The sequence below is a fragment of the Anopheles coluzzii genome, chromosome 2 (genome assembly GCF_943734685.1).
Source record: "Anopheles coluzzii chromosome 2, AcolN3, whole genome shotgun sequence".
NCBI classification, from domain to species: Eukaryota; Metazoa; Arthropoda; class Insecta; order Diptera; family Culicidae; genus Anopheles; species Anopheles coluzzii.
Genome location: NC_064670.1, coordinates 95,901,154 through 96,042,944, shown reverse-complemented (window position 1 = coordinate 96,042,944; position 141,791 = coordinate 95,901,154). Strand labels below are relative to the sequence as shown.

The following is a 141,791-nucleotide window of genomic DNA, read 5'->3' as shown; positions in this document are numbered from 1 at the left end:
TTGCGACATTCGTTTTTGCGACAATCGCAAAAGTCGCAGAAGTTTTTGCGACAATCGCAAAAGTTTTTGCGACAATCGCAAAAGTCGCAAAAGTTTTTGCGACAATCGCAAAAGTTGCAAAAGTTTTTGCGACAATCGCAAAAGTCGCAAAAGTTTTTGCGACAATCGCAAAAGTCGCAGAAGTTTTTGCGACAATCGTTTTTGCGACAATCGCAAAAGTCGCAGAAGTTTTTGCGACAATCGCAAAAGTCGCAAAAGTTTTTGCGACAATCGCAAAAGCCGCAAAAGTTTTTGCGACAATCGCAAATGTCGCAAAAGTTTTTGCGACAATCACAAAAGTCGCAAAAGTTTTTGCGACATTCGTTTTTGCGACAATCGCAAAAGTCGCAGAAGTTTTTGCGACAATCGCAGAAGTCGCAGAAGTTTTTGCGACAATCGCAGAAGTCGCAGAAGTTTTTGCGACAATCGCAAAAGTCGCATAAGTTTTTGCGACAATTGCAAAAGTCGCAAAAGTTTTTGCGACAATCGTTTTTGCGACAATCGCAAAAGTCGCAGAAGTTTTTGCGACAATCGCAAAAGTCGCAGAAGTTTTTGCGACAATCGCAAAAGTCGCAGAAGTTTTTGCGACAATCGTTTTTTGCGACAATCGCAAAAGTCGCAAAAGTTTTTGCAACAATCGCAAAAGTTTTTGCGACAATCGCAAAAGTCGCAGAATTTTTTGCGACAATCGCAAAAGTCGCAAAAGTTTTTGCGACAATCGCAAAAGTCGCAAAAGTTTTTGCGACAATCGCAAATGTCGCAGAAGTTTTTGCGACAATCGCAAAAGTCGCAAAAGTTTTTGCGACAATCGTTTTTGCGACAATCGCAAAAGTCGCAGAAGTTTTTGCGACAATCGCAAATGTCGCAAAATTTTTTGCGACAATCGCAAAAGTTGCAAAAGTTTTTGCGACAATCGTTTTTGCGACAATCGCAAAAGTCGCAGAAGTTTTTGCGACAATCGTTTTTGCGACAATCGCAAAAGTCGCAGAAGTTTTTGCGACAATCGTTTTTTGCGACAATCGCAAAAGTCGCAGAAGTTTTTGCGACAATCGTTTTTGCGACAATCGCAAAAGTCGAAGAAGTTTTTGCGACAATCGCAAAAGTCGCAGAATTTTTTGCGACAATCGCAAAAGTCGCAAAAGTTTTTGCGACAATCGCAAAAGTCGCAGAATTTTTTGCGACAATCGCAAAAGTCGCAAAAGTTTTTGCGACAATTACAAAAGTCGCAAAAGTTTTTGCGACAATCGCAAAAGTCGCAGAAGTTTTTGCGACAATCGCAGAAGTCGCAGAAGTTTTTGCGACAATCGCAAAAGTCGCATAAGTTTTTGCGACAATCGCAGAAGTCGCAGAAGTTTTTGCGACAATCGTTTTTGCGACAATCGCAAAAGTCGCAAAAGTTTTTGCGACAATCGCAAAAGTCGCAAAAGTGTTTGCGACAATCTCAAAAGTCGCAAAAGTTTTTGCGACAATCGCAAAAGTCGCAGAAGTTTTTGCGACAATCGCAAAAGTCGCAAAAGTTTTTGCGACAATCGCAAAATTCGCAAAAGTTTTTGCGACAATCGCAAAAGTCGCAGAATTTTTTGCGACAATCGCAAAAGTCGCAGAAGTTTTTGCGACAATCGTTTTTGCGACAATCGCAAAAGTCGCAGAAGTTTTTGCGACAATCGTTTTTTGCGACAATCGCAAAAGTCGCAAAAGTTTTTGCGACAATTACGAAAGTTGCAAAAGTTTTTGCGACAGTCGTTTTTGCGACAATCGCAAAAGTCGCAGAAGTTTTTGCGACAATCGCAGAAGTCGCAAAAGTTTTTGCGACAATCGCAAAAGTCGCAAAAGTTTTTGGGACAATCGCAGAAGTCGCAGAAGTTTTTGCGACAATCGTTTTTGCGACAATCGCAAAAGTCACAGAAGTTTTTGCGACAATCGCAAAAGTCGCATAAGTTTTTGCGACAATCGCAAAAGTCGCAGAAGTTTTTGCGACAATCGTTTTTGCGACAATCGCAAAAGTCGCAAAAGTTTTAGCGACAATCGTTTTTGCGACAATCGCAAAAGTCGCAGAAGTTTTTGCGACAATCGCAAATGTCGCAGAAGTTTTTGCGACAATCGCAAAAGTCGCAAAAGTTTTTGCTACAATTACAAAAGTCGCAAAAGTTTTTGCGACAATCGCAAAAGTCGCAAAAGTTTTTGCGACAATCGTTTTTGCGACAATCGCAAAAGTCGCAGAAATTTTTGCGACAATCGCAAAAGTCGCAAAAGTTTTTGCGACAATCGCAAAAGTTTTTGCGACAATCGCAAAAGTCGCAAAAGTTTTTGCGACAATCGCAAAAGTCGCATAAGTTTTTGCGACAATTGCAAAAGTCGCAAAAGTTTTTGCGACAATCGTTTTTGCGACAATCGCAAAAGTCGCAGAAGTTTTTGCGACAATCGCAAAAGTCGCAGAAGTTTTTGCGACAATCGCAAAAGTCGCAGAAGTTTTTGCGACAATCGTTTTTTGCGACAATCGCAAAAGTCGCAAAAGTTTTTGCAACAATCGCAAAAGTTTTTGCGACAATCGCAAAAGTCGCAGAATTTTTTGCGACAATCGCAAAAGTCGCAAAAGTTTTTGCGACAATCGCAAAAGTCGCAAAAGTTTTTGCGACAATCGCAAATGTCGCAGAAGTTTTTGCGACAATCGCAAAAGTCGCAAAAGTTTTTGCGACAATCGTTTTTGCGACAATCGCAAAAGTCGCAGAAGTTTTTGCGACAATCGCAAATGTCGCAAAATTTTTTGCGACAATCGCAAAAGTTGCAAAAGTTTTTGCGACAATCGTTTTTGCGACAATCGCAAAAGTCGCAGAAGTTTTTGCGACAATCGTTTTTGCGACAATCGCAAAAGTCGCAGAAGTTTTTGCTACAATCGTTTTTTGCGACAATCGCAAAAGTCGCAGAAGTTTTTGCGACAATTACAAAAGTCGCAAAAGTTTTTGCGACAATCGCAAAAGTCGCAAATGTTTTTGCGACAATCGTTTTTGCGACAATCGCAAAAGTCGCATAAGTTTTTGCGACAATCGCAGAAGTCGCATAAGTTTTTGCGACAATCGCAAAAGTCGCAGAAGTTTTTGCGACAATCGCAAAAGTCGCAAAAGTTTTTGCGACAGTTGCAAAAGTCGCAGAAGTTTTTGCGACAATCGTTTTTGCGACAATCGCAAAAGTCGCAAAAGTTTTTGCGACAATCGTTTTTGCGACAATCGCAAAAGTCGCAGAAGTTTTTGCGACAATCGCAAATGTCGCAAAAGTTTTTGCGACAATCGCAAAAGTCGCATAAGTTTTTGCGACAATCGCAATTGTCGCAAAAGTTTTTGCGACAATCGCAAAACTTTTTGCGACAATTGCAAAAGTCGCAAAAGTTTTTGCGACAATCGCAAAAGTCGCAAAAGTTTTTGCGACAATCGCAAATGTCGCAAAAGTTTTTGCGACAATCGCAAAAGTCGCAAAAGTTTTTGCGACAATCGTTTTTGCGACAATCGCAAATGTCGCAGAAGTTTTTGCGACAATCGCAAAAGTCGCAGAAGTTTTTGCGACAATCGCAAAAGTCGCAGAAGTTTTTGCGACAATCGCAAAAGTCGCAAAAGTTCTTGCGACAATCGCAAAAGTCGCAGAATGTTTTGCGACAATCGTTTTTTGCGACAATCGCAAAAGTCGCAAAAGTTTTTGCGACAATCGCAAAAGTTTTTGCGACAATCGCAAAAGTCGCAGAATTTTATGCGACTATCGCAAAGTCGCAAAAGTTTTTGCGACAATCGCAAAAGTCGCAAAAATTTTTGCGACAATCGCAAAAGTCGCAAAAGTTTTTGCGACAATCGCAAAAGTCGCAGAAGTTTTTGCGACAATCGCAAATGTCGCAAAAGTTTTTGCGACAATCGTTTTTTGCGACAATCTTAAAAGTCGCAAAAGTTTTTGCGACAATTACGAAAGTCGCAAAAGTTTTTGCGACAATCGCAAAAGTCGCAAAAGTTTTTGCGACAATCGTTTTTGCGACAATCGCTAAAGTCGCAGAAGTTTTTGCGACAATCGCAGAAGTCACAGAAGTTTTTGCGACAATCGCAAAAGTCGCAAAAGTTTTTGCGACAATCGCAAAAGTCGCAAAAGTTTTTGCGACAATCGCAAATGTCGCAAAAGTTTTTCCGACAATCGCAAAAGTCGCAAAAGTTTTTGCGACAATCGCAAAAGTCGCAAAAGTTTTTGCGACAATCGCAGAAGTCGCAGAAGTTTTTGCGACAATCGCAAAAGTCGCATAAGTTTTTGCGACAATCGCAAAAGTCGCAAAAGTTTTTGCGACAATCGTTTTTGCGACAGTCGCAAAAGTCGCAGAAGTTTTTGCGACAATCGCAAAAGTCGCAAAAGTTTTTGCGACAATCACAAAAGTCGCAAAATTTTTTGCGACAATCGCAAAAGTCGCAAAAGTTTTTGCGACAATTACAAAAGTCGCAAAAGTTTTTGCGACAATTGCAAAAGTCGCAGAAGTTTTTGCGACAATCGCAAAAGTCGCAAAAGTTTTTGCGACAATTGCAAAAGTCGCAGAAGTTTTTGCGACAATCGCAAAAGTCGCAAAAGTTTTTGCGACAATCGCAAAAGTCGCAAAAGTTTTTGCGACAATCGCAAAAGTCGCATAAGTTTTTGCGACAATCGCAAAAGTCGCAAAAGTTTTTGCGACAATCGTTTTTGCGACAGTCGCAAAAGTCGCAGAAGTTTTTGCGACAATCGCAAAAGTCGCAAAAGTTTTTGCGACAATCGCAAAAGTCGCAAAAGTTTTTGCGAAATCGCAAAAGTCGCAAAAGTTTTTGCGACAATCGCAAAAGTCGCAAAAGTTTTTGCGACAATTGCAAAAGTCGCAAAAGTTTTTGCGACAATTGCAAAAGTCGCAGAAGTTGTTGCGACAATCGCAAAAGTCGCAAAAGTTTTTGCGACAATTACAAAAGTCGCAAAAATTTTTGCGACAATCGCAAAAGTCGCAAAAGTTTTTGCGACAATCGCAAAAGTCGCAGAAGTTTTTGCGACAATCGCAAATGTCGCAAAAGTTTTTGCGACAATCGTTTTTTGCGACAATCTTAAAAGTCGCAAAAGTTTTTGCGACAATTACGAAAGTCGCAAAAGTTTTTGCGACAATCGCAAAAGTCGCAAAAGTTTTTGCGACAATCGTTTTTGCGACAATCGCTAAAGTCGCAGAAGTTTTTGCGACAATCGCAGAAGTCGCAGAAGTTTTTGCGACAATCGCAAAAGTCGCATAAGTGTATGCGACAATCGCAGAAGTCGCAGAAGTTTTTGCGACAATCGTTTTTGCGACAATCGCAAAAGTCGCAGAAGTTTTTGCGACAATCGCAAAAGTCGCAGAATTTTTTGCGACAATCGCAAAAGTCGCAAAAGTTTTTGCGACAATCGCAAAAGTCGCAAAAGTTTTTGCGACAATCGCAAATGTCGCAAAAGTTTTTCCGACAATCGCAAAAGTCGCAAAAGTTTTTGCGACAATCGCAAAAGTCGCAAAAGTTTTTGCGACAATCGCAGAAGTCGCAGAAGTTTTTGCGACAATCGCAAAAGTCGCATAAGTTTTTGCGACAATCGCAAAAGTCGCAAAAGTTTTTGCGACAATCGCAAATGTCGCAAAAGTTTTTCCGACAATCGCAAAAGTCGCAAAAGTTTTTGCGACAATCGCAAAAGTCGCAAAAGTTTTTGCGACAATCGCAGAAGTCGCAGAAGTTTTTGCGACAATCGCAAAAGTCGCATAAGTTTTTGCGACAATCGCAAAAGTCGCAAAAGTTTTTGCGACAATCGTTTTTGCGACAGTCGCAAAAGTCGCAGAAGTTTTTGCGACAATCGCAAAAGTCGCAAAAGTTTTTGCGACAATCACAAAAGTCGCAAAATTTTTTGCGACAATCGCAAAAGTCGCAAAAGTTTTTGCGACAATTACAAAAGTCGCAAAAGTTTTTGCGACAATTGCAAAAGTCGCAGAAGTTTTTGAGACAATCGCAAAAGTCGCAAAAGTTTTTGCGACAATTACAAAAGTCGCAAAAGTTTTTGCGACAATCGCAAAAGTCGCAAAAGTTTTTGCGACAATCGTTTTTGCGACAATCGCAAAAGTCGCAGAAGTTTTTGCGACAATCGCAGAAGTCGCAGAAGTTTTTGCGACAATCGCAAAAGTCGCAGAAGTTTTTGCGACAATCGCAGAAGTCGCAGAAGTTTTTGCGACAATCGTTTTTGCGACAATCGCAAAAGTCACAGAAGTTTTTGCGACAATCGCAAAAGTCGCAGAATTTTTTGCGACAATCGCAAAAGTCGCAAAAGTTTTTGGGATAATTACAAAAGTCGCAAAAGTTTTTGAGACAATCGTTTTTGCGACAATCGCAGAAGTCGCAGAAGTTTTTGCGACAATCGCAAAAGTCGAAGAAGTTTTTGCGACAATCGCAGAAGTCGCAGAAGTTTTTGCGACAATCGTTTTTGCGACAATCGCAAAAGTCGAAGAAGTTTTTGCGACAATCGTTTTTGCGACAATCGCAAAAGTCGCAGAAGTTTTTGCGACAATTACAAAAGTTGCAAAAGTTTTTGCGACAATCGTTTTTGCGACAATCGCAAAAGTCGCAGAAGTTTTTGCGACAATCGCAGAAGTCGCAAAAGTTTTTGCGACAATCGCAAAAGTCGCAAAAGTTTTTGCGACAATCGCAAAAGTCGCAGAAGTTTTTGCGACAATCGTTTTTGCGACAATCGCAAAAGTCACAGAAGTTTTTGCGACAATCGCAAAAGTCGCAGAATTTTTTGCGACAATCGCAAAAGTCGCAAAAGTTTTTGGGATAATTACAAAAGTCGCAAAAGTTTTTGCGACAATAGTTTTTGCGACAATCGCAAAAGTCGCAGAATTTTTTGCGACAATCGCAAAAGTCGCAAAAGTTTTTCGGACAATTACAAAAGTCGCAAAAGTTTTTGCGACAATAGTTTTTGCGACAATCGTTTTTGCGACAATCGTTTTTGCGACAATCGTAAAAGTCGCAAATGTTTTTGCGACAATCGCAAAAGTCGCAAAAGTTTTTGCGACAATCGTTTTTGCGACAATTACAAAAGTCGCAAAAGTTTTTGCGACAATCGCAAAAGTCGCAAAAGTTTTTGCGACAATCGCAAAAGTCGCAAAAGTTTTTGCGACAATCGCAAAAGTCGCAAAAATTTTTGCGACAATCGCAAATGTCGCAAAAGTTTTTGCGACAATCGCAAAAGTCGCAAAAGTTTTTGCGACAATCGCAAAAGTCGCAGAAGTTTTTGCGACAATCGCAAAAGTCGCAAAAGTTTTTGCGACAATCGCAAAAGTTGCAATAGTTTTTGCGACAATCGTTTTTGCGACAATCGCAAAAGTCGCAAAAGTTTTTGCGACAATCGTTTTTGCGACAATCGCAAAAGTCGCAGAAGTTTTTGCGACAATCGCAAAAGTCGCAAAAGTTTTTGCGACAATCGCAAAAGCCGCAAAAGTTTTTGCGACAATCGCAAATGTCGCAAAAGTTTTTGCGACAATTGTTTTTGCGACAATCACAAAAGTCGCAAAAGTTTTTGCGACATTCGTTTTTGCGACAATCGCAAAAGTCGCAGAAGTTTTTGCGACAATCGCAGAAGTCGCAGAAGTTTTTGCGACAATCGCAGAAGTCGCAGAAGTTTTTGCGACAATCGCAAAAGTCGCATAAGTTTTTGCGACAATCGCAGAAGTCGCAGAAGTTTTTGCGACAATCGTTTTTGCGACAATCGCAAAAGTCGCAAAAGTTTTTGCGACAATCGCAAAAGTCGCAAAAGTTTTTGCGACAATTACAAAAGTCGCAAAAGTTTTTTCGACAATCGCAAAAGTCGCAAAAGTTTTTGCGACAATCGTTTTTGCGACAATCGCAAAAGTAGCAGAAGTTTTTGCGACAATCGCAAAAGTCGCAGAAGTTTTTGCGACAATCGCAAAAGTCACAGAAGTTTTTGTGACAATCGCAAAAGTCGCAAAAGTTTTTGCGACAATCGCAGAAGTCGCAGAAGTTTTTGCGACAATCGCAGAAGTCGCAGAAGTTTTTGCGACAATCGCAAAAGTCGCATAAGTTTTTGCGACAATCGCAGAAGTCGCAGAAGTTTTTGCGACAATCGTTTTTGCGACAATCGCAAAAGTCGCAAAAGTTTTTGCGACAATCGCAAAAGTCGCAAAAGTTTTTGCGACAATCGCAAAAGTCGCAGAAGTTTTTGCGACAATCGCAAAAGTCGCAAAAGTTTTTGCGACAATCGCAAAATTCGCAAAAGTTTTTGCGACAATCGCAGAAGTCGCAGAAGTTTTTGCGACAATCGTATTTGCGACAATCGCAAAAGTCGCAGAATTTTTTGCGACAATCGCAAAAGTCGCAGAATTTTTTGCGACAATCGCAAAAGTCGCAAAAGTTTTTGCGACAATTACAAAAGTCGCAAAAGTTTTTGCGACAATCGCAAAAGTCGCAGAAGTTTTTGCGACAATCGCAGAAGTCGCAGAAGTTTTTGCGACAATCGCAAAAGTCGCATAAGTTTTTGCGACAATCGCAGAAGTCGCAGAAGTTTTTGCGACAATCGTTTTTGCGACAATCGCAAAAGTCGCAAAAGTTTTTGCGACAATCGCAAAATTCGCAAAAGTTTTTGCGACAATCGCAAAAGTCGCAGAAGTTTTTGCGACAATCGCAAAAGTCGCAAAAGTTTTTGCGACAATCGTAAAAGTCGCAAAAGTTTTTGCGACAATCGCAAAAGTCGCAAAAATTTTTGCGACAATCGCAAATGTCGCAAAAGTTTTTGCGACAATCGCAAAAGTCGCAAAAGTTTTTGCGACAATCGCAAAAGTCGCAAAAGTTTTTGCGACAATCGCAAAAGTCGCAAAAGTTTTTGCGACAATCGTTTTTGCGACAATCGCAGAAGTCGCAGAAGTTTTTGCGACAATCGCAAAAGTCGCATAAGTTTTTGCGACAATCGCAGAAGTCGCAAAAGTTTTTGCGACAATCGTTTTTGCGACAATCGCAAAAGTCGCAGAAGTTTTTGCGACAATCGCAAAAGTCGCAGAAGTTTTTGCGACAATCGCAAAAGTCGCAAAAGTTTTTGCGACACTCGCAGAAGTCGCAAAAGTTTTTGCGACAATCGTTTTTGCGACAATCGCAGAAGTCGCAGAAGTTTTTGCGACAATCGTTTTTGCGACAATCGCAAAAGTCGCAGAAGTTTTTGCGACAATTACGAAAGTTGCAAAAGTTTTTGCGACAGTCGTTTTTGCGACAATCGCAAAAGTCGCAGAAGTTTTTGCGACAATCGCAGAAGTCGCAAAAGTTTTTGCGACAATCGCAAAAGTCGCAAAAGTTTTTGGGACAATCGCAGAAGTCGCAGAAGTTTTTGCGACAATCGTTTTTGCGACAATCGCAAAAGTCACAGAAGTTTTTGCGACAATCGCAAAAGTCGCAGAATTTTTTGCGACAATCGCAAAAGTCGCAAAAGTTTTTGGGACAATCGCAAAAGTCGCAAAAGTTTTTGCGACAGTCGTTTTTGCGACAATCGCAAAAGTCGCAAAAGTTTTTGCGACAATCGCAAAAGTCGCAGAAGTTTTTGCGACAATCGCAAAAGTCGCAGAAGTTTTTGCGACAATTACAAAAGTCGCAAAAGTTTTTTCGACAATCGCAAAAGTCGCAAAAGTTTTTGCGACAATCGTTTTTGCGACAATCGCAAAAGTAGCAGAAGTTTTTGCGACAATCGCAAAAGTCGCAGAAGTTTTTGCGACAATCGCAAAAGTCACAGAAGTTTTTGTGACAATCGCAAAAGTCGCAAAAGTTTTTGCGACAATCGCAAAAGTCGCAAAAGTTTTTGCGACAATCACAAAAGTCGCAAAAGTTTTTGCGACAATCGTTTTTGCGACAATCGCAAAAGTCGCAGAAGTTTTTGCGACAATCGCAGAAGTCGCAGAAGTTTTTGCGACAATCGCAAAAGTCGCAGAAGTTTTTGCGACAATCGCAAAAGTCGCAGAAGTTTTTGCGACAATCGCAAAAGTCGCAGAAGTTTTTGCGACAATCGTTTTTGCGACAATCGCAAAAGTCGAAGAAGTTTTTGCGACAATCGCAAAAGTCGCAGAATTTTTTGCGACAATCGCAAAAGTCGCAAAAGTTTTTGCGACAATCGCAAAAGTCGCCGAATTTTTTACGACAATCGCAAAAGTCGCAAAAGTTTATGCGACAATTACAAAAGTCGCAAAAGTTTTTGCGACAATCGCAAAAGTCGCAGAAGTTTTTGCAACAGTCGCAGAAGTCGCAGAAGTTTTTGCGACAATCGCAAAAGTCGCATAAGTTTTTGCGACAATCGCAGAAGTCGCAGAAGTTTTTGCGACAATCGCAAAAGTCGCAAAAGTTTTTGCGACAATTACAAAAGTCGCAAAAGTTTTTGCGACAATCGCAAAAGTCGCAGAAGTTTTTGCGACAATCGCAGAAGTCGCAAAAGTTTTTGCGACAATCGTTTTTGCGACAATCGCAAAAGTCGCAAAAGCTTTTGCGACAATCGCAAAAGTCGCAAAATTTTTTGCGACAATCGCAAAAGTCGCAAAAGTTTTTGCGACAATCACAAAAGTCGCAAAATTTTTTGCGACAATCGCAAAAGTCGCAAAAGTTTTTGCGACAATCGCAAAAGTCGCAGAAGTTTTTGCGACAATCGTTTTTGCGACAATCGCAAAAGTCGCAGAATTTTTTGCGACAATCGCAAAAGTCGTAGAAGTTTTTTGCGACAATCGCAAAAGTCGCAGAAGTTTTTGCGACAATCGCAAAAGTCGCAAAAGTTTTTGCGTCAATTACAAAAGTCGCAAAAGTTTTTGCGACAATCGTTTTTGCGACAATCGCAAAAGTCGCAGAAGTTTTTGCGACAATCGCAAATGTCGCAGAAGTTTTTGCGACAATCGCAAAAGTCGCAAAAGTGTTTGCGACAATCGCAAAAGTCGCAAAAGTTTTTGCGACAATCGCAAAAGTCACAGAAGTTTTTGCGACAATCGCAAAAGTCGCAGAATTTTTTGCGACAATCGCAAAAGTCGCAAAAGTTTTTGGGACAATTACAAAAGTCGCAAAAGTTTTTGCGACAATCGTTTTTGCGACAATCGTTTTTGCGACAATCGTTTTTGCGACAATCGCAAAAGTCGCAAAAGTTTTTGCGACAATTACGAAAGTTGCAAAAGTTTTTGCGACAGTCGTTTTTGCGACAATCGCAAAAGTCGCAGAAGTTTTTGCGACAATCGCAGAAGTCGCATAAGTTTTTGCGACAATCGCAAAAGTCGCAGAAGTTTTTGCGACAATCGTTTTTGCGACAATCGCAAAAGTCGAAGAAGTTTTTGCGACAATCGCAAAAGTCGCAGAATTTTTTGCGACAATCGCAAAAGTCGCAAAAGTTTTTGCGACAATCGCAAAAGTCGCAGAATTTTTTGCGACAATCGCAAAAGTCGCAAAAGTTTTTGCGACAATTACAAAAGTCGCATAAGTTTTTGCGACAATCGCAAAAGTCGCAGAAGTTTTTGCGACAATCGTTTTTGCGACAATCGCAAAAGTCGAAGAAGTTTTTGCGACAATCGCAAAAGTCGCAGAATTTTTTGCGACAATCGCAAAAGTCGCAAAAGTTTTTGCGACAATCGCAAAAGTCGCAGAATTTTTTACGACAATCGCAAAAGTCGCAAAAGTTTATGCGACAATTACAAAAGTCGCAAAAGTTTTTGCGACAATCGCAAAAGTCGCAGAAGTTTTTGCAACAATCGCAGAAGTCGCAGAAGTTTTTGCGACAATCGCAAAAGTCGCATAAGTTTTTGCGACAATCGCAGAAGTCGCAAAAGTTTTTGCGACAATCGCAAAAGTCGCAAAAGTTTTTGCGACAATTACAAAAGTCGCAAAAGTTTTTGCGACAATCGCAAAAGTCGCAGATGTTTTTGCGACAATCGCAGAAGTCGCAAAAGTTTTTGCGACAATCGTTTTTGCGACAATCGCAAAAGTCGCAAAAGCTTTTGCGACAATCGCAAAAGTCGCAAAATTTTTTGCGACAATCGCAAAAGTCGCAAAAGTTTTTGCGACAATCACAAAAGTCGCAAAATTTTTTGCGACAATCGCAAAAGTCGCAAAAGTTTTTGCGACAATCGCAAAAGTCGCAGAAGTTTTTGCGACAATCGCAAAAGTCGCAGAATTTTTTGCGACAATCGCAAAAGTCGCAGAAGTTTTTTGCGACAATCGCAAAAGTCGCAGAAGTTTTTGCGACAATCGCAAAAGTCGCAAAAGATTTTGCGTCAATTACAAAAGTCGCAAAAGTTTTTGCGACAATCGTTTTTGCGACAATCGCAAAAGTCGCAGAAGTTTTTGCGACAATCGCAAATGTCGCAGAAGATTTTGCGACAATCGCAAAAGTCGCAAAAGTGTTTGCGACAATCGCAAAAGTCGCAAAAGTTTTTGCGACAATCGTTTTTGCGACAATCGCAAAAGTCGCAAAAGTTTTTGCGACAATCGCAAAAGTCGCAAAAGTTTTTGCGACAATTACAAAAGTCGCAAAAGTTTTTGCGACAATCGCAAAAGTCGCAAAAGTTTTTGCGACAATCGCAAAAGTCGCAGAAGTTTTTGCGACAATCGCAAAAGTCACAGAAGTTTTTGTGACAATCGCAAAAGTCGCATAAGTTTTTGCGACAATCGCAAAAGTCGCAGAAGTTTTTGCGACAATCGCAAATGTCGCAGAAGTTTTTGCGACAATCGCAAAAGTCGCAAAAGTTTTTGCGACAATCGCAAAAGTCGCAAAAGTTTTTGCGACAATCGTTTTTGCGACAATCGCAAAAGTCGCAGAAGTTTTTGCGACAATCGTTTTTGCGACAATCGCAAAAGTCGCAGAAGTTTTTGCGACAATCGCAGAAGTCGCAAAAGTTTTTGCGACAATCGCAAAAGTCGCAGAAGTTTTGGCGACAATTACAAAAGTCGCAAAAGTTTTTGCGACAATCGCAAAAGTTTTTGCGACAATCGCAAAAGTTTTTGCGACAATCGCAAAAGTCGCAAAAGTTTTTGCGACAATCGTTTTTGCGACAATCGCAAAAGTAGCAGAAGTTTTTGCGACAATCGCAAAAGTCGCAGAAGTTTTTGCGACAATCGCAAAAGTCACAGAAGTTTTTGTGACAATCGCAAAAGTCGCATAAGTTTTTGCGACAATCGCAAAAGTCGCAGAAGTTTTTGCGACAATCGCAGAAGTCGCAGAAGTTTTTGCGACAATCGTTTTTGCGACAATCGTTTTTGCGACAGTCGCAAAAGTCGCAGAAGTTTTTGCGACAATCGCAAAAGTCGCAAAAGTTTTTGCGACAATCGCAAAAGTCGCAAAAGTTTTTGCGACAATTACAAAAGTCGCAAAAGTTTTTGCGACAATCGCAAAAGTCGCAAAAGTTTTTGCGACAATCGTTTTTGCGACAATCGTAAAAGTCGCAAAAGTTTTTGCGACAATCGTTTTTGCGACAATCGCAAAAGTCGCAGAAGTTTTTGCGACAATCGCAGAAGTCGCAAAATTTTTTGCGACAATCGCAAAAGTTTTTGCGACAGTCGCAAAAGTTTTTGCGACAATCGCAAAAGTCGCAGAAGTTTTTGCGACAATCGTTTTTGCGACAATCGCAAAAGTTGCAGAAGTTTTTGCGACAATCGCAAAAGTCGCAGAAGTTTTTGTGACAATCGCAAAAGTCGCAAAAGTTTTTGCGACAATCGCAGAAGTCGCAAAAGTTTTTGCGACAATCGTTTTTGCGACAATCGCAAAAGTCGCAGAAGTTTTTGCGACAATCGCAAAAGTCGCAGAATTTTTTGCGACAATCGCAAAAGTCGCAAAAGTTTTTGCGACAATCGCAAAAGTCGCAAAAGTTTTTGCGACAACCGCAAAAGTCGCAAAAGTTTTTGCGACAATCGTTTATGCGACAATCGTAAAAGTCGCAAAAGTTTTTGCGACAATCGTTTTTGCGACAATCGCAAAAGTCGCAGAAGTTTTTGCGACAATCGCAGAAGTCGCAAAAGTTTTTGCGACAATCGCAAAAGTCGCAGAAGTTTTGGCGACAATTACAAAAGTCGCAAAAGTTTTTGCGACAATCGCAAAAGTTTTTGCGACAATCGCAAAAGTCGCAAAAGTTTTTGCGACAATCGTTTTTGCGACAATCGTTTTTGCAAAAATCGTTTTTGCGACAATCGTTTTTGCGACAATCGTAAAAGTCGCAGAAGTTTTTGCGACAATCGTTTTTGCGACAATCGCAAAAGTAGCAGAATTTTTTGCGACAATCGCAAAAGTCGCAGAAGTTTTTTGCGACACTCGCAAAAGTCGCAGAAGTTTTTGCGACAATCGCAAAAGTCGCAAAAGTTTTTGCGTCAATTACAAAAGTCGCAAAAGTTTTTGCGACAATCGTTTTTGCGACAATCGCAAAAGTCGCAGAAGTTTTTGCGACAATCGCAGAAGTCGCAAAAGTTTTTGCGACAATCGCAAAAGTCGCAGAAGTTTTTGCGACAATCGCAAAAGTTGCAGAATTATTTGCGACAATCGCAAAAGTCGCAAAAGTTTTTGCGACAATCGCAAAAGTCGCAGAAGTTTTTGCGACAATCGCAAAAGTCGCAAAAGTTTTTGCGACAATCGCAAAAGTCGCAAAAGTTTTTCCGACAATCGTTTTTGCGACAATCGCAAAAGTCGCAAAAGTTTTTGCGACAATTACAAAAGTCGCAAAAGTTTTTGCGACAATTGCAGAAGTCGCAGAAGTTTTTGCGACAATCGCAAAAGTCGCAGAAGTTTTTGCGACAATCGTTTTTGCGACAATCGCAAAAGTCGCAGAAGTTTTTGCGACAATCGCAAAAGTCACAGAAGTTTTTGCGACAATCGCAAAAGTCGCAAAAGTTTTTGCAACAATCGCAAAAGTCGCAAAAGTTTTTGCGACAATCGTTTTTGCGACAATCGCAAAAGTCGCAGAAGTTTTTGCGACAATTGCAAAAGTTGCAGAATTTTTTGCGACAATCGAAAATGTCGCAAAAGTTTTTGCGACAATCGCAGAAGTCGCAGAAGTTTTTGCGACAATCGTTTTTGCGACAATCGCAAAAGTCGCAGAAGTTTTTGCGACAATCGCAAATGTCGCAGAAGTTTTTGCGACAATCGCAAAAGTCGCAAAAGTTTTTGCGACAATCGCAAAAGTCGCAGAAGTTTTTGCGACAATCGCAAAAGTCGCAAAAGTTTTTGCGACAATCGTTTTTGCGACAATCGCAAAAGTCGCAGAAGTTTTTGCGACAATCGCAAAAGTCGCAGAAGTTTTTGCGACAATCGTTTTTGCGACAATCGCAAATGTCGCAGAAGTTTTTGCGACAATCGCAAAAGTCGCAGAATTTTTTGCGACAATCGCAAAAATCGCAAAAGTTTTTGCGACAATCGCAAAAGTCGCAGAAGTTTTTGCGACAATCGTTTTTGCGACAATCGTTTTTGCGACAATCGCAAAAGTCGCAAAAGTTTTTGCGACAATTACAAAAGTCGCAAAAGTTTTTGCGACAATTGCAGAAGTCGCAGAAGTTTTTGCGACAATCGCAAAAGTCGCAGAAGTTTTTGCGACAATCGTTTTTGCGACAATCGCAAAAGTCGCAGAAGTTTTTGCGACAGTCGCAAAAGTCGCAGAAGTTTTTGCGACAATCGCAAATGTCGCAGAAGTTTTTGCGACAATCACAAAAGTCGCAAAAGTTTTTGCGACAATCGCAAAAGTCGAAAAAGTTTTTGCGACAATCGTTTTTGCGACAATCGCAAAAGTCGCAGAAGTTTTTGCGACAATCGCAAATGTCGCAGAAGTTTTTGCGACAATCGCAAAAGTCGCAAAAGTTTTTGCGACAATCGCAAAAGTCGCCGAAGTTTTTGCGACAATCGTTTTTGCGACAATCGCAAATGTCGCAGAAGTTTTTGCGACAATCGCAAAAGTCGCAGAATTTTTTGCGACAATCGCAAAAGTCGCAAAAGTTTTTGCGACAATCGCAGAAGTCGCAGAAGTTTTTGCGACAATCGTTTTTGCGACAATCGTTTTTGCGACAGTCGCAAAAGTCGCAGAAGTTTTTGCGACAATCGCAAATGTCGCAGAAGTTTTTGCGACAATCACAAAAGTCGCAAAAGTTTTTGCGACAATCGCAAAAGTCGCAAAAGTTTTTGCGACAATCGTTTTTGCGACAATCGCAAAAGTCGCAGAAGTTTTTGCGACAATCGCAAATGTCGCAGAAGTTTTTGCGACAATCGCAAAAGTCGCAAAAGTTTTTGCGACAATCGCAAAAGTCGCAGAAGTTTTTGCGACAATCGTTTTTGCGACAATCGCAAATGTCGCAGAAGTTTTTGCGACAATCGCAAAAGTCGCAGAATTTTTTGCGACAATCGCAAAAGTCGCAAAAGTTTTTGCGACAATCGCAGAAGTCGCAGAAGTTTTTGCGACAATCGTTTTTGCGACAATCGTTTTTGCGACAGTCGCAAAAGTCGCAGAAGTTTTTGCGACAATCGCAAAAGTCGCAGAAGTTTTTGCGACAATCGCAAAAGTCGCAAAATTTTTTGCAACAATCGCAAAAGTCGCAAAAGTTTTTGCGACAATTACAAAAGTCGCAAAAGTTTTTGCGACAATCGTTTTTGCGACAATCGCAAAAGTCGCAGAAGTTTTTGCGACAATCACAAAAGTCGCAAAAGTTTTTGCGACAATCGCAAAAGTTTTTGCGACAATCGCAAAACTTTTTGCGACAATCGCAAAAGTCGCAAAAGTTTTTGCGACAATCGTTTTTGCGACAATCGCAAAAGTCGCAGAATTTTTTGCGACAATCGCAAAAGTCGCAAAAGTTTTTGCGACAATCGCAAAAGTCGCAAAAGTTTTTGCGACAATCGCAAAAGTCGCAAAAGTTTTTGCGACAATCGTTTTTGCGACAATCGCAAAAGTCGCAGAAGTTTTTGCGACAATCGCAAAAGTCACAGAAGTTTTGCGACAATCGTTTTTGCGACAATCGCAAAAGTCGCAGAAGTTTTTGCGACAATCGCAAAAGTCGCAAAAGTTTTTGCGACAATCGCAAAAGTTGCAGAATTTTTTGCGACAATCGCAAAAGTCGCAAAAGTTTTTGCGACAATCGCAAAAGTCGCAAAAGTTTTTGCGACAATCGTTTTTGCGACAATCGCAAAAGTCGCAGAAGTTTTTGCGACAATCGCAAATGTCGCAGAAGTTTTTGCAACAATCGCAAAAGTCGCAAAAGTTTTTGCGACAATCGTTTTTGCGACAATCGCAAAAGTCGCAGAAGTTTTTGCGACAATCGCAAAAGTCGCAGAATTTTTTGCGACAATCGCAAATGTCGCAGAAGTTTTTGCGACAATCGCAGAAGTCGCAGAAGTTTTTGCGACAATCGTTTTTGCGACAATCGTTTTTGCGACAATCGCAAAAGTCGCAGAAATTTTTGCGACAATCGCAAATGTCGCAGAAGTTTTTGCGACAATCGCAAAAGTCGCAAAAGTTTTTGCGACAATCGCAAAAGTCGCAGAAGTTTTTGCGACAATCGTTTTTGCGACAATCGCAAAAGTCGCAGAAGTTTTTGCGACAATCGCAAAAGTCGCAGAATTTTTTGCGACAATCGCAAAAATCGCAAAAGTTTTTGCGACAATCGCAGAAGTCGCAGAAGTTTTTGCGACAATCGCAAAAGTCGCAAAAGTTTTTGCGACAATCGCAAAAGTCGCAAAATTTTTTGCGACAATCGCAAATGTCGCAAAAGTTTTTGCGACAATCGCAGAAGTCGCAGAAGTTTTTGCGACAATCGTTTTTGCGACAATCGCAAAAGTCGCAGAAGTTTTTGCGACAATTACAAAAGTCGCAAAAGTTTTTGCGACAATCGCAAAAGTTTTTGCGACAATCGCAAAAGTCGTTGGTGACCGATAAAACGGTCCACTCGAAACAGAGAAAGAAGTCGACTTGCGTACGTTCTATAAGCCGAATTCGCTATAAGCTATAAGAAGAATGCGTTCGTTCTATAAGCCCGAACGCGAATCTATTCGCACACGAATTCGAACGCGTTGATACTATAATCTTTCTCTCGACCAATCGCGTGACGACACGTCTCGCCGCCACGTGTAATGCAAGAGGAATGCGATCTCTAACGTCCGGTGAGAGAGTGATCAAAGGATCAAGCAACGGGAGATCGTTCTCTTTCGTTCGAAGGCCATCGGGTCGTGAAGACGTGTTCGCGAGTGATATCTATATTAAAATAAATCTCGCAGTGAATTCGCAAAAATATACTATTGTGATTAATCGCACAATTTAGTGAAAGAAAGTACCTAATTCGTGAGGAAATATTCGTGTCGCGGCTTCGTGCAAAAACATTTGGTGACCCCGACGTGATACAACGCGAGTGTAGTGCTTCGTGTAAAGTGTATAAAATATTACAAGTGCTTCAGCCATGACGACGCCGGGTGACAGCGAGCACAGCATCGAGGTAGCGCGCCAGCTAACTGCGCTGGAAGGTGCGGTTAAAGCGATACTCGATGAGGCTCGCGAAGGAAAGCTTTCCAAAACCATGGCTTCTATAAAGGCCGAAATATTAGAGTCGCTATGGAGCGACGGTAGAAACGCTCTCCTGCAGCTCGAGGGTCTCGCGGGACCGCATCCAAGACGGGTCCCCTTCACCGAGGCGTACGCGACGGCAAAGTGCGCCTTGGCCGAGCTGCACCCGGGGAACATATTTACGACGCCAGCACTCGACACGACGATGCTGCCGGCCGTTGCAAAAAAGAACCATCTCCCACGGCTAGATCTACCCAAATTTTCGGGATCGCCATCGGAGTGGCCCGCGTTCGCGGGGCGGTTCAACAAACGCGTGGCTGGATTGGAAGAAGACGCAGACCGCTACGCCTTCCTCATGCAATGCTTTGAACGGTGCGAAATAGCCCGTAACAGCTGCGAAGCATTTGAAAATGCTGGAATGACGTTCCAAGACGCGTGGAAACGTCTTGAGGAACGCTTCTACAAAAAGCGCGTGGCATTTCTCGGCCACTTTCAGCAGCTGTACGCGTTACCGAAATTGACAGCAGCGTCTTCAACGGCATTGATGCGGCTTATCGACGCCGTGGAAACATCGACCTCGTCAGCGCGCCAGATTGCTGGCAAAATGGATCAAGCCGCATCAGCAGTGGAAGATGGTATGATTGTGAGTTTCGTTTTGAGTAAGTTGGACGAAGAAACCGCCGCTCAGATCACTCGCCGCCTGGATGCTCAGCAGATCCCTACGTGGAAGACACTCCGCAACGAATTAGATCAGCTGGCCAACACCCTCTACTACGAACCTAAAGCCAAGCCGGGAAACAACTTCCGGACGGAACGTCCCGCTACAAACCACGCACCGGCGCGGACGGAGCGCGCGATGCTGTCCGCTACTGTGCACGCAGAAGGCCGGCATGCGGATATCGGAACGACAGGCCATAGAAACCAATCATGGATGGCGGTGCGGCGGTGTTATGCGTGCGATAAAACAGGGCACTTGTCCACGTTGTGTCCGGAACTGCGCGTGCGGTCGTTTTTGGAGCGTACCAACTACATAATGGCCTTAGGTAAGTGCATCAATTGCTTCTCCCGACAGCATGCTGCAGCAAAATGCCCTTGCGAGAAACGATGCCAAGTATGCTCCAAGAAACACCATACGATGCTGCACGTCGAAAGCAATGGGAGTGAGAAGTGACTATCTGGTTATCATCGCAACCCATTCGCCATGCCCATCCGTTCCCGCTCATCATCGCTTCGTGGATGCGCGGTGCCTGAACCTGTGGGTGCTGTGCTGCATCGCTCTCGTGCGGTGGCCCGTTCCTGCTCATCATCGCTTCGTGGATGCGAGGTGCCTGATCCTGTTGGTGCTGTGCTGCATCGCTCCCGCGCGGTGGCCCGTTCCTGCTCATTATCGCTTCGTGGATGCGCGGTGCCTGAACCTGTTGGTGCTGTGCTGCATCGCTCTCGTGCGGTGGCCCGTTCCTGCTCATCATCGCTTCGTGGATGCGCGGTGCCTGAACCTGTGGGTGCTGTGCTGCATCGCTCTCGTGCGGTGGCCCGTTCCTGCTCATCATCGCTTCGTGGATGCGCGGTGCCTGATCCTGTTGGTGCTGTGCTGCATCGCTCTCGCGCGGTGGCCCGTTCCTGCTCATCATCGCTTCGTGGATGCGCGGTGCCTGATCCGGTTGGTGCTGCGCTGCATCGCTCTCGTGCGGTGGCCCGTTCCTGCTCATCATCGCTTCGTGGACGCGCGGTGCCTGATCCTGTTGGTGCTGTGCTGCATCGCTCTCGTGCGGTGGCCCGTTCCTGCTCATCATCGCTTCGTGGATGCGCGGTGCCTGAACCTGTTGGTGCTGTGCTGCATCGCTCTCGTGCGGTGGCCCATTCCTGCTCATCATCGCTTCGTGGATGCGAGGTGCCTGATCCGGTTGGTGCTGCGCTGCATCGCTCTCGTGCGGTGGCCCGTTCCTGCTCATCATCGCTTCGTGGACGCGCGGTGCCTGATCCTGTTGGTGCTGTGCTGCATCGCTCTCGTGCGGTGGCCCGTTCCTGCTCATCATCGCTTCGTGAATGCGCGGTGCCTGATCCGGTTGGTGCTGCGCTGCATCGCTCTCGTGCGGTGGCCCGTTCCTGCTCATCATCGCTTCGTGGACGCGCGGTGCCTGATCCTGTTGGTGCTGTGCTGCATCGCTCTCGTGCGGTGGCCCGTTCCTGCTCATCATCGCTTCGTGGATGCGCGGTGCCTGAACCTGTTGGTGCTGTGCTGCATCGCTCTCGCGCGGTGGCCCGTTCCTGCTGTACACCAATCACAAGGGGCACGGCACGACTCGAAAATAGTACAGTGAATAAGTCATCGGTCCCTGCTCATCCAGGACCTAATCGCACCAGGTCCCCAACCAGACAGAAGCAGTTAACGCGCGCGGCTACCAACCCCGCACTTACAGGTAACCTCTCACTTCCTCAGGAATACGTTCTACTGGCAACTGCGGTTTTACTGTTGCAAGATGGTGATGGTAAATGGCAGCGTATTCGCTGCATAATAGATTCGGGCAGTCAGGTGGACGCCATCACTACTGACGCTGCCCAACGACTCAGACTACCATTGACACCTGGATACTTAATACTGAATGGGGTAAGCGGCAATATCCAAATAACTAATAAAACACAAGTTTCAATTACTACCACCAATGGCACGTATCGGCGCCAATTAAATATGTACCTTCTTCCTGGACTAAATGACCAACCTACCCGAGTAATCGAGTATGCTGAATCGGAATTGCCCCCCATGAATTCACTTGCTGATGCCCGCTTCAGTTATCCTGGTTCGATTGATGCTATACTAGGAGCTGGAGTCTTCTTTGATGCTCTTCGTTCCGGCGTTCGTCAGTTATCCAATGGCCTCAGGCTTCTGAATTCCAAATTTGGTTGGTTAGTAGGGGGATCATTGAGCAACATTGATTCGTCCAATCGGTACATGCGTAGTTGCAACTCTTTGGAGTGTGGAGATGAGTTCAAGGAATGTATCGAGCAATTTTGGAAGGTTGAGGAGATCACTCCGATCTCAACAATCAGTGGTATTTCTCAAGAACTCGACCTGGACGAACACTTCAAAAGACACTTAACCCGTGCTGAAGATAATCGCTACGTGGTTCGAATTCCTCTACGGGGGGAGTTGACTCAGCTAGGAGACTCTCTTGAACAAGCGCAACGACGACTATTTTCCCTCGAACGGAGGTTATCCCGGCATGAGCCTACTTACGATGAATACCGGAAATTCATGCGTGAATATTTGGAAATGGGACATATGACGCCAGTTCAGGCGAATGAACTACATATGGTACGCTACGTGATACCGCATTCGTGTGTGATCAAACCTGATTCAACTACCACCAAATTGCGTGTAGTATTTGATGCGAGTGCAAAATCCAGCAGTGGAGTTTCACTCAACGACATCCAAGCCATCGGACCAGTACTGCAACCTGACCTAATGCATATTTGGTTGGATTTTCGTACACAAACGGTAGTGGCCACTGCAGACATCGCAAAGATGTATCGTCAGATATGGGTGGCAGAACCTGATACCTGGATGCAATGTATCCTATGGCGTAATGATCCACAGCAATCAGCGCAAATGTATCGACTTCGCACTGTCACGTACGGTGAAGCTTCGTCCTCATATCTCGCCTGTAGGGCACTTCACGAGGCCGGCCAGGAAGTACGCTCTACGTACCCAAAAATTGCCGACGTAATTCAAAAATCATTCTACGTAGATAACCTATCTTTCGGCGCTGCAACGCCAGAAGAACTACGTGATCTTCGAACCGGCGTCGAAAGGGCACTCCTGAACAGAGGAATGCCCTTACGAAAATGGGCATCCAATGTTCCTGACGTGATCGATGACATACCCGTAGAACATCGAGAGTCTACGGTTCAGATTGGCGATAAGCAGGCCATAAAAATGTTAGGTTTGGCTTGGTGTCCCTCAGAGGATACTTTTCAACTGATCATTGACGACTCCTTCTTTGAACCAATTAAGACCGTGAGTAAACGACATTTAGTATCCAGAATTGCAAAACTATATGATCCCATCGGAATGCTTCAGCCAGTGATTATCAGAGCAAAGATCATGATGCAGAATCTGTGGCGCGATGGCATAGAATGGGACGAGGAGGTGTCACCTTGCGTGATAAAGGAATGGAATGAGTTCACTGCCCAGCTTCCCTTACTTCGCCAGTTGCAGATACCACGAATGGTACTGCCAAGTGAAACCAAAAATGCCTCCATTTACGGATTTTGCGACGCCTCCGCGAAAGCGTATGGTTGTGCTATATACGTGCGTTATCTAAATGTCAAGGGTAAATGGAAATCGCACCTGTTGTGTTCAAAATCAAGGGTTGCACCACTAAAAGAACTCACCCTTCCGCGATTGGAGCTACAGGCAGCATTGCTTCTAGCCGAAGTCTACGAAAAAATAAAGGACGTATTCGATACTCGCATAACTCAAACAAAATGGTGGACAGATTCTCAAGTAGTGCTATCTTGGGTGCGCTCTAACAATATGAAATGGGATGTATTCGTGAAGAACAGGGTGGCAAAAATACAAGCAATAACACATGCTTCAGACTGGCATTACGTACCCACGAAGCTCAACCCAGCAGACATAGTTTCTCGAGGACTGTCAGCTCGCAAATTAATTAGCGCTGAGTTCGTACAGTTGTGGTTCGAGGGGCCACCTTTCAACAGTACTGATGAAACACCCCAGCAGTGTACCTACCGCATTCCCATCCCAGACGAAGGCGCTGGCACCTCACAGTTACTGACGGCAACCATAGGTCCGACTTGTGCTGATCTCATCTCGCAGTACAAGTACCACAACTCATTCATTAAGACTAGACGACATTTTGCTTGGCTAGGCAGAACTATTCATAACTTCAGATCAAATACCACTAAAATTCGTGTCAATTGCAAGCAGGCAGCCGAGAAGAGAAATGGCCCACTAGGATTGGATGAACTAGACCATGGACTAAAGCTTCTACTACTGGTAATGCAAACCTCAGCTTTTCCAAATGAAGTTCAAGAAAAGAATAACACCGGGTCCGTAAGTGCGAAGGGACCTTTCCAACACCTCAACCCAATCGTTAAGGATAACTTGATTCACGTGCAAGGACGACTATTGAACGCTGACCTGTCTGATGAATGTAAGTTGCCCATACTTGTGCCTAAGGCTCACCCATTTGTTAAAGTAATGATTCGACATATCCATGAAGACAACTTTCACGCCGGTGCAGATTTTGTCATCACTGAGTTTCGCTCGAAATTTTGGATGCGGGATCTTAGGCGCATGGTAATAGGTGTGCTATCTCGTTGCGTATTATGCGTTCGCGCCAGGCCTCGACAGTTTTGTCAACAGATGGGCCAGTTGCCAGCTGCCCGCGTAACAGAGTCGCCGGCATTCACCCACACTGGCGTAGACTTGTGCGGTCCATTCGAGGTGATACCCGGCTCGCGATCAAAATACAAAATAACGATCTACGTGTGTATATTCGTGTGCTTCTCAACCAAAGCAATTCACTTGGAAATAGTAGAGAATCAGTCAACATCTGCCTTTATCTCGGCACTACTCAGATTCGTGTCCCTTCGTGGAAGACCAGATATTATATATTCGGATAATGGTCGCAACTTCGTGGGTGCTGAAAAGGAGCTAAGTGAGCTTCGGAAAACGTTCAACAACCGAGAATTTCAAGACGACGTAGTAGGGGCCGCTGCCGAGAAGGGAATTCGATTTTCATTCATCCCTCCTCGGAGCCCCAATTTCGGAGGACTTTGGGAGGCCAATATTAAGGTGGCAAAGCGACTGTTGAAAGCTGCCTCTAAAGGAGCCCAGCTAAACGTGATTGAACTACAAACATTACTGCACCAAATCTCAGCCATTCTCAATTCCAGACCTCTCACCGCAACCCACACCAGCCCTGATGCCATAGAGCCTCTCACTCCCGCCCATTTCCTGATAGGAAGACCATCATTTGCAATTCCCGCCGAGGTGATGGTCAATGATTCGGAAGGCACAAAAACTCGATGGAAGCGAGTACAAAAACTATCACAGCAGTTTTGGACACGATGGAGGACGGAATACCTAGCTCAGTTACGTTGCAGCGCTAAATGGACGAAAAAGACCCCCAACATACAAACCGGGCAGATTGTATTAGTGGGCGACGACAACGTACCAGTCGGGCGGTGGCCAATGGGAATGGTGACAAAGATCTACGTGGGACCCGACGGAGTAGTTCGCGTGGCTGACGTACGGACGGGCAGTGGCACTTACAAGCGAAATGTCAGACTTCTTGCTCCACTCCCTATTGACCCTAACGATGAGACGGACGACGAAAAATCAGCAGAGGGAGATTGTTCTCAAAGTGACAGGGTGAAAGACGAACATTTTCAGACGACAGAGCACGAAGATGACCCACCACCATTGAATAATATTTGGGACGGGCGACTTCGTCCCAAAGGGGGGAGAAATGGTGACCGATAAAACGGTCCACTCGAAACAGAGAAAGAAGTCGACTTGCGTACGTTCTATAAGCCGAATTCGCTATAAGCTATAAGAAGAATGCGTTCGTTCTATAAGCCCGAACGCGAATCTATTCGCACACGAATTCGAACGCGTTGATACTATAATCTTTCTCTCGACCAATCGCGTGACGACACGTCTCGCCGCCACGTGTAATGCAAGAGGAATGCGATCTCTAACGTCCGGTGAGAGAGTGATCAAAGGATCAAGCAACGGGAGATCGTTCTCTTTCGTTCGAAGGCCATCGGGTCGTGAAGACGTGTTCGCGAGTGATATCTATATTAAAATAAATCTCGCAGTGAATTCGCAAAAATATACTATTGTGATTAATCGCACAATTTAGTGAAAGAAAGTACCTAATTCGTGAGGAAATATTCGTGTCGCGGCTTCGTGCAAAAACAGTCGTAGAAGTTTTTGCGACAATCGTTTTTGCGACAATCGCAAAAGTTGCAGAAGTTTTTGCGACAATCGCAAAAGTCGCAGAAGTTTTTGTGACAATCGCAAAAGTCGCATAAGTTTTTGCGACAATCGCAGAAGTCGCAAAAGTTTTTGCGACAATCGTTTTTGCGACAATCGCAAAAGTCGCAGAAGTTTTTGCGACAATCGCAAAAGTCGCAGAATTTTTTGCGACAATCGCAAAAGTCGCAAAAGTTTTTGCGATAATTGTTTTTGCGACAACCGCAAAAGTCGCAGAAGTTTTTGCGACAATTACAAAAGTCGCAAAAGTTTTTGCGACAATCGCAAAAGTCGCAGAAGTTTTTGCGACAATCGCAGAAGTCGCAGAAGTTTTTGCGACAATCGTTTTTGCGACAATCGCAAAAGTCGCAGAAGTTTTTGCGACAATCGCAGAAGTCGCAGAAGTTTTTGCGACAATCGTTTTTGCGACAATCGCAAAAGTCGCAAAAGTTTTTGCGACAATCGCAAAAGTTGCAGAATTTTTTGCGACAATCGCAAAAGTCGCAAAAGTTTTTGCGACAATCGCAAAAGTTGCAGAATTTTTTGCGACAATCGCAAAAGTCGCAAAAGTTTTTGCGACAATCGCTAAAGTCGCAAAAGTTTTTGCGACAATCGTTTTTGCGACAATCGCAAAAGTCGCAAAAGTTTTTGCGACAATTACAAAAGTCGCAAAAGTTTTTGCGACAATCGCAAATGTCGCAAAAGTTTTTGTGACAATCGTTTTTGCGACAATCGCAAAAGTCGCAGAAGTTTTTGCGACAATCGTAAAAGTCGCAAAAGTTTTTGCGACAATCGCAAAAGTCGCAAAAATTTTTGCGACAATCGCAAATGTCGCAAAAGTTTTTGCGACAATCGTTTTTGCGACAACCGCAAAAGTCGCAAAAGTTTTTGCGACAATCGCAAAAGTCGCAAAAGTTTTTGCGACAATCGCAAAAGTCGCAAAAGTTTTTGCGACAATTACAAAAGTCGCAAAAGTTTTTGCGACAATCGCAAAAGTCGCAAAAGTTTTTGCGACAATCGCAAAAGTCGCAGAAGTTTTCGCGACAATCGCAAAAGTCGCAAAAGTTTTTGCGACAATCGCAAAAGTCGCAGAATTTTTTGCGACAATCGCAAAAGTCGCAGAAGTTTTTGCGACAATTACAAAAGTCGCAAAAGTTTTTGCGACAATCGCAAATGTCGCAAAAGTTTTTGCGACAATCGCAAAAGTCGCAAAAGTTTTTGCGACAATCGTTTTTGCGACAATCGCAAAAGTTGCAAAAGTTTTTGCGACAATCGTTTTTGCGACAATCGCAAAAGTCGCAGAAGTTTTTGCGACCATCATAAAAGTCGCAAAAGTTTTTGCGACAATCGCAAAAGTCGCAGAAGTTTTTGCGACAATCACAAAAGTCGCAGAAGTTTTTGCGACAATCACAAAAGTCGCAAAAGTTTTTGCGACAATCGCAAAAGTCGCAAAAGTTTTTGCGACAATCGCAAAAGTCGCAGAATTTTTCTCGACAATCGCAGAGGTCGCAGAAGTTTTTGCGACAATCGCAAAAGTCGCAGAAGTTTTTGCGACAATTACAAAAGTCGCAAAAGTTTTTGCGACAATCGCAAATATCGCAAAAATTTTTGCGACAATCGTTTTTGCGACAATCGCAAAAGTCGCAGAAGTTTTTGCGACAATCGCAAAAGTCGCAAAAATTTTTGCGACAATCGCAAAAGTCGCAAAAGTTTTTGCGACAATCGTTTTTGCGACAATCGCAAAAGTCGCAGAAGTTTTTGCGACAATCGCAAAAGTCGCAGAAGTTTTAGCGACAATCGTTTTTTGCGACAATCGCAAAAGTCGCAAAAGTTTTTGCGACAATCGCAAAAGTTTTTGCGACAATCGCAAAAGTTTTTGCGACAATCGCAAAAGTCGCAGAAGTTTTTGCGACAATCGCAAAAGTCGCAAAAGTTTTTGCGACAATCGCAAAAGTCGCAAAAGTTTTTGCGACAATCGCAAAAGTCGCAGAATTTTTTGCGACAATCGCCGAAGTCGCAGAAGTTTTTGCGACAATCGCAAAAGTCGCAAAAGTTTTTGCGACAATCGCAAAAGTCGTAGAAGTTTTTGCGACAATCGCAAAAGTCGCAGAAGTTTTTGCGACAATCGCAAAAGTCGCAGAAGTTTTTGCGACAATCGCAAAAGTCGCAGAATTTTTTGCGACAATCGCAAAAGTCGCAGAATTTTTTGCGACAATCGCAGAAGTCGCAGAAGTTTTTGCGACAATCGCAAAAGTCGCAAAAGTTTTTGCGACAATTACAAAAGTCGCAAAAGTTTTTGCGACAATCGCAAAAGTCGCAAAAGTTTTTGCGACAATCGCAAAAGTCGCAAAAGTTTTTGCGACAATCGTTTTTGCGACAATCGCAAAAGTCGCAGAAGTTTTTGCGACAATCGCAAAAGTCGCAGAAGTTTTTGCGACAATCGCAAAAGTCGCAAAAGTTTTTGCGACAATCGCAAAAGTCGCAGAAGTTTTTGCGACAATCGCAAAAGTCGCAGAAGTTTTTGCGACAATCACAAAAGTCGCAAAAGTTTTTACGACAATCGCAAAAGTCGCAGAAGTTTTTGCGACAATCGCAAAAGTCGCAAAAGTTTTTGCGACAATCGCAAAAGTCGCAAAAGTTTTTGCGACAATCACAAAAGTCGCAAAAGTTTTTGCGACAATCGCAAAAGTCGCAAAAGTTTTTGCGACAATCGCAAATGTCGCAAAAGTTTTTGCGACAATCGCAAAAGTCGCAGAAGTTTTTGCTACAATCGTTTTTGCGACAATCGCAAAAATCGCAAAAGTTTTTGCGACAATCGCAAAAGTCGCAGAAGTTTTTGCGACAATCGCAAATGTCGCAAAAGTTTTTGTGACAATCGCAAAAGTCGCAAAAGTTTTTGCGACAATTACAAAAGTAGCAAAAGTTTTTGCGACAATCGCAAAAGTCGCAAAAGTTTTTGCGACAATCGTTTTTGCGACAATCGCAAAAGTCGCAAAAGTTTTTGCGACAATCGCAAATGTCGCAAAAGTTTTTGCGACAATCGCAAAAGTCGCAAAAGTTTTTGCGACAATCGTTTTTGCGACAATCGCAAAAGTCGCAGAATTTTTTGCGACAATCGCAAAAGTCGCAAAAGTTTTTGCGACAATCGCAAAAGTCGCAAAAGTTTTTGTGACAATCGCAAAAGTCGCAAAAGTTTTTGCGACAATTACAAAAGTAGCAAAAGTTTTTGCGACAATCGCAAAAGTCGCAAAAGTTTTTGCGACAATCGTTTTTGCGACAATCGCAAAAGTCGCAAAAGTTTTTGCGACAATTACAAAAGTCGCAAAAGTTTTTGCGACAATCGCAAAAGTCGTAGAAGTTTTTGCGACAATCGCAAAAGTCGCAGAAGTTTTTGCGACAATCGCAAAAGTCGCAGAAGTTTTTGCGACAATCGCAAAAGTCGCAGAAGTTTTTGCGACAATCGCAAAAGTCGCAAAAGTTTTTGCGACAATCGCAAAAGTCGCAGAAGTTTTTGCGACAATCGCAAAAGTCGCAAAAGTTTTTGCGACAATCGCAAAAGTCGCAAAAGTTTTTGCGACAATCGCAAAAGTCGCAGAATTTTTTGCGACAATCGCAGAAGTCGCAGAAGTTTTTGCGACAATCGCAAAAGTCGCAAAAGTTTTTGCGACAATTACAAAAGTCGCAAAAGTTTTTGCGACAATCGCAAAAGTCGCAAAAGTTTTTGCGACAATCGCAAAAGTCGCAAAAGTTTTTGCGACAATCGTTTTTGCGACAATCGCAAAAGTCGCAGAAGTTTTTGCGACAATCGCAAAAGTCGCAGAAGTTTTTGCGACAATCGCAAAAGTCGCAAAAGTTTTTGCGACAATCGCAAAAGTCGCAGAAGTTTTTGCGACAATCGCAAAAGTCGCAGAAGTTTTTGCGACAATCACAAAAGTCGCAAAAGTTTTTACGACAATCGCAAAAGTCGCAGAAGTTTTTGCGACAATCGCAAAAGTCGCAAAAGTTTTTGCGACAATCGCAAAAGTCGCAAAAGTTTTTGCGACAATCACAAAAGTCGCAAAAGTTTTTGCGACAATCGTTTTTGCGACAATCGCAAAAGTCGCAGAAGTTTTTGCGACAATCGCAAAAGTCGCAAAAGTCGCAAAAGTTTTTGCGACAATCGCAAATGTCGCAAAAGTTTTTGCGACAATCGCAAAAGTCGCAGAAGTTTTTGCTACAATCGTTTTTGCGACAATCGCAAAAGTCGCAAAAGTTTTTGCGACAATCGTTTTTGCGACAATCGCAAAAGTCGCAGAAGTTTTTGCGACAATCGCAAATGTCGCAAAAGTTTTTGTGACAATCGCAAAAGTCGCAAAAGTTTTTGCGACAATTACAAAAGTAGCAAAAGTTTTTGCGACAATCGCAAAAGTCGCAAAAGTTTTTGCGACAATCGTTTTTGCGACAATCGCAAAAGTCGCAAAAGTTTTTGCGACAATTACAAAAGTCGCAAAAGTTTTTGCGACAATCGCAAATGTCGCAAAAGTTTTTGCGACAATCGCAAAAGTCGCAAAAGTTTTTGCGACAATCGTTTTTGCGACAATCGCAAAAGTCGCAGAAGTTTTTGCGACCATTAAAAGTCGCAAAAGTTTTTGCGACAATCGCAAATGTCGCAAAAGTTTTTGTGACAATCGCAAAAGTCGCAAAAGTTTTTGCGACAATTACAAAAGTAGCAAAAGTTTTTGCGACAATCGCAAAAGTCGCAAAAGTTTTTGCGACAATCGTTTTTGCGACAATCGCAAAAGTCGCAAAAGTTTTTGCGACAATTACAAAAGTCGCAAAAGTTTTTGCGACAATCGCAAATGTCGCAAAAGTTTTTGTGACAATCGCAAAAGTCGCAAAAGTTTTTGCGACAATTACAAAAGTCGCAAAAGTTTTTGCGACAATCGCAAAAGTCGCAAAAGTTTTTGCGACAATCGCAAATGTCGCAAAAGTTTTTGCGACAATCGCAAAAGTCGCAGAAGTTTTTGCGACAATCACAAAAGTCGCAGAATTTTTTGCGACAATCGCAAAAGTCGCAGAAGTTTTTGCGACAATTACAAAAGTCGCAAAAGTTTTTGCGACAATCGCAAATGTCGCAAAAGTTTTTGCGACAATCGCAAAAGTCGCAAAAGTTTTTGCGACAATCGTTTTTGCGACAATCGCAAAAGTTGCAAAAGTTTTTGCGACAATCGTTTTTGCGACAATCGCAAAAGTCGCAGAAGTTTTTGCGACCATCATAAAAGTCGCAAAAGTTTTTGCGACAATCGCAAAAGTCGCAGAAGTTTTTGCGACAATCACAAAAGTCGCAGAAGTTTTTGCGACAATCACAAAAGTCGCAAAAGTTTTTGCGACAATCGCAAAAGTCGCAAAAGTTTTTGCGACAATCGCAAAAGTCGCAAAAGTTTTTGCGACAATCGCAAATATCGCAAAAATTTTTGCGACAATCGTTTTTGCGACAATCGCAAAAGTCGCAGAAGTTTTTGCGACAATCGCAAAAGTCGCAAAAATTTTTGCAACAATCGCAAAAGTCGCAAAAGTTTTTGCGACAATCGTTTTTGCGACAATCGCAAAAGTCGCAGAAATTTTTGCGACAATCGCAAAAGTCGCAGAAGTTTTTGCGACAATCGCAAAAGTCGCAGAAGTTTTTGCGACAATCGCAAAAGTCGCAGAAGTTTTTGCGACAATCGCAAAAGTCGCAAAAGTTTTTGCGACAATCGTTTTTGCGACAATCGCAAAAGTCGCAAAAGTTTTTGCGACAATCGTTTTTGCGACAATCGCAAAAGTCGCAGAAGTTTTTGCGACAATCGCAAAAGTCGCAAAAGTTTTTGCGACAATCGCAAAAGTCGCAAAAGTTTTTGCGACAATCGCAAAAGTCGCAGAAGTTTTTGCGACAATCGCAAAAGTCGCAAAAGTTTTTGCGACAATCGCAAAAGTCGCAAAAGTTTTTGCGACAATCGTTTTTGCGACAATCGCAAAAGTCGCAAAAGTTTTTGCGACAATCGTTTTTGCGACAATCGCAAAAGTCGCAGAAGTTTTTGCGACAATCGCAAAAGTCGCAAAAGTTTTTGCGACAATCGCAAAAGTCGCAAAAGTTTTTGCGACAATCGCAAAAGTCGCAGAAGTTTTTGCGACAATCGCAAAAGTCGCAAAAGTTTTTGCGACAATCGCAAAAGTCGCAAAAGTTTTTGCGACAATCGCAAAAGTCGCAAAAGTTTTTGCGACAATCGCAAAAGTCGCAGAAGTTTTTGCGACAATCGTTTTTGCGACAATCGCAAAAGTCGCAAAAGTTTTTGCGACAATCGTTTTTGCGACAATCGCAAAAGTCGCAGAAGTTTTTGCGACAATCGCAAATGTCGCAAAAGTTTTTGTGACAATCGCAAAAGTCGCAGAAGTTTTTGTGACAATCGGTCGCAGAAGTTTTTGCGACAATCGCAAAAGTCGCAAAAGTTTTTGCGACAATCGTTTTTGCGACAATCGCAAAAGTCGCAAAAGTTTTTGCGACAATCGTTTTTGCGACAATCGCAAAAGTCGCAGAAGTTTTTGCGACAATCGCAAAAGTCGCAAAAGTTTTTGCGACAATCGCAAAAGTCGCAAAAGTTTTTGCGACAATCGCAAAAGTCGCAGAAGTTTTTGCGACAATCGCAAACGTCGCAAAAGTTTTTGCGACAATCGCAAATGTCGCAAAAGTTTTTGTGACAACCGCAAAAGTCGCAGAAGTTTTTGCGACAATCGTTTTTTGCGACAATCGCAAAAGTCGCAGAAGTTTTTGCGACAATCGCAAAAGTTTTTGCGACAATCGCAAAAGTCGCAAAAGTTTTTGCGACAATCGCAGAAGTCGCAGAAGTTTTTGCGACAATCACAAATGTCGCAGAAGTTTTTGCGACAATCGCAGGTCGCAGAAGTTTTTGCGACAATCGCAAAAGTCGCAGAAGTTTTTGCGACAATCGCAGAAGTCGCAGAAGTTTTTGCGACAATCGTTTTTGCGACAATCGCAAAAGTCGCAGAAGTTTTTGCGACAATTACAAAAGTCGCAAAAGTTTTTGCGACAATCGCAAATGTCGCAGAAGTTTTTGCGACAACCGCAAAAGTCGCAAAAGTTTTTGCGACAATCGCAAAAGTCGCAAAAGTTTTTGCGACAATCGCAAAAGTCGCAAAAGTTTTTGCGACAATTACAAAAGTCGCAAAAGTTTTTGCGACAATCGCAAAAGTCGCAAAAGTTTTTGCGACAATCGCAAAAGTCGCAGAAGTTTTCGCGACAATCGCAAAAGTCGCAAAAGTTTTTGCGACAATCGCAAAAGTCGCAGAATTTTTTGCGACAATCGCAAAAGTCGCAGAAGTTTTTGTGACAATTACAAAAGTCGCAAAAGTTTTTGCGACAATCGCAAAAGTCGCAAAAGTTTTTGCGACAATCGCAAAAGTCGCAAAAGTTTTTGCGACAATCGTTTTTGCGACAATCGCAAATGTCGCAGAAGTTTTTGCGACAATCGCAAAAGTCGCAGAAGTTTTTGCGACAATCGCAAAAGTCGCAAAAGTTTTTGCGACAATCGCAAAAGTCGCAGAAGTTTTTGCGACAATCGCAAAAGTCGCAGAAGTTTTTGCGACAATCGCAAAAAGTCGCAAAAGTTTTTGCGACAATCGCAAAAGTCGCAAAAGTTTTTGCGACAATCGTTTTTGCGACAATCGCAAAAGTCGCAGAAGTTTTTGCGACAATCGCAAAAGTCGCAAAAGTTTTTGCGACAATTACAAAAGTCGCAAAAGTTTTTGCGACAATCGCAAAATTCGCAAAAGTTTTTGCGACAATCGCAAAAGTCGCAGAAGTTTTTGCGACAATCGCAAAAGTCGCAGAAGTTTTTGCGACAATTACAAAAGTCGCAAAAGTTTTTGCGACAATCGCAAAAGTCGCAAAAGTTTTTGCGACAATCGCAAAAGTCGCAAAAGTTTTTGCGACAATCGTTTTTGCGACAATCGCAAAAGTCGCAGAAGTTTTTGCGACAATCGCAAAAGTCGCAGAAGTTTTTGCGACAATCGCAAAAGTCGCAAAAGTTTTTGCGACAATCGCAAAAGTCGCAGAAGTTTTTGCGACAATCGCAAAAGTCGCAAAAGATTTTGCGACAATTACAAAAGTCACAAAAGTTTTTGCGACAATCGCAAATGTCGCAAAAGTTTTTGCGACAATCGCAAAAGTCGCAAAAGTTTTTGCGACAATCGTTTTTGCGACAATCGCAAAAGTCGCAGAAGTTTTTGCGACAATCGTTTTTGCGACAATCGCAAAAGTCGCAGAAGTTTTTGCGACAATCGCAAAAGTCGCAGAAGTTTTTGCGACAATCGCAAAAGTCGCAAAAGTTTTTGCGACAATCACAAAAGTCGCAGAAGTTTTTGCGACAATCACAAAAGTCGCAAAAGTTTTTGCGACAATCGCAAAAGTCGCAAAAGTTTTTGCGACAATCGTTTTTGCGACAATCGCAAAAGTCGCAGAAGTTTTTGCGACAATCGCAAAAGTCGCAAAAGTTTTTGCGACAATCGCAAAAGTCGCAAAAGTTTTTGCGACAATCGTTTTTGCGACAATCGCAAAAGTCGCAAAAGTTTTTGCGACAATCGTTTTTGCGACAATCGCAAAAGTCGCAGAAGTTTTTGCGACAATCGCAAAAGTCGCAGAAGTTTTTGCGACAATCGCAAAAGTCGCAAAAGTTTTTGCGACAATCGCAAAAGTCGCAGAAGTTTTTGCGACAATCGCAAAAGTCGCAAAAGATTTTGCGACAATTACAAAAGTCACAAAAGTTTTTGCGACAATCGCAAATGTCGCAAAAGTTTTTGCGACAATCGCAAAAGTCGCAAAAGTTTTTGCGACAATCGTTTTTGCGACAATCGCAAAAGTCGCAGAAGTTTTTGCGACAATCGTTTTTCCGACAATCGCAAAAGTCGCAGAAGTTTTTGCGACAATCGCAAATGTCGCAAAAGTTTTTGTGACAATCGCAAAAGTCGCAAAAGTTTTTGCGACAATCGCAAAAGTCGCAAAAGTTTTTGCGACAATCGTTTTTGCGACAATCGCAAAAGTCGCAGAATTTTTTGCGACAATCGCAAATGTCGCAGAAGTTTTTGCGACAATCGTTTTTGCGACAATCACAAAAGTCGCAGAAGTTTTTGCGACAATCGCAAAAGTCGCAAAAGTTTTTGCGACAATCGTTTTTGCAACAATCGCAAAAGTCGCAGAAGTTTTCGCGACAATCGCAAAAGTCGCAAAAGTTTTTGCGACAATCGCAAACGTCGCAAAAGTTTTTGCGACAATCGCAGAAGTCGCAGAAGTTTTTGCGACAGTCGCAAAAGTCGCAGAAGTTTTTGCGACAATCGTTTTTTGCGACAATCGCAAAAGTCGCAGAAGTTTTTGCGACAATCGCAAAAGTCGCAGAAGTTTTTGCGACAATCACAAATGTCGCAGAAGTTTTTGCGACAATCGCAGGTCGCAGAAGTTTTTGCGACAATCGCAAAAGTCGCAGAAGTTTTTGCGACAATCGCAGAAGTCGCAGAAGTTTTTGCGACAATCGCAAAAGTCGCAGAAGTTTTTGCGACAATCGCAAAAGTCGCAGAAGTTTTTGCGACAATTGCAAAAGTCGCAAAAGTTTTTGCGACAATCGCAAAAGTCGCAAAAGTTTTTGCGACAATCGCTAAAGTCGCAAAAGTTTTTGCGACAATCGTTTTTGCGACCATCGTAAAAGTCGCAAAAGTTTTTGCGACAATCGCAAAAGTCGCAAAAGTTTTTGCGACAATTACAAAAGTCGCAAAAGTTTTTGCGACAATCGCAAAAGTCGCAAAAGTTTTTGCGACAATCGTTTTTGCGACAATCGCAAAAGTCGCAAAAGTTTTTGCGACAATCGCAGAAGTCGCAAAAGTTTTTGCGACAATCGCAAAAGTCGCAAAAGTTATTGCGACAATCGCAGAAGTCGCAGAAGTTTTTGCGACAATTACAAAAGTCGCAAAAGTTTTTGCGACAATCGCAAATGTCGCAAAAGTTTTTGTGACAACCGCAAAAGTCGCAAAAGTTTTTGCGACAATCGCAAAAGTCGCAAAAGTTTTTGCGACAATCGCAAAAGTCGCAGAAGTTTTCGCGACAATCGTTTTTGCGACAATCGCAAAAGTCGCAAAAGTTTTTGCGACAATCGCAAAAGTCGCAGAAGTTTTTGCGACAATCGCAAAAGTCGCAAAAGTTTTTGCGACAATCGCAAAAGTCGCAGAAGTTTTTGCGACAATCGCAAAAGTCGCAGAAGTTTTTGCGACAATCACAAAAGTCGCAAAAGTTTTTGCGACAATCGCAAAAGTCGCAAAAGTTTTTGCGACAATCGTTTTTGCGACAATCGCAAAAGTCGCAGAAGTTTTTGCGACAATCGCAAAAGTCGCAGAAGTTTTTGCGACAATCGCAAAAGTCGCAAAAGTTTTTGCGACAATCGCAAAAGTCGCAAAAGTTTTTGCGACAATCGTTTTTGCGACAATCGCAAAAGTCGCAGAAGTTTTTGCGACAATCGCAAAAGTCGCAAAAGTTTTTGCGACAATCGTTTTTGCGACAATCGCAAAAGTCGCAGAAGTTTTTGCGACAATCGCAAAAGTCGCAAAAGTTTTTGCGACAATCGCAAAAGTCGCAGAAGTTTTTGCGACAATCGCAAAAGTCGCAAAAGTTTTTGCGACAATCGCAAAAGTCGCAAAAGTTTTTGCGACAATCGCAAAAGTCGCAGAATTTTTTGCGACAATCGCAGAAGTCGCAAAAGTTTTTGCGACAATCGCAAAAGTCGCAAAAGTTTTTGCGACAATTACAAAAGTCGCAAAAGTTTTTGCGACAATCGCAAAAGTCGCAAAAGTTTTTGCGACAATCGCAAAAGTCGCAAAAGTTTTTGCGACAATCGTTTTTGCGACAATCGCAAAAGTCGCAGAAGTTTTTGCGACAATCGCAAAAGTCGCAGAAGTTTTTGCGACAATCGTTTTTGCGACAATCGCAAAAGTCGCAGAAGTTTTTGCGACAATCGCAAAAGTCGCAAAAGTTTTTGCGACAATCGCAAAAGTCGCAAAAGTTTTTGCGACAATCGTTTTTGCGACAATCGCAAAAGTCGCAGAAGTTTTTGCGACAATCGTTTTTTGCGACAATCGTTTTTTGCGACAATCGCAAAAGTCGCAGAAGTTTTTGCGACAATCGCAAAAGTCGCAGAAGTTTTTGCGACAATCGCAAAAGTCGCAGAAGTTTTTGCGACAATCGCAGAAGTCGCAAAAGTTTTTGCGACAATCGCAAAAGTCGCAAAAGTTTTTGCGACAATCGCAAAAGTCGCAGAATTTTTTGCGACAATCGCAGAAGTCGCAAAAGTTTTTGCGACAATCGCAAAAGTCGCAAAAGTTTTTGCGACAATTACAAAAGTCGCAAAAGTTTTTGCGACAATCGCAAAAGTCGCAAAAGTTTTTGCGACAATCGCAAAAGTCGCAAAAGTTTTTGCGACAATCGTTTTTGCGACAATCGCAAAAGTCGCAGAAGTTTTTGCGACAATCGCAAAAGTCGCAAAAGTTTTTGCGACAATCGCAAAAGTCGCAAAAGTTTTTGCGACAATCGTTTTTGCGACAATCGCAAAAGTCGCAGAATTTTTTGCGACAATCGCAGAAGTCGCAAAAGTTTTTGCGACAATCGCAAAAGTCGCAGAAGTTTTTGCGACAATCGCAAAAGTCGCAGAAGTTTTTGCGACAATCGCAAAAGTCGCAAAAGTTTTTGCGACAATCGCAAAAGTCGCAAAAGTTTTTGCGACAATCGCAAAAGTCGCAGAAGTTTTTGCGACAATCGCAAAAGTCGCAGAAGTTTTTGCGACAATCGTTTTTGCGACAATCACAAAAGTCGCAGAAGTTTTTGCGACAATCGCAAAAGTCGCAAAAGTTTTTGCGACAATCGCAAAAGTCGCAAAAGTTTTTGCGACAATCGCAAAAGTCGCAAAAGTTTTTGCGACAATCGCAGAAGTCGCAAAAGTTTTTGCGACAATCGTTTTTGCGACAATCGCAAAAGTCGCAGAAGTTTTTGCGACAATCGCAAAAGTCGCAAAAGTTTTTGCGACAATCGTTTTTGCGACAATCGCAAAAGTCGCAAAAGTTTTTGCGACAATCGTTTTTGCGACAATCGCAAAAGTCGCAGAAGTTTTTGCGACAATCGCAAAAGTCGCAGAAGTTTTTGCGACAATTACAAAAGTCGCAAAAGTTTTTGCGACAATCGCAAATGTCGCAAAAGTTTTTGCGACAATCGCAAAAGTCGCAAAAGTTTTTGCGACAATCGTTTTTGCGACAATCGCAAAAGTCGCAAAAGTTTTTGCGACAATCGTTTTTGCAACAATCGCAAAAGTCGCAGAAGTTTTTGCGACAATCGCAAATGTCGCAAAAGTTTTTGCGACAATCGCAAAAGTCGCAAAAGTTTTTGCGACAATCGCAAAAGTCGCAAAAGTTTTTGCGACAATTACAAAAGTCGCAAAAGTTTTTGCGACAATCGCTAAATCCGCAAAAGTTTTTGCGACAATCGTTTTTGCGACAATCGCAAAAGTCGCAGAATTTTTTGCGACAATCGCAGAAGTCGCAGAAGTTTTTGCGACAATCGTTTTTGCGACAATCACAAAAGTCGCAGAAGTTTTTGCGACAATCGCAAAAGTCGCAAAAGTTTTTGCGACAATTGCAAAAGTCGCAAAAGTTTTTGCGACAATCGCAAAAGTCGCAAAAGTTTTTGCGACAATCGCAAAAGTCGCAGAAGTTTTTGCGACAATCGCAAAAGTCGCAGAAGTTTTTGCGACAATCGCAAAAGTCGCAAAAGTTTTTGCGACAATCGAAAAAGTCGCAAAAGTTTTTGCGACAATCGCAGAAGTCGCAGAAGTTTTTGCGACAATCGCAAAAGTTTTTGCGACAATCGCAAAAGTCGCAGAAGTTTTTGCGACAATTGCAAAAGTCGCAAAAGTTTTTGCGACAATCGTTTTTGCGACAATCGCAAAAGTCGCAGAAGTTTTTGCGACAATCGCAAAAGTCGCAGAAGTTTTTGCGACAATCGCAAAAGTCGCAAAAGTTTTTGCGACAATCGCAAAAGTCGCAGAAGTTTTTGCGACAATCGCAAAAGTCGCAGAAGTTTTTGCGACAATCGCAAAAGTCGCAGAAGTTTTTGCGACAATCGCAAAAGTCGCAGAAGTTTTTGCGACAATCGCAAAAGTCGCAAAAGTTTTTGCGACAATCGTTTTTGCGACAATCGCAAAAGTCGCAGAAGTTTTTGCGACAATCGCAAAAGTCGCAGAAGTTTTTGCGACAATCGCAAAAGTCGCAGAAGTTTTTGCGACAATCGCAAAAGTCGCAAAAGTTTTTGCGACAATCGCAAAAGTCGCAGAAGTTTTTGCGACAATTGCAAAAGTCGCAAAAGTTTTTGCGACAATCGCAAAAGTCGCAAAAGTTTTTGCGACAATCGCAAAAGTCGCAGAAGTTTTTGCGACAATCGCAAAAGTCGCAGAAGTTTTTGCGACAATCGCAAAAGTCGCAAAAGTTTTTGCGACAATACAAAAGTCGCAAAAGTTTTTGCGACAATCGCAAATGTCGCAAAAGTTTTTGCGACAATCGCAAAAGTCGCAAAAGTTTTTGCGACAATCGTTTTTGCGACAATCGCAAAAGTCGCAAAAGTTTTTGCGACAATCGTTTTTGCGACAATCGCAAAAGTCGCAGAAGTTTTTGCGACAATCGCAAATGTCGCAAAAGTTTTTGCGACAATCGCAAAAGTCGCAAAAGTTTTTGCGACAATTACAAAAGTCACAAAAGTTTTTGCGACAATCGCAAAAGTCGCAGAATTTTTTGCGACAATCGCAGAAGTCGCAGAAGTTCTTGCGACAATCGCAAATGTCGCAAAAGTTTTTGCGACAATTACAAAAGTCGCAGAAGTTTTTGCGACAATCGCAAAAGTCGCAAAAGTTTTTGCGACAATCGCAAAAGTCGCAAAAGTTTTTGCGACAGTCGTTTTTGCGACAATCGCAAAAGTCGCAGAAGTTTTTGCGACAATCGCAAAAGTCGCAGAAGTTTTTGCGACAATCGTTTTTGCGACAATCGCAAAAGTCGCTAAAGTTTTTGCGACAATCGCAAAAGTCGCAAAAGTTTTTGCGACAATCGTTTTTGCGACAATTACAAAAGTCGCAAAAGTTTTTGCGACAATCGCAAAAGTCGCAAAAGTTTTTGCGACAATCGTTTTTGCGACAATCGCAAAAGTCGCAAAAGTTTTTGCGACAATCGCAAAAGTCGCAAAAGTTTTTGCGACAATCGCAAAAGTCGCAAAAGTTTTTGCGACAATCGCAAAAGTCGCAAAAGTTTTTGCGACAATCGCAAAAGTCGCAGAAGTTTTTGCGACAATCGCAAAAGTCGCAGAAGTTTTTGCGACAATCGCAAAAGTCGCAAAAGTTTTTGCGAAAATCGCAAAAGTCGCTAAAGTTTTTGCGACAATCGCAAAAGTCGCAAAAGTTTTTGCGACAATCGCAGAAGACGCAGAAGTTTTTGCGACAATCGCAAAAGTCGCAAAAGTTTTTGCGACAATCGCAAAAGTCGCAGAAGTTTTTGCGACAATTGCAAAAGTCGCAAAAGTTTTTGCGACAATCGTTTTTGCGACAATCGCAAAAGTCGCAGAAGTTTTTGCGACAATCGCAAAAGTCGCAAAAGTTTTTGCGACAATCGCAGAAGTCGCAGAAGTTTTTGCGACAATCGCAAAAGTCGCAGAAGTTTTTGCGACAATCGCAAAAGTCGCAGAAGTTTTTGCGACAATCGTTTTTGCGACAATCGCAAAAGTCGCAGAAGTTTTTGCGACAATCGCAAATGTCGCAAAAGTTTTTGCGACAATCGCAAAAGTCGCAAAAGTTTTTGCGACAATTACAAAAGTCACAAAAGTTTTTGCGACAATCGCAAAAGTCGCAGAATTTTTTGCGACAATCGCAAAAGTCGCAAAAGTTTTTGCGACAATCGTTTTTGCGACAATCGCAAAAGTCGCAGAAGTTTTTGCGACAATCGCAGAAGTCGCAGAAGTTTTTGCGACAATCGCAAAAGTCGCAAAAGTTTTTGCGACAATTACAAAAGTCGCAAAAGTTTTTGCGACAATCGCAAAAGTCGCAAAAGTTTTTGCGACAATCGTTTTTGCGACAATCGCAAAAGTCGCAGAAGTTTTTGCGACAATTGCAAAAGTCGCAAAAGTTTTTGCGACAATCGCAAAAGTCGCAAAAGTTTTTGCGACAATCGCAAAAGTCGCAGAAGTTTTTGCGACAATTGCAAAAGTCGCAGAAGTTTTTGCGACAATCGCAAAAGTCGCAAAAGCTTTTGCGACAATCGCAAAAGTCGCAAAAGTTTTTGCGACAATCGCAGAAGTCGCAGAAGTTTTTGCGACAATCGCAAAAGTCGCAAAAGTTTTTGCGACAATCGCGAAAGTCGCAGAAGTTTTTGCGACAATCGCAAAAGTCGCAAAAGTTTTTGCGACAATCGCAAAAGTTGCAAAAATTTTTGCGACAATCGCAGAAGTCGCAGAAGTTTTTGCGACAATCGCAAAAGTCGCAAAAGTTTTTGCGACAATCGCAAAAGTCGCAGAAGTTTTTGCGACAATTGCAAAAGTCGCAAAAGTTTTTGCGACAATCGTTTTTGCGACAATCGCAAAAGTCGCAGAAGTTTTTGCGACAATCGCAAAAGTCGCAGAAGTTTTTGCGACAATCGCAAAAGTCGCAAAAGTTTTTGCGACAATCGCAAAAGTCGCAGAAGTTTTTGCGACAATCGCAAAAGTCGCAGAAGTTTTTGCGACAATCGCAAAAGTCGCAGAAGTTTTTGCGACAATCGTTTTTGCGACAATCGCAAAAGTCGCAGAAGTTTTTGCGACAATCGCAAAAGTCGCAAAAGTTTTTGCGACAATCGTTTTTGCGACAATCGCAAAAGTCGCAGAAGTTTTTGCGACAATCGCAAAAGTCGCAAAAGTTTTTGCGACAATCGCAAAAGTCGCGGAAGTTTTTGCGACAATCGCAAAAGTCGCAAAAGTTTTTGCGACAATCGCAAAAGTCGCAAAAGTTTTTGCGACAATCGCAGAAGTCGCAAAAGTTTTTGCGACAATCGCATAAGTCGCAGAAGTTTTTGCGACAATTGCTAAAGTCGCAGAAGTTTTGGCGACAATCGCAAAAGTCGCAAAAGTTTTTGCGACAATCGTTTTTGCGACAATCGCAAAAGTCGCAGAAGTTTTTGCGACAATTGCAAAAGTCGCAAAAGTTTTTGCGACAATCGCAAAAGTCGCAGAAGTTTTTGCGACAATTGCAAAAGTCGCAGAAGTTTTTGCGACAATCGCAAAAGTCGCAAAAGTTTTTGCGACAATTGCAAAAGTCGCAAAAGTTTTTGCGACAATCGCAGAAGTCGCAGAAGGTTTTGCGACAATCGCAAAAGTCGCAGAAGTTTTTGCGACAATCGCAAAAGTCGCAAAAGTTTTTGCGACAATCGCAAAAGTCGCAAAAGATTTTGCGACAATCACGAAAGTCGCAGAAGTTTTAGCGACAATCGTTTTTTGCAACAATCGCAAAAGTCGCAAAAGTTTTTGCGACAATCGCAGAAGTCGCAGAAGTTTTTGCGACAATCGCAAAAGTCGCAAAAGTTTTTGCGACAATCGCAAAAGTCGCAAAAGTTTTTGCGACAATCGCAAATTTCGCAAAAGTTTTTGCGACAATCGCAAAAGTCGCAGAAGTTTTTGCGACAATCGCAAAAGTCGCAAAAGTTTTTGCGACAATCGCAAATGTCGCAAAAGTTTTTGCGACAATCGCAGAAGTCGCAGAAGTTTTTGCGACAATCGCAAAAGTCGCAAAAGTTTTTGCGACAATCGCAAAAGTCGCAAAAGTTTTTGCGACAATCGTTTTTGCGACAATCGCAAAAGTCGCAGAAGTTTTTGCGACAATCGCAAAAGTCGCAGAAGTTTTTGCGACAATCGCAAAAGTCGCAAAAGTTTTTGCGACAATCGCAAAAGTCGCAGAAGTTTTTGCGACAATCGCAAAAGTCGCAGAAGTTTTTGCGACAATCGCAAAAGTCGCAAAAGTTTTTGCGACAATCGTTTTTGCGACAATCGCAAAAGTCGCAGAAGTTTTTGCGACAATCGCAAATGTCGCAAAAGTTTTTGCGACAATCGCAAAAGTCGCAAAAGTTTTTGCGACAATCGCAAAAGTCGCAGAAGTTTTTGCGACAATTGCAAAAGTCGCAAAAGTTTTTGCGACAATCGTTTTTGCGACAATCGCAAAAGTCGCAGAAGTTTTTGCGACAATCGCAAAAGTCGCAGAAGTTTTTGCGACAATCGCAAAAGTCGCAAAAGTTTTTGCGACAATCGCAAAAGTCGCAGAAGTTTTTGCGACAATCGCAAAAGTCGCAGAAGTTTTTGCGACAATCGCAAAAGTCGCAAAAGTTTTTGCGACAATCGTTTTTGCGACAATCGCAAAAGTCGCAGAAGTTTTTGCAACAATCGCAAAAGTCGCAAAAGTTTTTGCGACAATCGCAAAAGTCGCAGAAGTTTTTGCGACAATCGCAAAAGTCGCAAAAGTTTTTGCGACAATCGCAAAAGTCGCAAAAGTTTTTGCGACAATCGCAAAAGTCGCAAAAGTTTTTGCGACAATCGCATAAGTCGCAGAAGTTTTTGCGACAATTGCTAAAGTCGCAAAAGTTTTTGCGACAATCGCGAAAGTCGCAGAAGTTTTTGCGACAATCGCAAAAGTCGCAAAAGTTTTTGCGACAATCGCAAAAGTCGCAGAAGTTTTTGCGACAATCGCAAAAGTCGCAAAAGTTTTTGCGACAATTGCAAAAGTCGCAAAATTTTTTGCGACAATCGTTTTTGAGACAATCGCAAAAGTCGCAAAAGTTTTTGCGACAATCGCAAAAGTTGCAAAAGTTTTTGCGACAATCGCAAAAGTCGCAAAAGTTTTTGCGACAATCGCAAAAGTCGCAAAAGTTTTTGCGACAATCGTTTTTGCGACAATCGCAAAAGTCGCAGAAGTTTTTGCGACAATTGCAAAAGTCGCAAAAGTTTTTGCGACAATCGCAAAAGTCGCAGAAGTTTTTGCGACAATTGCAAAAGTCGCAGAAGTTTTTGCGACAATCGCAAAAGTCGCAAAAGTTTTTGCGACAATTGCAAAAGTCGCAAAAGTTTTTGCGACAATCGCAGAAGTCGCAGAAGGTTTTGCGACAATCGCAAAAGTCGCAGAAGTTTTTGCGACAATCGCAAAAGTCGCAAAAGTTTTTGCGACAATCGCAAAAGTCGCAAAAGATTTTGCGACAATCACAAAAGTCGCAGAAGTTTTAGCGACAATCGTTTTTTGCAACAATCGCAAAAGTCGCAAAAGTTTTTGCGACAATCGCAGAAGTCGCAGAAGTTTTTGCGACAATCGCAAAAGTCGCAAAAGTTTTTGCGACAATCGCAAAAGTCGCAAAAGTTTTTGCGACAATCGCAAATTTCGCAAAAGTTTTTGCGACAATCGCAAAAGTCGCAGAAGTTTTTGCGACAATCGCAGAAGTCGCAAAAGTTTTTGCGACAATCGCAAAAGTCGCAGAATTTTTTGCGACAATCGCAAAAGTCGCAAAAGTTTTTGCGACAATCGCAAAAGTCGCAAAAGTTTTTGCGACAATCGCAAAAGTCGCAAAAGTTTTTGCGACAATCGCAAAAGTCGCAAAAGTTTTTGCGACAATCACAAAAGTAGCAGAAGTTTTTGCGACAATCGCAAAAGTCGCAAAAGTTTTTGCGACAATCGGTTTTGCGACAAACGGTTTTGCGACAATCGCAAAAGTCGCAGAAGTTTTTGCGACAATCGCAAAAGTCGCAGAAGTTTTTGCGACAATCGCAAAAGTCGCAAAAGTTTTTGCGACAATCGCAAAAGTCGCAAAAGTTTTTGCGACAATCGCAAAAGTCGCAGAAGTTTTTGCGACAATCGCAAAAGTCGCAGAAGTTTTTGCGACAATCGCAAAAGTCGCAGAAGTTTTTGCGACAATCGTTTTTGCGACAATCGCAAAAGTCGCAGAATTTTTTGCGACAATCGCAGAAGTCGCAGAAGTTTTTGCGACAATCGTTTTTGCGACAATTGCAAAAGTCGCAGAAGTTTTTGCGACAATCGCAAAAGTCGCAAAAGTTTTTGCGACAATTGCAAAAGTCGCAAAAGTTTTTGCGACAATCGCAAAAGTCGCAAAAGTTTTTGCGACAATCGCAAAAGTCGCAGAAGTTTTTGCGACAATCGCAAAAGTCGCAGAAGTTTTTGCGACAATTACAAAAGTCGCAAAAGTTTTTGCGACAATCGCTAAATCCGCAAAAGTTTTTGCGACAATCGTTTTTGCGACAATCGCAAAAGTCGCAGAATTTTTTGCGACAATCGCAGAAGTCGCAGAAGTTTTTGCGACAATCGTTTTTGCGACAATCACAAAAGTCGCAGAAGTTTTTGCGACAATCGCAAAAGTCGCAAAAGTTTTTGCGACAATTGCAAAAGTCGCAAAAGTTTTTGCGACAATCGCAAAAGTCGCAAAAGTTTTTGCGACAATCGCAAAAGTCGCAGAAGTTTTTGCGACAATCGCAAAAGTCGCAGAAGTTTTTGCGACAATCGTTTTTGCAACAATCGCAAAAGTCGCAGAAGTTTTTGCGACAATCGCAAATGTCGCAAAAGTTTTTGCGACAATCGCAAAAGTCGCAAAAGTTTTTGCGACAATCGCAAAAGTCGCAAAAGTTTTTGCGACAATTACAAAAGTCGCAAAAGTTTTTGCGACAATCGCTAAATCCGCAAAAGTTTTTGCGACAATCGTTTTTGCGACAATCGCAAAAGTCGCAGAATTTTTTGCGACAATCGCAGAAGTCGCAGAAGTTTTTGCGACAATCGTTTTTGCGACAATCACAAAAGTCGCAGAAGTTTTTGCGACAATCGCAAAAGTCGCAAAAGTTTTTGCGACAATCGCAAAAGTCGCAGAATTTTTTGCGACAATCGCAGAAGTCGCAGAAGTTCTTGCGACAATCGCAAATGTCGCAAAAGTTTTTGCGACAATTACAAAAGTCGCAGAAGTTTTTGCGACAATCGCAAAAGTCGCAAAAGTTTTTGCGACAATCGCAAAAGTCGCAAAAGTTTTTGCGACAATCGTTTTTGCGACAATCGCAAAAGTCGCAGAAGTTTTTGCGACAATCGCAAAAGTCGCAGAAGTTTTTGCGACAATCGCAAAAGTCGCAAAAGTTTTTGCGACAATTACAAAAGTCGCAAAAGTTTTTGCGACAATCGCAAAAGTCGCAAAAGTTTTTGCGACAATCGTTTTTGCGACAATCGCAAAAGTCGCAAAAGTTTTTGCGACAATCGCAAAAGTCGCAGAAGTTTTTGCGACAATCGCAAAAGTCGCAAAAGTTTTTGCGACAATCGCAAAAGTCGCAAAAGTTTTTGCGACAATCGCAAAAGTCGCAGAAGTTTTTGCGACAATCGCAAAAGTCACAGAAGTTTTTGCGACAATCGCAAAAGTCGCAAAAGTTTTTGCGACAATCGTTTTTGCGACAATCGCAAAAGTCGCAGAAGTTTTTGCGACAATCGCAAAAGTCGCAGAAGTTTTTGCGACAATCGCAAAAGTCGCAGAAGTTTTTGCGACAATCGCAAAAGTCGCAAAAGTTTTTGCGACAATCGCAAAAGTCGCAGAAGTTTTTGCGACAATTGCAAAAGTCGCAAAAGTTTTTGCGACAATTACAAAAGTCACAAAAGTTTTTGCGACAATCGCAAAAGTCGCAGAAGTTTTTGCGACAATCGCAAAAGTCGCAGAATTTTTTGCGACAATCGCAAAAGTCGCAGAAGTTTTTGCGACAATCGCAAAAGTCGCAAAAGTTTTTGCGACAATTACAAAAGTCGCAAAAGTTTTTGCGACAATCGTAAAAGTCGCAAAAGTTTTTGCGACAATCGCAAAAGTCGCAAAAGTTTTTGCGACAATCGTTTTTGCGACAATCGCAAAAGTCGCAGAAGCTTTTGCGACAATCGCAGAAGTCGCAGAAGTTTTTGCGACAATCGCAAAAGTCGCAAAAGTTTTTGCGACAATCGTTTTTGCGACAATCGCAAAAGTCGCAGAAGTTTTTGCGACAATTGCAAAAGTCGCAGAAGTTTTTGCGACAATCGTTTTTGCGACAACCACAAAAGTCGCAAAAGTTTTTGCGACAATCGCAAAAGTCGCAAAAGTTTTTGCGACAATCGCAAAAGTCGCAAAAGTTTTTGCGACAATTACAAAAGTCGCAAAAGTTTTTGCGACAATCGCAAAAGTCGCAAAAGTTTTTGCGACAATCGCAAAAGTCGCAGAAGTTTTCGCGACAATCGCAAAAGTCGCAAAAGTTTTTGCGACAATCGCAAAAGTCGCAGAAGTTTTTGCGACAATCGCAAAAGTCGCAAAAGTTTTTGCGACAATCGCAAATGTCGCAAAAGTTTTTGCGACAATCGCAAAAGTCGCAAAAGTTTTTGCGACAATCGTTTTTGCGACAATCGCAAAAGTCGCAAAAGTTTTTGCGACAATCGTTTTTGCGACAATCGCAAATTTCGCAAAAGTTTTTGCGACAATCGCAAAAGTCGCAGAAGTTTTTGCGACAATTGCAAAAGTCGCAAAAGTTTTTGCGACAATCGTTTTTGCGACAATCGCAAAAGTCGCAGAAGTTTTTGCGACAATCGCAAAAGTCGCAGAAGTTTTTGCGACAATCGCAAAAGTCGCAAAAGTTTTTGCGACAATCGCAAAAGTCGCAGAAGTTTTTGCGACAATCGCAAAAGTCGCAGAAGTTTTTGCGACAATCGTTTTTGCGACAATCGCAAAAGTCGCAGAAGTTTTTGCGACCATCGCAAAAGTCGCAAAAGTTTTTGCGACAATCGTTTTTGCGACAATCGCAAAAGTCGCAGAAGTTTTTGCGACAATCGCAAAAGTCGCAAAAGTTTTTGCGACAATCGCAAAAGTCGCAAAAGTTTTTGCGACAATCGCAAAAGTCGCAAAAGTTTTTGCGACAATCGCAAAAGTCGCAAAAGTTTTTGCGACAATCGCAGAAGTCGCAAAAGTTTTTGCGACAATCGCATAAGTCGCAGAAGTTTTTGCGACAATTGCTAAAGTCGCAGAAGTTTTTGCGACAATCGCAAAAGTCGCAAAAGTTTTTGCGACAATCGTTTTTGCGACAATCGCAAAAGTCGCAGAAGTTTTTGCGACAATCGCAAAAGTCGCAAAAGTTTTTGCGACAATCGTTTTTGCGACAATCGCAAAAGTCGCAGAAGTTTTTGCGACAATCGCAAAAGTCGCAAAAGTTTTTGCGACAATCGTTTTTGCGACAATCGCAAAAGTCGCAGAAGTTTTTGCGACAATCGCAAAAGTCGCAAAAGTTTTTGCGACAATCGTTTTTGCGACAATCGCAAAAGTCGCAGAAGTTTTTGCGACAATCGCAAAAGTCGCAAAAGTTTTTGCGACAATCGTTTTTGCGACAATCGCAAAAGTCGCAGAAGTTTTTGCGACAATCGCAAAAGTCGCAAAAGTTTTTGCGACAATCGTTTTTGCGACAATCGCAAAAGTCGCAAAAGTTTTTGCGACAATCGCAAAAGTCGCAAAAGTTTTTGCGACAATCGCAGAAGTCGCAAAAGTTTTTGCGACAATCGCATAAGTCGCAGAAGTTTTTGCGACAATTGCTAAAGTCGCAGAAGTTTTTGCGACAATCGCAAAAGTCGCAAAAGTTTTTGCGACAATCGTTTTTGCGACAATCGCAAAAGTCGCAGAAGTTTTTGCGACAATCGCAAAAGTCGCAAAAGTTTTTGCGACAATCGTTTTTGCGACAATCGCAAAAGTCGCAGAAGTTTTTGCGACAATCGCAAAAGTCGCAGAAGTTTTTGCGACAATCGTTTTTGCGACAATCGCAAAAGTCGCAGAAGTTTTTGCGACAATCGCAAAAGTCGCAAAAGTTTTTGCGACAATCGTTTTTGCGACAATTGCAAAAGTCGCAGAAGTTTTTGCGACAATCGCAAAAGTCGCAAAAGTTTTTGCGACAATCGTTTTTGCGACAATCGCAAAAGTCGCAGAAGTTTTTGCGACAATCGCAAAAGTCGCAGAAGTTTTTGCGACAATTGCAAAAGTCGCAGAAGTTTTTGCGACAATCGCAAAAGTCGCAAAAGTTTTTGCGACAATTGCAAAAGTCGCAAAAGTTTTTGCGACAATCGCAGAAGTCGCAGAAGGTTTTGCGACAATCGCAAAAGTCGCAGAAGTTTTTGCGACAATCGCAAAAGTCGCAAAAGTTTTTGCGACAATCGCAAAAGTCGCAAAAGATTTTGCGACAATCACAAAAGTCGCAGAAGTTTTAGCGACAATCGTTTTTTGCAACAATCGCAAAAGTCGCAAAAGTTTTTGCGACAATCGCAGAAGTCGCAGAAGTTTTTGCGACAATCGCAAAAGTCGCAAAAGTTTTTGCGACAATCGCAAAAGTCGCAAAAGTTTTTGCGACAATCGCAAATTTCGCAAAAGTTTTTGCGACAATCGCAAAAGTCGCAGAAGTTTTTGCGACAATCGCAGAAGTCGCAAAAGTTTTTGCGACAATCGCAAAAGTCGCAGAATTTTTTGCGACAATCGCAAAAGTCGCAAAAGTTTTTGCGACAATCGCAAAAGTCGCAAAAGTTTTTGCGACAATCGCAGAAGTCGCAAAAGTTTTTGCGACAATCGCAAAAGTCGCAAAAGTTTTTGCGACAATCGTTTTTGCGACAATCACAAAAGTAGCAGAAGTTTTTGCGACAATCGCAAAAGTCGCAAAAGTTTTTGCGACAATCGGTTTTGCGACAAACGGTTTTGCGACAATCGCAAAAGTCGCAGAAGTTTTTGCGACAATCGCAAAAGTCGCAGAAGTTTTTGCGACAATCGCAGAAGTCGCAGAAGTTTTTGCGACAATCGCAAAAGTCGCAAAAGTTTTTGCGACAATTACAAAAGTCGCAAAAGTTTTTGCGACAATCGCAAAAGTTTTTGCGACAATCGTTTTTGCGACAATCGCAAAAGTCGCAGAAGTTTTTGCGACAATCGCAAAAGTCGCAGAAGTTTTTGCGACAATTGCAAAAGTCGCAAAAGTTTTTACGACAATCGCAAAAGTCGCAAAAGTTTTTGCGACAATCGCAAAAGTCGCAGAAGTTTTTGCGACAATCGCAAAAGTCGCAGAAGTTTTTGCGACAATCGCAAAAGTCGCAAAAGTTTTTGCGACAATCGCAAATGTCGCAAAAGTTTTTGCGACAATCGCAGAAGTCGCAGAAGTTTTTGCGACAATCGCAAAAGTCGCAAAAGTTTTTGCGACAATCGCAAAAGTCGCAGAAGTTTTTGCGACAATTGCAAAAGTCGCAAAAGTTTTTGCGACAATCGTTTTTGCGACAATCGCAAAAGTCGCAGAAGTTTTTGCGACAATCGCAAAAGTCGCAGAAGTTTTTGCGACAATCGCAAAAGTCGCAAAAGTTTTTGCGACAATCGTTTTTGCGACAATCGCAAAAGTCGCAGAAGTTTTTGCGACAATCGCAAAAGTCGCAAAAGTTTTTGCGACAATCGCAAAAGTCGCAAAATTTTTTGCGACAATCGCAAAAGTCGCAGAAGTTTTTGCGACAATCGCAAAAGTCGCAGAAGTTTTTGCGACAATCGCAAAAGTCGCAAAAGTTTTTGCGACAATCGCAAAAGTCGCAAAAGTTTTTGCGACAATCGCAAATTTCGCAAAAGTTTTTGCGACAATCGCAAAAGTCGCAGAAGTTTTTGCGACAATTGCAAAAGTCGCAAAAGTTTTTGCGACAATCGTTTTGCGACAATCGCAAAAGTCGCAGAAGTTTTTGCGACAATCGCAAAAGTCGCATAAGTTTTTGCGACAATCGCAGAAGTCGCAGAAGTTTTTGCGACAATCGTTTTTGCGACAATCGCAAAAGTCGCAGAAGTTTTTGCGACAATCGCAAAAGTCGCAGAATTTTTTGCGACAATCGCAAAAGTCGCAAAAGTTCTTGCGACAATCGTAGAAGTTTTTGCGACAATCGCAGAAGTTTTTGCGACAATCGGAGAAATTTGCGACAATCGCAGAAGTTTTTGCGACAATCGCAGAAGTTTTTGCGACAATCGCAGAAGTTTTTGCTACAATCGTAGAAGTTTTTGCGACAATCGCAGAAGTTTTTGCGACAATCGCAGAAGTGTTTGCGACAATCGCAAAAGTCGCAGAAGTTTTTGCGACAATCGCAAAAGTCGCAGAAGTTTTTGCGACAATCGCAAAAGTCGCAAAAGTTTTTGCGACAATCGCAAAAGTCGCAAAAGTTTTTGCGACAATCGCAGAAGTTTTTGCGACAATCGCAAAAGTTTTTGCGACAATCGTTTTGCGACAATCGCAAAAGTCGCAGAAGTTTTTGCGACAATCGCTGAAGTTTTTGCGACAATCGCAAAACTTTTTGCGACAATCGGAGAAATTTGCGTTTTTGCGACAATCGCAAAACTTTTTGCAACAATCGTAGAAGTGTTTGCGATAATCGCAGAAGTTTTTGCGACAATCGCAGAAGTTTTTGCGACATTCGCAAAATTTTTTGCGACAATCGCAAAACTTTTTGCGACAATCGCAGAAGTGTTTGCGACAATCGCAGAAGTTTTTGCGACAATCGCAGAAGTTTTTGCGACAATCGCAGAAGTTTTTGCGACAATCGCAGAAGTGTTTGCGACAATCGCAGAAGTTTTTGCGACAATCGCAGAAGTTTTTGCGACAATCGCAAGTGTTTTTGCGACAATCGCTGAAGTTTTTGCGACAATCGCAGAAGTTTTTGCGTAAATCGCAGAAGTTTTTGCGACAATCGCTGAAGTTTTTGCGACAATCGCAGAAGTTTTTGCGACAATCGCAGAAGTTTTTGCGTAAATCGCAGAAGTTTTTGCGACAATCGTAGAAGTTTTTGCGACAATCGCAGAAGTTTTTACGACAATCGCAAAACTTTTAGTGACAATCGGAGAAATTTGCGACAATTGCAGAAGTTTTTGCGACAATTGCAGAAGTTTTTGCGACAATCGCAGAAGTTTTTGCGACAATCGCAGAAGTTTTTGCGACAATCGTAGAAGTTTTTGCGACAATCGCAAGTGTTTTTGCGACAATCGTAGAAGTTTTTGATTTAATGATTTCATTGCAGAGTCGAGTTTGCGCTTTGGCTTATCGATTCCAAGATAGGCTAACTGTACAAATTTTCGGCAGGCTAGTGCAGCAGTTTCACAAAAACAGCTCACATACTTACATTTTTTTAATTATTTTTCATGAAAGTAATGTTATTTTGGTTGATAAACTATCGTAACATGTTACGCTATTTTTTATTTGCGCGTTTCAGAGAAGTTTTTTACAAATATTTGTGAAAATGTAAACATTAATTTTGCTCCTATTTTCGGCAGTTTGTTCCTATTTTCAACAGGCTGTGTTCCTATTTTCGGCTCTGCACACTTTAGTTTATATTTTGGGAAATACGCAAAGAAATGGTGTGGAACATCGCATATGAATAACAAATGAGTAAACTTTCACTACAAAATTGTGTTTTGTGACATTTTTTACTGCATTTTTGTGCAGCATTTCACGTTTTTAGTTACCCTGCCGAAAACAGATACACTGCCGAAAACTGGTACAGTTACCCTAAGTTTAAAGCTTTTAAGTTTTAAATTCAGATCTTGTTAAAAAAATAAATAAAAATATATAAATAGATAAAATTCAGATCTTCTTAAAAAACTAAATAAAAATAAATAAATAAAAATAAATAAATAATAATATTAATATTTTCGGAAATAAATCAGTGTTTGATTGCATTCAGTACAAAATTCAGTTTATTGCTTTTAATGGGAAACTCCTTTCCCATTATAATTTATCCATTTAGTTTCAAGCCCACAAATGACTAGAAGTAAAAGTTAGTGTTGGTATCAATAACCGACCGCTTTGAAGGCCCACTGTCCAATTAAAATTCAGTGGTGTCAAACACTGGAGTGTTTACCGAAATCAGTGTGTTATTTTTAGTACAAATATAATAATTCATTTGAATTTTAATTTAGAGTCAGAAAGTTATCGTACATAATTTTGAATTGTAATGAAATCTTAAAAAAAAGGAATTGTTGGTAATCATGGGGTATGATCTTTACATTTCAGATGCGGTGAAGATATTAATTAATCTGATTTTAACAGAGTACCTAATGTGAATATTTTCCTCTTTAACAATGCGTCGTCTATTTTTTACAGTTGTTTACCAAAGAATTGTTTTTTTGTATGTTATACTAGTTTCAAATTATCGTTTACATTTTCTTTCTCGAACCGTCAGGTGTCTTGAACTACGGGTCCTTACTTTATATTATTCGGCCACAATACGGTCTATTCAAATTCTGTTTCAAAGTTTTTCACCTTCTGTACTATAAAAATTGCTTGTTATTCAAATGCAATGTTCATGAGATATTTAGCGATAAATTTGACCAACTTTGTACAACAATTTTTTCTGGAGTCAGCAAGTACCGCTGCAAGCTTAGTAGAAAATGACAAATTGAAACATTTTCCATATTTTATTACTATCGCTTGAAAGAAATAGCCATCGTTACGAAGTTTTAAAAATTCTAATTCAAACAATGAGCTTGACGCTTGCTTTAACCCCACTCCGACACGACGAAAACACGCACCGAACGCTCGTGTAGCGCTGCTACCGCCGCCGACGCAGCCGCATTCTCGAACGAGCCGTCGTGCGCGATAAACGCAACGCTTGCTGCGGCTACTACGACCGAAGTTGCGCGTTTGGGCTAGTGGTGTGTGTTTGTTTATTTATTTTGAAGTTTAATTTTACCTTATTGACGCACCCTTGCAGGTGTGTGCGGGCGCAGGGATCCGCAATTGTTAAGGTACATTTCAGTGCGTTGCGGCAGTGCTGTGTGGTGTGATATCGTGCACCTCTATTGTGGTCTCCCGTTTACTTTATTCATTTATGCACTCAAACCGTGTTTCTTGTGTGAATGTGTATGTGTGGTTTTCTGTTGTGAATTTTCCCACCCAAACGTGCCGAACCATCCGTCCGCAGTGGGTGCGTGCAGCCCCTTGGCCCCCTTGGTTGCCGGGAATCCGGCTGGAACGTAGTGAAGCGTGAATTGTACCGCGGTGCGCCACCTATCCGGCATTTCGCACTACCCAAAACGGTTTAGTTTTTAAGTTCAGCTGGCGTTTGGCTTGCGGTGTGCCGTGCATTTCTTTCTTGAATTATTTGTGCTGTGTACGGTGTCTGTGTGTGTGTGTGTGTCTGTGCTGCTACTCTTTCTTTTATCGTTTCCGTTTTGCGTTCCGTTTGCAAGTTCGCGTTAGAAGCGTTAGCATATTAAGTGCGTTTTTTTGCGTTCGCATGGTGATGGTAGCTGCTTCCTCACTGTGGGTAGTTTTATAAAATGAAGTTCATGTAAAGTTGGTGTTTGCATTTGAAAGCAGAACAAAAGCGAAGAATGCGGAAAGAAATTGAATTTTTGTTAATGGTGTTTAACGCGTGTTACAAGAACTCATGTATTAGCATATGTTAAGCAAAAAGGGTGTAAAAAGCAGCTGTTGATAGCATGGGTTGATGTAATTGAATTGAAAATGTAGCTAATGGAACATTTAGAACGATTAAGTTTATACGGAAAAGCTGTTTTTAACACAAATATTCAATAAATTGCCATTCTTTTCCATTAAAAAGTGGCATTTTGTTCAAATTTTTCATTTAAAAAAGCATGTCAAATATTCAATTTCATTTATAGTGCACAATTTCATAACTAATGTATGGATGTATGAATAACACGTATTCAATTCACAATACAGTCACACAAACATTGCAAACAGTATTATCAAGAACAGCTGTTCAACAACGGTCCAGATTGTTACAGGCTGTGTTACAATCAATCAGCTAGCAACCGCTAGCAACACCTGCAATTACTGCTTATTTTTCTAATGAATACAGGCCACAGTGACAATCGATAAGATACCGATAAGTGCCGGATTCTTTAGTGTAAATCTCGTGCCTGCTGATTCCGATCGAATTCGTTCGAGACGCATCTATTAAAACAATTCCATTTTTCTCTTTTCTCAACGCATTACAGCATTACACAAACAGTAAAGTGCATCAGTGTGTACATCGCAAGTGTGTGTGTGTGAGAAAGTGCATTTTGCGTTCCGTTCTGTTTCTGCCCCACAGGTAAACACGATGTCAATGAAAATGCTTTCCCTCGAGGATGACCAGCGATTTGCGCTGATGAAGGTAAGGCGCCCGCACCCACCATACCGCGAATCGAGGTGGCCCGGTCACGGCCAGGTGTTGTCGATAAGATAAGATTTTACTGTTTTGGGGGATGGTTGTTTTGTTCGTTTCCTTCGAACGTTTTACAGCATACCAGATGGATGGTGCACGCTGGTTTTGTGCGCACTTTTTGACAATCAAACTGTGTTGTTGCTTTGCTTCGACTGTAAGCGGCAAGATAAGGCATTGAATGTGTATACAACAAACGGTACAAACAAACGGTGAACAACAAAAAATCGCGAGTAGAAAGTTCCGAAGTAGGCACTCGCGGCGGGGGGAAGGGCGTTGAATCGAAAGCGCCGGTGAGCTCCGATTTCGGGCTTTGGTGCAATTTCATGCAACGATGCGTTAACGAGTACACCACCCGCCACAGCCGTCTGTCTGTCGATCGTGTGTCGTACAATTAAAAATGTGTTTTCCGGTACCCCCGTACGGGTGTCTCCCGTACTATCACACGCGCACGCACACACACACTTTGAAAGCGTGTAAAAGTTAATCGCAACCCCTATAATACGATTAGATCGTGCATCCGGGAAACGGGTGGGAAATGGTGTTTGGGGTGGGCAAGTGTGCTTTGTTTCGTAGCGATCGATAAGCTGAGGAGGCGCAGATTGGAGCAGGTTGACAACAATTTTGCTGTTCATTGTCGCAGTTTTGTCGCTGCTGGGACGAATTTTGCGTGACTGATTCGTTGATGATGGAGGTTTTACGATATGTGTGTATGGTATGATCAGAACCTTACATTAGAGACTATCCAGTGCGGCTTTGCAATTACCGATCGAATGAAAATGGTTACCTTTATTGTGCCTGCTTAATAGCTGATTGGTGTTTCTTGCGACGAAAGTCAATCAATTTCCAAGAACCCTTATCAAGCGATGACAAGCAAATGGTTGACCACAAAATGACTAGTACAGTTTGCTTATCGATTTTTATCATACTGTTTTGTGTGTTTGTTATCATCAAATCCTTATTTGTGGCTAACTGAAATAACTGTGGCTGTACCATAACAAAGATGATACTTCACAATGAGTTGCTCGAACTCGAACAAAGCGAACAGATTGAGCTTTCCAAAAACCATCAATGTGTATATTAAATCGCATGCCGTTGTTGTTCCAGCGCAACGATTAATCGCTAACCAAAAACAAAACCACGCTCGCATCAATCATTTCCAATTCATTGAACAGCTTGTTCTAAGCTTCCTGGAATGCTCTAGCCCTATCGATTGTTGCTGCTACACTTCGACCGTTGTAGGTTCTTACGTCTGGGCACGCAGTTTTAATTTCGGATTATTATTATTTGATGGCCACCTTCGTCCACCATTCCGCCCTTCTGCTTATGGAGTCAAGGATTAGACAGGCCGTGGTCAGTGTTCAACGTTCCAGGCAAAAGCCTTCGAAAACAGCCTTCACTTGTTTCGGTTTAGCCGGCAGCGGCACAACAACACGCGTGGCAAAACCTGCGCCATTAGGAAGTGCAACGGAAGACGAGATCGTGTGTGTAAGTGTGTATGGATTTGTTTTCTCTCTCTCTCTTCCTCCTTCGCTTATGTTTTTGATTCGGTTTAGTCCGTGTTTTGTGTTAAGCATTTGGAGGTTTTTTTTGTGCTCTTGTGTATAGCTCCGATACGCATTTAGTGCGTCTGTACCATTTCGGTGGCTGGCTTTATGGCTTTCGTTTCATATTTAGCACGGTGTTTGCGTTTGATGGTCGTCGGTGGTACGCGCCTCGTTTCCGTAACCTTGACGTTAGGCCATGGTCGCGGGGTGTTTAGGCTGAAATGTTGAACCATTTTTTGTTCTGTAGCTTCATGGACTGGATGCCGGTAGTGATTGTTAATATGATTCAATTCGGGAAATGATCGCTGTTTTGTTCAATTTTAGTCGATTTTGCTAATGAAATATTAAATAAAATTCACAACATCTAATCACTTCCACAACGTAACGAATAAAATGTACATGATGGCGAATAAACACGCACAACTATGCACGTTGAAGTTTTTCGTATTACGGAAGCGACGAACCCCAATCGTAGCACGTGCACCTATCATCTAGCCAATTGTTTGCGATGAGAATGCGCTTCCTATCATCGTCATTCGTGTTTGCAAACAGTAGATTCTTTTTAGCATGGAAAACGATATTTGTTGAAGAATTTCAAATCATTGTTTTGAATTAGTTAGCTTATGTGCACTGCGCTGTCGGACTAGCTGTAGCGTATTCTAGAAACATGCTAGATAGAAAGGAACCCTTCATCGTCGTGGCGAAACTGTATCAATCAAGGGGGTGGCGGGCGAATCGGGTTTGTATCAGCTATCGCGTGTAAACGAATGACGACAGCGGGCACGGACAAGGGGATAAGCATTTGTCTGCGTCATTAAGTGCAGGATGGTTCTCGAAACGACCGTCGGTTGATTTCTTGATCCGGCCTTAAATTATAACAACGGCCACCCCCGAGAGCGATGACGCTGGCAATTAATTCCACATTATATGTTTAATTGATCTGCCCCGGGTCGAGGCGGGACAAGGTGGGTGGCAGTCAGGAAGTGAACTATCAGCGCAATGTTGGGTTTGATTTCGGTAAAATCGCCCGTAATTGTCCGCTGGATGCGAATATCATCCGCAGCAGTGTATAATTATTAAGCAAGTAGGACACTGTTTCGATTAGGTTTATCATCAAATTATTTCAATTTGCTTTTTTTTACTTACTTAGATGAGTTTAAATCTTAACAGTCAGCAGTAAAATAAGCTGAAAGGGTTCGTCGATTAACATACGAAAGATTTGAATTTTTTTTAATTAATGCATTATACTGCCAATAACTAGTTGCTGGGACCTTTGTTTTTTTCTTCAAATCGTTATCACATCATTTTAAAGATGTTAAGGGTTTATTATCAATAATTTATGCATTACGATCCCTACGCTATAAAATAAAAAACAATCAAAATCGATAAGCAAGGTTCGTCGCTTAGTCAATGTTCAAAAGACTTCCATATCTGCGCCTGAACCATTTTAAATATTTTTGAAAGATATGAACCATTACAGTAGTTTTTAAAATAAATAATTCTAAAATAATAAAGCAACTCTTCTCCAGCATATTTTGTCCTACTGTCGACACACTGACCCCAGAGATAATCTGCAGTAATGGTGCTTACTGGTGCACTAATAACTGTGACCGTAGCAGCGGTAATATTAGTCAACCGGATCCGTACCGAAATGTCGGTGAACGCCCTAGACTCGCACTTTATCGTCGTCTTGCGCCAGCTAGCCCAGACGTTAACCTATCAATCGGCACTGCATCAAGTCGCGCAGCGCGAAGGCAGAAAGAGCGCTAGACTTTGAGCGCCAGACTTTGGCTTCGGTGTGAGTTCAACCTTGGAAGACCGACCGAACACTGGGTGTGAGTGTTTGTGTGTAACTATGCAAATGGGGTTGGTAGAAAGGGGAGAGGTGTTCGAGTTTCGATGCAAATGGATAAACGCGGGTAGGTTCAACCGTTATGAATGTCTTACACGAAAGTCTCCATGTTTATCGAAAGCAGGACCGAGTGACTTACTAGTTGGTTTGTAAAGTACTAAAAGAGCATTTTTTAAGGAAATATAAAGGATTGATAAAATGCATAAAGGATATAAAGGATATTGAAATGCATATAGCCACACACAATATGGGGTAAAGATGTTATGCCAAAGATATGCCTATTTCTTTCCATCCTCTCCCTTGGCCGGTTTCTAACACCAACACCAGCAAACCCGGCCAGGTGTTGCTCACCCGCCGCTGAAGTCAACAGTCGGTCATGGTGCACGGCTTGCGGGCTTCACCGCACCGCGGATGCTGTTGCGCGATCGATCCATCTCCTAACGGTGGCTTCCCCCGAACGCGAACCTTAAGGTTGGTGGGGGAGAAAATGAGTCGCGAACACGCGCGTGCTTCGGGCACGGGTGATTAGAAAAAGTTGCTCACCTTGCAGTGCAGTTTTTCCGCCTTTTCCGCCATCCCTCCAGACTGTGCCAGCGTGCCGTGTGGGGTAAAATCGCTTGGTGTAATGCTGTGCTGGTGGGTAGCAAACGGTGAAGTGCTTTGGTGGCTTGCAAACAAACAAAAAACGGAATGGAAATGAATCGATGATGGTGCGCAGCCTAATGCATTTCCCACAACGTATGGGGAACTGCAACGCTTACTGAATGCTGCGAAGCGGGTTGGATGGTTCACGGTCGCAAAACATATTGCAAAATCTGCTTCGCAGGGTGTGCTGGACTGGCGTTAGGTTTAATGTCACACCGAAAAAAAAAAGCCCGAAACAGGTTCCTTTAAACCGGGGAACCGAGAGACACGAACAGGTTAAAGCTACATATTTTTAGGACGCCCAATGTTGACCGGGTCCAGTTTTTGCGCTCGTTCGAAACATTGGTTTGCATCGATACAGGTCGAGCAGCATTGATTGGGGCTGACTTTCTGTGGTGGGATGCCAGTGGATTGTTGTCTAACGGACGTGCTTATGCAAAGGTTTCAGCGTGCCGGTATGGTTTTTGCCTCAAACTTTTATGATGTTTCTTTGATAAACATTTCCATGCAATAGTTTACGTTGCATAATGCACATTCAAAAAGGATAACAAAAACCGACTTTGTAACACAGTGCCGGTCGGTTTTCTCGAAGCTCACTGGGTAAACCTTTATTGTTTGTTCGATGCACTACACCACAACACGCGGGACGCTTTACACTTCACTCGCAATGATTGATGGCTAAGCTGTCGTGCTGCAATCAGCGTGGTGCTAGTATCACCTTTTTGTTAGTGCATCATTGTAGTTCTTTTTACTCTCTTTGTTGGTGCAAAACATTAATGAAAATGCTTTTACTGTCGTTTGCCAAACGATCGACATGATCGTTGGTCATTGTAAGAGATACTGGGTAGTTGTTTTTTTTTTGCAAAAGGCACATGCTGCATGAGCTAAAAAGAAATTAGCTATAAGCTACATTTAAAAGCTTCCACCGTTAGTACCACTTCCACATGTTTCGGACGGTGGAAACTGCTTTCATCCTAATGAAGAGCTATTTAACATTAGCGTTAGCTAATGCTTGACGATGGGTTTTATAGCGCTTTAACATGCTTAATGTTTTATTATTGATGCCAATAAAGTGCATCGTTCGTAGCCGGCATCGCGTTTCGGTACGGTTGAACGGGTTTATAGACGCTTTAAGCCGCTGATACTCTTTTGCTACAAAGGGTCATTATTTAGTTAGAGAAGTATTATTCAAAAAACACGATGTGTAAAAGGATAGCTTTGATATAATTTTACTTATTTACTTAATTATTTAAATTTCCTTAATTTTTTTAAATAGGGAAAGGTAGGTAAAGACGGACACTGCGGATAAGATGGACACTTCTCATAAATGCATCAAAATGGTAATTTTCGAGTAATTCAACAATGTAGAATCCAAACTGAAAGTAAAACAACACATTTCAGAACATGTTTGGCATAAGATAATGTTTATAAAAATGTTTTTCATTCATGAAAAAAAAAACGCAAAAATCGATGGAAACTTAAAAGTTTTAACACATTTTCTGATAAAACATGAGTGTAAGATAATGTATGCACATTTTCATAGTCGTTGCACTTATATATCCCTAGATTTTTACCATTTCCCTTAACGTGTCCGTCTTTACCTACCTTCCCCTACATCCTTATTTAAACACACAGTTACAGAATTCCTCTGTATTCATGAAAAAATAGGAAAAAACGGGGTGAAATGGGCATTCTTTATTAAAGCATTATTTCACAGGATGCATTTCAAGGTTCGAAATGTATTTATTGGAATGTTTTATAAAGACCATGAAGATTTGGTCATCCGTTATTCAACAACAACCAAGACCAACATAAATTTAAATTTAGTACCAAACTGAAGTAATTTTTACCACTTCTTAAATATGTTTTAAGGCATGTTGTATAGATGCGTGCAAGTTTTCTGTGGTATATTTTTTAAATAAATAGAATTTCTAAACTATTTGACTGTAAAAACAGGGCAATTGAATGCGTATTTTTATTAACATTATAATGAAATGTAAAAACGCTTCAAATGGGGCAATATGGTCAGTCAAGTCAAGGCAAAATCGGCAGCTGGTGTTGATATGGTGTTGTATTTGTTCACACAATAATGCTAACAGGCCCTGCTTCGAAAGATTCAAATCCGTCGATTGAAACGTGTAAAAAGTGTTTTAATTATAATAATATATTTTTGGAACACTTTGAAGAACTCTCCTGAACAGCTAATCAAAAGATGCATATGCCTATTTTGCCCTGCGTGACAAAATAGCATCACGTGAAACATTTATTTTACAAATGTATGCGTTATGATGAGGCTTTGTGGTAATTTTGATCCATAGATAAATAGTAGATGCATAGAACAAATTAAGGATAGTTGTGTTTCGATAAAAATTCAAAGAAATATTCATTCAACTACTTTACATGTCCATTTTGCCACGCTTTCCCCCTAACCACTAAAGGAATGATATTGATTTTTCACACCTTTCAGAGCATGCATCAGCGTTTCAAGCATCTTTTTTCAGCACCGTTCATCGTTGCGCGTTGCTCCATTAAGGCTTTATCTCACATCCAAATGTGATGTGTGACTGTGACAAAGCCGCTTCTTTGACAGGCAAAAGACAGTTAATATTATACATCCTGTTGAGGGGTAGGAACTGTGTAAAGGTGACCGGCAATTATTTATGCTGCGCTTCCGTGTCAATCAATCTACGACCGATAAATGACACAAAAGGGTTGCAGGCGGAAAGGAGGTCTAATATCATGCCCCATCCAAATGTTTCTTGCACAAAAAAGCACAAAAATGTGATGGTTGCTTTTTGTTTGTGTGTGTTTGTGTGTGAAATCGCATTAACCCTCCAGGAGGGAGAAACTTTGCGCACGAAACGATTGCTCCGGCGCATCGATTTACTCGATTACTGCAAAACCCCGCTGGTCCGCGAAATGCATTCGAGATCGCACGATTCGGATGAAAAGCATGAAGGGGGAGGCGTAGAGTAATTTGCGCTATGTGCAAGCAAGCAAGCAAGCAACAGCCCCATTAAAGTGGGGTGAAAAATCGATGAGTCAGAAGATGGTTCAGCCATTGCGGTTTGAGTGTTGCTGTTTTTTCGTTGCTGTTTGTTGTTTGCAATGAAACTGGATGCATGATTGGCACGCAGTGCGCGTTACTGTTGCAATGTGCTGCGTGATGAATTACAGATGAAAGGTGGGCTTGAATTTGCAATGGTGGAAAAATTGCATACCAAAAAAAAAATTGATAAAAAATAGGGAACGTATAATTTTTTTGCTTCAAAATAGAAAATTTCACATGATTGAATATATTTTTTGTGTTAAACAAATTGATAAAAAAGCGAATTAGATTTCTCGATCGGTTCGTGAATATTCGACTAAAATTAAAGAAAGAAAATACATCTGAAGGGTAATATGATTTCTTCCTATTCACTCACACACAATCGCTTAATTGACATTCATTTAGCATCAATGTTCCCTTGCCCAAGGTCCTGACAATCTCTCAAAGCCCGCGGGCACGTATTTCAGCTTCACGCCAGCTTAATTTTGAAACACTGTACACATCTCAATTGAAGTCTAATTTGAGGCGCGTCGATTGATTTACAGTCTTTTGGAAACCTCTTTTTTCATTTCAACGCACAAAACTCATTCGCGACTGGTTGCGCTCGTCATGAGTGAATCATGATTGCGCAACACGCGCGCACGTGCTCTTTCGCGCGCAGCGCCACTTCATGCGCACTGGAGAGGCCTGCTGCCATCTCCGCGCCGAACACTCGCTGCCGTAGGCCAATGCCACGCCAAGGTATGTGGTTTCCATTTCGTTTGGACCGGTTCAATCTTGGTTGACACTGACCAGCGCGGGTATGCACGGTACGCCAAGGAGAAGATCGGTCCCAAGATGCAGCTGCCTAGATGCAGGGCAGCTGCCCGCGTGTGGACTATCGGCTTTTGTTCATACGACCAGACCTTTGCCTTGACGTACGGGTGGCTCATCAATTTTCGGACCATTTCGGAGCGTTTGTTGACCGACGGTGGCGTCAGTGATGGTGTTGGCATTTGCGCAATCGGGGGTAAAACGATCGTTATTTAGCCGCTTTATTGACCTTACGGAGCAAAGGAAGGAGCAATGAACGTGAGGTAAAGCAAAGTAGGGGAGTTGAGACGTTTTATTGTTGTATTTGCTCGTTTTTCAAGGTTGTTAGAAGATTAACAGCGTGAGCTTGCTTAGTTGCACTCCTAAGTACCTTAGTAGTACACTTGATAGTGGATTTTATCAAGGAAGTCAATAATTTACAAGCCCTTAGATGTCAATTTAATTTTTAAACTGCGCGAAGTAAACGAAGGATGCATCTAAAACACTGAGAGAATTACTAAGAATTGCTCCACCGTATCAAATCAGAAGCTCGCAACCTTCCTGACCTGTCATTGGCCCTCAACTCCAGCTTCTCGCTCACCACGACATGGAAGATGCAATCCTCCTAACCATTCAATCAAATTCAATTACGTTGCTAATTACCCCCTTCTTGGGGCCGGTGCAAAAGTCATTGCAAAAGTCATGTTTCTGACCCTCCGTCTGCTTGAAGGTTACTGAAGGGTTGCAAAAAGACAAAAGTGTCTAGCTTTACGTGTCTGTTCGCTTGTTAACCCTCTCGGGGAGTCGTGAACGCAACGCAACGTCATCCTAAGTGCCAATGATTGGCAAGTATATCCTCTGCCTTCGTGTAATCCCATCCAGGAACTTGTAGATAAAATGATGCCTCGTTTATTGCGTGTCCGGCGTAGGACGTACAAATAGATGTGAAAATAATGGCATGACAATGAATCGAATTACTACTGCCCGGTTATCGTTTGTTTGGGGTTTTAATTTTGTTGCGGTTGCGTGTTGCATCTGGCAGAGAAATGCAATTTTTCGCACCTTTTTCCTGGGACAGTAGTAGTAGTAGTAGTAGCATTCAACGGTTGCCCGGGAGAGAGGTCAAAACGTTAAGTACGTTCAGCTACTCACTCACTCCGCAAGTCTGTGTGTAGAGGAACGCAGGGCAAAACGGTCATGATCAATTAATCTCTAAAATTATGCTTTTTTCACCACCTCGAAAATGAGTTTTCGTGTAATTTAAGTGAATATTTAGAAATAATATATTGTTCAAATAATTATCGAATGCAATGATCATCCAGAAACATAACATTGATCTATGAATTTCGTAAACATACAAGTATATTTTTATTTTGAGCTTATTAAAAATAGACTTTTTATCCTGTTGTCACACAACATAAACAAACGATATGTTTTTTGATCAACGGTCTTAACAGTTAATCAAATATTATATTTTTATTCTATTAAATAATCCTTCCTTAAGATTTGAGTATAGTTCTATGTTCTTGTATTTGAATGGCTACATTTGTTCGGCTAGATGGATCTGAAAGCTCCACGTTTTTATCAAAGAACAATCATAAGCAGATGCCATAATAGCAAAAGTCTGTGAGTATGTGAGAACCAATCTACTTGCACACTACAAACTAGTTGCTTTAGCTGGGTTCATGTCCTGATATTTATGTCGATTATGTTTCTTTTTTTAAAGATTTGATTTAACTTTTCATTTAAACAATTGAATGAAGCCAGTTCAAAGCCTTAAACATCTTTGCTACGTTTTATGTTTTGATATAGGGCCATTTTGCCATGAGGCCCATCTTACATGATATTGTAACTTCTCGTTGTGCATGAATTCCTTCTTTGAAAGTCTGTTGTTCGTTTTATTTCATAGACATACTGTCGATCGCTGTCAAAACAGAAATGTTAAGATTACTTTACTCAGATACTCAGATACAGAGCAAAAGTTCTCAATATAGCCATTTTGCCCACACATTCTCCTTCAACTTTGCGATAGAATACACAGGTGTGATAGGAAAGGTATCTTTCTAATCAAGATACTCAAATGATCTTCGCTTCCCATTCAATTACCCTTACCTTGATCAGATCGTCGATCAATCTATTGTACGACACCCCCTCCAACACACTACTACACCATGGGCAATTTCTCACCCCTTCAATGTCCACTACCTTCGAGAAGTGATTTAGAACTTTGAAATAATGGCGGTAAAACATTCGCAATCATGCAAACAAAAAATGATCACTATCTGTTCCCACACACTTTTTGCATTCCGTAGCTCAGGCTGGGCGGGGCGCGTGTATACTAACACTAACCTCTCCGATGATTGTCTACACGCAAGATACACTGTAGCGATGCACTTAAGTTCAAGCTCATCGCCCTCGGTTGCCTTGGAGACAGTGGATTGATGTTGGTGATCTTCACGGGCAGATCTGTTTTGACTTGTCTCGCTTATTTGCATTCACCACACTTAATTAATAACTTGCGAATTTCAGCTGTCAATCTTACGTCACAAGTTGCGTCAAGTGAAGGTTCCGACTCGTTTTTTTTGTATTGGCATAGCTCAAAATGAAAGGAACTCAGCGGTGACGTAACAGAATAGTGGGAAATTTTTGGATAAAGCTTGCAAAATAAAGTACCCGTCCGTGAGGAGTGGATTGTTCAAGACAAAATCAAGGCTTGAAGAGAGTTTCGAGTTCGTGTTGACATTTGAGTTTCGAGTTCGTGCAAGCCAAGGTTCAGACAGTTCGCGGCCCCTATGAACTCTGTCTCTGGTCTCTCTGGTGATATTGAACCAGATAGTGATGCGAAGTTGAAGGTTGTCGACATCTGCAATTGCGGGTGACATGAAAGGCAGAGCACGTCCGTCCTCAACCCTGATCGTGAGGTGTATGTGTGTATTTGTACATTTCGGTCCCTAATTTGGACTGCGCAAGCTTTTCTTAGAATTCTATCGCGTCTAGGGCATCCTTCTATGGTGATTACAGCACTCCGCAGTGCAGCAGGTCGATCGATTTCTTGCTCGATTTCTTTGATTGCACATTACACATCTACTAATGCGCGTTTTTTTCGCTATCTCCCCGTTCTCCTCTCATTACAGTTCCGTCGGCAGGTGGTTGACATACTGAAACCGGAGCACGATGATTACTATCTGGTGCGTTGGCTACGAGGTAAGCGATACACACAATCACGAGGTCTTGGGTCTAGGCTGGAAATGCGGCAATCGGAGGCGCCTTAGCTCGCATTAGGTCGCCACACTTGCCGGTGAACCGGTTCGCGGTAATTAGACGGTTTGCGTGAAGAAGTAAATATTTCTGAAATGACTCTATACCACGTCTTAGGCCTTTGGAAGCAATGCGTCCTACACGCGTGCGGGTGGATGGAGCGGTTTTTTGTGTAGTGCTGTCACATCTACTACCGATCATGGGTCCACCCCCGAGTGGGGAGGAAATTTGCACGCGAGGGCACGTGTGGACTGACCTTAGAACTATAATTGGCATTTTTCCTCGCCACATTCCATCTTTCCTCCACCGTGAGGGCCGCTTTCTGTTTTGTTTTGCGTACACAAATTGTCTTGAGCGAATTGGCTGATGAATGGTCGGCGTTGGGCTGGGGATCTTGGAAGGCCGTTTGGAGGGCGTGTGGAATTGCGGTCAGAATGAAAAGTTCAGTAAAACGAACAGCTTTTTTTCAACTGATTCAATTGTGAACTCATTAGGAACCGGATGCTGAAGCTGATTTCCTTTTCATTTTAAAAAGTGGCATCATTTTGTAATGGAAAGCTAAGCAATAATAGGTGAAATAGTTGTTATTTCAAGGAGATACCTAAAGCCGAGAGAGCTTTGTATCACTTTACAAGATATCAAATTACTTCTGCCATGAATAGTCCATTGAGCAGTATGGTGGTGGAATCATTTACTTGAGTGGAGTAGGTACTGTGACGGTTCCTGAATCGGTTTGCGATCCGTTTCATGACTGACACAGATCCAGATACATTTTGTATGCCTGAATGGAGTATTGGGTTCAGGGCTAGTTTTCAAAAACGGTATAAGTTCGAAATTATTCCATTGACATTGGCGATCAGTTTAGATATGATATGAATTCTAGGAGCCGTGTGGATTCAGCAACAGTTCAAACCCCATTTTAACTGTTATTCACTTTTAAACCTGGAATAGATTCATGATCTGTTCCGGGCCGTTATTGATTTGAGATCAGTATGTGTTATAACCACACCATCCATTCACTTGCAAGGCTCAACGAGAAGTGCCAGGTTTATTTCTCATTTCATCAATTCCCGATTTGGTACGGGTTCGGGATCAGTTCCAGGAACTATATGGATTCGGGATCAGTTTATGTGCCGGTATGTGTCCAGGATCAGTTCAATGATCGATTTAGGATCATGATCAGTTACAAAACCAATATCCTTTGAAGAATATCGTTCCAAGAACGATTATGGATTCAGAGCCAATTTGAAGACCGGTATAAGTATAGGAGTAGATTTAGGGCTGGTTGGGTTGAGTTTCGACGGCAGGCATGGGTTATACATCAGATCCACTGCTTATATGAGTTCAGAATCAGTTTAAATACCGGTATAAGTTCAGAATCAGTTCCAGGATCGATATGCTTCTAGGTATAGTACCAGGACTAGTTAGAGACAAGTATGGGTTCAGTAGCAGTTGACCCGTGTGGGTTGGATATCACTTCCAGGCATAGTATGGGTTAAGGATCAGTTCCAGAACTTGTATGATTTGGGGTATAGTTCCAGGGACGATGTGTGTTACGGATCAATTAAAGGGCCGGTATGGGTGTTGGATCAGTTTCAGGGTCGGTTGAGGCCCACAATCAGTTGTAGAGACCTTTTTTGTTTGTCCCCTCGAACCTAGGAGTTCTGGTTTTTTTATACACCTTGCGATAAAAGTTGTTATACACCCTTGTAATATTGATGCGTACCCAAATAATCGAGAAAAATCAACCAGAGTTTTAACATATTTACCTCGTACGTTTTACCACGCTAGCACGCAACTGGAACCCGGAGGCGGCGGAAAAGATGCTGCGCGATTCGATGAAGTTCCGGGAGCGCTGGAACACGGACGAGATCGCCAAGTGGCCAACGCCCCAGATCCTGCTCGACTACAGCCCGCACGGTGTGTCCGGCTACGATAAGGAAGGCTCACCGATCATCATCATACCGTTCGCCGGGTTCGACATCTGGGGCCTGCTGCACAGCGTGTCCCGGGCCGACATCGTGCGCATGACGATGCAGGCGCTTGAGGGCTACATGCAGCAGGCGTACGAGCAGAGCAAGAAGACCGGCAACCCGAACAGCCGCCAGTTTATCGTCGTGTTCGATATGGACAACTTCAACCTGAAGCAGTACATCTGGCGCCCGGCGAGCGAGGTGGTGATTTCGCTGATCAAGATGTACGAGGCGAACTATCCGGAGATCCTGAAGTGCTGCTACATCATCAACACGCCGAAGGTGTTCGCGTTCGCGTACAACATGGTGAAGAAGTTCCTGGGAGAGTACACGATCGACAAGATACGGATCTACAAGCCGGACCGGACCAAGTGGCTGCCCGCGATCCTGGAGCGGTGCGATGCGGACCAGCTGCCGGCGTACTTCGGCGGCACCCAGACCGACCCGGACGGCAATCCGAAGTGCGAGACGAAGATCTGCTGGGGCGGCAAGGTGCCGAAGGAGCTGTACACCTCGAAGGAGGACAGCTTCAACAACAATCTGACGTTCACGGAGACGGAGATCCGGAAGGGTGGCCGGCTGAAGCTGACGTTCGACTGTGAGGATGCGGGCTGTTTCTTGAAGTGAGTTTTGGCTGGTCGTTGTATGTATCGGGTGTGGCAGGGACAATATTTGCGATGCCAAAACATTTGCTCTTTAAGCGAAACAAACTTCGGCTTGGGCGTTAGTTTACGATTCAATTAACACGCAGTCTCCCTTCGTACGCAGGTGGGAATTCCGTACGTTCGATCACGACATCAAGTTCGGCGTGAAGTGCGTGAACAAGAAGACGGAGGAATCAGTCATCGAGGTGCCGCTCAAGCGAGTGTCCTCCCATCAGGTGGACGAGTCTGGGTTTATCACCTGCCAGCCGGGATGCACATGTACGTCATTATATTTTATAATTTTTATCAATTCAATAATCTCTAAAGCCTTCCCTTCCTATCACTCCCAATTCATACAGATCACGTGCTGTTCGACAATTCGTACTCGTACTTCAAGACGAAAAAGATCCGCTACTCCGTGCTAATGACGGCGCCGCTCAACGACGAGGAGCAAACGATGGCCCCGATTGCCGTGACGGAGGAGGAAACGTCCCCGGCGGACGGTGCTACGGCCGAAGATTGAAGGCATGGAAAGGTTCCAAACACAAGTGCGCTTTGTGCTTTTAAAAGAACACGGTCAGTTGTCCTTCGGTACTCACACAAAAACGAACATCAAGGGAATAGAGTATTGCGGTACTACATACAGAGGGATGCATCGGGCTAGGGCTGATAAAATGGTAATGCATTCTCAAAACAAACGTAAAGTGATGAACCGTCGCGCAAAAATGTCGTGAGCCAAAGATTTTGAGTTGTTGTGTGTGTGCTTTAAATCATTTTCTTCCCTTCCAACATCTGTTCCCTCAGCATACTTTTTACAGCTTTCACGTGTGTTTGACACAATCTTTCCTTATCGCCGCAGCAGCTTAGGTGCGTTTGATTCCATTTCTTTTGCCCTTTTGAAAAAAGCCGAAACACGCCCGATATACGCGCGACATTCCATTACAGGGTGATATTTGATTAGATAGTAAGCTCCCAAAAATTGCATATCCCAGTGGCTGTGGCGACGTTCGTCCTTATCGGTGACATTGTAAAAAAAAAACAAACAAACAAAACAATAAAAATACATACTAATATTAGTTGCTGGTGATAAAACAAAACACAGTGGGACGGGGACACACGATATTCTCTCGTGAAGAGTAGAGCGGGCTCGTGTAATGCCACGGGTGGTAATTAGATTAGGACAGCAGCAGCAACCATTTTGGGGGGAATAGAAATAGGGGCTAAGAACCGAACCGTTGCAACCCACATCGGTTTTAACAGTCTGTGAAGGATACGAGGAACGCTCAATGGGAAGCGTAACCCTTTGTTTGTTTGTGTGCGTAAATGTAAAAAAAAGCGGAAGTACATACATCCCACTGTGTGCTGAAACTATAATTAAGCTCAATAAACCGTACGGATTGGTTGTCAAGCAAATGGCAAAGAGTGTATAATTTCTAGTCACACGTTGTTGCACGTCGGTACGGCCTTTGCACAAAGGTGCGTTTTATATTTTACAATACAAGTTATACATTAGTTAAATAAGAGCGCTGCGGTTGTTGTTGTTTGCATTATCTGTAATTTGATTTTGTTTACACACACACACACATACACACACTTTTGTTTAATTCGGTCCACCGGGACCACCGCCGACGGGTCCGCCGGACTGTGGCCCTCCACCAGGTCCTCCCACCATCCCACCGTACGCTCCGGGCTGTGGTCCACCGCCGCCCATCTGTTGCATCGGCGAGTGCATCATGGGGCTAGGGCTGGAGCCAACCTGCGGCACTACCTGCGGCGTGGGACCACCGATCTGTCCTCCCATCGGTCCACCGGGACCGCCCGGCACACCCGGACCTCCTCCCGGTTGCATCACACCACCGAGCTGCTACGGGAAATGAACAACCATCGTTATAGATTTTTCCCTATTTCTGATTTGCACCACATTGCAAATTCCTTACCTGCATCTGCATCTGGCCCGGTGCGGGCGGTTCGTTCGGCAGCGTTAGCGTTAGCAGCAGATCGTGCACGGCCGGAAAGAGCGAGCACTCGTCCGGCAGCAGCACGGAGCACTCGGAAAAGCGGCGCAAATGCGCGCTGACCGCACTGGTCAGCTGCGGTGGCATCGGTTCGCGCCGCTCGGCCAGCGTCGTGTGGTTCATGTTCATGTCGTACACCATCGGCAGGAGCATCGTGACCGCGTCCTTCCACTCCATGTTGGGCAGGTACGGGACGCGTGTAATCTGGATGAAGAACAGTATCTTCTGCCGGTGGGACAGGATCGTCGTAGTACCGACCGGTACGATCGGTGTTGCAGACGGGGGGACGCGCAGCACGAACTGCACGTTCCACTTGTTGCCCTGCACCAGCTCGGGCATCAGATCGAGGCGCATGATTTGGATGAAGTCCTTCAGCACCTTGGCCGGCAGGTTGAGCATGCGCGTGAAGCTCGTCATGACGGCGGGCCGGTAGGGCGGGGCGGCTACCCGATGGTCGAAGAACTGCTCCAGTATCTGCAGGTCCTGGGCGGCCCACTGGTACGGCGGTTTGCCGTCCATCATCGGCCCCATCGGCAGCTGGTCCACCTTCAGGTGGAGCGATTGCATGTGGTTCGGGTTGAGGAAGACTTGGTACTGCAGACAGTCCGCTTTGAATACGACCACGCCCGGCTCGTTCGAGGTAATTGCCATCAGCTGAAGGATCAGGATAGGAGCAATCAGTAACACATACACAGCGCCAGGTTTATTAGGATGCTGTTTACTTACGCTTTCTTCCTGGTGAATGATACGCTGCAGCTGCCGGCGCATAAACACCGACCCGAGGAAGCGTTCCAGCGGGCTCAGCTCCGGTCCAGGCACTTCCTTTTGCGGGTGAGGCGTGGCACGACAAAGCGTATCAAGTGCTTCGTAGGTCAGCGTGGTTGGGATCGCTCCCGCCCACGAGCGTGCCGGCAAAACGCGTGACGTGTAATGATGAGACGCTATGAAAAGAGAAAAAAATCGTATTTAAAGTCCCCAAAACAACTCTTTTCCTCCTCCTGTGCTTACTTTGTACTTTATGTTCCGGGCTTTGGCCGGGACGAGGTGACGGCCGCGGCATCCCAGGCGAACCGGGCCAATTCGAGGCAGCGGGCGAGAGGGCCGCGAACGGGCTACCATCAGTGTGGCTCTGCATGTACGACAGGCTGCTCGGGCCGGGTGAGTGTGCCGCCATCGGGCTCGGTTGGGCGTTCAGCGGCGACGACGGCATCAGCCCTCCGCCCGGCGACGGATGCGGCATGTGCGAGGCAGGCGGTGACGTCATGTTGAAATTATTCATATGACCCTGCTGCTGTCCTCCCTGGCCTCCTTGGCCACCTTGGCCACCAGCTCCACCCGCACCACCTCCACCACCGATCGGGTGTGGACTGGCGGGGGTGTGCGGGTTGGAGCTGGTGGGTGGGGTAAGCGGCGCCGCAAACCGTAGCCCCGGATCGCGCGGGCTCTGCGGTCCCCTCATGCCCGTTCCCCCGCTGAGGAATGTATTAGCACCACCCCCAGCACCGCCACCACCACCTCCTCCACCTCCATTGTTCCCAGCACCAGCGGAAGGATCTTCCAGCGTCACCGGGGACGGTGGATTGTCATCCTCCGATTGGGACCGGCGCCGAAAGACGGCCGTCTCGTCCACGTACTTCGACAGGAAGCCCTTCAACCCTTGCGTCGGTGTGAATTCCTCCACCACGTGGCTCCGGTCGAAGCGGCTGTACGCACCGTCCCGGATCGTGCACAGGCCGCCGCCCCGGAACCGCACCTCCAGACAGTACACACCCTGGAAGGAGATGCGCAGCAGCGTCGGCGACTGGGGGATGATGCAGAAGGACAGGACCGGGATTTTAGGCGACTGCAGGATCGCCAGATGCGGTATGATCGGCAGCTTGGCGATCGAGCTGAGCGGCTGGTACGTTTCGTGCAGCATGTGCACGACCTGCGCCAGGCTGTAGTTGTGGTTCAGGTGGGCCTGCAGCTGGTCGCGCATCATCGAGTGTGCGTTGATCGCGCTGTTGCCGCCGGTGAAGACGAGCCGGAACTCCTTCGCCTCCGTGTCCCAGCAGATGTTCACGCTGACGTCCTTGTTCGGGCCGTAGGCGAGCAGCAGGTTGGTGTAGCTGTACGATTTGATCGCCACCATGCTGGGCAGGCTGTACTTTTCGTTGTTGTACTGCTCGCGGAACTCGTGCACGAGCGTGTACAGGTACACGATCTTGGACCAGTCGCTCAGCAGCTGATCGACCACCTTGGACACCGACTCGACCGGTTGCATTTCGTACTGCAGATAGACGGCCCGCCGCATGCCCTGCTCCTTGTGGTGCAGGCTCGGCAGCGGGGAACCGTAGAAGACGAGCTCCATCGTCCAGAGGCGCGTCTGGTTGCTCTTGTTCACCTGAGCCCGGACGGACACGGAGAGCAGACGCTTGAGCAGCGCATTCCACACCTGCTTGTCGATCGGTGGCACGTGTACGGTTTTCGGTTCGTTTGCCGATGCGCCAGCACCGGACGACTTGGCGTCGGATGTTCCGGGTTGTTGCTGTTGCTGCTGCTGCTGCTGCTGCTGCTGCTGGGGAGTAGGTGGCGCTTGTGGTGGCTTCGGCTGGGGTAGTGTCAGCAGCTTCAGTACGAGTGAGGTCGCATTCGCTTCCACCTGCAGACCGCCGTGCGGTATCTTGCGCATCGAAAACTCCTTCGCCAGCGTGACAAACGGTAGCTTCTCGTCGCACATCGCCACCACGTGGGCCAGCTCGGGGATAAAGTACGCCGGGTAGATGGTTTTTTGCTGCTTCAGCGGTGGCCCGATCGCCGACAGCGCGTTGTCCAGTGGGGACACCTTGCGCTTGACGCTGGTGCCGCTGGTGCTGGTCGGGCTCGGGTCATCGATGTACGTGCCCGGGCCGTGTGTCGCTACAAACGTGTCGAACTCAATCATGGACAGGACGCGCAGATACATCTTGGGCATTGCGGCGTTGGCCGCATCGCTGCCGGGTGCAGGACCACCGGTGGCCGACGGCTGAGGCGGCTGACCGCTAAGCACGTCGGGCGATTGTCCTTCCTCGACGGAGGACGGTTTCACCAGCACCAGATAGAAGGTGTAGGTCATTTCGTTTGGGCACGTTTTCTTCTCCTTCAGTTCAACGATCTGCAAAAAAGAATGGGATATATTAATACAGACAATACAAGCTAGTGATGTGCTCTTTTGAGCGCACCCATGACTCCGATCCGACTCCGGCTATTGTTAGTCCGATTCCGATTTCGACACAATCAGAACCACTAGTTCCGCCCGAAGTCAGAGTCTTCAGGAGTCGTCCGAGGTCGCCCGGAGTCGTCCGGAGCCGTTCGGAGTAGTGTTGGGTTTCGTTGATCTTTCGTTTAGATTAATCGACGAATCGATTCTTCAAAGATTCATGAATATCTAAGATGAACGATCGAAAGATTCATATGAAACATATCAAAATATAAATTCATACCTAAAGATAAATTAATCTTCAAAGATACATGAATCTATAGGATTGCTAAATCCTTTAAAATTCATTTACCTCCAGGGATTCAAGAGTCTTAAGAGATGTAAGATTAAAAAACACAGTATTTGCGCGATCCCACCCGATCCCACCATCGGAAAATATGTCCGTTGTGGAATCAAGCCTCGCATGGAACGTCTCCAAGTAGCAAAACAAACTATCCGGCTGCGTGGTACTTGCCAAGAAGTCTCGAAAGCCTTATAGGCTGACATGACCACGTAGGTTGTTACTCCATGAAGAATAATAATGAGAAGCTCAAGCTCTATGAATCTTTGGAGATGTATGAATCGCTAGAGATTCGTGAGTCTTTCGAGGTATATGAATCTTTTGGGTTTCATAAATCTTTTGAGATTCATGAATCTTTACAACCGATATTCAGATTCATTGAATCATTTCAAAGATTCATCAAGATTCATGAATCTGAATCAAATTCACCCAACACTAGTTTGGAGTCGATTTTAGTCGTCCGGAGTCGGAATCATTCGAAGTCGTCCAAAATCGATCGGAGTTAACAGAAGCCGTCCGGTTCAATGTGCTTGTGATCAGGCATTTCATTTCGTTGCGTTTTTCGTCTTTCACTTTGCGCGTGCACTTCGTATACAGGCCTTTGATTCGAAGGCCGACTCCGGCCGATTCCGGAAGACTTCGACTCCAACTGATTCCAGACGACTCCGAACGATTCTGGACGACTCCGAAAGACTACGGCCGACTCGGTCTGACTCCGGACAATGCTCCGCACAATTATTGGAGTCACTATTACTGACGAACTGAAAATCACAAAGAACTGCTCACCAAAATAACGTTCGCGTGTCGGTACAGCTGAATGAACACCTTGTGCGGGCCCATCCGTGCGATCGGGTGGGTGTGCGAGTAGATCAGCGGCAACCGGTCCTGCGTCGCGGCCGGCAGATGCTGCAGCGTCTTCTCGCACCGCCGCTGGGTGATCCAGTAGCGCAGCTCCGATATCAGATGCTGCAGCTTCGACCAATCGTTGTTCAGTGCGTGCTGCATTTCGGGCATGATCGGACAGTCCAGGTGCTTGGGCACGTGGCAGCGTAGCATGCCCGTGTGCGTATCGACCGTGATGTAGATGTGCTCGGCACGCAGGCACGGGTTCAGCACCGGCACGGTCAGCATGGCCGGCGTGCCCTGGATATTGTACTCCACGTCCTTCAGGAAGAGCTGCAGCTCGGTTTTCACATCGTTCAGGCGCGCGAGCGACCGCACGTACACCGTGTGCACCAGCAGCCGCTCCATCGACAGCAGATCCGACCGGACGGCACGGTCCGCAATGTCCGCCTCCTTGTTGCCGATCGACGGTACGTGCAGGATTGCGAGCTGCTTCGCCGCATCGTTCGGATCGGTTTGGATCGTTAGCCGATAGCCGAGTTCCGATTTGGGATCCTTGTTCGTGAGCTCGCGCCAGTACGACACGGTCAAGCGCGACCCAACCACGTACTCATCCACGTGGATGTGGTCATCGAGCCGGTCGCGGATCAGACGGAGCGTTTGCGTGTACAGCACTTCCAGCTGCAGCGATTGACAGAAGTAGTGCAGACAGGTGTACACCTCCGCCAGCGCATCCGTACAGTCCACGATACGTCCCTGGATCAGCTGATGGATGTAGTTCACCTGCAACGGATGGACCAACGCCTTCCCGTCGCCCGTTTCCTTATCTTCCACCAGAAAATCAATGTCCAGCAGCCGCCACGGTACGGTCGGCGCATCGCCCATCACCGTAAGCGACACCTCAAACTCGTGGTCCACCTTGAACGTGACGCGGCCGTTTTCGATGCGAAATTTGCGCAACTGCGGCAGCAAGCTGCCCGTCACCAGCCGATGCTGGATGACCTGATTCAGGCGCTGCAACGTTTGCCGCTTCTCGGCGGGCGTGATCGGGTCGGGCGGCACAATCCGATCGCGAATGACGGACGGCAGGCGCGAGTAACTCCCTGTGGTTAGGATTTCCACCGCCGCCGGTATGTGAAAGTTCGGCAGCCGGGCGTGCACGAGCGTTTCGCGTGCCACGCGCGACAGCATATCGGCCGTGTCGATGAACAGCATCGACTGCTTGTCCAGGAAGCCCATAATCTTGGCCGACTTGTCCACCTTGGAGGCGGAGTTGGCCCACTTGACCAGGGCGAGCAGCCGGATGAAGAGTTGCCGCGTGCTGGCGGAAAAGTTGTAAATTTCAATCTTACGATCCATGTCCGTTTTGCGGGGCAGCCTGCAAGCGAGAACAAACGGGAGGGTTAACGTATGGCGGGGTGGGTATGGGTGGGAGGCACTTACAATTCCGCCAGCACCGTCAGCTCATGGTACGTTCGCTGGATGATGAAATCGATCAAACGCCCTAACGGGATTAGATTCTGTCGCTGGGCCATCTCCTGCCCCGTCGGGATGAAGCTCGTCACCGCTCCTCCCTGCTCCAGCGGCTGGGGTGCCATCGTGCAGGCGCTGTTTGTTTGTATTTCGCAAAAACTACCGTAAAACGTACACTTGCCACCAAACTGAACACCGTGAACGTGCGGATCTAATCACGGTCGGTTGTTCTTGTTCCCGTGCGAAGAGAAAATAAAGAAGCTAAATCGTCACCGACATTAAACGGGGCTCCTCTTTCTGCACGCTTTCACCATAGCACACAGCACCGTTTTATTGCTTCCCTTTTTCGCAACACCAAAAGTAGACGGAAACGAGCTCCTCCACTTTACACGGGAAGCAACATAGCTAATCCGTAAGCACGGACAGCGTGAGTGGTGGAAAAGCCGGAAGATGCAGCACTTTTTACGGGCTTTTGTCCACTGTACACGGGTGAGTCTGCCGATCTTTTCCTTGAGTTGGCTTTTTTTAGCTTCTGAAGCTGTGGGCACACTCACACACGCACACACACGCACGCCTACGGTGAAGCGTTTTTTGGTCAATTTGACAGTTGTGAGATGACAGCAGCGAAACGCTTCCAGCAAGCAAAACAGACATGCTGTCTCGCTTTGGCGAAACCGGTTTCGATGAATGCGAGAACGAGAAAGAATGAGTTTTTTGCTGCATGGGCATCGTGCTGATTTAATTCGCATAAAAAAGGAACATAATTTGGAAGGATTATTTCTCGATTTTCAAGTGAATTGGAAAATAAATCTTATATTTGTTTGATTCATAGGGTAGGTGCACCAATTATGGACGAGTTTGTACAGCGTTTGGACTAAAACATGAATTGTGACAAAACTACCGAATAAAATTTTATAAACAATGGTGAAGGAGATAGGCACACATCTTAACTATATTATTGCTTAAACATTTTGTAAATTAGACACTTTTAAAAAAAGTTATAGTCCTTTTCCAAAACCTCTTCCATGTACCAATTGTTGTGCTATGTGTTCCAAATGTTGTGCTAGCTATGTACGGCCAAAAATGCACGGACCGGAATTTCGCGGCTTTTTAGTTGGCACGTTTTTCCATACAAAAAAGTTATAAATTTTTTCTCGGCAAGCCATGAGATTTTTGTGAAATTTTCAAAAACTAGGTTTCCCATACAAACACATGCTTTTTAATTGAACTGTCAGCCAACTATCAAGCGTTCAACTAAAAAGCATGCCAACTAAAAAGCGTTCAACTATTGAATTCTGACTGTACATGCGGTCCCCGAGATACACGGTTATTGGGGACCGAAAACGGCCGCAAAATACCGCGTATCTCGAATTTCCGCGTAAGTCGAATCTCGTGATTTCCAGCCAAAATATCACTAATTTTCGTGAAATTTTGCAAGCAGGGGGTGGTTTTAGCCACCAAATTAATTATTTGATATGTTTCTAATGAATTGAACAGTTTTAAAACTTTTTAAATGGTATTTTACATTCGATCAATACGGAAATTATTTGGTATTTCACAATGGATGTGTCAAATCAGTACAATTTGCTCAAAGAACTGTCAAATTTTGAAAACCGCGTATCTCCGAATCCGCGTATAAGAGGTACCGTGTATCTCGGGGACCGCCTGTATATGCGAAATTCCACGGCCGCGAATTTCCGGTCCGTGTATTTTCGGCCTCATAACGCAATGTCACCTTCGTATTGAACTGTAATTTCTCAACAGCACGGATTAACGGACAGCCGGATAAAAGGTACCCGGATGAACGGCGCTCCACTGTATTTGATTACAGGCGGTCCCCGAGATACACGGTACCTCTTATACGCGGATTCGGAGATACGCGGTTTTCTAAATTTGACAATTCTTTGAGCAAATTGTACTGATTTGACACATCAATTGCAAATTGCCAAATAATTTCCGTTTTGATCGAATGTGAAAAACTATTTCAAAAGGTTTAAAACAGTTATATTCAGTCAGAATAATATCAAATAATTCATAAAGTGACTAAAACCACCCCTTACTTGCAAAATTACACGAAAATTAGTGATATTTCAGCTGGAAATCACGAGATTCGACTTACGCGGAAATTCGAGATACGCGGTATTTTGCGGCCGTTTTCGGTCCCCATTAACCGTGTATCTCGGGGACCGCCTGTAGTTGACTTCGAATAATTATGAAAGTTGCTAGAAATTAAGGAAATACGATAAATTACATGAATACATTGACCGCAAATAACTACATTTATTCATTAATTTTGATCTTTTTGTCGATAGCACAACAATTGGTACACTCTACACATGAAACGAGAATTTCGCGTTCGTTATTTCAATTTTCCATAAACAAAGGACTCTACTGTACCGCTGGACTGCTCCGTTGGGCGTATTTCACCCTCTCATACATCAATCGTGCAGGAGGTGAAACACGGTCGTGTTACGGTTTGTTTTGATTTTGCAGCTGTCAGATTTCAACAAGAAAAACATACACACACTCACACACACACACGAACGCGCCTGTGCACACATCAACGAAAGCGAACATCGCGGAACGACGCAGGCGGAAGCAGTTTTTCGTACCATTTTGCTTACCTTCGGTCCACTACCCTCCCGACTGGCCAAGGATCTGGCCTGGTAGGGAAAATTGCACGGAACGTGCGTGAACGCGACAATCAAGCTCCAAGTTCAGCATCCCGAGCTACAGAAGCAAACTCCCATCGGTCACACCTGCACCATGACACCTCCTGCTGGTCGTGCGGTGGTGCAGCGGAAGGTGAAAGTGTAAGTGGCCGGAAAATTGTTTGTTGCGAAAAGTAAGGCGGTGTGGCAACTGCGTTCAGTAACACCCGCTACCGTGCCGTAACGTGACCGTGGTTGCTAGAGGCAAAAATAAGTTTTCCCTGTCGGTTCGGGCGACCTTCGTCATTCGACCACCCACGCAAGTGAACGGAAGGAAAGAAGAAAAAAAAAAAACAAAATCCAACCGGAACGCGGAAAAAAGTGTTGCGGAAAAGCGAGCAAACAACCAGGGAATGATAATGACGGTGACGGTGTTGATGATGGGATGAAAACTGTCTCTGCCCTCCGCACCGTGAACGTGAACGAGGTGTCGGGACGCTGCGGAAAACTCGAAATCGCAAATACACACACACGATGAGCTAGAGAAAGAGGGAGAGGGAGAGAGATAGAGCGGAAGGGAGGTCTATTTTGCACCACCCAGCATCGTCGTTTGTTTTGAGGCCCTGTTTTACATAGAAGGCCAGGAAAAGCTGGTGAGATTTACATACGGAAGTACACCTCCCCAACCCATCCACCCCAAACCGGCCCGAAGCGAAAACATCCATCCGAGATCGATGACTGCGTTAAAAAACGGTGTTGGCGCATCCGCAAACGATCAAAAGGTAAGTTGGACGGTGTGAAATGCTTTATTTTTTTAATTTATGATTTATTAATTTGCATTACTGCAGCAAAACAAGGGGGTTAATGGGTTGGAAAAAGGGCAGGCTTTTGATTGTGTCCATCCAAAACCCGAACCATCGACCGGTGTCGAATTCATTTGTGGTAGTTTTCCCGTCTTTGGCCATGAAGTAGAAGCGTTTCAGGAAATCCCGAAACCCTCACCCCCCCGCTGCTGCTTGCGTTTCCGGACCGAATCGTACGTACCGGTCGGTTATCGATCAGAGTCGTGGCCGTGTCCATGATTTATGATTATTGACGGTGTCATGCGAAAATCGCACGGTAATAGAGTGGTCCTAAGGGAAAGGAGGGTGGAAGAAAGTTATTGATGGTTGCAAGCAATATGATAAACAGACCCAATCGAGATTGTGACGCACTGGTGGAGGGTGTTTCTTCCACCTTTCTGTGGGGATTGTCGTATCAATCTTACCCAAAAGTTTCGCTTTCACCTGATGGGGTGCGTGCCGAACGAACTTCTTAGAACGGAAATGATGAAGCGATGTGCCCTTTGCTTGCCGGCTGACCCAATACTGCGTTCGATTCGGATGGCAAGGTGGAAACATCAATCATTTGAAAAATATTATATGCTCGTTCTACACTGCAATCACACTAACAAGCTCTCTCTCTCTCTCTCTCTCTCTTTGTACCTTTTCTTTTGCAGGCTCGATTTTTCTTCGTAATTATGCGGCTGAATTTAAAGTTCCTGCTGATAAGCCTGTGCGTGACGGTTGCACTGATCACGTTCGCGCTGTGGGCCAACTGTGGCGTCGGGCATGGCTTTGTGCCAAAGTGGCCCCAGCATCATGGCGACAGTGGTAAGCTCCTCCCTACGTTCTATTGGCAATCACTTCTCCTTCTATTGCTAACCTAACACACCATTCCCAGCAGACAGTCCGTTCGAGCAGACGGAGGAAATCGACTGCATCATCAACCAGGAGTACGCGATCGGTTGCCGGAAGGAGGGCGAAGAGGTGTACCTGCCCTTTTCCTTTCTGCAGAAGTACTTTGACGTGTACGGGTCGCTGAACGTGGTGGACGGCAGCCGGCGGTTCGACTGGACGCACAGCTACGGGAAGGTCAACTACCCGAAGGGTGCGTACGATCCGCGCGGCATCTTTATGTACTTCGAAAACTACAACGTGGAGATGCGCGATCGCGTCAAGTGCATCAGTGCGATCGACGGCGTGCCGATCTCGACGCAGTGGGAAAGCCAGGGCTACTTTTACGCGACCCAGATCGCACAGTTCGGGCTGTCGCATTATAGCAAAAACCTGACCGAGCCGGAACCGCGCCGCAAGACGGTGGAGGACGGTGAGCGCGAGACGGCGACGTGGATTGTGCCGAAGGGCAGCTCGATGAACCGGACGATCGATCGGGCGCGGGCGGGGGCCGGTGCAGTGTTGAGCTTTTCCACCGGCAAATCGTTCGATACGGCGGTCGTGCTGCCGATGGACCACGTGCTCGATCTGGTGCTGAGCGTGGACGTGCTGCTGAAGCCAAACTCGACGCTGTGCGTCACGCTGCAGAACCGGGAAACGCAGAAGCTGTACCACGTGTACTACATACTGGCGGATCTGCTGATCGGGGTGCAGGACGAGAACATTTACTACGGCATCGGGCTGAACTGTACCGGCGGGTGGAAGCATTTGACGCGCGATCTGTTCGTGGACCTGCAGAAGGGGCTGCCACAGTACGCGAGCACGGACAAGCGGCGGAAGATGCGACGGACGGAGCTGAAGGTGGTGGAGATATCGCTGCTGGGCAATGGGAGCATTGACAATTTGACGCTGTCGACGAGTGAGCATATTAGCCATTTTTATGACGCGGCAGAGTGGTTGATTCGGCACCAGGACCCGAGCACGGGCGGGTGGCCGATCCCGGTGCGGCGGAAGCTGGGCTCTGGGTTTGGCGAGCTGGCCCGGGGGTGGTACTCGGCGATGGCCCAGGGTCATGCGATATCGCTGCTGGCCCGGGCGTACTACCATTCGAAGGGCGATAAGCGGTACCTGCGGGCGGCACTGGATGGGCTGAAGCTGTTCCGGATACCGTCGTACCAGGGCGGCGTGCTGGCGACCTTCCTGGGGAAGTACGCGTGGTACGAGGAGTACCCGACGACGCCGCACTCGTTCGTGCTGAACGGGTTCATCTACTCGCTGCTCGGGCTGTACGATCTGAACTCGACCGCACCGGCGAACCAATCGAACGAGGCGGCGGTACTGTTCGAGCAGGGTATGGCCAGCCTGAAGAAGATGCTGCTACTGTACGATACCGGTTCGGGGACGAGCTACGACTTGCGACACTTTACCCTTGGTAAGCAAAGTTCGGTTTTTTTTGGGAATGGGGTTGTTGTGATTAACTTTTGCTTTATCTCTCTCTCTCTCTCTCTCTCTGTGTGCTTGCAGGCATTGCACCGAACCTAGCCCGCTGGGACTACCATGCGACGCACGTCAATCAGCTGCTCCTGCTGGCCACGATCGATCCGGACCCGCTGATCTCGCAAACGGCGGAACGGTGGAAAAACTACATGGTAGGCAAGCGTGCACCACACAACTAGGCCGGCGGCCGCCGGAGCCAACGGTAGACCTGCAAAATCTTCTCCACTTCCATTTTAAATGCCTTACACCACGGACACACACACACACAAATTATCTCATTACATCTGTACACTACAGCGGGCGGGGTGGCGGCGTCAACCGTATCGATCTTGCTGGGAGCGAGGGCAAACCATAAATTGATTATGGAAGAGTAAAAAATCCACAAAACAGACACAGCCCTGGAGAACCCCGTGGAGAGAGAGAGAGATAAGGGAATGGTGCACCACCCAGCACCGGTGGTAATATTCTGCGAAGGCTTTCGTGATATGATAATATGGTACCTTTTAGAGAATGTAGCGGGAATTGTACATATGAGCGAGAGAGAGAGTAAGAAGCCTGTCCCTTCCCGGTGGAACGCGTAGCGTTCGGAGCTGCCGAGCACAGGGAACGCGCATATCCGCACATGTCCCGGATGCGCTCTGGTTTTGTATATTCATAGAAGAAGAAAAAAAACACAAACACATTTGGTAGGTGCTTTCAACCCCCTTTTTGTACTGTAATCTGTAATCTACTAATATGCTCATGCGCTCACTTGCAGTAATAATCAGTAGCAGTAGTAGTATTATACCACACTCTTATCATAAAAAAACACATGTGGGGGGGGGATGTGTAGTAGGGTTTTGAGTAGCGAGAGCGAAAATTATAAAATTTGTAAAGAAGGTTGTAACATGAATGGAATTCCAAATCCAAATATCATCCTAGCCGTTAAGTGGAAACCCTGTTAACCCTGATAGGAAACTAGGGACGAGATAGCCTGTCTGTCTTCGAAAGCGAAAAACCTACTCCTTGCCATTGTTTTGTTGCCTGCTGCCCTCACTAGAAAGAGGGCTGTACCTTTGTTGATATACGTATAAAAAATAGGTTAAATATAGGTACTGGAGCATTAGCAACTGTTGCCCTTCTTGTTTGCGTGTGTGGGTGATAATAGCGCACCGGCTTCGTTCACAATCTTCCACATCATCACAGTTAAAGCGCAGTTGTGGATCCTCTGGATCAATTGCACGCTGAGGGATCACACCTTTGCATCACCGATCTTGTGACGGCACAGCGCATGTGGATGGCTAGTTTATAGATGAGAGGGCTGGTGCTGTGCCAGCACTACGTGTCACAGCAACATACCAATCAAATGTATTTAGAGAGCTTACACTGGAAACACAGTAAATAGGAGTATAAGTAAGAAACGATCGGGACGGTTCGAAAGAACGATCGGTGCGCACATTTATTCACAAGCTTTACGATAGTGATGTGAGTGAGTGTAAGAGATTTGTTGCCTGTTTTGCCTAGAAAAAAGGTTAACTTATGTACTTTGCTTTAATTTCTTTATGGGTGCATCTTATCGTTTCGATAAGAGTTATATCTGTTTTTTTTTCAAATGAGTATTTCAAAAATGTTTGTGTATAAGCTTAGTTTAGCTGATGTTTAGGTTAGCAATTAATTTTATTTATAAATATTGTGTGGAATGCTTTAAAAGAATGGCTCGAACAGGAAAGCTCAATATTAGGTCATCGAAACTAGGTGTTATTTATATTTTCTAGAATGCGTTACATGAAGACAGGCTCACGAGCAGACGCAAAGAGAAGCAACAACACGTAACATAACAGTTTTATACTGCAATCATCTTTGAACCAATGCTAGTTCCCATTTCTAAAACGTAGCTTATCAGGTGCGAAAGACCACAAAAAATAGGAAGAGCAAAAAAAAGACAAACTAATCACTAAACCCCTATTTCTAACTGTTGCGGTGCCGATTCCGTGTTAGTGCGGCCCCTTTAGAAAGACTCATTTTATACGATTGCTTACCGTACGTAAGACTGCATTCTGAATGCGGACGATTTGGATTGCCGTGATGGGATTATCGATTTCGATTTCAATTGCACCTTCTACCAGCGGAGTAAAGTGTAGCGGGATAGCCGTTTTGTAAAGAAAAATAAACAACAAGTGTTAACGTTTCAGTCCCCAAAAAGACAACACACATTGATCCATTCCAGCGTAAAATGGCACTGCAATCACTTGAACTCTTCTCTTCCAGTTTGACTGCGAGATTTCGGGTGCACGGAAGTGTAGCGTAGGATAGGCTAGTGTAGTGCAGTTCCCGGCTCACGTAGTGATCGTTTATTAACCGTGTGTAGTGAATGTGTGAACAAGCTGGGGTAGCGTTGGGTATAGTAAACCGGGAAGTAATCTGCACGAACGCATCGCGATAAATGGTAGTGATAAGCTAGTAGTCTTGCAACACAATATCTTCACTGGCTGTTAGAGGGAAACTGTTTTGTAATGAAGAGGACAAGCGAACAGAGCGAGGAAGGAAGCGTAAAACATATATAGAAAAAAAACACTCTCGACAATAAAAAAGGAAGGATAGGCAAAACTGGCACAGAAGGGGCCCCGTGGTTCAGGTGGTCCGAAAGCTGTAGCTTAAGCTGCATATGTGGCAAACATAGTTGAAATGGGCAAACAGCGGAACGATAGAATAGGGCAATTTCTTTTGATTTTGAAAGGCTCATGGTCGATATAGCTAATCAACCAACCAACAATCCGGTAACGTTCCTCTGACCAGCGTTTAGTGTTTAAAGTCTCTCTAACCTTTCGCACGTTTACACCTACTGTATGAGAGGACAGTTGTTCATACTGATCCCGTTTATAAACCCAAAGTCGAAAGCTCCACAAATTTCGATAGTTAGTGAAAAGTCTCGCCACGTGGCCGAGGCATGTCGACACGGTATCAAAGCATATCGAGCACATCACTTTAGACTCTCTCTCTATATATATTTCTCTGCATTAACACACGCCCCTGTCGAACTTAACTACTGTTGCAACCACTTTGCAAATAGAAGCAAAACAATGCAAACATAAACCGTGTACAAATTTGTAGCTAAAGTTAAAGCAAAACATCTAAATAGAAAAAAAAGGTAGCAAGAAGCGTACGTAAAGCAAGTAAAAAAGCATAAAAAACGAAGTAAAACAAACGATTAGTAAACACAGTAAAAAATACAACGGACTCAGAAGATTGGTAAATTACTCGAAAACAAATCAAACCATCACGATGAGAGTATCATATCGAGCGAAAAAGGGTAGACAGATGGTTTTGGTTTGCAAACCTTTTTTTAAAAGCACAAAACTAGTGTATACACTCAGAGAGAGACACACACACACATTGGAACATGAACATATAGCTACTGTCGAATTAGGGGGAGGGAAGAAATGATTAACTATCGTGTGTTGTTTTGTTTGATCTTCACGCTTAGAAACAACCCTTGCCAAAGTGTGTATTATGTTTTTGTAAAGCTTCTACAACACCTTTACTAAGAACCGTTTCTGTTTCGTTTTCTACGTAACCGCAGTAGTATTTTTCTCCTTCAAAAGGAATGGTGTCGTTTGCTGTCTAATAAGTAAACAATTACGCCAATCAGATAGTAAATCAACTCTTGTTCTGATTTTAGCAAAACACACAATTAACACGATAAAGCATACAAGCAAACCCATTATCGGTTAACCGTCAATAATATAGTACCATATCATATATAGGCAACCAGTAATAAGGTATGATGCAAGCAATGAAGAGTAATGTAACGACTCGAAGTAGTTGGAACACAGACACATATAAGCGCATTTATTAATATCTTTGCAAATTGATAGAGTGTACCGAAACGTGTTGTGTAGAGCGCGCAAATATTACATTTAAACATACACACATACACACAAAGAGTTCATAAAAACATATGAAACACAACTTCGCGTTATGTTTGCACTCGCGCAAAAAAAAAACAAAAGAAACTCTCTGACTCTGGTGCCACTTCCCGCATCCGTAATAAAGGAAACACACGTAATTACAATTGAACAACGGTTGGACGTTTACGTTTGGATAAGGTCTTCCTACAATATCCGATGAACATCTAACCTTCCCTTCTAAAATGCTACCGAATAGACGCGTAATTGCTCGGTTACTGTTCTATTCTATGTTGAAGATCACAATTCGATCCTTTGATTCATCATATCCAGTTAACTATGCATTTAACATGTGTTATCTCTTCCTGTAGGCATTATTTATAACTGTGAATTGTGAAAATAACGTAGGAAATTGTAAAGCATATCGGAATATCATCTCTTCAAGTCAACCTGAGGATCAGCGCGGAATCTTCCGGATAGCAAACTGTAATGCTGCAAAATGCATTCTCTCAGAAGTTCTTATGACTGATCATATTCATCAAAATAAGCTGCTTCCGAGTCTTTTGTAGTAAGTTTTCTGTATGCCATTCTATAAAATCAAATTCAGAACAAACTTGTCTGTGAAGATCACCTATTCAAGTCACTCTGAGGATCATCCTGGAGCCTTCTGTATGGCAAAGTGTTTCCAAGACAGTTTTCGCAGACAGAGAAGCTGATATGCGACATTTACAGCGTTCGTAGAGTTCGTCTATTTAACATGTTTTTTTTGTGTCTTTTGTAGTAAGTTTTCTATATATATATTCTGCAAAATTAGCAGCTTTTATTCAAATTGTCTGTAAAGATCATCTCTTTAAGATATCTAGAGCACCATCGTAAATTCTTATGGATGACAAAATCAGTCCCACAGACAGACAATATTTGCTCTTCTTCTTCGTTTGGCTCAACAACCGTTGTCGGTCAAGCCTGTACCACTTGTGGGGTTGGCTTTCAGTGCCGTCAGACCCCCCCATATCAGGATAGTCAGTCCTACGAATGACGGCACAGTCTATTTGGGGAATATCCCGGGAGACCGAATATTTGCTACATTCTGGGAAATTATTAGACGTTTTATAAATTGAAGATTACATAACGTTCCTTACATATTTTACATTTAACAAGTTTTGTTTGTGTCTTATGTAGTGAGTTTTCTGTATAAATTCACAAAATTAAAAATTCTGAAACAATTTGTCTGCGAAGATCATCTCTAAACGTCATGTAGAGGGATTTTTTCTGCGAAGATCATCGCTAAACGTTATCTAGAGGATCATTGTAGAGTCTTCTGGAAGGCAAACCGTTTCGCCGACAGACCCTATCAGTAAAATTTGGATATTTCCAATGTTCGTGGAATTGGACCCAATCTTCTGTTGAGTCTATTGCAATGACTTTTCTGTATACTTTTTTGTAAAATTAAGAATTCTCAGCAAACTTGCCTGTGTAGATCATCTCCCAAAGTCATCTAGAGGATCATCGTGGAGCCTTCTGGATGGCAAACACAGTCTCGCCGACAGTTGTCGCACCCAGGAAAGCTGACGCGGGACATTTCCAGCGTTCCATGGAGTTGATTTGAATTTTTATGTGTCTTTTATGCTGAACAGTGACTGGGGCGGCCCGGCGGATGATTTAAGACGAATAGGAATTGGGCCCATTGGCCTCCCCCTCTCCGTGTGCGAATTATTTGCGTTCGATTTGCGGCACACGCACGGAGCATCCAAACTTCGCCGGAAGATTCCGTCGTGGGTCGTTGCTGGGATGATCACCCAGGAACCCGGATGAGTAGGGAGGTGCGCGAGACTTGATATTGCCCCAAATCATTGGTTTTTGCAGTGCAACTTGTGCAACAGCATGGCCTCACGCCACCTTCGGATTCGGTGCGCACTGCAATCGCTGGCAGTTGGGGAGAGGCCCAAGTGGGCTAACTCATCAGTGGCGCCAGGCAGTAGGGTCGCAGCCACGTCTCGTCAGTGCCGCAGGAGTGCAGGAGGAAATAAATTATCGTCCAACGGAGGTCCAACTGGCCCGCGCGCACGTGTGTGTGTGCGCGCGCAAGTGGATACGATTGCTGCAATCGACTGCACCTCATGTTTTGCATAGAAATGGTGATTACGCGTTTGTTGTGTGTAGCTCAACGGCTCGACGACGACGGGTGCGAATAGAGTGTGGGCTGGCGTTGGAGAAACCTACAGCAACAGCATTTGCATCGAGGCCTGTTCTGCCTTCTCGAGCCGTGCCAGTGTTTCCAGAGGCTGTTGATTAGCTTGCCCCGGGAAGGTTGATTACCTGCCACCTACCGAATCTATTGGTTCGATCGGTTGGTACGTACGAGCTGGCCCCTTTCGCCATTGCACGGGGGTTGTCTTGGCCTAGGCAGGCACGTGCTGGTACGGTGCGCGAGCACGCGATGTCCCATAACGCTCGTCCCGTGCTCATGCGCATCCCATCATGCCCCATCAACCTGTCAAAGCATCGTTACCGACTGCGTCTTTAAAAGGGAAAAACGCGTCAATGATGATAGGGCAGCAGCTCACTACATATCGCGCCCCAACTGCCACTCGTAGCAGCCAGGCAGTATCTCTCCCCTTCAAGACAGCGTCAAACGTGTGTGTCAAAGCCACACCACTCGACAGGGCTCGAAAGGGCTCCAGCCCGCTACGGGGACGGGTGAAAGTGTTGCGCTGCGAGTGGTTTTCGATGTGTTGTACGTTCCCTGTGGGATGTACGATCAGGCGGCAAAGTCCCTTTCCCCCTCATTGGTGGGACCTGGGAAGTCACACAAATCAATTGCTCAAGAGATGCCGTCGTCGCCGTTGTCGTCTGCGTTGGTCGCACGTTTAGGTGGGCTGCAAAAATTTTGAATTTCAAATCGACGTTCCTGCTGGCTCACGACTCGCTTGTGCGTGTGTGTGTGTGTGTGTGATGGTGTGTTACGACATCCCAATCATCGGTGCTCGATTGGGTGAGCTTTTTCGATTTGACGCCAAACGGTGCAGGAATGGGTGGACGGGTAAGTGTGTGGTGAATAAGTGGGTTTGATGGCAAGTCGAAGGTTTGGATTTGAATTGTTTTATAATGTTAATAATAATTTTAGTTTATTAGCGTCAAATTTTGTACTTTTAAGGTGCCCAACTGATGTCTCCAAATCGGACTGGTAACTCAAAGTAACATTTGGTTTGCATTTTCAAACCTTTTTTCGAGATCACTATCTGTACATAGATGTATAGAGGGTCCTGTTTTGCTGCTGCATTATTTTTACTAAAAAAACTTTAAACTTCAAGTAATACGTGCAAAGACATCTTCTACTAAGAATACGTTCCTAAATTTCTAAACTGTGAACATACCGATCAAAAAGATAATTATAATTATAACATATCATATCAAATGATAGAAAAGACAACAATCGTTTGTTATTGTATTAGAAATACTGATTAGTTCATAGCATTTTAAGCCAAACTTTGAAGTTGTTTTTGTTTTATTAAAAAAATATTACTTATTCATAGTGCGAAACAAGTGTCATCATTTTCCACTATTTTTATCCTTTTTATCAGTTGAAATTTAGATCTGTATCGAGTAATACATTGTAGCTTGGTTGCTGTCCATTCCAAATAAAAGTTTGACTTTATCTTAGTTTGGCTTACTGACGCTGACGGTTAGAGAACATCATCGTTTTGGCGACGTAGGCTGTTAAACTTGTGGAAGCGGTAACTGGTTTAAAATGGCGATTGATCGTCCAGGCCATCATGGAAATGCTGCCAGAGACTTCTCATACTGGAAGTGTTGCGGCAAAGCGACCTTGCCTTGTGTAAGATGACACTCCAAGAATTCAGAAAGTGAATAGAGTTGTAAGTAATGGTAATGGTCCTATTTTGGAAGTCTATTGGTGAAGTGCCCAAACTGATAATTCTCTATCGATTAGCTGATAAATTGGTTGAGGTAGAATTTCCCATATCAAAGTTTCTAAGTGATTAGTTCCATAGGAGCAGTTGCATACTGGTAAATAGACAAGATTCGTCGTCTCTTGTCATAATGGGTCCTGTTATTTTCTTTCCGGATGTCTCTCGTAAATTTCAAGCAATGGGATATGACGTTTTTGGGCAGGACTTTCATTTAGGGTACAAAGCATTTAGTCTCTAGTTTTTTTTTTATTGGGACATTGCCTCTAGTTAAGTAATCAATTCTACTTAAATATCTATTTAATTTTGAGTATGACTACTTTTTATTAGCTGTAATATTAACACTTCTTGTGTCAACAATGTATGCCCTTCGCAAGGTATTTCCCCTTTGTTGTTTTGCCTTATACCTGGCATACGTGGTTGAATTATTATAATTATTATTATTTACTTGGTGATAGTGATGTTGTTACTACAGTGATCTTCGTGTTTATGCATAGTTTGGTTTCTGGTGTGTTTTGTCTATTGTATGTTGTTGGTGTCTATTGTTATGTCGCAGGTGTTTGGACGACAGGCTCTAGTTATTGATCCACGCAATATATTCGTGGTGCCCTGGACCGTTTTTCGTATTCTAAATCAAAATATCAGTAAAATATGATTGCTTTCTGCAGATGTTTTCTCAACATTGTCAATCATGAAGCAAAACTACCCGAGAACTTGAGAAAAACACACTTTCGGTAAAGAAAAATGTCTTATTTGGAGTGTACAAAAGTAATGTAATGTAATGTAGTAATGTACACTGTAACGAAATGACTAATATAAAGACTCCAGATCACACATCACATCACATCAAGAGATGTTTGCCGTACAAAGCAAACATGTAATAAGCTAGTGGCGACATTTATTGGTATCCTTAAAATATTGTTATAACAAACACGGCTGTAGCACTATTTAAGGGTTTTCATTTATAAATCTTTAAATATTTGAAATTTTAGATGAAAAATGAATGCATAACTTGCCATGTAATGATTGAACTCATTTGCTTTGTATGAAACATCAACGTATTTTGTTAATTCATGCGAAACAAAAGAAAACTACAACATTTTAACAGTATAAACGTTTTTCATCGCACCTTAAAACTCCACCGTCCTAAAAAAAAAAACACCGCAACAGTTCACAGCTGGGCGTGGGCCTTGCAAACTCAACCTTTTAAACCGCCACAAAATGCTCCCCCGTCCGATAGCTATAAATGTTTAATAATATTGATAAAGCATAATTGCAGGCGAGAAACATTAACTGTTCGCCAGCAGGCAGCCCGACGCTGCTCGGATGCTGTGCGGGTAAATCACACCAGATTCGTTTTACACGCTGGCAAGTAGGTTGGCTGGCCGGCTGGCTGGCTGGCACCCTTTTTGCGCGGGCAAAACAACATAATTAAATTAATCGTTCGGTTAGGCCTGAAAATTGGGCCCAATTGTAGCCCGACAGCGATAAAGCGAACCGGATAGAGAGAGAGAAAAACGTGCACGTTCCACAGGAGGGAAGGTTATTTGGGCCTCAACCGCACTATACGCCCGTGCCTGATTATGATGATGCCCCGTAGCTTAACGCAATCATTTCCTTCACGCACGCTCTATGCAAACAGTGTGCTGGTGGTGGTGGTGGTGTTGCTGCTGCTAGGGCAATGCATGTAAATACACGATCGAGCGAAGAAACTAATGCCTGCTAATATCACAAATCTTCTGTTCCGATCGCAAAACCTCCCCGCATTGTCCCTCCGGCGGGCGAAGCACTCCGTAGAGGTGTGTAGCATCGGTAGCAACACTCATCGATTCGGCAAATCGGAACCCCTCGCGCGATCGATCGCCACTATTACGGCAGCAAATTCGCTTCCCCTCCCTCCCATAGTGACCGTGTAAAATCAATCTCGATAAATTAGCTACCGTTTTATCATTGGCAAGGGAGGCTCAGCCCGGGTGGGAGATGGTTTTTGCGCGTGTAAAATGCGAAGCTTCAGGGGGTTTGGGGTCGAACGTTCCGAGCTAGACCAGCCCGGGCACTACGTGATCGTGATGGTAGAGCACGCGCCACGCCGATTATTATTTGCTGGCTGTGTAATGTGTGGTTAGCAGTGAAACCAAATCGTTCACTCCCGGGATGTTTGGGGATTTTATTTCACGCTTCGTATCTTACGATCTCGTGGCAAATGTTTCATGATCAGCAGGCGCTCTTCTCAGCGCGCTACTGCGCAGCTTCTTACCGGGTTCGAATCTTAGCGATGAGTTTTACTGCTGTTTGATTCTGTGCCCACTGTTGCTTACGGCTTCCGGTAATTCAAACCCTTCATGTTCTTCGGGGGCCACCGAGCGAGAAATGCAACAGAAACGAATTCATAATTCAGTTCAGCCCCACACTTGCGCTCGGTGACGGCGATGGTTGCGCAGCACTAATAGATAGAAAAATCTACATTCTACATGGCTATAAATCCGACAAAAAAGAACATAATCGCAACAGCGTCTGTAAAGGATGCACAGGCGGATTACGGTGGCCGTTAGTGTTCGATCTGGAGAGTGGATCGTGTGTCGTACAAGTTTGTCGAGCGATCTGCTCGATAGCGTTTAAAGCTTGCGGGGCGCTTTAGCTCTTCGGCAAAGTACCATCTCGAGTGGACAACCCGCTGGCGGGACCAATTTTCCAGGAGGTCAACATTGAAAAATGGCGTCCCCTTCTCTTCGTGCTCCAGCAACACACGGGAGCCAGCCGCTAGAAAGGCAGCGGCTCATAAAACTGTGCAATAATACACTCATTATGTAGCGATGTTTATTATTTTGCATACATCCACTCACTCGCACACACACACACACCTAATTAAGTGACCGAGGTTCCTTTGCTTCGGCGCAGGGGGTTTTAACACTTGCAGATGAGAAGTCGCTTAGAATGTGTGGTACTTTGCAGCCGCCGAACGTTTGCCGGTTAACGATCGACAGAAAACTTGTTTAACGTCTTAAAAAATGTGACTAAAAAGCAAAGAAGCACGGACCATTTGATTATGCATTTTGTTCCTGTTCGTAAGATGTAGCTCAACAACTTGCAAGTGTAGTCTGGGATGACTGGAAAGCGAAATTAATTTTTGCACTCTACGATGTAAATTATCTTTCCCCAAGTGAAAGATGCAAAAAAGGAAGGCATTTAAATGTTGTTTTTATGGTCGAATGGGGTGAAAATGTAATGATAATTTAATAAAGAAATAGTTTGTACGAAAGCAGATGAACTGTCACTGCCATTTGGGGAGCCATTTTAGGGGTCCTTGGGGGGCCAAAGGGGTCCATAAAATAAAATTGCTAATTTTTGTCGATCGTTTAATAATTCTATTACAGTTGGACGCTTTGATTGGGAAGGATATTTATTGAAGAATAAATTAACCTTTTATACGCTGGGTCGTTCGGTGTTGTTCTCATGACGCTCTCATGACTGATCAGAACACACAGAAGGATTGTTGAAAAGTTGAGTCACCATATGACATTGTACGAGTGTTGTGGAAATATTATTAAAATAAAAAAAAGAATTTGAATTGGAAATAGTAAATCACAAAAATAGATTTAAACCACATTACAAACTTCGATGGACAATTTATGTGTTGGATTTGACGTTTAGCTCAAGATCTATTGATCTAATGGGATTTCGAAATCTGAAGAATGTGAACTCGAAAGACCCATTAAAGGCCACAGATTTTGAAATGCAACTGATACGACCAACAGCTTGATCGGTAGAACGTCATTGGGGCCGTTGATGGTGGGAACGAAAATAAGGCTATAGATGTAGAGCATTGCGTCCACCGACGGAAACTGACAACCTCAAGTGACCGGCCTCTCGTGGGAGAGAGAGATGTGGAGCACATTGAATGAAATCTATAAATCGGTAAAACCATAAATTTTCCCAATCCAACCCGCCCGGGGTAAGGCGTACGGGTACGGGAGATTGGAAAGTCTTGTCCCGTTCGGTCAAGGGTTGGCATCGGCACTCGGCCAAGTGGGCGAGTAGCAGCTCCCTTTTTCCGCAGTCGACCGAGGGTTAGATCGGGGTAGTTAGATTTGTGCATTTGCTGTGATTCTACCCCAAAGGTTCCCAGTCCGTATCGCATGCATCGATCGATACATTCCGATGGGAGCCCGGAGCTCGGTGATTCATAGTGCACGTGCTGCAGAACGGGAGCTGAGCTTTGAGCTTGAGGGATGTAAGTTTTGTTGTTGTTCGTTGTGTTTCCCCCTTTTTTTGCTCTATCTCTGTGCCCCTTTGGAGCAGCTCTGTGAAGCAGGAGCTGGTCAATTAGCTGCCTGGATCGGTACCTCCCGTGTTTGGGGCAGATCGCAAAGTGGAAAGGAACGAATAGCTATCGGGTCGGGGCTGTCTGCGATTTGTGCGGCAAAATCTATTCGAGTGTGTGCGGAGATTGGATTTGAAGGCAATCGCGAGACTCGCGATTGGGATTAGAAACATGCTGTTTTGCATATGAACGAGCTCTAGAGCGGGGAGGCTTCAGGCTTAAATCTTACATCATGGAAATGGATGCAAATGTGCACGGCTTCGAATGTGGTAGGATGGCTCGGCGAAGGGAAATGATTTCCTATCTTATCGAACTTTTTTGCAAGTGGTCGGCTCGAGAGTGGCACGGGAAAGTGGATCATTCGAAGTAAACATGGTTTAGAGATAATCCTTCCAGTTGGTTTAGGCTCAGCTAAGACTTCAAGTAAAGTGTATTGGAACAAGGTCAATTAAACGTATGTTTTCATATTTATCCAATGAATTTATAAATTGATTTTAAATAATATTTTGCAGCGCTCGATGAGTGAGCAATATTTTTAACGTTAATTTTTGGAATATTCTTTTGCAGTGCTATTGTGTATAACTTTAATTTTATACTAACACATGATTGACGTTTGACCTGTTAGTATAAAATTAAGCTATCATTTAATTCAACTTAAATTCAACTTAAACTGGTCTCGCCGATAAAGGACTGCTTGTATTACACTACACCACTAATGAATGGGGGGGATTGGATTTCAGTGACTTTTTGATTACCCATAGCAGAAAAGTCCCTACGTATGGGAGGGCACGGTCCATACGGGGCTTCAACTCATGACGAGCTTGTTGGTGAATCATGCGAGTTGACGACTAAACCACGGCTGACCGGCTTAGCAGACCCATCAACTACGCATATAACTACCCAGAGATACACAAAGTAATGCGGAACGCAATTTAATCGATTATGTAAAATTCCATGTAGTTTTGCTTTGTGCCCCTTGGTATCTTTTTGTGTAACCAATCGGATGACAAATAAATGATAATAATAATAAATATATGTATTATTGCATAACCTAGCTAAAACATGATTGTTAGGACCGTTGAGTGGCCCCGATTGGCGTGTTTAGCAACGGAATGCATACCGGGCATGTTATTATGCTTTATTGTAATGTATTTGTGAACGATCAATCGATTCTTCAATTTTAATTTTGATTTCCCTGCTCAGCTTACTTTTCTCCACAAAGCGCCCGTTAATGATAATCCAACGGCAGCCGTATTCAATACCCATCATTTCCCAAATTGTGTCGATGGGTCACGGGAAGCTTACCGTTAAAGTTAACAAAAGTAGCTCCCTCTCCATTGCCCTGCTGTCCGTGTGCGAACAGTTCAATCAACCAAAAGGGGACTGCATCCGCACAGCATCCGCATCCGATAATTTGCAAGATGTTAATTTGCGCTTAAGCTCTAAAAGGTGAAATAATGTGATAGCGCGTCTCGCGCGCCATGTCTCGTCACCCCAATGTCTGATGGATTGCGCTGGAGCGTTAAGAGACGTGCGTAATAACCATGCCGTGCCGTTAAATTGAATCACAAGATTTATCACTTAATGAGTGGATAAATTTATCATATTTATTCAGCCGAGCTCGTCGCGCCATAGTGACGATCGTTCGGGATCGCAACATGAGCACGGGCGGGTTCGGTTTAGTGGGCAAATCCATAATCGGGCGTCGTAAAATACCAATTACGGTTTCACAACTACACGCCAGCCAGCCAGCTCTCCCCATTTGGGTGGTGTGGTGTCACTCCAAACACTCAAAAAAAAAAAAAACGTATGAAAGCCAACCCCATTTGGGCGAGACAGGTGGCTTTGACGCGCTTGGTGATGGCCTATGTCAATAGCTTAGGTAATTTTATGATATTTTATTCAGCAAAACATCTTTCACCTCACGACCAACTCTGTAGGATGGGTAAGGGTGGCGGGACAGCACACGAAGTATCCCTTAACATGTTCCCCATTGTGATGAGGCTTAGGACTTTGGATGGAGGTACTGCGAGGTTATGGTGGTGGTGGTGATGGTAGGTTTTCTAAACCCCACTCTGTTGGGGCTGTCTGGCTCGACCGGGGTCGGAAAACACGAACCTCATCAACGATTCCGATGTCAATGGCTGTAAATTATTGAATATGAATTATTGATAAGCGATCGACTGATCGATCGTCGCCGGTGGTTTTCGTGGACCGTTGTCACGGTTGCCACCCGTGCGTTGTCGCGCGTCTTGGCGGGAGATGGATTTCTTTTCTGTCTCTCTGTCTTTTTTTCGCTAAATCACTTTTGTACGCTGTTGAAGTAATAGATGTCTTACGGTTACTGAGTGAATTAATGTTTGTTACGGTGATAAATTATTGGTCTGCCAAAATGAGAAAAATTGCCACACGAAGAGGTATAGAAGAATGCTTCTAGTTAAAAGTAGGGAATGAAAGTTGGGAAAAAATATTCTAAACTTCGTGAGCGCTTTCAATGGCGGATGCTTAAGACTAGAGAAATTTGCAACTACAAATTGTTAACGATTGTGTTCAGAACCAGATATTTTCTCATTTTTATTTGGTATTAAATCGATATGATGTTCTTGTTTTTTATAATGTCTGCAAATTTCTAAGATGTTCTTTGAGGGTTCTTAGGAGATCTTTGTGCTCAATTATGTATTCTGGTAGTGTTGCAACAGCTAGATTATAGTTTTTATCTTCTTCTTGTACTTAGCGTAATGTCCTACACGGACATGTCGGTCTATTGCAAGGCTTGCGAGACTTGTTCAATACCAGCCGTCAGTCTTTGCCACGGTGTGACGGTCCTTTTTATACTTAAAACCACGACGGGGATGCCTGTACCACGGGACCGCCCCTGGTTTTGAGATTCAAAACATGCATTTTTGTACGACGCTATCAGCTCTAGTGGAATCCCGGTCAAACTGATAAGGTTAGTTAGAATGACTATGACCAGCGTTACTTGACAGATGAAGGTGGATGGAAAACTCTCAGGGCCTTTTGCTATCACCAAAGGTCTGCGCCAGAGCGATGGGCTTGCCTGTCTCCTATTGATCTTGGCGCTAGAGAGGCCCATCCACGACTCTACAGTGGAGACTTCGGGAACTATCTTCTATAAGTCAACCCAGATCCTGGAATAAGCTGATGATATAGACATCATTGGTGTGCGGCTCTCCCATGTATCAGAAGCCTACCTAGGGATCGAGCAGATGGTAACATCAGTGTCCCTACCAACAATAGATCCAAACTTACATAGGCGTGACGTACACATAGGTGAACGCACGAACCGGTCTTTCTACAGCCTGAGAAATCAGTTTACCTCAAAGAACCTGTCGCGACGGACGAAGCTGGGACTATATAGTACCTATATAGTACCAGTACTCACATACGCCTCTGAGCCATGGACACTGTCCAATTCTGACGAAACCCTCTTAGACGCGTTCGAGAGGAAAATGCTCAGAAGGATTTTTGACTCCGTATGTGTGGAAGGACAATGGAGGAGCCGTTATAACGACGAGCTATACGACATGTACGGCGACCTCACTGTCGTACAACGTTTCAAGCTCGCCAGTTCGTAAAGTTTTTTAGGCCGTCCACAAGGACAGAGGAGGCGTGGTAGACCCAAATTGAGGTGGCAGGATGGCGTGGAGGCGTCCGCCATTAGGGCTGGAATAACGGATTGCCAGACGAAGGCGCAAGACCGTAAGCGGTTTCGGACTCTCTTGAGACAGGCCAAGATCGTAAAGCGGTTATAGCGCCGGATAAGTAAGTAAGTAAGTAAGTAAACATGTATTTTCCTTTGTTCTAAAAATCATAGTTCATTGTAAAGGCCAGTGTTCGAATAGCGCTAACAATCTCGCGACCAGTCAAGAAAACATTAAATATTCATTATAACAGAACATCAGTATCCTGATGACAGAAAAATACATGTTGATCTACTGCTCAGCACGCAGTACGTAGTCTGGTTGCATTTATTCTATGGATCCATTGGTTTAGGACAAACACACATCACACAGAACAGTTAAGTTTAGTTATTATTTTTCTAACTGCCATAGAAGCATGAAGGGATGAATTTCTTGAAAACAATTATTTCTACAAGTCAATCTATTTTGTTCTCAAAATAAACTAAATAAACCAGTGCTTGTTAACTTCTTCTTCTTCTTCTTTGGCTCAACAACCGTTGTCGGTCAAGGCCTGCCTGTACCACTAGTGGGCTTTGGCTTTCAGTGACTAATTGATTTCCCCCCATAGCAGGATAGTCAATCCTACGTATGGCGGCACGGTCTATTTGGGGATCGAACCCATGACGGGCGTGTTGTTAAGTCGTACGAGTTGACGACTGTACTATGAGACCGGCTTGTTAACACGTGTTAATAATTAATTGACATAAGTGAAATCATATTTACCAATATGCCATTCGCGATCAGATCTCAAGGCAGAAACAGATTTATGAAGGCTCTAAGCTGAAAAATCGAAGTAAAATTATTTTTGCAGGTTAGACTTTGCTGACCTCTGTATAAACCTTTGTATAAACTCTTTGCATTACGTGGGCAGGGTAGACTGCAGCAATTAACGGTTGTAGTTGATTGCGAAGAAACCTAAGACATAGTCATGAATTGTGGCGTTCATGCAGTAACAAGTAGATCAAAAGTAAGAGTAAGAGTTGAACAAGGTACAAATAAGTTCGAAATTTATGCTTTCGAGCAAATGTACAACCATGTTCGTTTCACGGTTTCACCTAGCGACAGTGATTGAGTTTGATCGGGTCGTTTACTCACCACATACGGCTCTGTTGGCACTACAGCGGTCGGATAATCCACAAAAATGGATGGACGGACACACGGAAGGAGCTTACTAGTGCGCTGTGTTCCCATCCATTTTTCGGCCCAAAGTGATTCGTTTTACTTAAACGCTGTACCTGACAGGGGTGTACATGCGGCTCGCATCGAAACCGCGATGTCGTGAGTTAATAACACCGAAATCAGCCTTAATCAATGCAATACTTGTGTGTGGTGTAATTTTTCATCCCGAAAACAACAGGGAGAGGACTGGTTGTAGCTGGCAAGTATAAAATCGGTTTATAATGTTACCCGCGCTGAACGCGTGCTCTGAAGATGTGCGCGATTACGCGATTACACGAGGCTTACCGGCTCGTTGCCGAAACCGTAAATTGTGGCTGGGGGGAGGGGAGCAAAAACGGTGATCCAGACCAACCGGAGTGACGGTGCACGAGCAGTGAGCGATCGAGCCGCTGAAATCATCAACGTTGATCGGAACACCGAGGGGATTATGAATGTTGTACCACAGCCCCTCTTGCTCTGAGCTCAGCAACGGTCTGTGCCATTATTATTCATTATTTTGGTTTGCGCTCATATCCATCAAATTAAATCGCACCCAAAGCGCCAAAGGAGGCAAGCCAGCACTGCACCCAAACGCATCGAGCGCGCACACGCGGGATGGGGTGGCCAATGCGCCATCAGATGCGCAAAAGTGCATCACGCGGAAGCGAGGCGGTAATTTATTGCATTCTTATTAAAAAATCATTTACCATGATTTGATGGATAGGGCGCGGGTGTGTCGCCTGGCACCTTGGTGGAGCGATTCGCCGTTCGCGTTTCGTGGCGCATCGTGCCGATGTGATCGTGTTGTGTTGCGCTCATTGCCATCCTCTCGATCGTCGAGGGTGTTAGCTGAAAGTGTGCGTGGGCTGACGGTGTACGGATGAGGGATGAATGCGGCTGTGGTGGAAGGATAATTTATAACTTGTTAAAGATTGACTCACTTCCTGTATCGGCAGGGCTTGTGAATGAGCGTGTCAATTATTGAGGGAATGGCGAATTTCTCACCCAGCCGGAGTGGTTTACACAAAGAGCGGAAGTTTTAGATTTAAATTTTGATTCATTATAAACTTTATGCTATTTTTGTAAAGCAGGCAAGCGACGATTAGCATTCTTGACATTAGCAAATGAGCGATATTCAAGGAAAAAAGATCAAATTCCGCAAAAATGAATAATTACTCAAAATTAAGAAATGATAAATAAATCCAGTATTTAAAAAAACATGGCATTTAAAACACATTGCTCATCAACACAGCGGTATCTCATCGCAGTGCATCGCAGTTGACATAAATTAGCTTGTTGAAAGCTGTGAATCAACGCATCAAAAACGGTCCCATGTTCGCTGCTCCTAACCCCTTGCACTGGGTGTTATCAGCGGATGTGTTTTATTGAGCAAGATGGTACCGATAGCAGCGCCCCGAACGGGCTCTGCAAACCATTAAACAAATCGTAAACCATGTTGCAAAAGCTCGCAAAAATAAAACGCGCCGTCTGTGTTTTGAGCGCGAAAAGAGGCGAATTTAACAACCAAAAACCCCAGCGCAACTCGCTTGCCGCGCTAAAATGGCATTCCGTTAAATCATACGCCAAGGTTAGTGTGTGCGTTTGCCGTAAAGTTTTAAGCCCGTTAGAGATAAGCGAAAGTTTTGCAGGGGGATGCAAAAAATCCCTCAGAGGTTAATGCATTATGTGTGCCTTGCGCGATACCATCACGCTCAAAACAAAACGTAAATAACGCCCGAAAATTAAACCACCATAAAACTAGTGACGAACGTGTGCACTTAAACCTAAACAGCGGAATGGGGAATTCAGTTGCTTTTTTTTCTTTCTTTCTCTGGTGAATGAGTTTGGATGGGTTTTAACGGCGATTTTTTGGGTGTCCCTTTTGCCCTCCTTCAAGTGACCTCCTCCCTGGGGGAAGGATAAAAGCGTACATGCCATAAAACAGCAGTTGCACCTTGCGTCGCTGGACGACGTGGGCCGCAACGATTTACCATCGTGTGTCGCGAAGTTTGGGGGTGCCTCATCTTCGGGATCTCGAAATAAAAACGTCTAGCGGATTCGCATCAACTCCACGCGGGGCCAATTGGGCAGGATAAGCGAGCAGTAAAAACCTCCCCGCTCCGGAGACGATCCGTCAGTTCGTTCGCGAACGCATTGCAAACTGTCGGGGACGAACGCTTCTGGCAAGATTAACCGGAAGTGAAATCTTTTGCTGGAAGATGGGGCCATCGGGGGGACGTGGTTGATGGTTTTAATGATGCCCTGTGGCTGTCCGAAAGCGTTTTGTTGGCTGCATGGTTGCAGGGAGAGGAGTACGCAGATACGATCGAAGCAAACGTAAAACACGCAAACGAATGCGAAGAGTAACTCAGAAGTGTGAGACAGCCTCGTGGGTGGTACAAGCGGGACAGAAATGAATCTCAATCGCTCGAGCATGCACGTTTTGTGTAACCTTTTTTGTTTTAAGCAGCTTTTTGATTAATACCATACATGTCCACGGGAGATCTCCGTTAGATTACCTTGACCGTGGACCGTGATGCATCGTAACAGTTGAGCATGTTTACCCACCATCTGCTAAACCTTCGTCACACCTTGACTGCCCTTTTCGTGGAGTGACTGAACAGGCTCCGTCCTTTTCTTCCGACCGGATGAGCAGGTTTAATTTGATTATTCCTGCCGGTTTAATGCCTTAATGCCAGCCGCATGTATCGCAAAACATCGCCAAGTTGCCAGGCTGCTTTCGCGCCGCAGCCGGGCCGCTCTATTCAATTAACCATTTTGACGGGCAAATCGCCTCTCCTCTTGCCGCCGCTATACCAATAAACACCATTTATTAAGCGATACCACTACTCGAAGCCTAATGGAACGCGATCGTAAAGTTTTTTCGATAAGCTAACTTTGTTGCATCGGTCGGCAGCAGAAACGTCGTCGCAGGACGCTCGCTCTCTCTAGTCGCGCACTACGCGCAACACGTGCGCCAACGCGCACAGATCGCGCAGTTGCAGTTTTGTGATTTGGATTTTTGCGCACACATACACACAAACTAAATGTGACTAAAAAGGGCAACCGTGGCCTGCGCACAGACCGGCAGCTTCCGCCTGCCCGGGTTCCCGGCATCAAGATTGATTACCATGCAATTACTTGGCCTGTGCGGAGTGTACATCGACGTGGGTTGCTAAGCTCTTGCCCCGAGCGGAGGACCATACCCGGAGCTTGGGGGTTTTTCTTCCGAAAACCCCTGCTCGCTACCTTCATTTGTGCAACAATGTTGCGCGCGCGGCCCGAGAGAGCAGCAATGCTCCGCAGCAGCAATCGTAATGAGCAAATCAGAACGATCCGGTTAGCGTGTGGGCCCACAAACACGACCGAGCGCTCCCTCTTTTGGAGGTTGGGGAAAAAATCCTCCACAAATCCTCCAGCATGCTGTAACAGACAGGGACGCTTTGTTTGATTGATGTCAGAAGTGCGTGATGCCGGCGGTTGATGCGTTCCTTGGGCCACGTTAATCGCTTCAACCGGAGAGTAGCTGCCGAAGTTCCAATTTCAGCCCACGTTCGCGTAAGATGATTATAATTAGTGAAATTAACTTCCTTCCCGCGTCCTGCGTCACTTACCCGGACTTCTCTGATTGCTGATCGGGTATAAGGTATGCAGTGATCAACGCTTTTCCAAACCAGCACACGCACAGCCAAGGACACGTCCTGTTTTGCGAACGTCCTTCCGAAAGATGTAAGGTTAACCACGGTACTTGCGTCACGAAATGGCCACACTGAGGTATGCCGAGGGGAGTGTAATGACTAAACGTTTGACTTGCAATCGAGTAGGCTTAACATTGCGATCTCCGATCGGTATAAAGTTACAGATTGTAAGGTGCAGTCGGAGGCTTACATTTTATTACAATGATTTGATTGCGTGTGCATTTGCATCGTGCCGTGTTGGATGTCTTGCATGATGAGTTTTGACGTGTGTCTGAGTATCGCTTTGTCTTTGGAATCTGTAAAGGTCAACGATGCTGGGGGTTTTATTGGCATTTAATGTGTTTGATGTGTGCTTACAAATGTACAAAAAATCATAAATAAGAATACAAAAACAATCGATGAATACTGATGACATGGAAATGGTTGTTGTCAATTAAGTATAAAAAAGACGCAATTTGGCAGCGATCAGAGTAAGTGGTCCCGCGGTACAGTCTTCAGCTCGTACGACTCAAATAGGGTTTCCTAAGGGTTTTAGTTGTTTCCCGAAAACGTTTGGCTGCTTCCCATATTTCTTTGGTGTGTTCCAACAATTTTTTAAGGATTTTTTATCATTTGTATTGATTATCATCCCATAGAAAATACCAATACATCGTGGTAACCAACCAAAAACCGGTGAGATTTAGTGAACAAATCATGAAATGCGCCCAAAAAATAACGTAAACCAACCAATTAATCGAAGAAAATCCAGTAACATGCCCGTCATGGGTTCTAGCCTCAAGTGGACTGTCCCCAGTAGCAAGGGCTGACTATCCCTACTTTACGCCAAATAGAAGAAGAAGACCAGTGTGAGTAAATAATGAGATCAAACACCAACAAGCGAGCATTACCTTTCAAAAATATACTTTTTTGAAAGTTACAGATTATTTTACCTTTTTGCAATTGATTTATTATAATAGAAGCTTTCGATATTTTTGTAAGAATGAGATTGTAAAAAATGGCACATATTGATGGTATTGTAGCACATGTTTCTTAAAATTTATGCAACTTTGGTATGTTAAATACCTCATATTAGATGTACAATCGGAGCTTGTTCTAAATTATCTCTTAGGAGTTTCCGGAAAGTTCTTGTCTTCCATTCGTCATTAATTTATAATTATAATTAATTAATTTATAGACAATTTATCTCATTAATAATTCGAACAGATAAAATTAGGAAATTGGAGTTAAAGGAGTGGAAATATTAGATTGTTTTTAGAAATAAGATTACATATTATTCCACAGTAATTTTAGGATTTACGACACCCTTTCTTTCTTCAGATTTATATTTTCGGACTGTAACAATGTCTTTACTTAATGCAAAACCACATGCCAAACAATCCTCACGACTTTAGCCTATATGATTTCCAAATGAAAAAAAATCTAACAAACCCTGATGCGATCCAGGCTCGATTGGCTTGAAGTTTTATTATATGGAGGAATGTTTCTACTGAAACACAAGTATAAGGCAAAGCTAGGATAAAAACTGTAAAATTCGATGCTTAAATTTTGCAATAAATTTAAAATATTTTAACTCTTTTTCAGCAAAAGTAATGAGAACTAAAAAGGCTTTGAGAAGCACAATTGTCAATATTTTATAGATAGTACAAAAGGACTGACATATTAAATTTATGGCTGTAGGTTACACAATCGAAAAGTTCCTACCGTTGGTATTCGTGACAATTTTACCAAAAATCGAAACACAAGTAACAAAAGTTGACATAAATAGCTTTCTAAGATGATTTGATTGTTATAATTGAACTTCTTGTAGTTTTACATGATAGTGAACATCGTATTGTACCAAAACAGATGACAAAAGTGAAATCAAAACGAGATCAGTGATACAAAACAAAAGTATTTGTATTTGTTCCAGCAATAGATTTATTTTCGGCAGTAATGTATTCCATTAATTAGTAATTTCAACAAAGAAGTTTATTTCGATCTGTACAAAACAAAAACAAGACTCTTTTAAACTTCCATAATATTTTTAAAGGAAGCGAAGGAAGCATGTAGACTAAGCATTAATATATCCGAATAGAACAAAAGTATGGTATACAAACATCGGCAGTATTGTTGTCATAGGTAGCCTTCAAATTAAATGTATTTTCGATTTGGGGAGTGGTGTTCTAACCACTAGGGAGCTCTCCAAATAGTTTCCAACGTTATCTGCGGCATCAAACATGCCTTGAGAAGCAATAGCCCTTCTTGGAGCTCATAGCGCATGTCTGTTTCCGATACTTCCGCATAATTCTATTCCCCAATGAGACTCAGCTACCACGAACCCAGTCACTTCCAGTGAGGAACCAGCAGTAGTGAAGAATTTATTTCCCATGCAATCCTTAACGTGCCACCGTTCCTGTCCGGTTCCTATACTACCGCCGTCCGCACCGTTGAGCGAGCAGACAGACAGCGTTTGACCCAATCGTCGATCACCTAATGGCTTCCATTTACGGCGTTTATACGCCCCGGTACACACACCAATGGCGAACCGATTTTTCCCAACGTACAACCATGCGGTGCGGTGCGGCTCGCCGCCCAAACGGTTCGTTTGCATGCAACGCGGGCAACCACATTTATGCAAAATATGCAAAAATGTAAACTATGTACTCGGGACGGAGGTTTGCTTCCCTTCCATTGGAGGAGTGTGTTTGCAAGGAAAACGGAAATTAGAAAAACAAAAGCGAGACCAGCAGACAACGTTGGGGTGGTTGAGTTGAAGAATTTGCAACCGTTTCTTTGGGCTGGGGGCTTTGCCAATTTGAATGTCTCCTCCCAGCGCTAAGGGAAGGAAAGGTAAATTAATTTTAACGTTTATTTTTGCTTGTGTTGCACTGCGTACAGTTGAACGAAACAACGACATATTTGTCTGCAAATGATGTTTCATTTGCGTTTGTTGGTAGATTTTTTTCAGATTGCTGAAAACCTACCCAACCCGACCGGGAGAAACAAAACGGAAAGACATCAATTCCGGCCCAAAACCTGCCGACCTGGTGCTTGGCAGTAGCAGCTTTGTTTTTCGGTGGCGCTTCCCATCCCAGCTCCGGTCGCATTTGACAGTTTGATATATTTACGGCGACTCGGCGACGAATACGGTAGCCCCTGGGAATGACAGAAAAATCGTTAGAAGCAGTTAATAACACAAGACACAACCCCAGGCAGGACATGGCGCTTGATAGAGAGAGAGAGAGAGAGAGAGGCAGACATGAGGCATGCACAACAAGCGCGCACAACACTCCAGGCACAAATCGGAAGGATCAAACGGGGCAATGGCGAAACAGACGAAACGTAAGAACAAAACGAAAGCGTCCGCCGACGAATTCGCGTGCGCTTCCATGAGCCGAAAAGGAAACGGCCCGTCATTCCCGTTTTCCTCGGGATGCAAATCGGTTAATCTGTGAGATGTGACAGAGCAGAGGGTTCGTGTGTGTGTGTGTGTCCGTAGCTGATGCCAATCTTGGCGTGAGTGATAAAGTGGACGAACTGTCATAAATGACAAGTAGGTCCTGCGATGAGCTTTCGGTGCGGCCCGTCTCCCAATCGATGACGATCGAACGAGACGAGCGCACGGGCAAAGGATTTATTGCCGGTAGAAGTCATTCAAATGCGATCTTCTTGCGCGAAGAAGCACTGTTCAGTGTTCTTTTTGCAGATTGATCGTTTGCCGACGCACACGATGAACGGGGCATCGGAGGGGTAGTCGGGTTTGCTCATTTGTTTTAAACCAACGATGGAAAGGGAAGGAACGAACCAACAGGCTTTATGAAATGGGGAAAAAGATGTAAACGCAATAAATTTTAGTAAAAGAAAGGAAGAAAAAAAAACAAATACAAAATAGGAAGTAGAAATGAGTTGATGCGCCGTGTGCGTACAGGAACGATTTGTACGGCGGAAGGCTCGTCTGACGTTTGATTGATTTGGTGCGAATGGAGATTTCAATCACTGGGCAAGCGACGAACCCCCGCCTAACGTAGCGTGGCGATTTTGCTCTCTTTGCGGCGACCGCTATTCCCGCTTTGTTTTAGTAAAGGGATTGTGTTTTTTTGTCTCCTTTCTTGTCTGTGCATCTGTATGACAAATGCAATAGCTTTTTTTTGCTGCAGAGGTTCTTTGGTGATGGACGGGTGAAATGAACGCCTTTGCGTTCGTGCGTAAGCTAGCGTATCGCGCGCTAGCGCGCGTATCGGAATGTCCAACCGGTTGACGGTTATGGCTTTTTTCTACTACCCTTGGAAGCCCCACTGGGGAAATAGAGCTTGGCTTACCAGCTCGATGTTTCGTAGTTGCCGTCTGGTCTAGTTTTATTGATTTTCTTGCAAATGTAAAGCCATTTTCTTTTGGTTGCCACTGTACGATCGCTATGGAAGGTTGGCTGCCCTTTTCTAGCCAGGGCCCCGTAGGGACAACGATACGGTCACGTCGATTCTAGGTTGCCCCGTTCGACGGTGATTTCGATTCGAGTGGACGGGTGGTTGACGAGACGAGTCGAAGCTGTACACACGCGGTCCGATCGATAAAGGAAAAACGATCGCGATCGTAGATCGTGTAGTGAATGGGAACTCGGACTCTTGGGAGGTGAAACGGAGAGGGAAAGGGGGCAATGAAAATGCACCCGAGAGTGCACCGATACCGCTGGCCGATGTGCCGTAACGGATCTACGGATTGCAGCAAAGAAAAAAAAAGCAAGCTCTCCTTTCTGTCTTGCTCATTCCCTATCACGCATTCTATTCCGCGTGAGCCCGGTGGCCGCATTCCATTTTGGTGGAATGAAGAGCCGCAGCAGTAGCAGAAACAGAGTACGGAGCACTCTAACAATTTGCAATCCGTGTGTATACCGAATGTTTCGGTACGTGCACTTTCACATATTCGTCAACATAACGCACCTCTTTTACCGATCCCGCGTTCCTCTTCCCCAGCGGAATGGCTCTAGAGCGAAACAACAACAGTGCCATGTCAAGCTCCACGGTTTGCAAGTGCACATATTTGTGATCGATGCTGGTGAGTGTGTGGCGTAAGCAGAAGCACGCTAAAGATTGTCCGTGCATTGCAAGCAACAACAAAAAAATGGACTAGAAAAAATGACACACCGTGACAGGCGGAACGGTACGTGTGTGTGGTGTTGGTGCGGTTTGGGCAAAGCGGTATTAGTAGTAGCGAAAACAACATTAAAAAAAACAGCGCATGCACATGCTTCGAATAGCGAAAGGTTTTAGCTAAATGCGGTTCGATATGAAGGAAACGACAAATAGCAGGAAAGTTATTCGGCTGGTCGCATGTAATGCTAAAGATGGCAGCAGTGGCCGAGGAATGTGTTTCGCTATGTTATGTGCGATTCATTTTTCTTTTCGTCTACATGTACAATGCGACGGGCACATCATACCATATGGCCATTTTTTGTGCAAGGATTGCAAAAGTATTTTAGGTAAAGGGTCATAAGAAAAGAGACCTACAGACATGAAAGAAAAAAATAACGAACGAAAAACTAATTAACGAACATGAAAAATAAAGATTTATAGGTTAAAAGATTAAAACATAAAGAGTTAAAAGCTCAGAACATGGAATTAAACTAGAATAAGAAAAATAATGTAAAATAGTTTTATATATTTAGAGTAGTGATGTGCTCTTTGGAGTGAACCCACGACTCCAATCCGACTCCGGCTATTGTTAGTCCGATTGCGACTCCGACAAATTCCAAATCAATAGTTTCGTGCGGAGTTGGAGTCGTCCGGAGTCGCCTGAAGTCGTTCGAAGTCGTTCGGAGTCGCCTGAAGTCGTTCGAAGTCGTTCGGAGTCGTCTGGAGTCATTGGTATGTGGAGTCATTCGGAGTCGTCTAGAGTCGGTCGAAGTCAACCGGGAACGGAGTTGGTCGGAGTCAACAGGAGCCGGCCGGTGCACTGTGATTTTGGTCAGGCATTTCATTTCGTTGAGTTTTTTTCTTTCACTTTGCGTGTGCATTTCGTATACAGGTCTTTGTTTCGAAGGCCGACTCCAGCCGACTCCGGACGACTCCACTCCAACCTATTCCGGACGACTCCGAACGACTCCGACGATTTCAAACGATTCCAAAAGACTCTGGAAAACTCCAGCCGACTTCAGATTCCGACTCCGAATGATTCCGGACGATTCCGGCCGATTCCGGACGATTCCGGACGACTCCGGTTAATGCTGCGCGTACCTACTTTCGGGAGTCGGTTTCAAAATGATCGGAGTCGGATCGGAGTCGACTCCGGATTTTTGTCAACTTAACCCATCACTAATGTAAAGGTTAAGAAGCGAATGAGAGAAATAGGCTTAAAGTCTCAAAAGATAAAAATAAAAATAATAAAATGTCCTCTTGAATAAAAATAAACAAATCGGAAGGATCAATCATTTCGAGAATAGATATTCTTCACTGTCTTTATCTACGTAGCGTAAAGTCGTACACGAACATGTCGGCCTAAACAGGCTTTCGGGACTTATTCAGTTCCACAAAGCCGGGGAGTCAGTTCTTGCTACGAGGCTAAAAGAACAACAATTTCCACCATTTTTAAAGCTTTTTTTTACAGATCATCAATGTTGTAGCTTTTCCATTGTACAAAATCATACGAAAATCCCTCGTGAATACCCCCTTACAAACTGCTTCGATCGTTCTGCCTTAAAAGCCATACCAAAAGCAGCTTCCCGACCTAATCCATAAACATTTTGCGCGATTCGCGATCGGGCCGTCATCGCGTTTGCGCTGCCTTCTTTTCCTACCGGCGCGGAACGGGCGCAGTTGCAATTAACTCAATTTACCTCCCGCATCAACTGCAGCGATTTGGCACCGGAGGGGAGGCGAGCGTTGATTTGCGGTGCGGAAACAATCGCACCCGTGGGGCGGGCTGGAGCCGTAGAATTGGAAATTAATTTGCCACTGTCATGACAATGTCGACAGGCTCGCGTGGTGTTTGCAAACTCATGCGACGACTCGCGCACGGACTCGTTGCAGCTGAAGGCCCCGAAGGAAATAGTTCGAAGGGAAAGGGAGTGCGTATGGAGACACAAAAAAAAACATACACACTCACGCAGTTGGTTGTGGGGACTGTTTGTGGGCAATGTCACCCGGCGGTGTTGGATAGATTTGGTATATTTGAAACGAACGAGAGAAAAAAAAAACCCATCGAATTCGAATCAGCAAAACAGAACTAGAAACCCTCCACACACAGCACCACACAATTTGCGCCTTTCTCTTCGCGTGTAGGGTCCAGGTGGTGTTGGGGGGACCTAAGGAGGGGGACGGGGGGTCTTTGGAAAGGCAGCACGGGTGCATTAATGTGTGCAAGTGAGTGGACGCTCGCAGTTGCATTTGAACTCCATTCTTGCCTTCTCCTTGCGATCGGACACGGGCACGTCAATTACTGCCAGCCGTTTGGCTATTGGAACGAATGTGTGTTTGTGTGAGCACACATTTATTTCTAACCCCGTTCGCCTGTGTGTGGCAGGCCGTTACCCGTTTCCCTTAATATTCCCATTCCCGATTGTGTCTCCCGAAAGGGTGGTCACCATTTGGGACGTAGGTTGAACTAGTCACCGCCGATGACGAGGATAGGTTTCCGTCTCCACCAAACCCAACTCCTTCTACCCTTCCCCTTCGGGGTAGGGATTAATCTACGTGCCATAAATAAGAATTGTGCCTCTCTATTTCTATTCTCCAATCTCGAACGCGGTGCGCATTGTGCATGCACGTACGAGTGTTCGTTGTTGCTCGATTGTACTATTCCAGTGACAGTGCACTGTGAGGGCGCAACCAGCAGCTACTGCCACAACCCGGGGACACACCTTCGCTCACCATCCCCTCCGCCCGGTGGCTAGATTTGGTGCGATCGGTGTGAGCAATTTGTGATGCGACAATCGTCGCTTGCCCGCACGAGGGTAAGACAACAAAAAAAGACAAAACGCTCCCAACTCAGAGCCGAATCTGCATTCCTTGCGGTGCATCGGGCATGGAGAATGCACCCCGCCCCGATCGCACGCTGTATGCTTAATGAAGTAATAATCGATTGTCAATCGTGGTGAGGTGAGCGTACAGAAAAGAAGCACCGCTGAATGCATCCTTTGTTTTCCGATACAATTCTTCCGGGGGCGCCCTTTGAACAATTTGTCCCAACCCTGGCCCTGGCTAGTAGGTTGGTGGTAAGATGTCCTTACCTTCTCGGGCGCACCCGTTTGCTTATCATCGGTTTGTCTCGCACCCTTGAAACTGCACACCGTGTGTAAAGCGTGCGTTGGGAGTATTGGAACGAAAGAGTAGAGTAAACTACAAAAAACGAACGAAAGGAAAAAAACATGCACACACCAATCCCGCTTCGAATGTCAACGGTTCTTGGCGTGTATTATAATCAGCCTATGATTAATGGTGCCACTGGCGACAGCGATTGTGCGACAATGTTGCCCCATACGTGTGCAGCTTGCAAGCGTTGCCACAGACCTAGCTCAGTGCCATTTAGTAGACAAGATGAACAACGGCCACAACAGCGCGTTTTGCTCGTTTGATGTATTGTGGTTTTATGTCGTCTAGGCATGCGGTGAGCGAATCAATCGATGACGATCGCTAATTGGCGCCAGCAACACTTTGGAGAATGTTTGTAAAAGATATCTGTTTTGTTTCGAGTTGAGTCAGTTATGGGCACACTACATAAGATTTATTTTGTTATTTATTAATTTAGAGCAATTTTTGGAAGCATTAGTGTTGTAAGCGATTGAATAGATTTCAAAACTATGCATAGATTTCATAAATTTAGCAGTACCAATCAATTCATCACTAATTAGCGTCAAGATGATTGCGTTGGAGATGATTATGAAATACGTTATTCAAAGTGGTGTAGTCATGGAATTAATGGGATGAGCTCAAGTGGGACACATGCAATACAGGGTCATTGTAGCAGTAAAGTCGCCTTAAGTTCTTAAGTGTTCGTAGTCCCTAATAATCCTTCTTGAATTACAATTTGTATTGATACTTAGATACTTATTCAACAAAACTGAAGAATCAACTGTGTTTGCAAGAAAGGCACTAATGATGGTAAAAATGAAGTATTCTATAATCGATTTTGGATAGCCGGTCCGGAATCAGTTTCCGGAATCGTCTTCCGAATCCCAAGCGGCTCCGAAATTGGCTCCAAAGTCACAATCGGTTCTGGGATCGGAGTTGGTTTTGGCATCTCCATAAGAATAGACGTTTGGATCCAATTGCGCTACGTATTGATAGACGCAAAGAATCTAAATTTTCTTGTAAACGATCCGTTCTCATTGAGATTCCTGGACTGATTTCGCTTCTGAAACTTCTTATTTCAATTCAACAACTGATTCTAAATCCACAGCTTATTCCAATTCGCGAGTTAGTTCTGATTCCATTACTGTAGCAAATTGCGATTCCCAGTTGGATTCTGATTCCGGAGCCAATTCTGATTCCAGAATCGATCGCAGCATCAGAATTGGCTCCGGAAATGATTCCCTACACGGAATTGGAATTGGGTAGGTCGGTTTCCAAGCTCCCACCACTAAAATACACCAGGAGCATGAGCGGGGTGCATACGACGAAACTTAAGAGACGAAGATTGAAATATTCCTTGATCCTAGACTAAATGATAGGCAGTGTGTAGTTCGAATAAGTTGTTGTTCACAAATCGCGGTAGCATGGGCAGTAGGTCATCGATGATAAACTAACACCTCCAGAACCTTGGTGGTAACACACAAATGACGTGTCACCTCGAAGGGTTAGTGCATTGGAGTCTTCCAAAAAAGTTTCCATCGGGCAGACCATCGCAAAAAGCAACGAATCAAAGAAAAGGCGATGATGGTGTTAAGATTTGATGAATTGCAGAATAGCAGAGAATATTTTCAGAACAATCAATCTTATTTCAGTGCTTCAAACACTTCAGCAACATCACTACTCTATTGTAGTCTAATATACTACTACAGCTTAATGCAAATGCTCGATTTTCACTGTTAAGGTCCTGCGATAACATTCTTCAACACCCACGGTACGTTCATTGTTTATTGCTCCTTTAATTTATTAGTTAAAGTTACCTAGATGTCTATAATATTTGTGATATCATCAGTTGGTCTTATCTTTGGCTGTTGCTCAACCATCGTGACATACCGCCACCAGAGCACGATATGAATCGAGAAATCTAAAAGCTAACAAGATCGTTGACATTACCAAAGATAACAGCCATGTTTTCGTACTGAATTTATCTCACTTAAAAAAAATGCAAATGAAAAAGGGGGAAATCATCGTACGAATGTCTTCAAATATACATCCACAAACGATCATATAAAAACCAACGATCATCAACCGAACCCATCAAGGCAGTTAGTATAAGTTTAGGAAATTAAAAAAAAACTAATGCATTCGAGGAACCGTCTCAATTGAAACAAAAACACACCCTTCGGCCTCCGAGACTTGCTCATAATTCACACACAAAATTATAATAAAGTAATTAAGAAAATGGGATAAAACTCCATTTGCTTCTTATCTCGATCGCCGGCGGGAATGATCGAATAATTTACCTTTAGATTATTTGAAAGCTCTCAGAGCTTACAGGGCTGACCACTGGCTACCCTTTTTTCAACGCCGTTGTTTTGGGCGTTTCACACCGAGCCAGAAAAGCAAGCAGGTTTAGTAGGTACTTGGTAATATCAAGCCCTCCGAATGGGCCTGCTGAAGCCTCTGACGTTGGTCGTAACATTAAATCAAGCACGCTTCTCACCCGCCGGATGCGGCTGGCGTTCGCTATGGCGTTCGTGGCGATCGAAACGCAGCATTAGGAACGCAATTCGACGGTTCGCTGACTTTCCACCATCGTCAACGGGAAGCAGGCGCAGCAGAAACAGTGGTGACGCAGAATCTATGGCACAGGTGAGATCGTAAATTCGTCTTTTTTCCCTTCGCCCTCCCCCTGCTTTTGAAGGGTTTTCCACCGTTTCCATCCCCTGCACGGTTCTGAGCTACGAATGGGATATCAGTTGTCAGCCATAATCGTTACTGTTTATCTGTTTTTTTTTCCTCTCTTCTCTCTGGTGAGGTGGTTTCGGGTGCTTTAGGTTTTATGTGCTGGCTGGTCACGTTAAGCCAGCTCAATGGTGGAACAGGGATACTGCTCGAATAAGGGCTTTTTCCCGCTTTGTTTGGCGAGTTTTTTTTTTAAAGATTATCGCAAAGGCCGGAGCCAGGAGTTTGGCCCAACGGCAACAATGTTGCCCGGCCGGACGTACCCGTTTATGCACCGTTTACGTGTACGCGCGTTCTCAATCAACAGGTCCCGAAAAGGAGAGAGCGGGGACCAGGGGGCGTAATTAACGAAATCAAAAATGTAGAACAATCGTCCAATAAATCGGGCTCCAAATTGCTGACCCAGCGAGCCGTTCAAATGAACCAACACCGTACGACAGCAGGGCGCAAGACGTGGTGCGTAAAAAGTCGGACCATAATTCTGGGGCGGCCTTTTTCCACGGCCTGTTCCATGGTCCCTGTTATGTTGGACTGGGTGACTAATTGTGGTCCGAACGGCTTGGGTTCCCCGCGACGCTGCCTACCGCTCGGAACAAGGTGACGAGGGAGCTTTTTGTTGTTGTTGTTGTTGTTCTGTTACTAGCACTAGAGGCGGCCTGCAGGGTGACTGAATAAGTTATTAGTGCGATTAGCACCGAATGGTCCATTTATTCGCCGAAATATTGTTTCGCGCTCGGCGAGCGTTAGGCGGGTAGGTGGGCTTAGTTATGCTCGCTGGAAAATTCCACACACCTTCGAAACGAGGGGTGAATGTTCTAGCCCGTCTGGTGAGGTGTTGTTGGTGGTGCGTTGGTTGTATTTTATGGAATTTCGCATCACTTTTATGCTGCGAGCGTCGTGCTTTGTGTTTATGCTCGATTCGGGCCCGATAAGGGGCGGGACCATGAAGATAGGTAGCGATCGTGCCGTCCGAAGGAAGTACCTTGGGTCCAGGTGTGTTCGAGGCAAGCATACGTGGTCCGAGGATACGTGTCGTTGAGAATGTCACCACAATCGCGATTGTTGGAGAGCAAAAAAAAGGGAATAAAGTTGGCTACTTTATGAGGTGCTATTCCATCTAGATAGTTTATGCAAATAAGATCTGTGAAGTATGAGGTAAGAGCATGAAGTAGTACGAGTGTTTAGCTTGACGTTTGGTAGATACATGATGGCTTGCTAGTTTAAAAGAGCAAGTTTTAAACGAGGAATGAAGTAATTTTTTTTATGTAATTGTTAATCAAGCTGGCAAAATTATAGAATTCTAGGATTCGAGAATTCTTTTATTTTGTTGATCTATAGACTGTGTGCTAGAAGAATAAAGCTGAAGGACTTCTCTACATATGACAGTCTGAAAGGTAATATAATATTAAGTAAAATGAAGAACTTGGTAGGTCGAAACAGTAAGGAAGAGTTTATCTTCAAATTTTAGTTGTGTCAAACAAGACGAACAAGATCCAAGGTCTTAAAAACAATTGATTAGGAAATTTGAAGAAGCTCGAGCGAATCTAGACGCCTTTTATAGGCTCTGTGCAACTATGTCTGATTTCGACCAAACCTGCACACTTAGGAAACTAAAAGACGAGCCCGAATGATTTAAGCTGAGTCCGCATGAGTGAAGATGGGACACAGGCTCGTTATTACGAATTCCGAGCCGTTCTGACTCGTCTGGATTCATCCGGAACCATCCAGATTTATCATTAGTCATCCGGATTCATGTCGTTTGAATCAGTTCGATAGACACTGTGTTCGTTTAAATTCATCCGGATTCATCCTGACACTTTTGGATTCGTTCGAAGATTGTAGAGTTCTAGTTTAAAGGTAGATGACACCATGACACCATTCCAAACTACTAATCACTAGTACGCATGTTACTAATGATGAATATGTTAGCAAAAGTACTATCAAAATATTTTTATGTGGAACCATTGAAAAATCAATGAAATAACAATTTCTGAGCTAAGAAAATTAGAAAATGTTTGTTAGCAGTTTGTTTTCCAAATGGACGGCTACAAACCTCCATAAGCTGTGTATTGCTGAAACTTTATTATTATTTATTTTTTCAATCACTGCATTAACATCCGCAATCCATAGCGTCGCAGTTTTAAAGAACTCAAAATGCAGCCCTCGAGAGACACATCTGACCCGGCGAACCATTCAGTGGGATTGACTCCCCAGCTCCACTTAACCGTACGTACGTTAGACCTAGTTTACGAGCCCTCTTGCCGTAAACATCCCGCTTAACTATAAATGTCTTCCTCATAAAGTCACTTATTTATGCCACCGCCCAGACTCAGTACCCAGCCCACCAACAGCAACAGAGCCCCATCGGTGCGGGAATGGTCTGTAATCGTCCCTAATAAATCGCAAAATTGACTGTCCTTTTTCGGCGCACGAAGAAAGTGCACAAAAGGCAACCGACCAGCCAGTCGGTCAGCCACAGCTCGCGCCAATATTGCTCGCCAACATCGATAGGCAGAAGCATTTTTCATACCGTAGCGAACCGTAGCGCAGGCTTTTTTGTGTGTCAATTTACCATCCGAAGCTATCTAAAACGCTTTGAGCGGCCCTGTTGGAACTTTGACACACGGCGGCAATCCGTTTTTGGTGCGCGGTTGGTACAATATCGGGTGCAATTGCACCGCCACGCCGGCTCGCGGTCGGTTGCGCTAGGTTTGGATTTATTGTACAATTACATTTGTCATAGCTTTCTGCGGCTGCGCCGAATATGGGCTGCATGCGCGCGGCTGGCGTAGGAAATGGACGTAGGCCGACCAAAGGCGGCCCCGAACGGTGGGTGTCGCAGGGGGAGGCGGTTTCGTCATGTCAGGGCGGCCGTTTGGGCTTGGGACCCATTGTAAACGGAAGCCATAACTTTTCGGGGCCGCAATGCCAGCTGCCGGAACGGCGGCGGTGTTTCGTACGAAACGGCATTGGAAGCGGGAAAAAATTGAAACAGAAAAGCAGCAGTACAGGCAGGCGGCGGTGATTCGTGTTGCGTTGGACGCACGGGGGTCCTTTGAAAGCAAAGGGGGTCGTCCAAAGGGTCACGCGTAGGTTCAAAGACAATCACGCATTCACTGTACAAATTGTGTTTAATAAATGGGTTGCCGGCCGTAGTCGTGGAACTTTGAGTGTATGTTTCAAGCGGTTGGAAAGGATTTTCTATTATAATTTAACCAATTGTATGTTATTTATAGTGTTGTAAATCTGGAAACAGTTGTAAGAAAGCCTGTAATGTTGTATATATCTAGTAATGTAAAAATTAATGAGGCAAAATCTATGAATGATGTGAATTACACGGCTTTTGGACTGCAGTGAGCATTTAGTTATTATTACATCTAACACGATTCAACATTAAAATGTGATTAAAATGAATGAATTGAATGAAATTGCTGCTAAGAAGAGGAATGGGATCACTAAAGTAATTTACTATACAAACATCATTAATTTCGTCTGCCGGCCTTTACTTTTAATCTCCGTTTAATGCTTAACCTCGATCACGAATTCTTGAAAACCTAGAGCGGTAATCGATAGCATCCTCAAACAATCTTAAAAGCCCCACGGAGAAATATGTCACCTGAGCGGACATACCGGCCATCGCCATTGCCATCGAGATACAAATTTTTCTGCTCCAACCACAGCGGGCCCAGAACTGCATACCGCCGTTTCCTCGGGAATTTGCCAACCGAGCGGCAGTATCGCGCGGTACGCATCAAAGGAAATGGTTTAGATGCATGGGAAAAATTGATTTCATCATTCGGTGCAACGTTCACGGAAGAAAAAAACAAAAAAAAAAATGAACGTGACCACTTTCAATCGATCCGTCCGATGGATGGAAGCAAAGAGAAGGGGTGGACACCAGCTCGAGTCGGTAGCGCGAAATGTATTTTAGCGTTTCGGAAGCGCTAGAGGAGCAGACGAGAGAGAAGAAAATATTGCTAGAGCTGCCATAATTTTCCCGCCAATTGCACCAATACCGCCTCCTCTACTCTCTGTCTAACCTCGGTCTAAAGGTAGCTGCATATCTGAAGGTAATCGAGTGTACCGAAGGGCCGCAGCACAGTGAAGGGATAACACATCGAGATGGGGGGGTGATGGGGAATGGTGACCGGTGTAAGAAGATTTGCAATCGAATGACACACATCTCGCAGCCGCTCGCAGTTGATGAATTTCAATTTTCCGATCGTGCTCTGCTTCTCGCCAATTCTTGTTGGACGGATGCACGTTATGTCGCTGTTGCTGCTAGTAGTTTCGTTGGAACCGTGAAGAATTGCGAAATTGTGCTTATGATCGATGCATAACATCGGAGCTGCATTTGCACAGATGCACGATTGTGCTGCGGGTGGGCGAGAGCGCGGCACAGCTAATCCTCTTTCGAGGGCATCGTTCGTGTGTGAGATCTGGGTCGAGTTGGCCGAATGGCTTGATTGTGCTGGAGATTGAATAGATAAAGCGATGGTGAGTGATATTCATATGTGTATTAATATCTGGATCAAGCAGATCAATTATTCTGTGGCATTGCAAAGGTGATATTGCATTTTACTGGCATTAGTAGAACTATGTTCATTGTAGTGTTTCGCTTGCTGTGCTTTATACATTTTAACCATTCCATGCATTCAAAATAAAGGTTTAATTGTGCAATTTTGTCGTCTTATTGATACTTGTAAGGACTTTGGTGTCGCTTAAGATATGGCTCTTGAGTTGTATCTCTAGTACTACTGCTTCAATAGAAATTATTGAATTTAACACCCTACTTCAAATCACACATAAAAGTAGTCTAATAACAAGGAATAGTCTAATGTAACTTAAGAAAACTACACATGATCAACAAAAATATCAGTTCTCATGAAATAAACTACAAAAATTCTGAAATTTAAGGACATATTGCAGTACTTGTTGGTCCCAAGCTTCAGAGGCTTGCGGATTTTTATGCATCAATAAAAAAAACTATTTTTGATGGGCCCTGAAGCTCGTCGCCCCAGAGATGTAGCTCTCTAAAAAATAATAATAATATTAAGAAGTAGAACAATCGCTTGAAGGCCATTAGAACTAGGCCTCTGAACCTGAAAAACTTGGAATTTCCTACAACTCTTCATGCATGTTTCTACTATGTTTATATGGTAGCACACATTTTTCAAGAAATATAGCAAAAACTTTAAAAACATATCATACAATAAAATTTAGGTGTATTCACGTACAACGTTGCGATTGTGACATGCATAGTGAAAGAAAACTATCAATTAGGTATAATCAATACAATCCGGATGATTAATATTTCACTGAGATAGATTGAAGTTAAATTACATTATACGTAAAATACCTCATTATTAGCCATATTTCATTAAATCATTGACTTTCCGTTCCCATCGTGTGCTGCATAATTCCCGTGCATATGTGTGTGTAAGTTTTTCTCTATTCTGAATTATGGTAATCAGCCTAATCTATCTCAACGTCGTGCTATCGCTATTGCTACAACGCCTATCGCGAATCTTGTCTGCAGGGGTGTCTGCGGTAGGTGTCCGTTGTAACCGAATGAGATATCATTGCATCGCGGGCTAATTCACATCGGGCTCGACTTCTTGTCGCTAAGATAAGATATCGAAGGATCGAGTAATATACCGCAAATAAGCACGCAAACCACCTTGGGACATTGTTGAAGCTAACCAACAAAAAAAAAAAAGATAGTACTAAGAAACACATTTTCCCGACCGATTTTCAATGCCCCTTTTCGGTCGTGGCGGGCGGGCGCATTGCTCCAGCGTTGTTTCAATAGCCAAGCTTTTCACGCGATGCTTATCTTTGGCTTGTACACCGATCGAACATCGGTACGAGGTAATGGATTGGGTGCTTTTTTCTGCGCCTTCTCCACAGGCGCTCGCTCGCTGGCAAGACAGTACATGGCGCTCGGCACAAGTATCACAGCACACAGCACTTGCATCCTGTCATCGATTTTCCCCCCGTGTTTTGACAGCTTTTCTCTGCGCTCTTGGCCGGTGTGGAGTCACCCTGTGAGGGCGACCGCTTAGAACAGTCCCAGGTACGGTGGAAAAGGGAAACGAACGGTGTGCAAACACACCGGATAAAACAAACGCCCCCGGGAACGGCAAGCAAGCAAGTCCAAGGAGCGGGAAGAAAACCTGACAAACACCGTGCTTATCTGGAACCGATTTCGATCGGCTTTCGATCGCGCGGGCGCTATTTATCACACCCCGAACGGTAATAAATCATAGACACTATCTGGGCGCAGGGACCTCCGGGCACCGTGTGCAAGGCCCCGGGATAACTTCCTACGGGAGATACAGGGGGCGACGGCCACGGCGGAGAAGCGAACGGGCCCAGTTCGCATGTGCAAAACAGCGACACCCTGTCGTATGCAACGACAAACTGTCCCACCCACTGCAAACCGGGCCACGGCAAATGACAAATCTGAATCGGTGGCCCTGCGCACACCGGTGTACACGGTTTTGTACACGCAGACCCTGCTTTCCGGTTCCTTTTTTCCAATTTTGCCCCTGCCACTCTCAGCCCGGCTGCACCAAAAAGGTTCGGGCAGAACTCGCTCCTGCCCTTATTTCCTTTCGCTCCGTCTGCCGTTTGTGCTGCACGGCTCGTCGTGGGAGTGGCGTATGGAATGTACGATCCGATCGCGGCTGCGGCCACCGTTTGCCTCTCGGGATCACCCCCAAAACCGTAGTCGTGCTGGTGACTAATTTATGCACGCCCTGTGTCGTTGCAGCTCGAGCTGGTGAGCGGGAGCTGCCGGGACCGGGACCCGACGGGGTTCTTATCTAAATTTTCTTGTGTTTTGTATCGGTTTACGCTAATTTATTTTTGCCTTTTTTGGTACCGAGCGGTTTAATTGACAACATGATTCGATAGAGCATAATTGTATTCATTGGCCTGGGAAGGAGAGCCGAGCTGAGAAAAGCGAGGAAAAGTGGGAGGATTGTATGAAGACAGCACAGAAGTAAAGAAAAGAAGTTTGAAAATCGATTGTAGAATAACAATAAATGAGAAAAAAATGGAAACATTTGTCATTAAAAATGATGATCAGATGATAAAAGAATAAAAGGAACAGGAAGATTTGTCATCTTTTTATTGAAATCATCAACCTTGATAAAAAAAAAATTTCATTTAAATTGATGCAAATTATTTGTTTGTTTTTAAAGCACACATTTTTTAAGCCGTTTTTTTTTGTTCTTTCTCTTGATAATTGTCTTTTTGTGACAATTTAAGATGTTATTTTTGTTCTTTTCTATTTAATATGGCATTACCATTTTTTATTTTGTGCTAACGTTGAGTAAACAAGCTAAGACTAAGTATATTGAATATGAGCTAAAACGATAAAAGTAGTAATTGTTTCATGTCGTATAAATTCAAAAGTACATAAACCTGATTTTCTTAATACCAAAATATTGAAATTAACTCAATTTAATTAAAAATAAATTCTGTTTCTTTTTTAATATCTTACAATTGTTAAAAAAAAATCTTTAAACCGACTAAGAAACTGAGAGAAAATTATCAAAACATGAACAGTTCCTTTCGCACTCTCCCTTTACACAGACGGTCAGCGCCACTCCCTTTTGGCTGGACGCTCTTCCCGCCGATGTCAGCAAACGGGTTCGGCAGTTCGGGCTGGTTGTTCGCGTCGACTGCGAAGCCCCCGCGTATCACCCAGTAGGTTGCACCAGTTTCCAGCACGAACGACACATGTTCTCATAAATACCTCGCCCTGGATCGCCCCATTACTGCGCGAGGCTCATTTATATTTATTACTTTTATAATTAAAAACAATCAGTTTGGACCGTGTTCGCGTGAAGCTGTTGTGGACACGGCTGCTGGAAACGCTGCGCCTGCTCGCCATTCGAACAGGCGGCGGAAGCTTAGGTTTGGGGATTTCTTTTCCTGGACTTGTTGGGTCGGGTGTACCTTGGGAAGGAAAGGAAACCCACGAGCCCGAGTCCCGGTGGGCGTTCGTGCATTGGTTGGTTGGCCGAGGTGGGGCAGCTTATTCTTAAGACGTTGGTTTTTGTGGAGATTATTATTGTCCTTTTTTGAAAGCGGATTGTGGAAGTCTTTGAAGACACTCGAAAGCTTACTGTCTCGTAAATTATACTTTTAATATTAATAAAAAAACTATAGAATGTATACATACATTATACACAATTATTTTGCTGGACCACTACTTCCTTTCTAACACCAATCTCAAGGATTTTGCACTCCTCGTACATACACAGTGCACGTACTCACCTCGCCAACAATGAATCAAGGGCTCGGTAGCTTAATTTACGGCACCGCTTGTCTAATAATGTTCCTCGCTGACGGCACCGACCGTCAACGGTGTCGTGAGCGCGAATCACATTTCTAGTCGTGTACCCCGCTTGAACACAAGAAGACATAAATTCCCACCCGCCCGGTAGTGCGCGGGTTTGGGAAGGATTTAGCATCAAATTGCCCGCGCATACTTCCTCCCATCCGCTCAAAATAATAGCATCACGATCGCCGCAACGGACACCAAATCGATCTGCAGTTCGAAGCGGGCTGAATTATGCGCCAATGATTGACTGAGACAATCGGCGCCGGCGTCGGTGCCCTTGGCCACAATGTAGCGGGTGCGAGTGGCCGACTAGGGAGGGAAATCAATCTTAGCGCTAAATGACTTCTTCGCGGCGCTACCCATTCACCTGTCACGGGCGAGCGGACGCTGGGATAGTTCACGACGGGCAACCCGATTTCCTTTTTGGAGGTAATGTTGGTTGGTAGGCCTCGAATCGATGCTCAAGTGGAGAATGGCAGCGAAGTGTTTGTATCGCAGCATAAATGTACTGTTTAGTCGATTCGAGCGTGTAATTGCAGTTTTGTTTACCAAGCGGTGTGGAAGGAAATGGAGATTCAATGTGAATGTGTTAAAACAAAGTATGCAAATAAAAGGGCATATTATGTTTCGTAATGAGACGGATTTATGTTAATTTTATCGATATCAATTATTTGCTGGTTTTATGATTATGACGCTTCAATACAAGATATGCTAGTATGAGATGTGAGGACAACACACCCATAAGAATTTAGATGGATCCCAGGATATTTAGGCATTCTGGGAAACAAAAAGTAGACGAAGTAGCTAAAGAGAGTTTGAAAGTGGGTATCCGAAATTCGTAATAAATTTAAGACAAGACGACGCTACAAAAGTGACAGCGACAAACGTCAAAGAAAGGTAAAAGGTTTAAGTATTTTCAATCAGTTTTTGTAGATAAGTCTTAGTATCAGGAAGTCAACCTGTCAGCAAACGAAATTCGAACAACTAATCGAATCTTAGTGGGATACAACCTAGCAAAATGCTGACTGCATGCAATAAGAATTGCGGATAATCCAAATTTTAGCCATTGTGAATTACCAGAGAAAGCAATTCATATGCTTTTTAAATGTAACGTACTTATTTGTTTGTATTTGTTGCCATCCTTAGGACTAACCAAAAAGAGTCTAAAATGCATTTTAATGACAGGGATGTTCCTCAGTCCTGTTCCTCCGAACAAAAATTATAACGTGAATCAAACTAAAAAAATCCGAAGAAAACGTTAGTCGATAGGGTAAATGTACCTATAGTGGTGGTAGTACCAATAGTGGTGGTATTGCACTAAAATGCGGTTCATAGGGCAAATTACAAGTAATTAAGTTATTTACGTTAGTGTGAAATGTTCTTTAGCCTTTCACAAAGGGTTTAAAAGTGAAATGGGGCCATTCCGTTACTTAGTGACCAAAAAATCCATTATTTTGTGAAATGTGTCAACATTTTTCCAAAATCCTTAGGATTTCATAACGAAACTCATATTTCAGTTAACATTCTAAATGACCACATAACCACGCAATTACTAGTTTTTCAACATAACTGTTATGAAATATTATTGTTTTACCAAAATTATTTGCCTTTTGACCATATTTATGCATTTTTAAGTGTTTTTTACCATAGTGCCACTATAGGTACACAAAACAGGCATGTTCCTATAGTGGTTATAGTTATAAAATCAATAAAAACAGGTCGTTTTAGATTTTTTCGAGGATATTTTTGACATGTCGCACTGTTTTCACTAAAATAAGCAACAGAAACGAGTTTTATGTAGGTAATTTACCAAAAACAGGCCAAAATTCGCTTAAATGGCTCAATGAAAAATTGACTTCAAATCAAGCACACTCTTTCGGGTGTAGGTTGACGACACTCATACTTTAGTCAATAGTTTCATCGATCAAATTTATACATTGTTTTACGATCAAATTACGGAAGAAACCAATATTATGGCAGTAATCCTTGCTATTCATACGAAAACAGCTTCCAAACTAAGTTTCATTGATATTATACATCGTTTTTGATGCATCTTTGTTTACCACCACTATAGGAACACAATAAGACGACTATAGGAACCATACCACCATTATAGGTACAACGAAGCAGCCACAAAAATTTGTATTTTTTCGTAAATTTGATGTATTTCATGGTAAAAATGGTTGTGATTGCGAAGATAAAACATATTACAATTGCTATGAGTTAAAATATTCAGAAAATGTCCTTCCTGACACTTTAAATCCATTAAAACACATCGGTACCACCACAAATTGCACCACTATTGGTACATTTACCCTACTCAGAGTAGTCGAACGTCAATTAAGCGTACAGTAAGCCTCTGATTATGAGAGATGGGTACCATCATAGGAGCGGATAGGTCTCACAGAAACTCTCACAGATAAGAATAAGAATAAGGAAAGGTAATATTATCTTTTTGTGTGTGTTTTTTTTTCATATGGCAAAGAGTGATCTTTGGTCAGACGCAGAGTACCAGAAATAAAACAAACGAAAATCCTATAACGAACTACATTAACTACTTTATTTCTCGCAGTACATTTTCACCGTGAAATTGTTCAGGAATTTGATCGTGTTCGGCGAGGTGTTTACCTGAACCGTGATCGCCTTGCTGTCACCGACCGTGCCCGCCGTGATCGAGGCCGCTATACCGCCGAGATCAATCTTCTGATCCGATTCCACAATAACGTACTTTATCGCTTTCGCCGCCGGCTAAACAGAGAGAACAGAACAAGGCAAATCAAATTGACAAATTTCACTGCATAGTAGACAACAAAACACATTAGATTACACCACTTACATTGTTAAACGTCACACTTTGCGGGCTGATCATGCCGGAGTAAAGCTTCTGGTAGAAGCACTGCTGGAACTTTGCATCGTACGTTCCGAACTGCACCACCAGATCCTGGTTCGTGTTCAACAAGCTCGCCCCGGTCGTGTGTAGTCCGACAATCAGCAGAAATCCAGAAATCACAAACAGGCAACAACGGTCCATTCTTACGGTCGATGCTTTGGGGCAGTTTCGGAAGAATGGTGTAATGCACGGTCACGAACGCACGCGGAATGACTTTCTTCCTGATCACTTTCGACGAGATTGAACCGTGCTGGTGCGGGATGGTTCGTTTTTATATCGATAACATTAAACCAGGCTGGCTGGCTGAGCGTGTTCGTTTGCGGGAGTTTTGCGGGAGAGATTTTCGGGGATTATTGGGTGGCCTCAGTTACGGAGCATTTTATTATTACTTTTTGCAGTGTCCGCGCCAGTGTCTGTGCCAATAAAAGTGTTTTGAGGTCACCGTGCGAAGGTGAAGGACCAGCGTATTATTGCACGCGGATTTGAGAGAGAGCGAAACAGGACCATGAAACAAAAAACACATAAAATGTAACGTAATATTTCCCAGTTTTGTAAACAAAAGATTTATTTCAACCAAATCCAACCAAAACAAAATCCTTATAGAACGCAATGAAAATATTTAACAAAGCCTTATAATAAATGTGTCATCATTGTAACAAACACCTTAATTTCTTCATTTATAACAATATGTTGATACTCAATTTTTAATAAATTATGGCAATTTAAGCTTCGCAGTACATTTGCACCCTTACGTTACTTTTGAAAATGTTCCTTCTACCACCCTCGGTGAGTGTAATGACGATGTTCGGCTTTTTGATGGCACCGCCGGTAATTTCAGCATTGACGCCACCATAGTATCCTGGTTTGAGCGTTTCCACCTTGACGTAGTTGATGTTTTTGTCCTAAAAATAAGTGTTACAAATACAAATAGATCAGTAATGTTGGACGCACATTTCAAGACGATCCCATGCAGTTGGTCCAACCTACCGTAATGTGAGCCAACGATGTTGGGCTCCGGCTAAGCGCGTAGACCGTCTTGTCGAAGCACAGCACGAGCTTAGCGTCCGCCACACCAAATTCCTTCACCGCCGGGTTGGTATTTGTCTGCAGCGAGCCCACCGTGCCTCGGACCGCCAGGCTGCACAGGATCACGGTCAGGCAGAACGCACTCAGCCGGTACGTGGGATGCATTTTTATCGATTTCCTTGTTTATCGAGCCAGCGACGGAACTGAAACATGTCCCGCACGAAGCGGTAACTTTTATAGAATCCCTTCGCGCCGCGCCTGACGGTGCAGCACGGCAAAGGGAAGGATGTGCTGGGAGCAGTGCATTTCGGTGCAAGGGGTGCAGGTGAAATTTTATTTCACGTCCGTTACCACTTTTGGCTGCTACCAAAAGTGTCTTCGCTTCGCAAATCCGGAAACGTTCTCCAAGCCCGGCCATACAAACGATTGGAAGGAAATAAAGGTAACTTTCTCTGGGTAAGATCGTGTGAGAAAGTGGTAGAAACAGGAGATAAAAATTGAAACCAATTTTTGGAGTGGTCGGTTTTTTGGTTTGTTTTTGTTTTCGTCGGGGGGAAAGGACATTAAACTGTCGGCTCAATGAGGCTGTCCTCAATTACAGGTACACCGCAGGAGTGCAAAACGTAACGGCTTGGAAGTTTATAAAAGCGGCTTGGTTGGGCACACCGCCCGGCATACAGAACGGACCGCACTAGCAGAATGCATCGGACAGCGGGATTTGTGCTGATCGCGGGACTGATCGTCGTCCTCTGCCCGGATGTCCGGGGCCTGTACACGTCGAGCGATGTGAACACGTCGAAGCAGAGCTATTTTTTCGGCGCAAAAGATGCGGCCGACATTTTGTGCTACTCCAAAACGCTTCTCAAAGGCTCGGTAATGCCACAGGATGTGTCGTACACCAATCCGACAGCGGTGAGTTATCTCTTTTTTTTAGGAAAAGGAATGAAATAAAACATTAATAAACGAATCTTCTTTCGTTCCGTGTGCAGGCTAAAAACATCAACTTTATTACGCTGGCGGCAGACAGGTACTCAACGCACGGATTTACGGCCGATATTTCTAGTGGCAAGATTGGAACAACGACCGTTACAATTAAGATAAATGCAAAGTCTATTTTGCCGTACGCCATTATAGTGAAGTACTATTGTGTAAAGTAATATAGCAGCAGTAAGAAAGGAGCGCATTGTTTTGTTACTTTAATAAATATTTATTGTCAAATTTTTAACCAGTTGACTTGAATTATTCTTACAATTATGACTATAAATTTGAATGTTTGTATGGTCCGCGGCAGTGATCGGCAAATTTTGCGACGAAAAGAAGTACATTCCTTTAAAATGCCCCAAGAGCTCCACGTAATGAGTCCAATTGATAGAATAATTTTTCAAAATGTATGATGGTTTAATCACATGCATGAAGGAAAATGAGCCGGCATATAGAAAGCAAACAGCCACAAAGCCTTACTCTGCCGATCACACGTTTTGGACATTTACTTTTAGCAACAAAAAATCAGAATATTTCGTGTATTCAATAAATAATTCGCTGGAAAATACATTTGCTCCGTTCCACCAATCGCAAGTATTAAGTTTAAGTTTAATGAGCGACCGTTCTTTTTGTAGTAACAGGGTTTGTTTTACTCGTAAATATATTGTTGAAAAAAATTAGCTGGAGACTCCATTGCTTTAGACTTTTGAATTATCATTCGAATAAAAGGTATTTTTAGACATTGAATACAAACATATATTCATTAAATGTTTTATTTTTTATTCCACAAGTGGAATGTTATGGAATAAGTGGCAAATAATCTTTTTTTTTTGCAACCATAATGTCTTGGATTCGTATACTCCTTCCTGACTAATACATTAATATTAGTTGTTTGAAAGAATTCAGTTCTTCCTAAGAACAATAATCGTTGATCATAAAACTTCTATGTGAGAATAATAAAAAAGCTGGCACAGATTACACTTTATTAAGCAAAATAAAAATTATAGAGTTTCAGAAATACGATTTATTTGCGATTCGTTTTTAAAACTGCGATTCATGTTCACGGTAATTTTGCATCAAAAATTGTTTAACCAGCTTTTTTAAAAATAAATTTGTTTCAATTAAACACATTTATCTTTGACGTGAATACTTGTTACGTTATTTCATACACATATATAAAGCTTTAAACATGAACCATGTGCATGAAATGACCAAACGCCCCACACCAAAGGAACTATCATTGGAGGTTATTACCACGAATGGTACTTCTATCAGCCACTATTTTATAATTTTTTAATCAATAAATTTCACTTCCTTGCTGTCCCAAAAAAGGCGACCAAACATTGCCATAAACCAAACTTTCCCCATCGTTTCAAGCCGCTGCATTGTCGGATTAACTTTCGCGTGCAATTCTCTTGCCCATGAAAAGTGCAATCTTATCTCGTTTTCAATGTTTCAAGCAACCAAAATAAAAAAAAAAAAAGTTCACTGCCAAGGAGTCGAGGTGTGCCAAATTTGTATACTTGAATTTTGCCCGTTTGGTTTTGGTATTTAAACGACAACAGCTTCCCGCCTGTGGTTCAGTCGGATGTGGCAGCCCGTTACGATTTCGGGGAGCTAGCAGCGAAAACAGATAACGGCACCATTTTTTTGCGACGACGCGATGACCACGTTAAGGCTTCTGGTGCTGGGTGCGCTCTGTCTGGCTAGCTGCCGGGCGTTGTCGCTGGTGGTATCGCAGGAGCAGAGCTACTTTTTCGGAACCAAACCCGCCGATCATCTGCTGTGCTACTCGAAAACTCTGTCCAAGGGTACGGCCCTGCCTGCGTCGGTCAGCTACACCAATCCGAACGACAAGAAGATCAACTTCGTCACGATGAACGCGGACCGGTACTCGGTGTTGGGCTTCACAGTGGACAAGACGGACGGTCAGATTGGTACGCCCGCGGTCGGGTATCGACTGAATGGGCCGAGTCCGCTGACCTACGCGATTACGGTTGAAATGTTCTGTGAACCTTAGTGTAAATGGTTAGAATAAACGATGAGATTATTTATTAAACTTGTGTAGAATGTGTTAGTTTATTTTAATGTGCAGAATGAAGAGCTCTGCGTCTTTTCTTGGCCAATGCATCATAATTATTTTTTTTTTACTTTACAAATTTAATCTCTTTTTTTGTTCATAGCTTACCAACCTCTATCAGCAATGCCAGCATTTGATGCTTAATTTTATCGTTCCAGACACTCTGAGTTGTATATTGTTTTATATTTCTTTCATTATAAAATGATTGTAAGCTATGTTCGAATCTGGTCAGTAAACGTATTTTATTTTAGTTCTGATTTTTTATAATCATTTTCCCTCTATAAGTGCACATTTCTTCCTTTACCAAAGTCACCATCCGATATAAAGATAGGAAAAGCTTTCAGGACATGTTCAAGCTTGCAGCTACCAGCAACAGATGGCGGTAGAAAATGTTAAGAGAGAAGCTCAGGATACAGCTTGCGTTTCGGATGTCAGAATCTACCTTAAGAATATCATCGATTAGGAGAAGGATTTTGAAAATATTTTTACATTTGATTTGTAATTTTAGCACATTTATGGTATTTAATTTTTCCATAATGTTTAGGAAACTTTTGATTTTCTCTTCATTGTCTCTGGTAATTGAAAGAATGTAAATAATTATAAAAACTTTATAAATTATTCCAAATGTTTCGAAAAACATGACTCACCAGCTTTGAACATTCCTTAAACGGTTAATAGTATTCAATCGCTCTCAAGCGTTTCCCACCAAATCCCAAAATGAGTCGTGTGAAACACCGGGCTCCAGCCAAGTGCGATTAGTACCGTATGCAATTACACGAATCCAGAAAAGCAATCGAAAAAGTGAAATCCACACGCAAAAAAAAATGGTCCGCAAAAAGCTGACCTAAATACTTCAATCCAAATCTCGGGCCGATTTGCATGTGCCTTGCGTTGCACCGACTTGCACCAGCGTAATGGTGTTGCACTGGTGAGATGCACTCGGCAAGCAAAACGAAAGAAAAGAAAAAACAAGGACTGTAGCAAATCCAGAGCAGCAGCAAAAGCAGAGTAAACAAACATATGGACCGTTTGGCCGGTCTCAGGCGGCTGCCATACATACATAAAAGCACACTCGCACACATCGTTTAAGCCCGTGTGTTGTTGGCCCAATCCCAATCCGGATGCAAATTCAGCATCCCACCACCGGGAGCTGGTGGTGGCTTTGTGTGCGTGTTTTAAATATTACCCTGTTTTTTTGTGTTGTTGTTTTAGGTTGCAATCGTTGCAGTTGTTGCAGTTATTGCTCCTGCATTTCGCTTTCGCCTCGGAAGCGAATCTCGCCACACAACTTGTTGGTGACTGGTTCTCCTCACCCCATTTTTCTGCGACCTCCTCTCTCCGCCATGCCTCCAGCTCGGTTGCATTTCAATAATCGGTAGGCAGCTGTTGCACGGTGGACACGGTGTGGGATGTGTTTTTTTTTGTTGGTTCTCCTATTCGCCAATGCCAGCCACAAACCGCACCCCTTTGCCCACCAGCTCGGCAATGCATTTTGGTCATAAATTTTGCCGCTCGCGCGGATCGTATCGCGGATGCATGCGGATTGCATCTGCCGGTGCACGCTGTCGGTGCTGTCTTCCGCTTCCCGTCAGGGGAGGGCGGGTGAACGCAAAGCCAGATGAAGCCGAATCAGCTGAAATGCAGGAATCAGATTCACTGATTCGCTATCCCCGCTTGCACTGCCCCTTGATTTGTTTCCGGCCCGCAATGGGAGAGCAAGAAAGAGGCAAGAGGAGAAAAAAGCACACGAAATGCGTCGCGATTGTATCGGCCGCGGATTGAAATGGAATTGGGACGATGCATAAAATTGCTGGCCGAAGCGATTGTCCTTCTCCTCTGCCTTGCTGCATGCTGCAATTCCGTTGCTATGGTCGAATGAAGTCTAAACTCCTTTTTTTCATAAGCGTTTTTTTTTTTGTTTTGCTTTGACTTCTCGGCCGATTTCGATCCACAACGAGTCGGTCGTTGGCCCGATTTTTTTCCCTCGCCGATCTGGTGCACGGGAAGTTGGTGGGAGATGCACTTTTGTGTATTTTTTTCTTCGGATCTCTTTCCCCATTTTCTGTTGTCCTAGTCACTGCTGGTCCATATGCAACGGGCTCGGGCCTGGCTGCGGCCGGGTTGAGCCGGACAAGATCAACAAAAATATGACGTGCGAACAGGGTAATCGATGCGTTTCGGGATGCATTTTATTTGCATCCATTCCCCTCACCTCTGTTACGCGCGGTGGCAACGTGAAATCTTTTCGTCGTTTTTTTTTCTTCTTTCAATTTTGTTCTCTATTCGCTTTAGGCTGTTTGTCCCTTTAGCAGGCAAGCGGATGAGCAGGTTTATTGGAAAGCAATCGGGTGTTATTGCGGTGGGTTTGAATTTAATTTGCATTTAGTATCGTGTTTTAGCTGAAGGCAATGAAGTGAGTGAATGAGATGCGCTTGAAGGGGAAGTATGAGCAGGATAGTTAAGAGAACACTCGTTGTGGTAATTGATTTGGAAAGCATAGGTTGAAGGTTTATTTCGGTTGGATTATACAATTCTTAATGCTATGGTACGAAATATTGAACTCTTTTTAAGTGTAAATTATCAACAAAAACACTTTTTTGATAGCCTGAAAACAATTTATCGTTGAATTTTGGAGAACAATAATCGTTTGTAATTTAATTTTTTGTATTTTATTATAGAATTTCATCCCAGAGAATGATTTAATTATCCATCTAAACTAACTCATGCTAGTAGTACAGTCTAGCATATTAAATGTTTTGATATTTTCCAATCTTTTCGTAATCTCCTGATTGTTTTAAAACTTTGAAGTCTTATTCTCAGAAGTCCTTGAAGTTCGCATGGGACCACAGTAGCAAAAAAAAAGGTTATTAAAGTTCAGTCAAAAAAGGTTTATCGAAGATCAATTTTGAGGCCTGAAACATATTGAATATCGAAAGGAATAACTTGTTAATCATTATAATAAAAACATGTTAAAAAGGCCCGGTAATTGGTCTACGCAACAGACTTCCCGGAATGTATACTTACTCAATAGTGCAATCAAAGGTAGTTTACCTTGCTAGGTAGTACGCAAGCCTATTCTTCCTCTACTCATGAGTATACTCAATCTATCTTCAAGCACACACAATCGCCTTCAATCCACATTTAAATCCCAAAACTACTACATTACAAAATATGCAGATGTTCTAAAACAGCTTGATAACTATTGCTATTCTTCGTACATTTTTGAGGATCAACGCAATCTCTGGAATGCGTCAGGAGCAATCTCTGGAAAGTAAAGCTGACAAATGTTATGATAAATCAGGAAAATATTCAGATCTTTCATTTCCAAACTCCAAATGAAAGAATGTATTAATGCAAGAACATGGCAAAAGCTGCCCTGAAGAAACATTTTTGGTGGTTCAATAGCCTGTAAGCAATCAGATGTTTTATATCTAACAAATCATAAAATCATTATCAAAGTTTTTACGTAATTGAAAATTGAATTTTAGTTTATTTATACATAATATTAATTAAAGATTTCGATCAGTGAGTCATTATCATACCCTACTGATGATTTTCTCCGTCTTCAATGTTCTTCTATCAGAATCGGCAGACAGCATTCCTTTACCGCTTCCCATGCGTTAAAAAGTGGAGCAGACGTGCATTGTTCTACATTTATCCTACCAGAAAAAGAAACTCTTCCCAACGCCCCGGACGACCGTTCCGAGCGCCAGCTGTTCCCAATCAAACAAACATCCGTGTCCGTGGCCTAGCCAACCAGCGACTGACTTCGATTCATCGTCTGTGAATTGGACCACAATTAGCACGTACACCGTTCTGCGGGCACCGATTGGACATGAACAAGGGAGGAGGGGGCAAGAAGGGGAACGCATTGAAAGCATCCTTTTGCCCGGAAATCCCGCCAAGACGCGCTAAGACGGGCAGACGAGGACGATGGGATGGGAATTGCCTTCAATTACCGGTGTTCCGGACGAAAGTGAAACGCGCACTGAAATTAAAGAAAATCTACAGTCAAGACGCTAAGTAGAAAAAAAAAAAAACAAGGGGAAGCTCGTACGTCCAGAAGGAAGAGCCTCGAGAGCCGGGCAGAAAACGTAACGCAGGCCGTCCCAGTGTTCTACATTCGCAGCAAGTAGTACGCCCTTTTGCGTTTTCCCCGCTCGTTGGTACCTCACCTCGTAGTTCGTATGTATTTGCCTTGCTTTGGCTTTAATTTAATCCCTTCGCCAAGGGCTTGCTCCTTCGCCCGACCGCGCCATTCGGAAGGGAAAGCGTTGAAGCGATAATCCTTTAATTAAAAATCAAAACAAACAACGCAAAGAAGCATCGGTGGGTTGGTGGAGCGTGGAGGGGAAAATGCAATCATCGCGTCTACGGCGGAAGCCGTCCGGCGCTGCCCCCATGACTCTGATGTTGCGTTCGTACCCCCGCTATGGTAGGTCCGTCATCGAGGCATCGTCGTCATTGAACGCTGCCAGGGAGTTAAACGTTTTTCGTTTGCGGACGTCTGTGTGCACAGGACTCTACCGTCATCAGGCAGGCAGCCGAAGGGAGCAAAAACGGAACCACGGGAAAGAAGGACAGAGAGAGAGAGAGAGCGAACAAGACTTTGAGACGGCGGCCAAGATCCTGTTCGTCTTTGTTCCCACAGGCAAATGATGGGAACGCGGTTTCGCTCTCGATGAAGTTGAAATTTGCTCCAGAAATAAATGAAGCAACCGCCCGGTACGCATCACCTCGTGAATACATAATGAACGAAGATCAAGGTTAAACCGAACCCCGCTGCCCACCGTCGCCCATTAATTGCCGCTTCCCTTTTGCACGTCGGAGTTCCCTCCCCAGGAGTACGGTCTTGACCCAAAGCGGCGGCGGGCGTTCTGCCCCATTGTAATCGTTCGCACTGGTAAATGAAACAATGACCTACATTAAGCAGCAAACAGTGCCAGCTGGTACGTGTTTGTCTGTGTGTGTGTGTCTCCCCCCGGGGGATATTAATCGTAGCCCGGTCGCCATAAGTCAAACGGACGGTCATCTTCCGGTAGCTTGGTCCCGGGTGGTGGTCGGGCGACGAGCCGGGCGACGATTGTCTGTGCGGCGAATGGAAAACGGCAAAGTTTGAAGGCACTTAAGCACTTCAGAGCACCACAGATCGATGAGTTGAAGGTCCCATTTTCATTTCTTTGGGGAGGGGTTAAGGTTGCGCGAATGGGAAGAGATAAAGAATGCTGAATGGCCGTTGTTGTCTGGCTGGGCAAGGCACTGTGACACTGTGAGGCATGGAGCTCGGTGGTCTGCCCCGGAACTCCGGAAGCTAGGACGACGATGGGAAACAGAGCGCTAGTAGCAGGACTCCAATGGGACAGCAGGACGACGGTATCTTCTCGTCCATTCCACTTTGCATGCCGTTTTTCATTCTTCTGTCCCTGAGACCTGGGCTGGGGCTGTAGGAAAATTCTCATTATGTACTTTTTAATGCCACAGTTGCGGTAATGGAAATAAAGTTTTTACTCACCTCCCCCAATGTGGCCAGTGTTCCGAGCACCAGCTCAGACAGACGGCATTCCCGGCCAGGGGTGGGGGGAATGATTCGGTGTCCTTAGCATAGGAATTCGCACCACAATCACCACAATCCGCTCCGACTGCCGCTCCTGCTTGATGAAGTTCCCTTTCACTCTCGTTTTGCAAGTGAAAAGCTTCTGCTTTTGGTGTGTTTTTTTCCGCGGCTTCCTTTTCCCATCGCATCGGTTGTACAATTGCTTGGGCTTATGTCTTGGGTAAAAGGACATTGCGGGAGTGCGGGTGGAAAAATCCATTTCACCATCCGTACCGTACCGATAGCACAAGGGTCCAGCTTCCGGTGGACTGATTTTAATCTTCGCGACTTTCACGAGACTTTACGAGCTTACCGAGCGCGCTTACTTCGCTTGTTTGGTCGCCTTCTATTCCTCTCCCCCCTCTGGCAGGGGGTCAAATGCGCACCCTCGCTTTCACTTGTCGCAGTTTGGGGCGAATGAAAATCGATAGGTCAATTAAATTTTAAAGTCAGCCGCACGAACGTTAGCGGCACCACGGCCAGACGCTAAAGGGCGATTCTGCGTTTCGGTGTTGTTGATTTGTTTTACGAGTTGTCGTAAAGATGTTGAGACGATGGGTCTTGCTTTAATAAGACATGGTTTTGGAGGGGAGCCACTGTTGGAGTTATGTTTATGGATGGGATTTTTCCTTGCATAATGGGAAGGTCCTGGTTTGTAGCTCCAATAAACTATTTATGGCGAGAGAGGAAGAAAACTTTTCTTCTATTTCAAAGCAAATAATGAAATGAAACTGACAATATTCGGCCAACTTGTTTCAACACATGTTTTTGTGTTAGCAAAATGGTTTGTTTTCTTCGTTCTCTCTTTCGCGCGCGCTTCTCTGCCCTCTTTATATCTATTAGCATCAGGTGTTGTGGCAATAGCAAAGAAATGATTCAGGCAAAAGTTTGAAGCGATATTAAACTGTGTAAGCGTTCTTCTGCCAAACTCTTGGCAATCGTGTTGCCCATTTTGGACGTTCCGTGGTGCTGTCCCGTCCCGTCCCGCGCTCAAGAGCCAAGTATTCAAGCAAAAAAGAACACTTCAGGGGGGTTTGGCGGGCCGAGAGCCGACGAACCGGAAACTGTATTTTGCCTCCGGAAACTAACTTTTTGACGGCGTGCTCGGCGTAATGCGTTTGCCATTCTTTACGGGCTGAGATAGCTGGCGGTGACGGGACACTGCCCAGCAGGACAGTGTGGGGGAAATCAATTGGGGTCAAAATAGAACGTTTGCTGAAGGTTCGTGCGCTGGAAGGGAACGAAAAAGATGTTCGAGTTTTTGAATGGGATTCGTTTCCGAGTGGCTTCTGATGGCGAGTGAGGTCATTGCATTGCTACTGCGTGAAGTGACAACGCTGTGTTTGGGAAAGCAATTTCACTTTAACTCTTGCTGGCATGTGAGCATTCGCCTTTTGACAGGAACGCATTTAAAGTGGTGATATCTTTCACCAATTCAGGGAGTTTTCTCTATCTTAAAGCACACTTTTCTAAAGCCTGTACGCTGAAGGTAAAAAAAAACGTCATCAACACCAGACATTGAACATTAGCATGATAGATTTCGTACAATCGATTTTGCTCCGTAAACCCCTGCCCTCAACCCGGAGCGTGACGTTATTTGCTACTTTCGCCGTATTCCGATACGAATGCCTGCCGGCAACGCAGGGCAAAGCAAACGAAACGGTCTGTTCAGGAAGGTTTTGCTTCTTTTGCTCCGACGGAAACCACCCGGACCCGGTAGCGAAGGTAGGTTAGTTAAGACGATTGATATTATTCCATTCATTCCGGTGCTATTCAGCCGCACCCCAAGACCGCCTAGAATGCCAGCTCCAACACCCAAACCCATTCGTGATGGCCCCAGGGCACATAATTCCGTGGCACGGATATAGTGTTGCGTCAGGCAAAAAGAAAAAAAAGCCTAACCAACGGTGGCCACGGAAGCTGACACGGAAGCAAAATTGCATCAAGTGTCAGTGTGTATCGATCGGGCGGGTCGGGAATGTAGTGGTTGTTGTTGCTACCGTCGTCGTTTTGCTCTCCGAAAGCTATCGAGAGTATTTCAATTTTCGTTGGCTGTTGTTGTCTAGGTCGGAGAAGGTAGCATGCTATCGGGTAGGATCGGGTTGCTGTCAAAGTAGAATTCCGTGAGAAGCAATTGGTTGTTTTACGGCAGACTGTTCAAGCTTGATACAGTGAGCGATCAATTTTCACTTGAACGCAGGCAAAACATCTTTGATGTTGGAAGTCATGCAAAGCAAAAGGTTGTTGTTAGTCTGTTTGAATGATGTTCGAGATTTTTTAGTGGAGAACATGGTCGGTTATGACGGTTATGAGCCGACAATAGCCGACTGTGGTGGTACCGTAGAGCAGTCGTCAACTCGTACGTTTTAATAACATGACCGGCATAGGTTCTAGTCGCAAATGGATCGTCTCACTGTAACAAAGACTAACTATTCGACTGTGGGACCGTGACTTTGAATAAGTTACGAAAACCTGTGTAGGCTGTTATGTCCTCGTAAGATGTTACGCCAAATAGAAGAAGAAGAGTTGAATATCCTGTTGCGAAATTAATTAGCGGAGAAAATCTAAAATATTGAAAGAATGGGCTGAACAATATTGTCTACACTTGTTGCAAACTTAGACTTGCATTGACATGTTTTACTTGGTTTGCTGGAGACAGCTATATACGAGAATCACAAGTGTAGTGGCAATAGTTGTCTGAAACAGGCTTTTACCAGATGGCACTACAGTTTTGGAGATCTCCACATTATTGAAAATTGTTGGCTCCTAACGACACACATTATGCACACAATAAACTGATCCCTGGTCCTGAATCTTTAATAATTTAGGAAAATATATGTGTTTTTGTTATTTTACCAAACTGATGGTGGCAACATCAGCGGGCCTACTAATAAATAATCAGAATTAACGTAGGCGTAATGTACAGATAGGTGAACGCACGTTTGAAGTCGTTCCAGAATTCACCTATCTTGGGTCAAAGGTCAGCAACGAAAATAGCATGGAAGCTTGCGCGAAAGGATGCTGGCTGCCAACCGGTCATTCTACAGCCTGAAAAAGCAGTTCACCTCAAAGAACCTATCGCGACGGACGAAGCTGGGACTATATAGTACCTATATAGTGCCAGTACTCACATACGCCTTTGAGACATGGACACTATCCAAATCTGACGAAACCCTCTTAGCCGCGTTCGAGAGGAAGATGCTCAGAAGGATACTTGGCCCCGTATGTGTGGAAGGACAATGGAGGAGCCGCTATAATGACGAGCTATACGAGATGTACGGCGACCTCACTGGCGTATAGCGTATCAAGCTCGCCAGGCTCCGGTGGGCTGGCCATGTTGTACGCATGGAAACGGACGACCCAGCCCGTAAAGTCTTTTTAGGCCGTACATAAGGACAGAGGAGGCGTGGTAGGCCCAAATTGAGGTGGCAAGATGTCGTGGAGGCGTCCGCCATTAAGGCTGGGATAACGGACTGGCAGACGAAGGCGCGAGACCGTGAGCGGTTTCGGACACTCCTGAGGCAGGCCAAGATCGCAAAGCAGTTGTAGCGCCGGATAAGTAAGTAAGTAATATGTGTCTTTTACTGCCCATGGAACTAACTTTAAATCTATACACATCCTGGAACTGAGTCTGTACTCAGACTCCTCCAAAAGAACCTGAACCCAATATGGTGCAGGAACATTCCCTGACCCCATATTAATCTGAAACCGATCGAAATGATCCCGATCGGTTATCTAGCATGAAACTGATTCCAATTCTACAACAAACCTGGAACGGATCCAGATCCATGAGAGATACAAATCTGGGAACTGAGTCTGAACTTATACACATCATAGAAAATAACTCGAACCATTAATAGTCCTGGAACCGATGCTAAACTGTTACTGATCTTGTAGCTGATCCTCATCCCACACTAATCCTCAAATAGATCCCAAACTCATAATGATTATTGTAATAGTGCTGAACTCGAATCGATCTTAAAACTTATATAGAATGTAAATCAGTCTTAGAGGTGTCACTGTATCCATACTGGTCCTGAAATTGATTAGTAACCCAAACCGGCCTTAGAATTGATACTGAAAGTATTCTTATTCCACGAGTGTACATCTGCCTTTCTCAGAGGAGGAAGACATTTTGAACCTTTCTAGAAAAAAAGTAACAAAAATTAAACAAATGCCTGCAGCTGAAATGCAGCATTTCAGCTAATTTCTATTGTGGTATTCCCATCCGCCAATAATTATGCATCCCATCGCCGATACACAAAACATCCAGTGGCACTTGACCGGATCGCCGGGCTAGCTGACGAGCGGTATTCTCTCTTCAAATATCACAAATTAACCCGTGTAATCCTTTCACTTGAGCATGTACCGAGCACACTGGACGGTGTGATGGTGAGTACCGTGAGCAGCAGGGACGATAACAAAGCCGACAGGATGATCCTCCCGGCGTACGTGACTTTCCGTGTGCTCTCCGGGGTGGTTGCGAAAAACCTGGCTGAAGTGCTGTTGGGGAAAATGTTCCGCTACCACAAGAATGGCAAACATTTCAAGTGAAGCCAAAAAGAGTATTATGGACTGGAAATACGAGAACACGCGGCATGACGTGTAAATCCCGGCCCCATCGAAACGGGACCCCCTTTTTGCAAAAGATCCCTCACGGCCGGGTAAGTGGGTTGTGCTTGAGCACAAAATTTGGAGTCAGGATATGTTTCTTTTTTTGCATGCTTTCTTCATTCATTCGCGAAAGATTGTACATTCGAGCCTGCGGTAGGGCTTTTACATATGCAAGTAGTGAGTGGTGGGCACAAAATGCAAAAAAAGGAAATGGATGGCTAAGGACATGTTTAGTTCACGTGACGTCAAGGCGACATCGAGATTACTAGGAGAAACGTACCGGCACTGTGAGCGCTTTCTTTCCAGATTCTCGCAAGGATCCCCTGTGCCCCTTTTAGTTTCATCCTGCTTTTCCACCTCCACATTAACCAGGGCCCTCCTGATAAAAAAACAGCAAGAACGGATTGCACTTTGCAACTTGAACCGAACGGAAGCGACGGGACAAGGTGCACTTGATGATACGAATCAGAGAGTCGTTGTTTTTTTTTGTTCTTGTAGCGAGGGGTTTTGTCTGCCCGGCGGCGTTGACATACGCCGGTGTGTACTGCACATCCGCACTTCAAAAACATGTAAAGAGGGCACCCAGCCTTATGGCATAAAAAAAAGGAACGGAATCTTTTCATACACTCAAGGCCTTTGCCCGTGAAAGCGCATACTTGCACATGGCTTTTGTCACATTGTCCTTGTCTGTTTTCCTTCTCCCTTTGGAGGTGGGATAGGACATACATCACAGGAAAGGATGAGATCCCCAGAATGATGGCGTATGTGTGTGTGCGTTTGGAGGAGGTCGTGTTCATGACTTTGATTATAATCTCGGATCCCCCTCCCCGTCCGTTATGGGAGTTGGCAGTGTTATGACGCGGTCGCTACACTTTCAAGTGGCGGATGCTTTTCATGCTTGCGGATGGCTGTAATCTTAGGCATGTAATTTTCAAAAGTACTTGAAGAATTGGACAGCTCGTCGAGAAGAATGTGTCATGTTTTTAGAATGGAAGGTGAATTCAAAGGTTCAGGGTTTATAGTGCGGAGTTAAAAATAAGACGGTAGGATTTTGTTTCTGAAGAAATGAAAGAATGTCCTTTTTGTCGGTTTGAACTCTTAAGAGGGCATCAAATCTGTTGTTTTATTGTAACATTTTGTATCTTTTGCAATGCAGTTGATAAAGATGGATTAAAATAGATAAAGAAGTAATACAATATACCTCAGAATATATTTTACAAAACTGCCTGCTAAGTTTACTGTACAGATAATGTTTTTTTCATGTTTTTATGTATTTTAGTGATATTTTTCATGTATTATCTCGGGAACACAAGTTAAACAACTTATGTACTGAATTTCTTAATTGAAAATCAATTATAAACAAAGCAAGCAAACGGGGTTTCCCATAGTTCTCACGATTTTTTGTTAGGTTCCTGATTTTCGTTTCTTTTTAATAAAATCTAATGATTGTTTCAAAATTTATTTGAATTGTCTTTACAATTTATTTGGGTTGTCTCAATATTTTTGAAGCATTTTTTTTAAATCGGCAAATAGTCAAAAAGTCAGAAAAAAACCAAAAGTTTAAAAAGTTAGAATTTGGAAAATAATTAAAAAAATATGAGAGTTCCTGAAATCATCCAGTAAACGAAAGCATCGTAATGTTGATAACATTTATTTATTTCTTCGTCTTTGACATTGAGATACTGCAAACTGCAAAAACAGCTTTATATTCGAACAATCCCGCCCGGACTGTCATTAAAAATTCATAAAGGTTAAGTAAAGGCATTCATCCATATTTTTTTTTTGAACAAACACAAAAAACGAACACATCAACAAGCTCACTTCAATTCAACGAACAAATACCCCGACCGGACCAGACTGACTCACGCGGGGGTTCGTTGAAGCCGGCAAGAAAGCAACAAAACCTTCTGCTTTCCCCAGGCCAGGGGCCTCAGTTTCGGTACCCCACATCACTGCACAAATAAACAAGACGCTACTGCACTAAAACAAAGCATAATCAACGCAAACACAAGCCATACACGCTGAAGAATATGTGTATGAGTTTCGCTAGTGCTCGCTGTGAGGACGAACACACCTAAAAAAATCATCTCCAACCCAAGCTTCCAAAGGTCCATTTCACACCCGCGGGGCGTCTGCACGGGCTGCAACACCCCTTTTAACTGGCGGCCGTGTTTTGAATGGGAACGGTGGTGGTGATGGTCCGTAAAGCCATAA

The 141,791-nt window shown here is 43.7% G+C and overlaps 6 protein-coding genes across 10 annotated transcripts; 4 read left to right on the top strand and 2 right to left on the bottom strand.

The window, feature by feature from the left end:
• The first annotated feature begins 19,729 nt into the window (after positions 1-19,729).
• LOC125906540 (uncharacterized) lies at positions 19,730-25,430 on the top strand. 2 transcript variants are annotated; one of them, XM_049605797.1, is made up of 2 exons: positions 19,730-19,811; positions 20,460-25,430. In XM_049605797.1, the coding sequence occupies exons 1-2, from the start codon at positions 19,770-19,772 to the stop codon at positions 25,074-25,076; spliced, it is 4,659 nt and encodes a 1,552-aa protein (XP_049461754.1). In that variant the 5' UTR covers positions 19,730-19,769; the 3' UTR covers positions 25,077-25,430. The 2 variants fall into 2 exon arrangements, with proteins under 2 accessions (XP_049461754.1, XP_049461753.1); XM_049605796.1 differs by having other exon boundaries at positions 19,770-20,054.
• Positions 25,431-53,258: 27,828 nt separating this feature from the next.
• On the top strand, positions 53,259-70,047 carry LOC120947714 (SEC14-like protein 4). Of its 2 annotated transcripts, none has more exons than XM_040363307.2 (6): positions 53,259-53,357; positions 54,669-54,826; positions 65,894-65,963; positions 67,809-68,613; positions 68,759-68,913; positions 68,994-70,047. In XM_040363307.2, exons 2-6 carry the CDS (start codon positions 54,773-54,775, stop codon positions 69,155-69,157), a joined length of 1,248 nt encoding a protein of 415 aa, XP_040219241.2. In that variant the 5' UTR covers positions 53,259-53,357; positions 54,669-54,772; the 3' UTR covers positions 69,158-70,047. The 2 variants fall into 2 exon arrangements, with proteins under 2 accessions (XP_040219241.2, XP_040219242.2); XM_040363308.2 differs by lacking the exon at positions 53,259-53,357 and adding an exon at positions 53,364-53,450.
• A 14-nt stretch (positions 70,048-70,061) lies between these two features.
• LOC120947713 (mediator of RNA polymerase II transcription subunit 14) lies at positions 70,062-77,048 on the bottom strand. 2 transcript variants are annotated; one of them, XM_040363306.2, is made up of 6 exons: positions 76,454-77,048; positions 74,954-76,388; positions 71,658-73,782; positions 71,376-71,590; positions 70,572-71,303; positions 70,062-70,495 (listed from the first exon to the last, which is right to left on the bottom strand). In XM_040363306.2, exons 1-6 carry the CDS (start codon positions 76,606-76,608, stop codon positions 70,235-70,237), a joined length of 4,923 nt encoding a protein of 1,640 aa, XP_040219240.2. In that variant the 5' UTR covers positions 76,609-77,048; the 3' UTR covers positions 70,062-70,234. The 2 variants fall into 2 exon arrangements, with proteins under 2 accessions (XP_040219240.2, XP_040219239.2); XM_040363305.2 differs by having other exon boundaries at positions 70,062-70,498; positions 76,454-77,047.
• A 1,853-nt stretch (positions 77,049-78,901) lies between these two features.
• Positions 78,902-86,230, top strand: LOC120949916 (D-glucuronyl C5-epimerase B). 2 transcript variants are annotated; one of them, XM_040367519.2, is made up of 4 exons: positions 78,902-79,916; positions 80,633-80,786; positions 80,857-82,281; positions 82,374-86,230. In XM_040367519.2, the coding sequence occupies exons 1-4, from the start codon at positions 79,869-79,871 to the stop codon at positions 82,523-82,525; spliced, it is 1,779 nt and encodes a 592-aa protein (XP_040223453.2). In that variant the 5' UTR covers positions 78,902-79,868; the 3' UTR covers positions 82,526-86,230. The 2 variants fall into 2 exon arrangements, with proteins under 2 accessions (XP_040223453.2, XP_040223454.2); XM_040367520.2 differs by having other exon boundaries at positions 78,903-79,916; positions 80,860-82,281.
• Positions 86,231-124,716: 38,486 nt separating this feature from the next.
• On the bottom strand, positions 124,717-125,820 carry LOC120953674 (uncharacterized). Its single transcript, XM_040373831.2, has 2 exons — positions 125,230-125,820; positions 124,717-125,141 (listed from the first exon to the last, which is right to left on the bottom strand). The coding sequence occupies exons 1-2, from the start codon at positions 125,422-125,424 to the stop codon at positions 124,953-124,955; spliced, it is 384 nt and encodes a 127-aa protein (XP_040229765.2). The 5' UTR covers positions 125,425-125,820; the 3' UTR covers positions 124,717-124,952.
• A 383-nt stretch (positions 125,821-126,203) lies between these two features.
• Positions 126,204-127,971, top strand: LOC120953675 (uncharacterized). Its single transcript, XM_040373832.2, has 2 exons — positions 126,204-127,221; positions 127,299-127,971. The coding sequence occupies exons 1-2, from the start codon at positions 127,009-127,011 to the stop codon at positions 127,464-127,466; spliced, it is 381 nt and encodes a 126-aa protein (XP_040229766.1). The 5' UTR covers positions 126,204-127,008; the 3' UTR covers positions 127,467-127,971.
• The last annotated feature ends 13,820 nt before the right edge of the window (positions 127,972-141,791 follow it).

Bases quoted from the DNA above. Each gene is read 5' to 3' on its own strand.
- LOC125906540 (XM_049605796.1), top strand. From the start codon at position 19,770: ATGCCCATCCGTTCCCGCTCATCATCGCTTCGTGGATGCGCGGTGCCT. The intron at 20,055-20,459 runs GTGCCTGAACCT...CGTGGATGCGAG, and splicing joins CATCGCTTCGTGGATGCGCG to GTGCCTGATCCGGTTGGTGC.
- LOC120947714 (XM_040363307.2), top strand. From the start codon at position 54,773: ATGTCAATGAAAATGCTTTCCCTCGAGGATGACCAGCGATTTGCGCTG. The intron at 65,964-67,808 runs GTAAGCGATACA...TTACCACGCTAG, and splicing joins TCTGGTGCGTTGGCTACGAG to CACGCAACTGGAACCCGGAG. The intron at 68,614-68,758 runs GTGAGTTTTGGC...CTTCGTACGCAG, and splicing joins GATGCGGGCTGTTTCTTGAA to GTGGGAATTCCGTACGTTCG.
- LOC120947713 (XM_040363305.2), bottom strand. From the start codon at position 76,608: ATGGCACCCCAGCCGCTGGAGCAGGGAGGAGCGGTGACGAGCTTCATC. The intron at 76,389-76,453 runs GTAAGTGCCTCC...TCTCGCTTGCAG, and splicing joins CTGACGGTGCTGGCGGAATT to GCTGCCCCGCAAAACGGACA. The intron at 73,783-74,953 runs GTGAGCAGTTCT...TCTTTTTTGCAG, and splicing joins GACACGCGAACGTTATTTTG to ATCGTTGAACTGAAGGAGAA.
- LOC120949916 (XM_040367519.2), top strand. From the start codon at position 79,869: ATGACTGCGTTAAAAAACGGTGTTGGCGCATCCGCAAACGATCAAAAG. The intron at 80,787-80,856 runs GTAAGCTCCTCC...CACCATTCCCAG, and splicing joins CCAGCATCATGGCGACAGTG to CAGACAGTCCGTTCGAGCAG. The intron at 82,282-82,373 runs GTAAGCAAAGTT...GTGTGCTTGCAG, and splicing joins CTTGCGACACTTTACCCTTG to GCATTGCACCGAACCTAGCC.
- LOC120953674 (XM_040373831.2), bottom strand. From the start codon at position 125,424: ATGGACCGTTGTTGCCTGTTTGTGATTTCTGGATTTCTGCTGATTGTC. The intron at 125,142-125,229 runs GTAAGTGGTGTA...CTCTCTGTTTAG, and splicing joins AAAGTGTGACGTTTAACAAT to CCGGCGGCGAAAGCGATAAA.
- LOC120953675 (XM_040373832.2), top strand. From the start codon at position 127,009: ATGCATCGGACAGCGGGATTTGTGCTGATCGCGGGACTGATCGTCGTC. The intron at 127,222-127,298 runs GTGAGTTATCTC...TTCCGTGTGCAG, and splicing joins CGTACACCAATCCGACAGCG to GCTAAAAACATCAACTTTAT.